We start from the raw sequence: 144179 nt of genomic DNA, 5'->3' as shown, positions 1-144179 counted from the left end.
CTGAGCTGCTCACCACATACAACGCTTTCATCCACAGCTCAATGGAATACTGCTCTCCCCTCTGGGCTGGTGCTCCTGCCTCACACCTAGCTCGGCTTCACACTGTTGAGGCCAAAGCTTTCAGAATCATTGGAATCTCCTGCGATGAAGCTAACTCCGAGGGCTTTTCACTCACTCACCGCAGGCAGGTTGGTGGTCTTTCTGTCTTCTACCGACTCCTCTCCGGCCTAGCTCCCCCAGCTCTATCTGTGCTCTGTCCAAAAAATAGTCCGACAGGTCGCACAAGATCTGCCAGCAACCCTCTTCTGGTGAAATTGCCAAAATCAAGACTCTCTGCTCACCTTCAATCTTTCATTCCTCTTTTCTCCCGCCTCTGGAAGAAACTCCCCCACTCCCTTCAATCCCACTTCTCTCTCCAGGTCTTTAAAACAGCTGTTCACCACCATCTCTTATCTTCCCCCATCCATAACCTTGATCTTTTCTACCCCCGTTTATTTACCCCAGATCCACTTTTTTGAAATACAGACATCTTCCCTGGAAGTCCTAGCAGTGTCCATGTGCTTTACACCTCTGCCAACCCCCCCCCCCCTCCTCCCCTCAAGCCCTCTTCCTCCCACAGATCTCCCGATGTCCCTGTTCTCTGCTGTTGTACTTGTGTGCTTCCCTCTCTCTCCCCATATTGTCTCCCACTCCCTTTATTATACGTTTTATGTCTGTTTATGTTGTTTTGTGACTAATGTTAGCTCGTACACGAGCCTCGATCTTGTATTCAACCCACCCCCCCCCCCCAAAAAAAAACCTGTTTTATTTTTTAATTTCTTTAAAAAAAAGTTTTTTAAAGTGAAATTTTGATAGATGAAAATGTACCAGAAAAGAGGACCGTGGGCCAAATTTCAGCTCTGTTGGATGTATGGAACATAGAAATCGAACGGCTCAAATATTTGAAATGGGACAAACAAACAAAGTTCAGATGAAGTTAAATAAAAGTGTGTAAAAAGGACAAGAAGCAGAAACTTAGCTTAATTTACGCTTTATGACGATTACTACGAATAAACACAACAAGGGCGAACCTCACACATTCCCTGGGGAGGGGAAACAAACATTGGGATCCTGTTAGTAAAATGGTTATGATGTTACCAGGACCTTGTTGTGTCCACTGCAACGACCTCGTCTTGTCACCAACAAGCACCACGCTGGCAAGATGGCCACCCCAAGCACGAGCACGAAGAGGCAAAGGCGATCCCCAGCACGAACACAGGCAGGCAAAGGTGATCCCCAGTACGAGCACGAGAAGGTAAAGGTGATTCCCAGCACAAACACAAGCAGGCAAAGGTGACCCCAGCACGAACACGAGCAGGCAAAGGTGATCCCCAGCACGAACACGAGCAGGCAAAGGTGATCCCCAGCACAAAGACGAGCAGGCAAAGGTGATCCCCAGTACGAACCCGAGCAGGTAAAGGTGATCCCCAGCACAAACACGAGCAGGCAAAGGTGATCCCCAGCACAAACACGAGCAGGCAAGTCCAAGTCATGCACACGTGCAGCGAGGAGAGTGCGATGAACATGTGTGCAGAGAGCAATCAAAACATGCCAAACTAAAATTCCAAGGCCTTTTTGTTGTGTACACTTGCACCGAGAGGGACTCCGGCAGCCAAGAGGGAGCAGACACGTGCAGAGGCCTGAGAGAGGATCTGGCCAAAAGAGTCATGCACACGTGCAGAGGGGACAGAGAGAGACCGGCCAAGAGCCAGAATCAAGTCTGCAAGGCCTTTTTGTCAAGCCCTGGCAAGGGTGGGTGTTTTTTAGGGTGTTTCCGGGTTGCCGATTGGTGGAGTTTTTCACCCTTCCCCCTCAAGTCCTCTCGAAGTTCCTCAGGCCCTGATTGGTGGGACATAAGGCTGCCTCATCTCGTGGACTCCAGCGCGACAGGTAAATTTGAGCACGCACTTGGCTGGTGTGCTTTTGAGCCTGCATGCACTGCCTGGCAAAATATCCCTTATGAGTTGAGGGCTTGTCTTTCCCTCCCCAACGCATAACGACATAATATCCCATATAAAGGAAAGGGACCAATATAATGGTCTGCTATGAAATAACTATTCTAAGGGACCTGTATGGTGGTTGTCATTACTTCTTAGTTACTTTTTTTATTACTTCTTACATTACATTACGTCTTACTGTATTTTATACAGAATCACACAACATATAATATGCATATACAATGCTCCAAGCACACAAAATGCTCATAAAGCACTCTGTTGATGTAAAGGAAAAGGCTATAATATAACACAGTACCAGCTAGTGGTACTCGACCACTATACAGATATATAGGGGGGTCGAGGGGTCGACCGAACTGATAATGTATTTCAGCATACCAGTACAGTACTTGATAATAACGTTTCAATTACTACATGTGCAATGTTATTATTGATATAACAAGATGAACTGTCAAATTATATTTTTATACTCACAGACAATGCTTTTGATAGCATAACAACAAGAATTGCACAGACATAAAACACACACACACACACTCTTCCCCTGCACCCCCCCCCCTTCGATCCAGGAGGAGGGTGCAGGGGGTGCGCACCCCCCCCCCCCTTTGCAACGCAGCGGCATGGATGTGCTAGAGGAATACTCTATGATTGACGACAAGAAGGACGCGCTCACTCAACTCCGGTCAAATGCTGAAATTCTCTCTTTGGTTCGATCACGCTAAGGCCATGATAGAATCTGGAGGAGGTGACGTCACAATGCCGAGACTTGTAAAACGACAAATCCATCGTCCAAACACCGCCGCCAATACTCCCTTGCTCTTCGACCTCAGAAACATGTCCATTCCATTTCTCGACCACCTCAGCCAGGAAATGGACACCCGATTCTGTGCTGAAAACCGGAAAGGGGTCATTTTCAAGATGGCGTCCAAGATGGCCACCGGGAGCTTAAAATGGCCATATCTCAATTATTATTCAACCTAGAAAGGTGGTTTTGATGTTTAACCCTAGGTTTTAGGGCTCAACGAATCCAATTGAATCAATAAAATTACCATCAGTTAATTATTTATTGACAAGTCCAAGATGGCATCCCAAGGTGACATCCTGATCCACTAAAATGGCTCTGTCGAATAGTAGTCAACCTAGAGAGATTTTTTCAGTGTGTATACCTAGGTTTAAGGCACCCAGGAAATCATCAAAATTACTTAAATAAGCACAAAGTAATCAGGTAATCCAGTAAGCCAGGTTTACCAGCCCATTAGGCATTTGTTGTCTTACACAGTTAGTCGCTATTCATCGTCATCCTCTCGACTAGTGCGAACCAAGATGGCGACACTTCACTGAGATTGAGATGCGTTCAAAAACAACAAGATCTGCTTTTGCAGTGATTTGACGAGTACTAACCAAGATGACGACACTTCACTCACATTGAGAAGCATTCAAAAACAACAAGATCTGCTTTTCCGCTGACTCGACTAGTGCTAACCAAGATGGCACCACTGTGACGACACTTTGTTCAGATTGAGATGCGTTCATAAAACAACGAGATCCGCTTTCTAGTGACTCGACTAGTGCGAACCAAGATGGCGACACTTCACTGAGATTGAGATGCGTTCAAAAACAACAAGATCTGCTTTTGCAGTGATTTGACGAGTACTAACCAAGATGACGACACTTCACTCACATTGAGAAGCGTTCAAAAACAACAAGATCTGCTTTTCTGCTGACTCGACTAGTGCTAATCAAGGTGGCACCACTGTGACGACACTTTGCTCAGATTGAGATGCGTTCATAAAACAACGACATCCGCTTTCCAGTGACTCGACCAGTGCGAACCAAGATGGCGACACTTCACTGAGATGGAGATGCATTCAAAAACAACAAGATCTGCTTTTCCACTGACTCGACTAGTGCTAACCAAGATGGCACCACTGTGACGACACTTTGCTCACATTGAGATGCGTTCAAAAACAACAAGATTTGCTTTTCCGCTGACTCGACTAGTGCTAATCAAGATGGCACCACTGTGATGACACTTTGCTCAGATTGAGATGCGTTCATAAAACAACGACATCCGCTTTCCAGTGACTCGACTAGTGCGAACCAAGATGGCGAAACTCAGGGGCGTATCTACGGAAAATAGTGCCTTTGGCAAGCACTGAAATTGCGCCCCTGTCCAAACATCTGACACCCATCTTTTACATAACTTTACCATAAAATCAGCTCAAAAATACTAGTCAAGCTCGTTAATCTTTTAATTAACAAATTATGGCACTACATGAAAATTACAACTGCACCTTCCTTGCTTTCACTGATTCAAATTGGTCTATGATGTGCTCAATGTCAGTTTTTTCAGTTTCTTCTCTTTCTACACTCAGCAGAGCAAGATCACAGAATCTGCCTTGACCCATGGAGGCTCTCAAATACGAAAGTATTAGTTTTAACTTGCTGAATGATCTCTCACAGCTGGCGATGGAAACTGTGATGGTTAGCATTATCTGAATAGCAATGCGAAGACTGGGGAAGACGCTCTCATCTCCATACTGAACAATTAATTCGAGAAGCTCTTCAGGTCTTGATATTTTCATGTTGGCCCGACTTGATAGCAACATTCTGCAATCCTAAATTTCTTTATATAGCTGCTGTCCATCAACATCAGAGCTGTACAATTCGCCCAAATTTTCGCACTTCTTCTTTAGGTCATTACTGTCGGCGCCGTAACACAATCCCTCGACATCGAGAAGGAACCCAAACTTGGCATCAGTGTCGTGCAAACGAGCGATCCTTTCATCCATTTCTCTGTGAAGACGGTCGAGTGTTCCCTTCATGACTCTTTCCATTTCCTCCTTGGCTGTTAACCCAGCGTCTCTCGAGTTCTCATCAGCCATTCATTTCTTTCGTCTCTGACGTCTCTCAACTTCAACATTCCATTATTGACAGAAACCGTGTCCTTCTTCGAGTGACTCACTGACCAACACTTCTCTTTCATCATCAAAATGATCTCGGAGGGCTTTCAAATCCAGGGCAGCATCGTGGAAGTTCATGCTAGGATCCTGCAGCCTCTTTTGAATACGGTCAATGCGAATGAGTACTTTGTTCCAAAATCCTAGCAAAGTCTGAAAATAGTAACTGAACATGCGGTTATACAGTTGCCTTGCGTCACTTCTTGTTTCACTGGTCTCGTTTTCATTGTCTATCATGTCCTGGAGAACTTGAAGTATCTCCTCAAGGTACTTGTTTGACGGGCTTCACTGCTTCTGTCCTTGCACTCCACCTGGTTTCGGACTCCGACTTAACAACCACAGGCACGGCGTTTTTGAGTTTTTCCCAGCGCTGTGTTGAATGAGAGAAGAACACGTAGAGAGCTTCGATGGTTCCAAAAAAACGTGACCTTCATTGTATCCTGCTTGGCTGCATGTACACCCACCAAGTTGAGTGAGTGATTGTCGCAATTCACAAACACTGCCAGGTTGTTTTTCTCACTTATTCTTTGATGAACACCACTTCTGTGTCCAGCCATCACTGCAGCGTTGTCATAGCACTGTGACCGACAATCTTGTAGCTCCATTTCGTCCTTCTCTAGCTGTTTCAAGATGTCTTCAACCAAGCTCTCAGCATCCTACTGGCTTATCTGGATAAAACCAAGGAAGGACTCTCTAACACGGACTGTTTTCCTCTCAAAATCAACTTCCACGTACCTCACTACTTCTGACATCTGCTCACGGTGTGCATGATCAGGAGTCGAATCGAACATGAGACCATAGTACTTGGCTTTACGAATGCTTCTCAGTAAACTCTGGCGAACAGTGGATGCCATCATGTGGATGAATTCGTTCTGGACACCCGGTGAAAGATAAGACGTGGATCCAGGATGACTTTCCACACGAGTGAGGTGTTCTTTCATGACAGGGTCAAAGATGGCCAGTAGTTTCAGCAAGCCAAGGAAATTTCCCACATTGGAGTCATCGTCCAGCTGAAGTGACTCCCTGTGTCCTCGCAAAGCCAGGTTCTGAGTCGCAAGGAATTTTATGCAGTGAAGGATTCTCGTCAAGATATCACGCCACTTCTGCTTTTCCTTCTCAATCTGTGACTGAAGTTCCACGTCAATAACTCCTCTGTTTTCAGCTAAATTTCTTTCCATTTCTTTCCACTGTGTGAAGCACTCCCGATGATTCTTAGCATTTTCATGAACACTAATCCTTTCAGGTGCTTTCCACTGGTTGAATCCACTTTCCTGCTCCAATGAGGATTGATGGTCTGACCAGGAACGGGAATAGAGAATACAACAGATACAAAATGCAGACTTTTTAGAAGGGGAATAGACCAGCTATGAGCGAGTCACTTCCTCACCACGACCATTTCCCAATTTCCTCTGGAACCAAGTTTTGTTCATTGAGCGGTTATTTGTTGGTAGGAAAGGCCCCTCACTGTTCTGGAAATACTTCGAACCCAGCTTTATTATTTCTGTTCTCAACACGGCAGGCAGAATTGCTTTTCCAGTGTCCTTGTCGAACTTCAGAAGTCCAATGTCACGCTGTTCAATCACTTCTGGTATGACAGTTCGAGGCTCTTCGACACCATCCAGTTCACTAGGTTCAGTGTCGTCAGGTTCAATCTCGCCAGGTAAAATCTCGTCAATAAACTCAACATCACCACCACCACCATCATCTTCCCCTCCTGTCATGTCCACGTTCTCTCTGGCAGCCTCACTTTTAATCTCGTCATACTCGGATTTATCTGACTTGACGTCCTCCTCGGCTTGTGACGCATTTGAACTTGATCCACCTTCGGATTCTAACAAACTTGTAGCAGGTGCAGGCGACTCCATGGAACGTGTCGAACAACTTGTTCCGGACTTTTCAAAGAAGGGCATGAAGAACTTGCTCGACTTCTTGGCTTCCTCCATCTCCAACTTTCGTCTCTTCCGTCCTTCAGCTCCACTTTCCTTCTTCTACGTGAAGAAACGTTTCATGGTCTTCTTACACAATGCTTTGAAATAAGGAAATGGCACTTTTAATAAGAACATTAAATTTCACAGATTTTGCACAAAATTCTAGACTACCTCCCTAGTTTGCGCAGGAGAATGGTCTTACTGCCAGATGGCACTGAGCAGTGGTACTGTGAGGTATGTGGTCATGAAGCTCCCAGCACTGTATTTTTACCTAATAATTTATATAAGTGGTTTAACAATCTAGCCATCCTCGTGCTTCTCACCCAAGATAATCAAAGACAGATCATACATCTGAAGAAAATTCTTTTTTCACTATCCGAGGATGGCTTGCCTGACTTTAATAGAAACTGCTCAGTGGCGCCCCCCTTCAAGTGGCGCCCAGGGCACGTGCCATACCTGCCATACCTTAGGTACGCCACTGACGTGTCGCCGACACTTCACTGAGATTGAGATGCGTTCAAAAACAACAAGATCTGCTTTTCCGCTGACTCGACTAGTGCTAACCAAGATGGCACCACTGGGACGACACTTTGCTCACATTGAGATGCATTCATAAAACAACGAGATCCGCTTTCCAGTGACTCGACTAGTGTGAACCAAGATGGCGACACTTCACTGAGATTGAGATGCGTTCAAAAACAACGAGATCTGCTTTTCCGCTGACTCAACTAGTGCTAATCAAGGTGGCACCACTGTGACGACACTTTGCTCACATTGAGATGCATTCATAAAACAACGTGAGCCGCTTTCCAGTGACTCAACCAGTGCGAACCAAGATGGCGACATGGCGACGATACTTCGCTCAGATTGAGATGCGTTCATAAACAACTGAGATCCGCTTTTCCGGTGACTTACCACAATGGTGACACATGGCGGTGACACTTCGCACGGGTTATGCTCCTTCTATGTATTTTCCAATTCAGTGAAACTGCATCAGAGGAAGAATATCGAGTCGGCTTCCGGTCCGGTCCGGAGAGGACGCTGGCGTCGCTTGCTCGCCGCTTCTCCGACTGGGCCATTGTCTTTAGCTTGCTTCTCTGGTGGTCGTGGCGGATTTTTGGCCATTGAGTCTGCCCTCTGCATGGTCCCGGCTTTGCTCCTAGCTTCGCCTGCCCGGCTCCTTCGCTGTTTCCTCTGGCCCGCTCCCGTGGGTGTGGCCATTGTTTGCAGCGGTGGTGGTGGCGGTTTGCCGACGTGATCTTGATTAGCGGCGGCGGTCGTTTGCCGCTGCATTTGCCGCTTTGCCTCCTCAACCGTGGCCTTGTGCTTGTCTCTTCGGTCCTGTCTGCCCTCTGCTCGGTCCAGGCTCTGCTCCTGGCTTCACCTGCCCAGCTCCTTCGCTGTTTCCTCGGGCCCGCTCCTGTGGGTTGTGGCCATTGTTTCGCCTCCTCAACCTTGGCCTCGTGCTCGTCTCTTTGCTCCTGCCTGGCATGGCTCTGCGGTACTCCGCCGCAAGGCTTCTTCTGCTTAATACCCGCTCCACCCCATCATGCATCTCTGCAATCAAATCCAATGGACTCCTGCGACGACCCAGGTACATTCACCGTGGCTCCGGTCGTAAGTTTGTTCATTTACAATCAGGTCACTCCATCCCCGTCCTCTGGTCGGCTCAGCGCACTCCCACTCATCGTCCCAGCGCACCTGGTCACAGCAACGCACACAATCGCACCTCCTGTCTGCAAACCCTGGCCAAATCACCTGAGCTCATCCCCGCCGTACAAAACAACATCAAGCTCACCCTGTTCAATACCCGGTGCCTCAACAACAAATCCCTCATCCTCAACGACTACATCCTGGAAAATAAACTGGACTTTCTCTGTCTCACTGAAACCTGGCAACAACCTCTGGACTACTTCGCACTCAACCTCACCACACCCAATGGATATTCCTACATCAATAAACCACGCTCGGAGGGCCGAGGTGGTGGAATTGCCGTTATTCACCGACAAGACATCAGGACCAGCCTCATCTCCATCGCATCTGCTCCATCATTTGAACACCTGGCTTTTAAACTCTCTGGTCACACACAGTCAGTCATGGCTGTTGTCTACCGCCCTCCCAAACCACACCCATCATTCCTGTCTGACTTCTCCTACTTTCTGACCCAGCTATGTTCCCTCTCCCCCTCAATCCTCCTCCTTGGTGATTTCAATTTCCACATGGACTCCACTGACTCCACGATAACCACTGACTTCACTGATCTACTCACCTGCTTTAACTTCACTCAACATGTCAACTTTCCTACCCATAACCGTGGTCACATTTTGGACCTTGTCTGCTCTACTGGATTAATCTTGCACCATCTCTCTGGCTCCGACCTCACCCTCTCTGACCACTTAGCCATCACTATGACCATCAACATCCCCGCCCCAACACCAAGGCATTATCGCACTATCAACTTCCGTAAGCTAAACGCTCTTTCACCTACCTCATTCTCATCCACCCTCTCTGAAAAAATGTCCACTTCTCCCTTCGTTGACCTCCACAACCCTTCTGATCTCACCGACTACTACAACCACACTCTCTCCTCTTGCCTTGACCAACTTGCGCCTATAAAAACCAAAACAGTCTCTTTCACCCATTCTGCTCCCTGGTTTACCCCTGAACTCCGCCTGATGAAAACTCGTGCTCGCCAACTTGAAAGACTCCGCAATTAAACAGGTCTCACAATTCACTCCCAAGCCTACAAGGACCACCTAAAACACTACAAAGATGCCCTCGCCCGCGCCCGCTCCGCCTACTACTCTCAAATTATCCACTCTGGCTCCGGAAATCCAAAAGCAGTCTTCTCTACAATAAACAAACTCCTCAGCCCCCTGAACACCACCACCCAGTCATTCACAGTAGACAACTGCATCTCCTTCCTTTCATTCTTCCAACGCAAAGTTGAAAACATCTACAACAACTTGACCACCGCCGCACCCGCTCCCCCTCAAACCACCTGCCCCCCTTTATCCTGCCATCCCCTGTCTCAATTCTCCCCAATCTCCCCTACTGACCTCTCTGAACTCCTCATAGGAATGAAAACTGTCACCTGCACTCTTGACCCCATCCCCTCCAGCTTTGTCAAGGCCTCCCTTCCTGCTCTCTCTCCACTTATCATTGCAACAATAAACTCCTCCCTGTCTACAGGCATCGTCCCACCATCCCTCAAAATTGCTGCTCTTACCCCCATTCTGAAAAAACCTGGACTAAACCCTGACACCCTAAATAACTTCAGACCCATCTCCAACCTACCCTTTCTGTCGAAAGTTTTGGAACGCGCTGTAGCCGCTCAACTCAAACATCACCTCTCTGCCAATAACCTGTATGAAACATTCCAATCCAGATTCCGCTCCAACCACAGTACTGGAACTGCTCTCCTCAAAATCACCAACGACCTTCTCCTCTCCTCTGACGCTGGCAACCTCAACATTCTCATCCTCCTCGACCTCAGCACCGCCTTTGACACCATCGATCACACCATCCTCCTCACCCGACTTGAAACCACCTTTAACGTTACTGGCACTGCCCTCTCTTGGATTAAATCATACCTCTCTGACAGACGCCAGTTCATCTCCATCAATAACTGCAAATCCCCCACTGCTCCCCTCCCCCAAGGTGTCCCCCAAGGTTCAGTTCTTGGCCCCCTCCTCTTCATCCTTTACCTGTCCCCCCTCGGTCACTTAATCCGCCATCATGGTCTCCAGTTCCACTGCTTCGCCGATGACATCCAGCTTTTCATCTCCACCAAGTCCATCTCCACCACCACCCACTCTATCCTGACAAACTGCATCACTGAAATAAAATCCTGGCTTCAAATTAACTTCCTCAAAGTTAACTGTGATAAATCTGAAATAATCATCATTGGCCCAAAAACGCTCATAAAATCCACCAATAACTTTGCCCTCAACATCGACGGTATCCCAGTATCCGCCTCCCCTCACATCCGGAATCTTGGCATCATCTTTGACAATAACCCTCTCCTTAGACAAATACACTAAACAGATCACAAAGACAGCCTTCTTTCACCTGAAAAACATCGCCCATCTCCGTCCATCCCTCTCCTCCATGGCTGCAGAAACCCTCATCCACGCCTTCATCACCTCCCGTCTGGACTACTGCAATAGCCTCCTCTATGGTTCACCCTCAACAATCACCAATAAACTCCAATACATTCAGAACTCTGCTGCCCGTCTACTCACCCATTCCCGGACCCGTGACCACATCACCCCCGTCCTTTACAAGCTTCACTGGCTCCCCATGTCCCAGAGAATCCAGTACAAAATCCTCCTCTTGACCTACACAGCCCTCCATAACCTGGCCCCATCCTACGTGGCTGACCTCCTCTCCAGACACACTCCCAACCGCAACCTCCGCTCTGCTGGTACCAACCTCCTGACCCCCCCCCCCCATCCGGACCAAATTCAGATCCTGGGGGGACAGGGCCTTCTCCATCGCTGCTCCCACCCTCTGGAACTCACTACCTCACACCATCAGAGACCCCTCCTCACTCACCACATTCAAAACATCACTCAAGACCCACCTGTTCAACACTGCATTCAACATTTAACCCACAGCATTTAACCCCTGACTATCCCTTCTCCTTCTCCCTCCTTTTTGCTTTGAATATTTCCCTATTGATTCTTGTTTTTTGCAATTGTTTTTATGTTTTGCTATGCATTATGTTTTGCACTCTGTCAAAGCGTCTTTGGGCTCCCTGAAAAGCGCTATATAAAATAAATGCATTATTATTATTATTATTATTATTATTAATACTAGGGCATGCCCGTACTATATATATATCTAAAATTATATCCCCCCCTCTATTTACATGAAATGGTTTGGTTCATGAAATGTTTTGGTCCATTCGCAACGCCAAAGCGAACGGCGAACGCTTTACATGAAATGGTTTGGTTCATGAAATGTTTTGGTTCATTCGCAACGCCAAAGCGAACGGCGAACGGCTTGCGAGTACAGTGACAATCTCTATTTACATGAAATGGTTTTTATTAGTTTTAAAACATAGTTTAACGCCAACATAGCGCCAACATAGTTTGCAAACGTGAAATAAATGAATACGCTCTCAAATGTGCCATCCGAGGCAGAGTGTGTCCGCCACGTTCGGCACACGCGATAGCTCGCTGCTCTCTGATTGGTTGAATCGTTTTTTGGACATAGCTCGGTAAGTAATTGTCCGATTAATATGAAACCTTGAAAAGGCACATCCTCGGGTCCCCAGCAATATACCTGGCAAGTTTAAAGTATATCGGACTCGTGGTTGTCGAGAAACAGCGGTCACAGACAAACAAACAAACGTACAAACGTACAAACAAACACACAGAGATTACTGGAATTATAGATAGACTAGGGCATTGCCCGTACGTGGGTGCCCGTTCCTTGCCAAAAAAAAAAAAAAACGCTACCCGTACGCTCTACCCCGCCCGTACGCCCGTAAACAAAAAAAACAACGCTCTTCGCTTCCGCCCTTCGCTCTGACTGAATTGGGAGAAATAATGCGCATAAGAAATCGAATTACGTACCGTAATGGCGGTCAGCTCGTAACGCGCTCAGCTCCGCTCGTCTCACATCGGCCACGCCTTCGCAACAAAGCGTTCTGTGATTGGCTGCCGGAAGTGAAGTCTTCACTGTCCGGAAGTTCGCAAATCGCAGTTACGATGAATCGTTTTAATTTAATCGCAGTTTGAATTCGTTTTAAAACATAGTTTAACGGCAACATAGTTTTCCAACGTGAAATAAATGAATACGCTGTCAAATGTGCCGTCCGAGGCAGAGTCTGATCGCCACGTTCGGCACACGTGATAGCTCGCTGCTCTCTGATTGGTTGAAGCGTTTTTTGGACATAGCTCGGTAAGTACTTGTCCGATTAATTTCAAACCTTGAAAAGGCACATCCTCGGGTCCCCAGCAATATACCTGGCAAGTTTCAAGTATATCGGACCCGTGGTTGTCGAGAAACAGCGGTCACAGACACACAGACACACAGACACACAGACACACAGACACACAGAGATTGCTGGAATTATAGATAGATGTGCTGGTGCACACGATGCGCATGTTTCATTAACTCAGATGCAGCACTTTGTTGGTTTTTCCTTTTAAAAGCAAAAGCGCAAACTTATTTATTACCTTGCCACCGAACGTGGATGGAGATTGTTTTCACCCCTGTCGGTCTGGCTGCTGTTGGTTAATTGAGCAAAAAAATTTTTTTGCAAGTATGCTGATCACTCCGGTTTGTGTGTGTGTGTGTGTGTGTGTGTGTGTGTGTGTGTGTGTGTGTGTGTTTGTTTGTCTGTCCGATCACTTATACTTGCCTACAGGTCACAATTTTAAACCGATCTTCACGAAACTTTACCAAATGGTAGAGTTCGTGGTCCGACAAAATCCTATATATTTTTGGGGTCAAAAGGTCAACCACTTTTTTCAAATTTCTAAAATCCTCAATTTTCACCCGATTGACTTGAAATTTGAATAGGATATACGTATCTGCAAACTGAATTCAACCACCAACTGTTTTTGAGATCAGCATAGGCCAAAAGGTCAACATAGGCCAAAGGTCAACAACCATTTCAAATTTCTAAAATCCTCGATTTTCATCCGATTGACTTGAAATTCGAAGAAGATTTACATATCTGCTAACTGAATTCAACCACCAACTAAGTTTGAGATCAGCATAGGCCAAAAGGTCAACATAGGCCCAAGGTCAACCACTTTTTTTCAAATTTCTGAAAGCCTCAATTTTCATCCGGTTGACTTGAAATTTGAATCGGATTTTCATGTCAGCCAACTGAATTCAACCACCAACTATTTTTGAGGTTAAAAGGATGCTCCGCTGAGTGCCATTCCACTTTGTTCTGTTTTGCCAAGTGTCGCTCTATGAGTGATTTTTCATTTGTCTGTCCGCTCACTTATACTTGCCTACAGGTCACAATTTTAAACCGATCTTCACGAAACTTCACCAAATGGTAGAGTTCGTGGTCCGAGAAAATCCTCTATATTTTTGAGGTCAAAAGGTCAACAAAGGCCAAAGGTCAACCACTTTTTCAAGTTTCTAAAATCCTCAATTTTTATCTGATTGACTTGAAATTTGAATAGGATTTACATATCAGCTAACGGAATTCAACCACCAACTATTTTGGAGATCAGCGTAGGCCAAAAGGTCAACAACTTTTTCAAATTTCTAAAATCCTCAATTTTCATCCGATTTACTTGAAATTTGAATCGGATTAACATATCAGTGGACTTAATTCAACCACCAACTATTTTTGAGATCAACATCAACCAATAGGTCAACATAGGCGAAAATGTCAACAACCTTTTCAGATTCTTAAAATCCTCAATTTTCATCCGATTGACTTGAAATTTGAATACGATTTTCACATCAGCGAACTTAATTCAACCACCAACTATTTTTGAGGTCACCATAGGGTCAACATCATGTCACTTTCAAATTTCTAAAATCCTCAATTTTCATTCGATTGACTTGAAATCTATATAGGATTTTCATATCAGCTTACTGAAACCAATCACCAACTATTTTTTGAAGTCAACATAGGCCAAAAGGTCAACATAGGCCGAATTTGTAAAATTGTCAATTTTCATCCGATTAACTTAAACTTTGAGTTGTGTTGAGTGAGTTGAGTGGGAGTTGTTGTATGCAGATGATCTGGTGTTGATTGCGGAAAGTATGGATGGACTGAAGGAAAAGATGAACATGTGGAAGGAATGTATGGAGACAAAAGGTCTGAAGGTGAATATCGGAAAGACGAAGGTGATGGCAAGTGGTAAAGCATGTGGTGAGGTGGAAAGAACTGGGAAGTGGCCCTGTGCTGTGTGTAGGAAGGGTGTCGGAGTGAACTCCATTCAGTGTACAATGTGCGCTGAGTGGGTTCATCAAAAATGTAGTGGTCTGAGAGGGTCATTAACCAGTGTGGCAGCTACATTCAAATGTAAGGTGTGCACAGAGGGAGCTGCAGATGGAGGAAATGTTGAGTTGGATCTTGGAGACGGCGTGAAGCTGGAAGGTGTGAAAACATTTTGCTACCTCGGAGACATGCTGAATGGAGAAGGTGGATCAGACTCGGCAACGGTTGCTCGAGTGAGATGTGCATGGAAGAAGTTTCGGGAATTGAGTGGCATGCTGATGATGAGGGGAGTGTCGTTGAAGCTGAAGGGAAAGGTGTATGCTGCATGTGTGAGAAGTGTTGTGATTTATGGGAGCGAGACATGGGTAATGAACGTAGAGCAGCAACGAAGGTTGGAAAGGGTGGAAATGCGAATGGTTCGACGGATGTGCGGAGTATCGTTGAGAGAGAGGAAGACAAATGATGAATTGCAAAAGATGATGGGAATAGAGCCTGTGATTGATGCTGTGAAGAGGAACAGGTTGAGATGGTTTGGTCATGTGTTGAGGAAGGATGAAAGTGACTGGTTGAGAAGAGTGATGGAAATGAATGTAGAAGGAAGTAGAAGACGGGGAAGACCGAGAAAGACTTGGCTAAAGATGATGGAAGAAGAAATGCGGGCAAGGGGGTTAACAAGGAGAGATGCAGAAAATAGGGCAAAATGGAGAAGATTGTCATGGGGACCGCAAGGCTAACCCCCGCTCTAGCAGGGAAAATGGCCTTTAAAATGCATGTTGTTGTTGTAACTTAAACTTTGAAGAGGATTTGCATATCTGGTCCCTGAATTCAACCACCAATTATTTGTGAGGTCAAAAGCATGCTTCATTGAGTGCCATTCTACTTTGTTCTGTTTTGCCAAGTGTCGCTCTATGAGTGATTTTTCATATGTTTGTCTGTTTGGCTGTGAGCAGGATATCTCCAAGTTTTTTTTTTTGTTTTGTATACAAGATCGAGGCTCGTTTAAGAGCTACCACATCAAACACATATTAGCACATAAAACACAAAAAACATAAACGGACACGTGAAACAATAAAGGGAGGGGGAGACAAGATGGGGAGAGCGAGGGAAGCACACAAGCACAACATTAGAGAACAGGGACATCAGGAGATCTGTTCGAAGGGAAAGGGCTGGGGGGGGGGGGGGGGGAAGGGAAGGGGTAAAAGTTATGGATCCGGACGAAATTTGGTGGACAGGTTGGGTGTGTGACAAGTCAAAGGTTGAGTGCGAGACACAGCTCGGTCTAGGTATCATGTGAGCCACAAACACACACAAAAAAATTTGGATAATAACATTTCCTCCTGGTTTTACATTATCATATCACATTACTATACATACTGATATAACTTGCTATATAATATATACATGAACAACTGTATTGCCTCTTGTATTGTGGTATGCACTAATATAATTTATAGTTTATTTACTCAACTTTTAGGTTCACTCAACATTTTTGACGTAATTTTTGACCGAGGTGTTTTGAAGTCATCACATATGCAGCAGCACCTAACAAGAACACGATCAACCTAATAAGTAATAACAATAACAATGGTCAACAACGGGAACAAAACAACAATAATAATATACAACTGCAACAAGGCTAGCACCACCAACAAGAAAATAAATAACATGAAAAAACAACCACAATAAGAAGGACAACACAAACAACAAACAAGAAAGAGCAATCAGAGATTGCAAACCCAAGCCAGGATGTATTCTCAGTGGTTTTTAAGGCTCTTCTATTAAAACAAATATGGCAGCCAAACAAACAACCAATTTATGCCTACATGACGCTCAATAAATTTCATGTTGATAGGATGAAGTTTTGTACTTGTCGAATCATGACGTCATAATGGAGGCACCCATGACATCATCATTAACATATTTTATTCCACATGGAGAGTTCTTTACAATGAGCCATGTCTCAATTTTTTATATTCAGCCCTTTCGGAAATATAGAGGTGCAAAGTTTTTTGGTTTTTCCAAGATGGCGGCCGAACCACGTGACCGATGACACCATTCTTTTTTTCTCCACCAATTTATGCCTACATGACGCTCAATAAATTTCATCTTGATAGGATGAAGTTTTGCACTTGTCGAATTATGACGTCATAATTGAGGCACCTATGAGATCATTAACATATTTTATTCACCATGGAGAGTTCTTTACAATGAGCCATGTCTCAATTTTGTCTAATCAGCGCTTTCAGAGATATGGAGGTGCAAAGATTTTCGGTTTTTCCAAGATGGCGACAGAACCACGTGATCTCTGACGTCATAAGTATCATTAAAAGATTCTACATTTGGAGTTGCACCTATGGTGAAAATTTCCTGTCAATTGGACCAACGGTTGCAGAGAAAATAATATTTGTTCTGTGCGGACAAATAGACAGACAAACAGACAAATGAAAAACTAGATGGTATTCATGGAATTCTTACCCTGCGCAGTCAACTTGGTGTGAGCCAACTCTTCTGATTTTTAACCTTTTTTTTTCTTTTATCCAATATGGCTGCCAGACCACGTGAGCGATGACATCATAAATTTATATTCTCTAATATAATTGTTGCATAGATCATGCTCAATAAATTTCAAACTGATCAGACTAAGCGTTGTCCCTGTCGAATTATGACGTCATAATTATGGCACCAATGACGTCATCGTTAACAACACCTATTCCCCATATGGAGTTATTTACAATGAGCCACGTTTCAATTTTTTCCATTGAGAGGTTTTGGAGATATAGAGGTGCAACATTTTTCAGTTTTTCCAAGATGGCGCCTGTAACACTTGACCTACACTACCGGTCAAAAGTTTTAGAAAACCTCAATTTTTCCAATTTTTATTGAAATTTACGCAGTTTAATGTCTCAATGTACTCTAACATTAAGCATAGAACAAATATGCAATTGGAGATAATAAAAAAAATCATAGAATCATTTTGTTTAACAAAATTTAATTTAAATTTTTGATTCAGCAAAGTAGCCATCTTTTGCAGATATAACCGCCAAACACACTTGTGGCATTCTTTCTGCAATGGAAATCAAATATTGTTCGGGAAGTTCTTCCCAACACTGTTGCAGAAGTTCCCACAAATGTGTTGCACTTGTCGGTTGATTTGCTTTCACCCTTCTGTCCAGTTCAGCCGAAACCAGCTCGATGGGGTTTAAGTCTGGAGACTGTGCTGGCCATTCCATGATTTGAAGCCTACCATCTTGTTATTTTCCTCGAAGGTAGTTTTGACATAGCCTGGAGGTGTGTTTAGGGTCATTATCTTCCTGTAGGATGAACCCCTGACCAACGAGGCATATACCAGAGGGTATTGCATGGCCCTTTTGGTTCAGGGTACCAGTCACTCTGTGCAAGTCGCCGACTCTGGATCCAGCAAAAGAGCCCCAGACCATCACGCTTCCTCCTCCATGTTTGACAGTTGGTGTCACACACTGAGGAACCATCCTTTCGCCTACTCGATGGCGTACAAAAACCCTGCGTGATGAACCAAAGATTTCAAATTTTGATTCATCCGTCCATAAGACCTTCTTGCAGTCTTCAGTAGTCCACTGGCAGTGCTTCATGGCCCAGGCAAGCCTCTTTTTCTTATTTTCTCCATCTTAGCAAAGGCTTTCTTACTGCCACTCGACCTGTCAAACCTGCAGCTCGAAGTCTTCTCTTCACAGTTGAAACTGAGACTTGCTTACTTCGACCAGTGTTAAGCTGTGCTTGAAGCTGTTGTCCTGTGAGCCGCCTATCACGCAAGCTGTTGACTCTCAGAAACTTGTCTTCTGATTCTGTTGTGGCTTTGGGTCTGCCAGACCTCTTCCTGTCAGAGTTTCCTCCAGTTTCCAATATACTACTTCCTGCAGTGCAATATTGTCCAAATAATGCTTCTGAGGGTGTAATAACAGTCTGTTCCAATACTGCTTTTATGCAGACAGGGGGTTTGTAATCAAGTAATCAGCAGAGGTTGGCACACCTGTAGGAATTGTTTGCATCAACTTTCAAGGCTGAATTTACTTACATTACTGCAGAACAGCTGTAAGTTGTTAGCCCATTACTTGTTCCCTGAAGAAGGCCTTTTTTTTGTTTTTACAATATAACTGTACAATTTACATTATTTTCCCGTTTTTGCAAACCTAAACTTTTTTTAACCTCGTGCAGTTTATTGCTTACCTTTGTACCATTTCAGGTTATTCACTAGACATTAAACTGTGTAAATTTCAATAAAAACTGAAAAAGTTGAGGTGTTCTAAAACTTTTGACCGGTAGTGTATGATGTCATGATTATCATTAAAATATTCTAAAGGAGGAGGCGATCCTATGGTGAACATTTTGTGTCCATCAGACCAACAGTTGCTGAAAAAAATTAATAATGATCGGATGGATGTGTTGTATTTGTCGAATTATGACGTCATAATGAAGGCACCGATGACATCATCATTAACATATCTTATTCCCCATGGGGAGTCGGTGACAATGCGCCAGGTCTCAATTTTTTCCATGGACTGGTTTCAGAGATATAGAGGTGCGAAGTTTTTCCAAGGTGGTGCCTGTACCACGTGATATATGACGTCATCATAATCATTACAATATTCTACAGGAGGCCCTCCTATGGTGAAAATTTCGTGTCAATTGGACCAAGGATTGCAGAGAAAAAAATTCATACTGATTGAATCAAGCGTTGTACTTGTCGAATTATGATGTCATAATTAAAGTACCGATGACATCATCATTAACATATCTTATTCCCCTAGCGGAGTACTTGACAATGAGCCATGTTTCAGTTTTTTTCCAAAGAGCGGTTTCGGAGATATAGAGATGCAACCTTTTTTCGATTTTTCCAAGATGGCGCCTGTACCACGTGACATCTGACGTCATAATTATCCTTTTAAAAGTTCCACAGGAGGAGCCACTCATATTCTGAATATTTTTTGTCAATCGGACTAACAGTTACAGGGGAATTTTTATTTTCATACTGATCAGATCAAGTGTTGTACTTGTCGAATTATGACGTCATAATTAAGGCACCGATGACATCATCATCAACATATCTTATTCCCCATGGTGAGTACTTGACAATGAGCCACGTTTCCATTTTTTCCATTGAGCGGTTTGGGAGATATCGAGGTGTAACTTTTTTCCAAGATGGCGCCTGTACCACGTGAGCTATGACGTCATAATATTCATTGAAATATTCTACAGGAGGAGGTGCTCCTATGGTGAAAATTTCATGTCAATCGGACCAACGATTGCCGAGAAAATGTATTTTTAAAATGCTAACACGGCACACACTACTTTACTGAAATGCAGACACGTTCATATTGTCGTGCGACTCCGGTTAACGCCAGAGACCGCGGATAGGCCTAAACGGTTTTAATGGAGGCGACGACCAAACACGGATTGTGCTATAATAAGTGTGGGAGGAAAAAGGAAAAATGGAAGGCTGCGGCAAAATCTTACCTTCAGCGCATCGACGTAGCTCCGGTCCTGTAAGGGGAATTAACTCGACATGGGCACAGGTTTAACAGGGGATGGAAAATAATACAAGGGTTTATTGAAAAGAAACGTAGGGACAGGAAAACGCGATATTATGTAAAGTTCCCAGATTGGGATCCCACACACCGACGTCAAATACAGACACAGGAATGGATTCAAGGAAAATAATTGTCTCGTCATGTTAAATGTAATGGGGATTGGCCATATCTGTCCCACGTCTTCAATCTCCGGCGTGGAGGAATCCTCCGTCCGCCTCGCACGCGTTGCCAGGCCCGCTCACAGCACCGAGCCTCGCTCCCGCACAAGCACCACGAGGTCGATCTTCACACACAATCGATAAGCCAACTCTCAAGCCAACTCAACCAGGGCCAAGACTGCGAGCCAACGCAACCAGGGACAGGACTCTCTCCACTCGAGATCGCACTGGGACTGCCAGGGCCAGGAATCTCAAGAGCACGAACCGCAAAAGAGGCAAGAGATGCAAGAGAGAAAATGTCCTTCGGCGCGCCCTTAAATAACCTTCCCGCGGTGGTGACGTCAGCCCTGGCGTGGCACCCAATCAGTGCCCTCCACCGATTTGCCGGCTGGAGGTCCGTGCCCACCATGCTGCCCCTTTACTCATTCCCTGTTCCGTGGTCATAGCGCGTGGCACTCGATGTGGCAAGGCCTGTCGGAGGTGTAATTGGCGGCGGCCATCATTGGCGGTGCCCCGGCCTGGTTTCCTTGCCTGTTCGTCTTTCAAAGTCATGTCAGGGAAGGGAATTATTTAGTGTTGCACTAGGCACCTAACTACATGTACATGTTGGTGTGCATTGCCATAAGGGACAAAGATGTAGCTACCAGGTGTGACACACAGGGGCGCTACTCTTTAATCCCTACGCTACTTATCACTCGAACATCCTGGTATGCTCACAAGTATACTCTGAACCGACAAATCGCCTAAACACACAGAACTTATTACAGGGTAGATTCCTTACCGCGACTGACGAATACCTACCTACACAGATCTACCTGGCTCTACATATTGCTACCCCACCGACATAACAATACGTACGTACCCGAATGCTTAACCCTGCCTTTCGCTTCGCGAGTGCAGGGTAATCATTTATAGAGCGACACTTGACAAAACAGAACAAAGTAGAATGGCACTCAGTGGAGCATCCTTTTGACATCAAAAATAATTAGTGGTTGAATTCAGTGACCTGGTATGCAAATCGTCTTCAAAGTTTAGGTTAATCGAATGAAAATTGACAATTTAAAAAATTTGGCTAATGTTGACATTTTGGGCAATGTTGATCTCCAAAATAGTTGGTGGTTGAATTCAGTTCGCAGATATGTAAATCCTTTTCAAATTTCAAGTCAATCGGATGAAAATTGAGGATTTTAGAAATTTGAAAAAGGTGGTTGACCTTTGGCCTATGTTGACCTTTTGGTCTACACTGCTCTCAAAAATAGTTGGTGGTTGAATTCACGTTGCCGATATGGAAATCATATTCAAATTTCAATTCAATCGGATGAAAATTGAGGATTTTAGAAATGTGAAAAAAGTGGTTGACCTTTGGCCTATGTTGACCTTATGACCTATGTTGACCTCAAAAATAGTTGGTGGTTGGTTTCATTAAGCTGATATGTAAATCCCATTCATATTTCAAGTGAATCGGATGAAAATTGAGGATTTTAGAAATATGAAATTGTTGTTGACCTTTGGCCTATGTTGACCTTTTGGCCTACGCTGATCTCAGAAATTGTTGGTGGTTGAATTCAGTTAGCCGATATGTAAATCCTATTCAAATTTCAAGTCAATCGGATGAAAATTAAGGATTTCAGAAATAAAAACAAGGTGGTTGACCTCTGGCCTATGTTGACCCTTTGGCCTAAGCTGATCTCAAAAATAGTTGGTGGTTGAATTCAGTTAGCTAGGTAAATCCTATTCAAATTTCAAGTCAATCGGAATAAAATTGAGGATTTTAGAAATTTGAAAAAAAGTGGTTGACCTTTGGCCTATGTTGACCTTGTGACCTATGTTGATCAAAAAAATAGTTGGTGGTTGAATTCAGTTTGCTGATATGATAATTCTATTCAAATGTCAAGTAAATCGGATGAAAATTGAGGATTTTAGAAATCTGAAATTGTTGTTGACCTTTGGCCTATGTTGCTCTTTTGGCCTATGCTGATCTCAAAAATAGTTGGTGGTTGAATGGAGTTAGCCGATATGTAAATCCCATTCATATTTCAAGTGAATCGGATGAAAATTAAGGATTTTAGAAATGTGAAATAGTTGTTGACCTTTAGCCTATGTTGATCTTTTGGCCTATGCTGATCTCAAAAATTGTTGGTGGTTGAATTCAGTTAGCCGATATGAAAATCACATTCAAATTCCAAGTCAATCGGATTAAAATTGAGGATTTTAGAAATTTGAAAAAAAGTGTTTGACCTTTGGCCTATGTTGACCTTTTGACCTCAAATATATATATAGGATTTAAATATATATATAGGATATATAGGATATATATCAAATATATATATAGGATATATAGGATTTTGTCGAACCACGAACTCTACCATTTGGTGAAGTTTCGTGAAGCTTGGTTTAAAATTGTGACCTGTAGGCAAGTATAAGTGAGCGGACAGACAAACACACAAACCAACACACAAACCAACACACACACACACACACACACACACACACACACACACACACACACACACACACACACACACACACACACACACACACACACACACACACACACCGGAGTGATCAACATACCGGAGTGATCAACATACTTGCAAAAAAAACAAACATTTTGCCAAGAACAAATGGACTCAAATGCAATATCCTCAGGCGAGGGTCACTACGCCTACAAATAACAACAACAACAACAACACCCTTCAACCAAGAACCGAAAGCACAACTTGCTGAGAAAGCGGGAACCTGAGGAACACGCGCGTCGTGTTACGGATCTGGAGGAAGAGGAAGAGGAAGGGAAAGAGGGAGACGACGAGTCCGCTTTTCAAGGGACTGTGGGAGCTGAGAGAGCGGGAATTTGAGGAACACGCGCGGCGTGTGACGATCGAAGCGGAAGAGGAAGAGTTCGCTACTCAAGGTCAAGGGACTGCGGGGGCTGAAACTTGAAAGAGCAGGAATCTGAGGAACATGCGCGTCGTGTGACGATACTGGTGGAAGAGGAAGAGTCCGCTTTTAAAGCGACTGTGAGAGCTGAGAGAACAGGAATCTGAGGAACACGCGCGTCGTGTAACGATTCTGGAGGCAGAGGAAGAGTCCGCTTTTCAAGCGACTGTGATTGTGAGACTGAGAACTGAGAGAGCAGGAATCTGAGGAACACGCGCGTCGTGTAACAATTCTGGAGGGAGAAGAAGAGTCCGCTTTCAAGCGACTGTGAGAGCTGAGAGAACAGGAATCTGAGGAACACGCGCGTCGTGTAACGATTGTGGAGGAAGAGGAAGAGTCCGATACTGAAGAAACTGCAGGAACTGAGCAGGAATCTGAGGAACACACGCGTCGTGTAACGTGGAGGAAGAGGAAGAGTCCGCCACTGAAGGAACTGAGCAGGAATCTGAGGAACACACGCGTCGTGTAACGATTCTGGAGAAGAGGAAGAGTCCGCTACTGAAGAAACTGCAGGAACTGAGCAGGAATCTGAGGAAAACGCGCGTCGTGTAACGATTCTGGAGGAAGAGGAGGAGTCCGCCATTAACGTGGTAACGAAACTTGCAAGTTCGAATGTAAATGTTGTGCGTTCTGCCGACGTCGCGTCATTTCTTTTGACGTATCCGTGTCGGAGGCTCGAAGTGACTTGATTTGAATCGACATTTTGTCTTTGAACAAGTAGAAGTAAGCGCGATATTTGCGTCTTGCTCACATCATATTCGACGTTGAGCTTCACGACTGCAGCGATGCGTGAAACTCGACCTTCCCCGACCCCAGGGATAGATCCACTGGATGGAAAGGTAAAGCAGTCAAAGCCAAAGTTTGGGTCAAATGTTTATGTTGAGGTGTGCACCTGGACCTGCATGAAAATGGGGTTTTTGTTTTATCGCAGGTAACGATCCTCGCTGTGACGTACGCCATTGGAAGCAGCGTCAGGTGGGTTTCTCCGCTCGCTTGAGTCTCAGTACTAATCGTGTTTTGTGTGATCACCTCTTCTATATCTCACCTTATGTACAACCTTGATTTGATGCATGTTTTGTCTGATCACCTCTTCTATATCTCACCTTATGTACAACCTTGATTTGATGCATGTTTTGTCTGATCACCTCTTCTATATCTCACCTTATGTACAACCTTATTTTGATGCATGTTTTGTCTGATCACCTCTTCTATATCTCACCTTATGTACAACCTTGATTTGATGCATGTTTTGTCTGATCACCTCTTCTATATCTCACCTTATGTACAACCTTGATTTGATGCATGTTTTGTCTGATCACCTCTTCTATATCTCACCTTATGTACAACCTTGATTTGATGCATGTTTTGTCTGATCACCTCTTCTATATCTCACCTTATGTACAACCTTGATTTGATGCATGTTTTGTCTGATCACCTCTTCTATATCTCACCTTATGTACAACCTTGATTTGATGCATGTTTTGTCTGATCACCTCTTCTATATCTCACCTTATGTACAACCTTGATTTGATGCATGTTTTGTCTGATCACCTCTTCTATATCTCACCTTATGTACAACCTTGATTTGATGCATGTTTTGTCTGATCACCTCTTCTATATCTCACCTTATGTACAACCTTGATTTGATGCATGTTTTGTCTGATCACCTCTTCTATATCTCACCTTATGTACAACCTTGATTTGATGCATGTTTTGTCTGATCACCTCTTCTATATCTCACCTCATGTACAACCTTGATTTGATGCATGTTTTGTCTGATCACCTCTTCTATATCTCACCTCATGTACAACCTTGATTTGATGCATGTTTTGTCTGATCACCTCTTCTATATCTCACCTTATGTACAACCTTGATTTGATGCATGTTTTGTCTGATCACCTCTTCTATATCTCACCTTGTGTACAACCTTGATTTGATGCATGTTTTGTCTGATCACCTCTTCTATATCTCACCTTGTGTACAACCTTGATTTGATGCATGTTTTGTCTGATCACCTCTTCTATATCTCACCTTATGCACAACCTTGATTTGATGCATGTTTTGTCTGATCACCTCTTCTATATCTCACCTTGTGTACAACCTTGATTTGATGCATGTTTTGTCTGATCACCTCTTCTATATCTCACCTTGTGTACAACCTTGATTTGATGCATGTTTTGTCTGATCACCTCTTCTATATCTCACCTTATGCACAACCTTGATTTGATGCATGTTTTGTCTGATCACCTCTTCTATATCTCACCTTGTGTACAACCTTGATTTGATGCATGTTTTGTCTGATCACCTCTTCTATATCTCACCTTGTGTACAACCTTGATTTGATGCATGTTTTGTCTGATCACCTCTTCTATATCTCACCTTGTGTACAACCTTGATTTGATGCATGTTTTGTCTGATCACCTCTTCTATATCTCACCTTATGCACAACATTGATTTGATGCATGTTTTGTCTGATCACCTCTTCTATATCTCACCTTATGTGCAACCTTGATTTGAAGCATGTTTTGTCTGATCAACTCTTCTATATCTCACCTTCCTTGTGTACAACCTTGATTTGATGCATGTTTTGTCTGATCACCTCTTGTATATCTCACCTTATGTACAACCTTGATTTGATGCGTGTTTTGTCTGATCACCTCTTGTATATCTCACCTTATGTACAACCTTGATTTGAAGCACGTTTTGTCAGATCACCTCTTCTATATCTCACCTGATGTACAACCTTGATTTGATGCATGTTTGCCTGATCACGTCTTCTATATCTCACCTTTTGTACAACCTTGATTTGATACATGTTTTTACCTCTTGTATATCTCACCTTGTGTACAACCTTGATTTGATGCATGTTTTGTCTGATCACCTCTTCTATATCTCACCTGATGTACAACCTTCTGTTGTTGTCATACCTCCTCCCGTCCATGGTACACGGAATCTTGTGGTGAGGCTATTTTTTTTCTTTTTTTTCCTTCTTTTTCCTCCCTATTCTCTATACTGAATCGAGGCTCGTGAAAGAGCTGACAACCGCGAGCGAAAGACAGTACAGTGGGACCGCGAGGGAAAGACAGCACAGGGGGACCACGAGGGAAAGGGAAAGACAGCACAGGGGGACCACGAGGGAAAGACAAAGACAGCACATGGGGACCGCGAGGGAAAGACAGTACAGGGGGACCACGAGGGAAAGACAAAGACAGCACATGGGGACCACGAGGGAAAGACAAAGACAACACAGGGGGACCACGAGGGAAAGACAAAGGCAGCACAGGGGGACCACGAGGGAAAGACAAAGACAGTACAAGGGGACCACGAGGGAAAGACAAAGACAGCACATGGGGACCACGAGGGAAAGACAAAGACAGCACATGGGGACCACGAGGGAAAGACAAAGACAGCACAGGGAGACCACGAGGGAAAGACAAAGACAGCACATGGGGACCACGAGGGAAAGACAAAGACAGCACATGGGGACCACGAGGGAAAGACAAAGACAGCACAGAGGGACCACGAGGGAAAGACAAAGACAGCACATGGGGACCACGAGGGAAAGACAAAGACAGCACAGGGGGACCACGAGGGAAAGACAAAGACAGCACATGGGGACCGCGAGGGAAAGACAGTACAGGGGGACCACGAGGGAAAGACAAAGACAGCACATGGGGACCGCGAGGGAAAGACAGTACAAGGGGACCACGAGGGAAAGACAAAGACAGCACATGGGGACCGCGAGGGAAAGACAGCACATGGGGACCACGAGGGAAAGACAGCACAGGGGGACCACGAGGGAAAGACAAAGACAGCACATGGGGACCGCGAGGGAAAGACAGTACAGGGGGACCACGAGGGAAAGACAAAGACAGCACATGGGGACCGCGAGGGAAAGACAGTACAAGGGGACCACGAGGGAAAGACAAAGACAGCACATGGGGACCGCGAGGGAAAGACAGCACATGGGGACCACGAGGGAAAGACAGCACAGGGGGACCACGAGGGAAAGACAAAGACAGCACATGGGGACCGCGAGGGAAAGACAAAGACAGCACATGGGGACCGCGAGGGAAAGACAAAGGCAGCACAGGGGGACCGCGAGGGAAAGACAGCACATGGGGACCGTGAGGGAAAGACAGTACAGGGGGACCATGAGGGAAAGACAAAGACAGCACATGGGGACCACGAGGGAAAGACAAAGACAGCACAGGGGGACCACGAGGGAAAGACAAAGGCAGCACAGGGGGACCACGAGGGAAAGACAAAGACAGCACAGGGGGACCACGAGGGAAAGACAAAGACAGTACATGGTGACCACGAGGGAAAGACAAAGACAGCACAGGGGGACCACGAGGGAAAGACAAAGACAGCACATGGGGACCACGAGGGAAAGACAAAGACAGCACAGCGGGACCACGAGGGAAAGACAAAGACAGCACATGGGGGCCGCGAGGGAAAGACAGTACATGGGGACCACGAGGGAAAGACAAAGACAGCACATGGGGACCGCGAGGGAAAGACAGCACATGGGGACCACGAGGGAAAGACAGCACAGGGCGACCACGAGGGAAAGACAGCACAGGGGGACCACGAGGGAAAGACAGCACATGGGGTCCACAAGGGAAAGACAAAGACAGCACATGGGGACCACGAGGGAAAGACAAAGACAGTACAGGGGGACCACGAGGGAAAGACAAAGACAGCACATGGGGACCACGAGGGAAAGACAAAGACAGTACAGGGGGACCACGAGGGAAAGACAAAGACAGCACATGGGGACCATGAGGGAAAGACAAAGACAGCACATGGGGACCACGAGGGAAAGACAAAGACAGCACATGGGGACCACGAGGGAAAGACAAAGACAGCACATGGGGACCGTGAGGGAAAGACAGCACATGGGGACCACGAGGGAAAGACAGCACAGGGGGACCACGAGGGAAAGACAGCACATGGGGACCACGAGGGAAAGACAAAAACAGTACAGGGGGACCACGAGGGAAAGACAAAGACAGCACATGGGGACCACAAGGGAAAGACAAAGACAGCACATGGGGACCACGAGGGAAAGACAAAGACAGTACAGGGGGACCACGAGGGAAAGACAAAGACAGCACATGGGGACAACGAGGGAAAGACAAAGACAGCACATGGGGACCACGAGGGAAAGACAAAGACAGTACAGGGGGACCACGAGGGAAAGACAAAGACAGTACAGGGGGACCACGACGGAAAGACAAAGACAGCACATGGGGACCACGAGGGAAAGACAAAGACAGTACAGGGGGACCACGAGGGAAAGACAAAGACAGCACATGGGGACCACGAGGGAAAGACAAAGACAGTACAGGGGGACCATGAGGGAAAGACAAAGACAGTACAGGGGGACCATGAGGGAAAGACATTTTTGTCAGACAGAAAGACAGAAAGACATTATTGCCCAGAAACAACTTGCTTTCGTCTCCTGGAAAGCAAATCCAACGGAAGGAAATCTCATTTCCTTTCACAAAGCTCGAAACAAGTGTGTGTCCACCCTCAGGAGAGCCAGGAAACAATATCTCTCCGTTCTCAGGACCGAACTCTCTTATCTGTCTCCCTCTTCCAAATCCTGGTGGCGTCTGGTCAAATCTGTTTCTGGTGTTTGTTCCCCCTCCATCCCCTCCCTCACCTCAAATGGCCACACGGCTGACTCCGCACGTGAAAAAGCTGAATGCCTCAACTCTGTGTTTGCCTCTAAATCTTGTGTCCCAAACCCATCCCTCTCTGTACCCACCATACCCAGTCGTACCCAGCTGCTCCTGGACTCTGTGTCCTTTCCTCCTGACAAGGTGGAAAAGTTTCTGTCAACACTCGACTCGGATTCTGCAACTGGACCTGACGGCATCAGCCCACGGGTCCTAAAATCATGTTCTTCCGCTCTTTCACTCCCTCTCTCTGTTCTCTTCACCCTCTCTTTTGCTCAAGGTCATCTTCCATCTGCTTGGAAATCTGCCAACATCACCGCTTTGCACAAAAAAGGTGCAAAAACAGATCCCAGCAACTACAGACCAATCAGCCTTCTCCCAATTATCAGCAAAGTCATGGAATCCATCATTGCTTCAGATATGAAATCTTTCCTCTTCTCCAATGGCTTGATCTCTGATCATCAATTTGGTTTCAGACCTGGACACTCTACTCTGGACATGCTGCTTCTGCTTTCTCAACAATGGATGGAGGTCCTCAATGCCAAACAGGAAATTAGAGCAGTCTCCCTTGACATATCACGTGCCTTCGATACGGTCTGGCACCCCGCTCTGCTCACCAAACTCTCCTCTTTTGGTATCCATGGAAATCTCCACGCATGGCTGGCGGACTTCCTCTCTAGTCGTAGCCAACGTGTGGCCCTGAATGGGTTTCTCTCATCTCCTCTTCCTGTTCAGGCTGGAGTTCCACAAGGCAGTGTTCTGTGCCCTGTGCTTTTTCTGGTCTTCATCAATGATCTCTCTGACTCTCTTGAAAATCCTCTATCTCTTTGCTGATGACTCTACTCTCTGTCGCTCCATTCTTCATCCCTCAGATCGGCAGTCTGCTGCCTCCTCACTCTCTGCAGACCTGGACAAAATCACAGACTGGGCAAACAAGTGGAACATGTCTTTCAATCCTGGCAAATCTCACACTCTTACGATGTCTCTCCGAAAAGACCGACTGGACAACCCTCCCATCCACTTTCTGAATAATCCTCTCCAAGAAGTTCTGTCACTCAAGCTTTTGGGTCTCACTATCTGCCATGATCTTTCCTGGGAAAACCACATTTCAAATCTGGCCTCCAAAGCCAGTCGCCGACTGGGCATCCTCCGTCGTGCGAAGTCCTTCCTTGGCACACCTGAGCTCCTCACCACATACAAGGCTTTCATCCGCAGCTCAATGGAATACTGCTCTCCCCTCTGGGCTGGTGCTCCTGCCTCACACCTAGCTCGTCTTCACGCTGTTGAAACCAAAGCATTCAGAATCATTGGAATCTCCCGCGATGAAGCTAACTCCAAGGGCCTCTCACTCACTCACCGCAGGCAGGTTGGTGGTCTTTCCATCTTCTACCGACTCCTCTCTGGCCTTGCCCCCCCAGCTCTCTCTGGGCTCTGTCCCGCAAATATTCCTACAGGTCGCACAAGATCTGCCTGCAACCCTCTTATGGTCAAACTGCCAAAATCAAAACTCTCTGCTCACCTTCACTCCTTCATTCCTCTTTTCTCCCACCTCTGGAACAAACTCCCTCACTCTCTTCAATCCCACTCCACCCTCCAGGTCTTTAAAACAGCTGTTCACCACCATCTCTTATCTTCCCCCATCCAAAACATTGATCTTTTCTACCCCCGCTAATTTCACCCCAATTCCACTTTTTTGAAATACCAACTTCTGTCCTGGAAGTCCTTGGTGTCCTTGTGTTTTATACTTCTCCCTCCACCCCTCCCCCCCCCCCCCTTCCCACGCCTCCTCCCCTCAAGCCCTCTCCCTTCCACACATCTCCCTGCTCTCAAATGTTGTGTTTGTGTGCTTCCCCTTCTCTCCCCATCTTGTTTTCCGCTCCCTCTTTTTATATATTTTGTTTGTCTGGTGGATTTGTTTGTGAAGTAAATGTTAGCTCTTTCACGAGCCTCGATTCAGTATACAAAAAAAAACAAAAAAAACACAAAAAAAACCTTGATTTGATGCATGTTTTGTCTGATCACCTCTTGTATATCTCACCTTGTGTTCAACCTTGATTTGATGCGTGTTTTGTCTGATCACCTCTTCTATATCTCACCTTGTGTACAACCTTGATTTGATGCGTGTGTTGTCTGATCACCTCTTCTATATCTCACCTTCCTTGTGTACAACCTTGATTTTGATGTGTGTTTTGTCTGATCACCTCTTCTATATCTCACCTTCCTTGTGTACAACCTTGATTTGATGCATGTTTTGTCTGATCACCTCTTATATATCTCACCTTATGTACAACCTTGATTTGATGCATGTCTTGTCTGATCACCTCTTCTTTATCTCATCTTATGTACAACCTTGATTTGATGCATGTCTTGTCTGATCACCTCTTGTATATCTCACCTTATGTACAACCTTGATTTGATGCATGTCTTTTCTGATCACCTCTTTATCTCATCTTATGTACAACCTTGATTTGATGCATGTCTTGTCTGATCACGTCTTCTATATCCCACCTTTTGTACAACCTTGATTTGATGCATGTTTTGTCTGATCACCTCTTCTATATCTCACCTTCCTTGTGTACAACCTTGATTTGATGCGTGTTTTGTCTGATCACCTCTTCTATATCTCACCTTATGTACAACCTTGATTTGATGCATGTTTTGTCTGATCACCTCTTATATATCTCACCTTATGTACAACCTTGATTTGATGCATGTCTTGTCTGATCACCTCTTCTTTATCTCATCTGATGTACAACCTTGATTTGATGCACGTCTTGTCTGATCACCTCTTGTATATCTCACCTTGTGTACAACCTTGATTTGATGTATGTTTTGTCTGATCACCTCTTCTATATCTCACCTTCCTTGTGTTCAACCTTGATTTGAGGCGTGTTTTGTCTGATCACCTCTTCTATATCTCACCTTCCTTGTGTACAACCTTGATTTGATACGTGTTTTGTCTGATCACCTCTTCTATATCTCACCTTCCTTGTGTGCAACCTTGATTTGATGCATGTCTTGTCTGATCACCTCTTCTTTATCTCATCTTATGTACAACCTTGATTTGATGCATGTCTTGTCTGATCACCTCTTCTTTATCTCATCTTATGTACAACCTTGATTTGATGCATGTTTTGTCTGATCACCTCTTCTATATCTCACCTTATGTACAACCTTGATTTCATGCATGTTTTGTCTGATCACCTCTTCTATATCTCACCTGATGTACAACCTTGATTTGATGCGTGTTTTGTCTGATCACCTCTTCTATATCTCACCTTGTGTACAACCTTGATTTGATGCGTGTTTTGTCTGATCACCTCTTCTATATCTCACCTTATGTCCAACCTTGATTTGATGCATGTTTTGTCTGATCACCTCTTCTATATCTCACCTTCCTTGTGTTCAACCTTGATTTGATGCGTGTTTTGTCTGATCACCTCTTCTATATCTCACCTTCTGTACAACCTTGATTTGATGCATGTTTTGTCTGATCACCTCTTATATATCTCACCTTATGTACAACCTTGATTTGATGCATGTCTTGTCTGATCACCTCTTCTTTATCTCATCTTATGTACAACCTTGATTTGATGCACGTCCTGTCTGATCACCTCTTGTATATCTCACCTTGTGTACAACCTTGATTTGATGCATGTTTTGTCTGATCACCTCTTCTATATCTCACCTTCCTTGTGTTCAACCTTGATTTGAGGCGTGTTTTGTCTGATCACCTCTTCTATATCTCACCTTCCTTGTGTACAACCTTGATTTGATGCGTGTTTTGTCTGATCACCTCTTCTATATCTCACCTTCCTTGTGTACAACCTTGATTTGATGCATGTCTTGGCTGATCACCTCTTCTTTATCTCATCTTCTGTACAACCTTGATTTGATGCATGTCTTGTCTGATCACCTCTTCTATATCTCACCTTATGTACAACCTTGATTTGATGCATGTTTTGTCTGATCACCTCTTCTATATCTCACCTGATGCACAACCTTGATTTGATGCATGTTTTGTCTGATCACCTCTTGTATATCTCACCTTGTGTTCAACCTTGATTTGATGCGTGTTTTGTTTGATCACCTCTTCTTTATCTCACCTTGTGTACAACCTTGATTTGATGCGTGTTTTGTCTGATCACCTCTTCTATATCTCACCTTATGTCCAACCTTGATTTGATGCATGTTTTGTCTGATCACCTCTTCTATATCTCACCTTCCTTGTGTACAACCTTGATTTGATGCGTGTTTTGTCTGATCACCTCTTCTATATCTCACCTTCCTTGTGTGCAACCTTGATTTGATGCGTGTTTTGTCTGATCACCTCTTCTATATCTCACCTTCCTTGTGTACAACCTTGATTTGATGCGTGTTTTGTCTGATCACCTCTTCTATATCTCACCTTCCTTGTGTACTACCTTGATTTGATGCGTGTTTTGTCTGATCACCTCTTCTATATCTCACCTTGTGGACAACCTTGATTTGAAGCGTGTTTTGTCTGATCACCTCTTCTATATCTCACCTTATGTCCAACCTTGATTTGATGCATGTTTTGTCTGATCACCTCTTCTATATCTCACTTTCCTTGTGTACAACCTTGATTTGATGCGTGTTTTGTCTGATCACCTCTTCTATATCTCACCTTATGTCCAACCTTGATTTGATGCGTGTTTTGTCTGATCACCTCTTCTATATCTCACCTTCCTTGTGTACAACCTTGATTTGATGCGTGTTTTGTTTGATCACCTCTTCTATATCTCTCCTCCCTTGTGTACTACCTTGATTTGATGCGTGTTTTGTCTGATCACCTCTTCTATGTCTCACCTTCCTTTTGTACAACCTTGATTTGATGCATGTTTTGTCTGATCACCTCTTGCATAGCTCACCTTGTGTTCAACCTTGATTTGATGCGTGTTTTGTCTGATCACCTCTTGCATAGCTCACCTTGTGTTCAACCTTGATTTGATGCGTGTTTTTTTTTTTTTGTTTTTTTTTTTTTTTTTTGTATACAAGATCGAGGCTCGTGAAAGAGCGAACATTAATCACACAGAAAGACAAACCGACACATAAAACATATAACATAGGGAGCGGTAGACAAGATGGGGAGAGAGGGGGAAGGACACAAACACAACATTTGAGAGCAGGGACCGAGAGACATGGAGACATGGAGAGATCTGAGAAAGGGCGAGGGCTTTGGGGGGGGGGGGGGCGTGGGAAGGGGGCAGTGGGAGAGGTATAAAACATATGGACACTGCCAGGACTTCCAGGAAAGAAGTTGGAATTTCAAACAAGGTGGATCTGGGGTGAATTAGCGGGGGTAGAAAAGATCAAGGTTTTGGATGGGGGAAGATAAGAGATGGTGGTGAACAGCTGTTTTAAAGACCTGGAGGGAGGAGTGGGATTGAAGGGAGTGAGGGAGTTTGTTCCAGAGGCGGGAGAAAAGAGGAATGAAAGAGTGAAGGTGAGCGGAGAGCCGAGATTTCGGCAGTTTAACCATCAGAGGGTTGCTGGCAGATCTTGTGCGACCTGTAGGAATATTTGGGGGACAGAGCACAGAGAGAGCTGGGGGTGCAAGGCCGGAGAGGAGTCGGTAGAAGACAGAAAGACCACCTACCTGCCTGCGGTGAGTGAGTGAAAGGCCCTCAGAGATAGCTTCATCGCGGGAGATTCCAATAATTCTGAAAGCTTTGGTTTCAACAGCGTGAAGCCGAGCTAGGTGTGAGGCAGGAGCACCGGCCCATAGGGGAGAACAGTATTCCATTGAGCTGCGGATGAAAGCCTTGTATGTGGTGAGGAGCTCAGGTGTGCCAAGGAAGGACTTCGCACGACGGAGGATGCCCAGTCGGCGACTGGCTTTGGAGGCCAGCTTGGAAATGTGGTTTTCCCAAGAAAGATCATGGCAGATAGTGAGACCCAAAATCTTGAGCGACAGAACTTCTTGGAGAGGATTGTTGAGAAAGTAGATGGGAGGGTTGTCCAGTCGATCTTTTCGGAGAGACATAGTAAGAGTGTGAGATTTGTCAGGATTGAAAGACATGTTCCACTTGTTTGACCAGTCTGTGATTTTGTCCAAAGCTTCAGAGAGTGAGGAGGCAGCAGACTGCCGATCTGAGGGAAGAGGAATGGAGCGGCAGAGAGTGGAGTCATCAGCAAAGAGATAGAGAGGATTTTCGAGAGAGTCAGAGAGATCATTGATGAAGACCAGAAAAAGCACGGGTCCCAGAACACTGCCTTGGGGAACTCCAGCCTGAACAGGAAGAGGAGATGAGAGAAACCCATTCAGGGCCACACGTTGACGACGACTAGAGAGGAAGTCCGCCAGCCATGCGTGGAGATTTCCATGGATACCAAAGGAGGAGAGTTTGGTGAGCAGAGCAGGGTGCCAGACCGTGTCGAAGGCACGTGATATGTCGAGGGAGACAGCTCTAATTTCCTGTTTGGCATTGAGGACCTCCATCCATTGTTGAGACAGCAGAAGCAGCATGTCCAGAGTAGAGTGACCTGGTCTGAAACCAAATTGATGATCAGAGATCAAGCCATTGGAGAAGAGGAAAGATTTCATATCAGAAGCAATGATGGATTCCATGACTTTGCTGATAATTGGGAGAAGGCTGATTGGTCTGTAGTTGCTAGGATCTGTTTTTGCACCTTTTTTGTGCAAAGCGGTGATGTTGGCTGATTTCCAAGGAGATGGCAGTTGACCTTGAGCAAAAGAGAGGGTGAAGAGAACAGAGAGAGGGTGAGATAGAGCAGCAGAGCAGGATTTTAGGACCCGTGGGCTGATGCCGTCGGGTCCAGTTGCAGAATCAGAGTCGAGGGTTGACAGAAACTTTTCCACCTTGTCAGGAGGAAAGGACACGGAGTCCAGGAGCAGCAGGGTACGACTGGGTATGGTGGGTACAGAGAGGGATGGGTTTGGGACACAAGATTTAGAGGCAAACACAGAGTTGAGGCATTCAGCTTTTTCACGTGCGGAGTCAGCTGTGTAGCCGTTTGAGGTAAGGGAGGGGATGGAGGGGGAACAAACACCAGAAACGGATTTGACCAGACGCCACCAGGATTTGGAAGAGGGAGACAGATAAGAGAGAGAGAGTTTTGTCTGATCACCTCTTCTATATCTCACCTTATGTACAACCTTGATTTGATGCATGTTTTGTCTGATCACCTCTTATATATCTCACCTTATGTACAACCTTGATTTGATGCATGTCTTGTCTGATCACCTCTTCTCGATCTTAACTTGTGCACATCCTTGGTTTGATGCGTGTTTTGTGTGATCACCTCTTCTTTCTCACCTTCCTCGCTTGATTTGATGCATGTTTTGTCTGATCACCTCTTCTATATCTCACCTTGTGTACAACCTTGATTTGATGCATGTTTTCTCTGATCACCTCTTCTATATCTCACCTTCCTTGTGTACAACCTTGATTTGATGCGTGTTTTGTCTGATCACCTCTTCTATATCTCACCTTATGTACAACCTTGATTTGATGCATGTTTTGTCTGATCACCTCTTCTATATCTCACCTTCCTTGTGTACAACCTTGATTTGATGCGTGTTTTGTCTGATCACCTCTTCTATATCTCACCTTATGTACAACCTTGATTTGATGCATGTTTTGTCTGATCAGCTCTTCTATATCTCACCTTATGTACAACCTTGATTTCATGCGTGTTTTGTCTGATCACCTCTTCTATATCTCACCTTATGTACAACCTTGATTTGATGCATGTTTTGTCTGATGACCTCTTCTATATCTCACCTTATGTACAACCTTGATTTGATGCATGTTTTGTCTGATCACCTCTTATATATCTCACCTTATGCACAACCTTGATTTGATGCATGTCTTGTCTGATCACCTCTTCTATATCTCACCTTCCTTGTGTACAACCTTGATTTGATGCATGTTTTGTCTGATCACCTCTTCTATATCTCACCTTCCTTGTGTACAACCTTGATTTGATGCATGTTTTGTCTGATCACCTCTTCTATTTCTCACCTTCCTTGTGTACAACCTTGATTTGATGCATGTTTTGTCTGATCACCTCTTCTAGATCTCACCTTCCTTGTGTCCAACCTTGATTTGATGTGCATTCTATGACAACTGTACGTCGAAATGGGTACATTAATTAATTTGTGTTTCATGGGGAGAAAGAGATTGCGTCTTGAACATACAATATGCGAAATGCTGCCCGACCCCGCACAGCACTGCACCACATCTGAAATCCTTTTCATTGTGACTACGACCATAAACGAGGACAAGACACGCAGATTATTTGCTTTGTTTATTTTTTACTTTTCCAGTTGGCATGGCCCCATTGGGGTAATCATCTGCTTCGTTATGTACGGACTTTGTTGTGTTGTAGGGTGGCCCTTTGATTGGTGGGGGTGGTTGGGATGGGGGAGAATATGCCACAGTCATGTGATAACATCAAGTCGTTTTTTTATGTGGAAGAAGAGGGAATAATAGAGACAACTGAGACGTTCGGATTCCGATTAGTCCAGTCCTTATTGCTCCAACAGTAAACTCTCAGGTAACTGTCACACCTCTGCCAGGAAATAACCACCACATGAACCTTGACCATCTTGACCTACACTATCGGTCAAAAGTTTTAGAAAACCTCAATTTTTCCAGTTTTTATTGAAATTTACACAGTTTAATGTCCAGTGAATAACCTGAAATGGTACAAAGGTAAGCAGTAAACTGCTCGAGGTTAAAAAAAGGTTTCGGTTTGTAAATACGGGAAAATAATGTAAATTGCACAGTTATATTGTAAAAAAGGCCTTCTTCAGGGAACAAGTAATGGGTTAACAACTTACAGCTCTTCTGCAGCAAACTAAGTAAATTAAGCCTTGAAAGTTGATGCAAACAATTCCTACAGGTGTCCCAACCTCTGCTGATTACTTGATTACAAACCCCCTGTCTGTATAAAGCAGTATTGGAACAGACTGTTATTATACCCTCTGAAGCATTATTTGAACAATATTGCACTGCAGGAAGTAGGATATTGGAAACTGAAGGAAACTCTGACAGGAAGAGGTCTGGCAGACCCAAAGCCGCAACAGAATCAGAAGACAAGTTTCTGAGAGTCAACAGCTTCATGCACAGCTTAACACTGGTCGAAGTAAGCAAGTCTCAGTTTCAACTGTGAAGAGAAGACTTCGAGCTGCAGGTTTGACAGGTCGAGTGGCAGTAAGAAAGCCATTGCTAAGATGGCAAAATAAGAAAAAGAGGCTTGCCTGGGCCATGAAGCACCACCAGTGGACTACTGAAGACTGGAAGAAGGTATTATGGACCGATTAATCAAAATTTGAAATATTTGGTTCATCACGCAGGGTTTTTGTTCGCCATCAAGTAGGCGAAAGGATGGTTCCTCAGTGTGTGACGCCAACTGTCAAACATGGAGGAGGAAGCGTAATGGTCTGGGGCTCTTTTGCTGGATCCAGAGTCGGCGACTTGCACCCTGAACCAAAAGGGCTACCACAGCATTTTGCAGCGCCATGCAATACCCTCTGGTATATGCCTAGTTGGTCAGGAGTTCATCCTACAGCAAGATAATGACCCTAAACACACCTCCAGGCTATGTCAAAAATACCTTCGAGGAAAAGAACAAGGCTGTGGGCTTCAAATCATGGAATGGCCAGCACAGTGTCCAGACTTAAACCCCATCGAGCTGGTTTGGGATGAACTGGACAGAAGGGTGAAAGCAAAGCAACCTGCAAGTGCAACACATTTGTGGGAACTTCTGCAACAGTGTTGGGAAGAACTTCCCGAACAGTATTTGATTTCCATTGTAGAAAGAATGCCACGAGTGTGTTCGGCGGTTATATCTGCAAAAGGTGGCTACTTTGCCGAGTCAAAAATTTAGATTACATTTTGTTAAACAAAATGATTCTATGATTTCTTTTTTTAAATCTCTAATTGTTTATTTGTTCCATGCTTAATTTCAGAGAACATTGAGACATTAAACTGCATAAATTTCAATAAAAATTGGAAAAATTGAGGTGTTCTAAAACTTTTGACTGGTAGTGTATTTTTAAACTCAAGGCAAAATTGTGCCTGACTCTGTCCAATATGGAATTCCCATTTACACGTTGAAAGACTGAAGAGCATTCTCAGAGAATATCTGAGTATGAACTGAACCATATCTCTATTTTGTTCATCATATGTGAAGTCGAAAATTCCTTTCCGGTATAAATGTGCATTGTAAACATTTCATAATTGTCTTGTAACTTATCGGATATGATTTTTCATGGAATAAATCATTTCGGGACGTTAAGTGTCATTGTGAGACGAAAGACTATTTTGAAGGAGTGTTTTTTAGGGGAGGATCATGTGAAGCATTGGGGAGGAGAGTAGGGGTCATAAAGCATCACATATTTTGTGTACGACCCCTATGTCCTTGCAGGCTTTGTCAACCTGTGAAGGAAAAAATAATCTTGACCTATTTGTGTCATGCTGAAGGCCCTGTAGCGAGCGTGTAGACGCAAGCCGTGCCTCAAGAGGTTGGGGTCAGGACCTATTTAGGAGCTCTCTGTTGCATTCTCAGGTGTTTTGAGGGACAATTGTACAACAATGATCCATCCAATCAGTCTTTTTCCAAGAAAATGTCATTTTTATTTTCGCAGAAGATGGTACATTAAATATTGCATAAATTATTATCCTGTTGCAGCCACCAGACCTTTCCTGTTTTCCAGTTTGAATCAAGTGAGTCATGTCAAAATGGCCACAACTGCCACCTGCCTCAAGGACTCCCTGATGACCGCTTTACCATACAGTTTGGAGTCCCCAAAGTGGGTGAGGATCGTGCTGATAATAATTCACATGACAGATCTTAATCTTCAGCCGAACAACCGAGTCAAGTGATGTGAGTGTCTCCAGCAGCGTTAACCTCAATCAATTGGTCTTTAACAGGATTATTTAACCATCAGACGAAACTGCCAGAGAACAGATTGGAGAAGGCACATGTATCACAGTGCTCTATCCAATAAATCCCATGAGCCCATGCACTGTGACGGCTTACACGTTATATTATCTCTTTCGCACCACAAATGTTTGAACAGGGATAGATCATAAGACCAGAAAGGTAAACAAATCTGATCATCATGCGATGCCTCCGTGGAGTGGTTTGATGTGGGTCTTGTGCTATGATGGCGCAGCTCGAGATGGGAAGAGGAGTGTGTGGCGGCGTCGCTTCCCAGACCCGTAGTCTCTTGGGGGGTCCCGTAGCCCAATGGGCCCGTAGTCCGGCACTGCTGAGTCATGTGTTTTTCCCTGTTGTGGCCACCCACTGGACTCCATGAGACGTCTCTTGCCCACACAACTCCCTGCTCATTGCTGCTTCTATGAACCCACTCAAGCTCCTCTCCCCTCAAGTGCTCGTCCCGAACTCCTTGAACCAACTACATGAACCAAATCCTCCAGCCAACTCTTCATTCCAAGCTGCCACAAACTGTTCCCGTCCCTTGGCTTTTCTGACCGTATGCTAATTGGTTCTTCGCTTTGCCTCTTGATGCTCTCCCCACGGTTGCGAGCGGTTTCAGGTGGTTTCTAGCACGAGCTGCAGTTCTTACATAAGTGCACGATTGCGCGGCGTTACTATTGCTGTCCTCGGGGGAGGGAGGTTTGGGATTCGTTGGGTTTGCAGTTATAATGCAGTTTGTTTTGAAGAAACACATAGACAAATTACGTGGGGAATAATTTAAAGACTTGATGAGAGGGGAACGGTGGGGAAGCATATAGATGCATTACAGTGAGGAGGGTTCACAATTATCATATCCTAAACAAACTTATACATGTACTTATTGTTTTATGCAGACACCACACCCTTATGCTAAACATGCACTAATGGTATAACTCATCTATTTTACACCTGTTACCCACTATTGACATCCCACAACAATATCTTTTTTTTTTTTAAACAGCATCCTGGGAACATTATCTATCCTGCTGTATTTGTGTCGTCATGCCTCTTGCCAGGTAAGCAATAGATGATGTTACTGCCTTGCAATTAGTGTTTTTACTGGGCCGTGACCTAAGTCATGAGTTTTTAATTTTATTTTGTGAAACTAATACTTTTTTCCAATAGATGTAAATTGCATTTGCACTTTTACACTTTTTTTTTGACAACAAATAAAAATATTTAATATATGATGCAATATTGCTGAGTGTACTTTTCTGTGCTGGTTTTTCACATATACTCGATGCTATTGAAAACTGAACTTGTGTTTCAATTGTTATTTCAAAGATGCGTTGATAATCTATATATAAAAGGAGCCGAGTTTCTCCATCTGGAACACTTTATTCTAAAGACTTTCTGCTGCCGTATATAGCCAACAAATTTGAAAATTGCTCCTTTAATCACACTGTTTTGTGATTGGCCGTGTTTCCGCGATTGAGGAAGAAGAAGCGGAACCTTGAGCTTTGATGCAGCGTATTATTCCACAACAGCAGGGACCATTAACAAGGACACGAAGAGCACACAAAAGGAGATATAGTAATACTTCTCGAAGCAATAGAAAAAATGAACGGGGTGGGACATTTATCTATTCCGGTTTTGAAGTAGCAAACATCGCAACAGGCGTTACTGGCTGGCAAGTCACAGATATATGCTGGTATGGGCCGGCAGGTAGGTGGTGATGGTACAGGCCGGCATTTAGCAGCACAGCTGCAGTCCTTACCTCAGCACATATTACTCAAGCATTACTGCATCTGTCTTCCCGGGGGAAGGAGAGGAGGTTGGAGGAGAGGAATTAGCTGGGCTTGCCGAGTTGGTTAAATGATGGTGTTTAAGGCACAATGGGACATATGAATGTAAATTAAGAGCTGGACAAATATGAAAGAGCTAGACAGGTATTAAGAGCTAGACAGATATGGTCTGGGCAACGCTATGTGAAGAACTCCACCTTCAACCCTTTAAATGTGTTTGCAGAGGTTAAATTTGGCTCCAGCTTTAATTAGGGCACGGTAAGTGACTATGCAATATTAAATGGACACACAGCATGGTTTGTTACAGTCAGTTAAATCATCCCTTGAGTGATAAAAAAATTGAACTACAACTGTTGTGTGTAAAAGTGTGTAAATAAATTGAAATGTTGAGAGCACAATGGGGTGAACGGGATGGTGTGTGTGTGAGATAACCCTTTGTGTGTTGATGTGACTTGTGGATTGCAGGCTCCATTGCTCTTCCAGTTGTGCCTTGCAGATTTCATCGCTTCGGTCTTACTCCTTTACTCCAGCATCATGCAACTTGTTGGTGGATCCACATTTTATATTGTCTACAGCTCCTGCCAGTACACCATCTATTTTGTATTTGTAAGTAGTTATATATCTGCCACTTTTGCATGTCCACCAGGCATATCCTGTATTTCCTTCCACCTTCCACTTTGCTTGACTACAGGTCGATTTTTTTTTTGTATTTGCTGTATATTGTGGTTAAAATACTTCTGGTTATGGTAATCCATATCTACAATAATCATCACACCACCAGTAATCATACTAAAATACGCAACCTGGTGTCTGTCTGTCTGTCTGATGATTTTTGACCGCAATACATTCGGTCGTTTCTTGTCCAATCTCAAACAAACTTGACAGGATGACTAAGGCTCACACAATGAAGATTGTAGCGAATTCATTTGTCCACCCCCTCCCCAAAGGGGGTTTTCCCGCCAATGGGGTTGAGTGTTGAGGTGTATGTCCATGTTAATATAGCCTTATCATGGCATTTTTCCAAGGCTGCTTCTAATAACAAAAGCATAATATTAATGTTATTACAAACAAAGTAATACTAATATCCTTCCCCACCCCACCCCTCTGCCAAGGGGTATTTCTTCCTTGGACAAACGCCGTGTCAATGTTTATAAATGGCTTACCATGGTGTTTCATGAGAGCACCGGCCCTGACCAGAAGTAAAAATATTATAATCCACAAACACGTATGATTACCTTTTTAAACAGTTGCTAATGCTGTTTAACACTAAACTGAAAGAAATTTGGAGGAATCCTAACATCCGTGAGGCACATTTTACTTACGGAACTGAGCAAAGATCTCCTGTAATCTATATATCCCAGAGAGGAATAACCCTTCCTACCACTCCCATAGGGAAAGGGTGTAATAGTACAGTAAATTGACAAAGCTGGTCATTGTCAAACATTAATTTTAGAATTTTTGTGATTGTAAATGACGGTTATCATTTTCTGAGTAAAGAGGTTAATATAATGTGAGGTGATTATTGTCTGTCAATTTAAGCTGAAGAAGCCAATTATTATTTTTATTTTAATCCTAGTTACTTTTGTACCTTTTGTACCCCACCAATGGAAAAATGTTTTGCACAGCTTGCAACACTGTCCAGAGGTTTCTATAGTAATTTTATGACCCTTCGATAACTGTGTGGTAGTAAGGGCTGCATGAGAAGGTTTTCTGAGCTGCTTTTCCACAAGGGGGTGTAGGAAGGGGTGTAGGAGAGCTAGGACATAGAACAGATCAGGATATAACAAAGGGAAGAGCAGGAGAATGGGGAAATGCCAATAGCAGGGGCAGAGGGAAAAGGATACAGACAAACATTGGATGCAGTTGTGATTAAAAAAAAAACCGAGTAAGGAGATCAAAATCCGTTGGATCCATAAATGTGGGTATTTATTTTTTTTAGAGCGAGAGGGAATATGATCGAATGAAAATGTTGAGATTTTTTAGAGCGCACGTTGATGTGGTAGATAACATAGTGCGTGCTAGCAGACAGAGTAAAGGCTTTGAGAGTCATTCTTAAGGCCAATAGAGCATGTACTCAAAGCAAAATTGCATATTATAGGTGCCCTCAGGTCATATTATGTTACAACAAGCAGTGTTAGAGCCTTGGAGGCGAGTTGTCTGTGTATGCCTCGTGTCAGTAAAGCCCCAAAACCAGGTTTGCCTCTTCAATACTGAGTTGTCAATGCTGAAGCAATAGTTTTAGCTTTCATCGCAGAATATTCCATGCAATTTACGATGGCCCCACAGATAATATAGCTATGGCACAACACTTTGCAAAGGACTCGGACACGACTCGCTGAAGATGGACAGAACGAGTGCTTCATACGACCTTGGCAAAACACTGACAGAGGAATTGGTTAGTTGACTGAAACGTGCCTTTCTCTCTAAATATTGATGAGGCCACAATCACAAAATTGCAGAAGAAACAGGCCTCTGAAGACACCATATTAACAATAGATCCATTAGCAAGAAGTCATTCCCTGACTTTGAAATACTTCAAGACTCTGCCAGCAATCATAGAAAATGCAATCACCGATGAGGAAGAGGATGTTTATCTGTTGGAAGTGCACAGGTACCAGACTGACCAAAGCATTGGACCCATGCAAGAAGGCATGCGATTAGATATGTGGTGGGAAAAGGTATTTGCCAGTGACAAGTACCCAGTGCTTTCAGAAGTTGTCATGGCTGCTTTCAGTTACTTCCATGGGTCCCAAGTTAAGTGTTCTTTCAGCTCGATTTGAGATGTTATCCATACAAAGACTTGTAATATGGACATTTCAACATACAGTTAAGTACGCACATACAGTAACACAAACAGTTAAGTATGCACTCGTGGCCCCAAAAATGACTGCCATTGCAGCATATAAGAGGGAAGACATTCAACATGACCCAGGAGGCGATGTCTTGTGTAACAATCTCCAAACTCCCAAATAGTCCATGGGCTGAGTAGGGTTTACATGCACCCCCCCCCCCCCCACAACTTAACTTCCCGGGTATGTCCATGTACCCCCCACCCTAGGGGTTAGGAAAAACCATGTTAACAGAAAAAAAACTCATTCCCTCATAGTTTGACCTCTGGTGACCTCATTAGTGACCTCATTTGCATATAACACATATCATTGTAAAGAGTGTCCCAGGACAAACATTTTGAGGGGTCATATGCAACCATAGGATGACGAGGTAAAAAGTTATGGCCATTTGAATTTCGCCTACCCCTAATTTTTGGAAATCACTGACACAGGGGGGGTAACATCAAAATATGCGTGTGAGGTACCTTGGGAATGAGTTTTTTTTCTGTTAACATGGTTTTTCCTAACCCCTAGGGTGGGGGGTACATGGACATACCCGGGAAGTTAAGTTGTGGGGGTGGGGGGGGGGGGTGCATGTAAACCCTACTCAGCCCACGGACTAAAACCATCGTAAGGGGTAAATATGTTAAAAAATTCAATCAGTGCTGAAAAAGAATTTTGTACTCACATTAGAAATAAATAATTGCACAGTAATCTGTTCAGCTTGACAAATCGTTGCAATTAAATATGTTTTGACTTTATAGAACATCTTCTCCAATAAATGTATGCTAATGATATACATGGTATTGAAGGAGCTGTGCTCCTACGCGAGTCGAAAGGATTGACGCGACAAAAGACGGGAATTTGTCCGAGTTTCTTTATTGAGCAAAACCAAAACTCGGGTACTCTGAAAAGCCCGTTTATCGGGCAGCAATATATATATTATGCAATCGAACACGTCATGCCGGAGCGTTTGCCCGGGAAAGGCGAGACTGGGCATGCCCGGGAAAGGCGAGACTGGGCGTCCCTGGGTGGTCTGGGCGAGCCCGGGAAAGGCGAGTCTGGGCGTGCCCGGGAAAGGCGAGACCGGGCGTGCCTGGGAAAGGCGAGACCGGGCGTGCCCAGGAAAGGCGAGACCGGGCGTGCCCGGGAAAAGCGAGTCTGGGCGTGCCCGGGAAAGGCGAGACCGGGCGTCCCCGGGTGGTCTGGGCGAGCCCGGGAAAGGCGAGTCTGGGCATGCCCGGGAAAGGCGAGACCGGGCGGCCTGGGCGAGCCCGGTACAGTGATCGCTCCCTGGTTGCGTCTTCGGCAGGTGTAAGGTGATTGTGTATGCTCAGTGGCAACCGCTACACGCGCCCCCCCAGAATCGACTTGCACCGGCAGGGTCAATTTAAGGGGGGTCCTGATGACCCGGCCGAAGCGACCCCTGGAGGGTCGTGGGGGGGGGGGGGGGGTCCGGTGTGGTGGTGGGTGGTCGAGCGGGGGGAACCGTGGACGGGGGGCGGCCTCGCCGCGGAGGAAGGGCCAACCGTAGTGGTTGGTCGACGTCCACGTGCGCCGGCTTGAGGCGGTCCACCGAAATCCGGTCCGACCTGCCGCCGACGTCGATGACGAAAGACTTGTTGTCCCGTCGCAGGACCTGGAAGGCCCCGTCGTACGGCGGCCGGAGTGGCCCCCGGTGTGCGTCATGACGCATAAAAACGTTCTCCGCTGTGCAAAGCGCTGGGGGGACGTAGGACTGGGGGCCACCGTGGCGGGACGTTGGCACGGGGGCAAACCGTCGGGCGGCCTCCTTGAGGTCCGAGCGCTGGCGAGCTGCGGACCAGGGACTGGTAGCGTCGGGCACGAACTCGCCCGGGACGCGTAGCGGCTGGCCGTAGACGAGCTCGGCGGTGGACGCCCGGAGGTTCTCCTTGGGGGCCGTGCGGAAGCCCAAAAGGACCCACGGCAGCCGGTCGGCCCAACCGCCGTCCTAAAGGCCGGCCATGAGCACGGCCTTCATGGAGCGGTGAAAACGCTCGCACAACCCATTGGCTTGGGGGTGGTAGGCCATGGTACGGTGGAGCTTTACCCCCAGGTTGCGGGCGACCGCGCCCCACAGCTTGGAGGTGAACTGCGGACCGCGGTCCGAAGAGATGTCCGCCGGTGCGCCGAAACGGGCGACCCAGGTGGTGATGAAAGCCTGCGCCACATCGGCGGTGGTGGTGGAAACGAGCGGAATGGCCTCCGGCCACCTGGTGGTCCTGTCCACCATGGTGAGCAGGTGTGTGAAACCTCGTGATGGGGAAAGAGGGCCCACCAGGTCCACGTTGACATGGTCGAAACGCCGTTCGGGCACGGTGAAAGGTGCCAGCGGGGCCTGGGTGTGGCGGTGGACCTTGGCCCGCTGGCAGGCCGTGCAGGCGTTGGCCCAATCGCGGATGTCCCATCGAAGTCCGTGCCAGACGAAACACGCCGACACCAGCTTCTGGGAAGCTTTCCGGCCCGGGTGGGAAAGGCCTTGGAGGGAGGCGAAAACGCGGCGCTGCCAGGTAACGGGCACGACGGGGCGAGGCTGGCCTTGGGAGACGTCGCAGAGCAGGACAGTGTCCGCGAAGGGGACGTCGGCCAGGCAGAGGCCCGTGTCCACCGCCCAGAGGGCTTGCACCGTGGTGTCGGTGATCTGGTCGGCCGCCATAAGCGCGAAGTCCACGCCGAGGTGGACCGCGTTCGCGCTGGCCCGAGAAAGACAGTCGGCCACGGCGCTGTCTTTTCCGGCGACGTGCCGGATGTCCGTGGTAAACTCCGACACGGCGGAGAGGTGGCGCTGCTGGCGGGCCGACCACGGCTCCATGACTTTGGCCATCGCGTAAACCAACGGTTTGTGGTCGACGAAAGCCGTGAACGGGCGGCCCTCCAGGAGGTGGCGGAAATGGCGAACGGCCAGGTATAGACCGAGGAGCTCGCGGTCAAATGTGCTATATTTTAGCTCGTTCGGCCGGAGTTGCCGGCTAAAAAAAGCGAGTGGCTGCCAAACCCCGTTCACCCATTGTTCGTGTACGACGCCCACCGCGTAGTCGGAGGCGTCCGTAGTGAGGGCGATGGGAGCGTCGAGCACTGGGTGAGCAAGCAGCGTTGCGTCGGCGAGGGCCAGCTTTGCGCCTGTGAATGCTGCGTCCATGGCTGCGGACCAGACGACGTCATGCTTTGCCGGCTTGCCCCGGAGGGCTTCGTAAAGGGGCCGCATGAGCTGAGCAGCGCGGGGCACGAAACGGTGGTAGAAATTCACCATGCTGAGGAACTCCTGCAGGGCCTTGATGGAGCGGGGACGCGGGAACTCGGTGATGGCCTCGACCTTGGTTGGCAGCGGCACGGCCCCGTTCCTGGTGATGTGGTGGCCCAAAAAGTCAACGCCCGTCGTGCCGAAGTGGCATTTGGCCGGGTTGACGATTAAGCCGTGCTCGCTGAGGCGCCCGAACAGTGTTCGGAGGTGGAGGAGGTGCTTGGCCCGTGACGTGCTGGCGACTAGGATGTCGTCCAGGTAGACGAAGAGGAATGGCAGGTTGCGCAGCACGCCGTCCATCAAGCGCTGGAACGCCTGGGCCGCGTTCTTGAGGCCAAACGGCATTCTCAGGAATTCGAACAGGCCGAACGGCGTGATGACGGCCGTTTTTGGGACGTCGGCCGGCCTGACAGGTACCTGGTGGTATCCCCGTATTAGGTCAATTTTCGAGAAAATGACCTGCCCCGCCAAACGGACGGAAAAGTCCTGGATGTGCGGGACCGGATACCTGTCGGGGGTGGTAACGTCGTTGAGGCGGCGGTAGTCGCCACATGGGCGCCAGCCGCCCCCCGGCTTCGGCACGATGTGCAGTGGCGAGGCCCACGCGCTATCGGAGCGCCGCACGATGCCGAGGTGCTCCAACGCGTTGAACTCGGCCTTTGCCACGGCGAGCTTGGCTGGGTCGAGGCGGCGGGCTCTGGCGTAGACCGGCGGGCCCGTAGTTGGTATGTGGTGCTCGATACCATGTCTCACTGCGACGGCCGAAAACATCGGCCGCGTGAGGGCCGGGAACTCTGCGAGCAGGCGAGCGAACTCGTTCGAACTAGTATGCGCCCTCCCGGCGGCGGTCGGCGTGGAGCTGCTCATCGTGCATGCCAGGGAGCTGAAAGTCTCGGCGTTGACAAGGCGACGCCGTTTGACGTCGACCAGCAGCCCGTGCGCGCAGAGGAAGTCGGCGCCTAGCAAAGCCATGGGCACGCTCGCCGTCACAAAGGTCCAATTAAAGCGCTGGTTGCCGAAGCAGAGGGTGACGTTGCGCAGGCCGAAGGTGCGGATGGCCGATCCGTTGGCAGCGACCAAGGAGGGGCCGCAAACGGCGGTCTGCCTGTCCTGCTCGGAGGCGGGTATGACGCTCAGTTGGGCGCCAGTGTCACAAAGGAAACGCCACCCGGACGCTTTGTCCTTGATGAAAAGCAAGTTGCCCGAGTGGCCGGCGCTCATGGCTGGTAATGAACGCCGGCCCGGCCGTTGCCCGACTTGCCGAAAGTGCACGGTGGTCGGCATGTCCGAGCCTTGTGTCCAAACCTGGCGTGGTAATAACACCACGCCTGGTCAGGTGGAGGCCCCGGCCGTCGTGTTGGAAGCGGCGTGGCGGCCGCCAGTTGCACCGGCAGTTCGGCCTCCAACCGCACCGGGCGCTCGGGCCCGCGCCCGGGCGTCGCCTCGGACGGCGGCGGGCTCCAGGTAGCCGCCCCGATGTGCTGGCCTGCCAAGGAGATCTTGTCGGCTTCCCTGGCGAGGGCGCGGGGATCCGTGATCTGCGTGCCTGCCAGGGCGAAGCGTACCTGGCTAGGCAGCTGGCGGAGGAACAGCTCTCGGAAAAGAAAATCCGGGGAGTGCTCACCGAGCAGCGAGAGCATGTAGTCCATTCGCTCAGACGGGCGCGTGTCGCCAAGCTCGGGCAGGTCGAGCAGGCGTCGTGCGCGTTCTGCCGGTGAGAGGGCGAATGCGTCGAGGAGGAGCGTCTTGATTGCGCCATACTTGTCAGCGGCTGGCGGGTGCTAGAGTAGGCCCAGGGCGCGGGCCGCGGTGGCGGAGCCGAGTGCCGCTACCACATGGTGGAAGCGGGTGTCGTCGGCGGTAATGCCTCGCAGGGCAAACTGGGAGTCCGCCTGGGCGAACCAAACCGCCGCGTGAGCCTCCCGGAAGGTAGGCAGTTTAAGGGCAACTGCCGTGTCCATGTCGGGGGTCACCAATGAAGGAGCTGTGCTCCTACGCGAGTCGAAAGGATTGACGCGACAAAAGACGGGAATTCGTCCGAGTTTCTTTATTGAGCAAAACCAAAACTCGGGTACTCTGAAAAGCCCGTTTATCGGGCAGCAATACATATATGCAATCAAACACGTCATGCCGGAGCGTTTGCCCGGGAAAGGCGAGACTGGGCGTGCCCGGGCGGCCTGGGCGAGCCCGGGAAAGGCGAGTCTGGGCATGCCCGGGAAAGGCGAGACTGGGCGTCCCCGGGCGGTCTGGGCGAGCCTGGGAAAGGTGAGTCTGGGCATGCCCGGGAAAGGCGAGCCCGGGAAAGGCGAGTCCGGGCATGCCCGGGAAAGGCGCGTCTGGGCATGTCCGGGCGAGCCCGGTACAGTGATCGCTCCCTGGTTGCGTCTTCGGCAGGTGTAAGGCGATTGTGTATGCTCAGCGGCAACCGCTACAGTATACTGTATTGTGTGATCAATCTCACTGTTATTTTGTCTCCAGAAGTGTGTCATAATGAACCAGAAAACCCAATTTCAAATCAAATATTTTAAAAAGTCTCCATACACTGGGAGTGGGGGTGGGTTGGGTGCCACCCATTCAAACCCTCGTCTCCCCTGCTTGGTCGCTTGTGCACACAGAGTAGCCAAGTGGTCCGGAAACAGAACACTGTAGCAATATTGTACGAACTTGAGTAACATCTGAGGTTTCACTGCTAACGTTGATATTCATTGAGGAAATGGCAAGATCAGACTTGAACCAGCCAAGTGTGACATCATGGCCACCTACTCTGAATGATAGACGAGATATCACATTACCATGATCAATTATATAGAACGCTGCTGAGGAAATCACAACTTTTAGCTGAGTTCTAATGCAAGAGGGCCAATCAGAAATATGAACGACTTTCTCTGTGAACATAATTCGAATTGATTGCAGGATTGGAAAAAAGAAGGAAAAAATGGTTTGGACAAGCATTACTCAGGACATAACCGATGTTGATGGTCTTACAATTGCACTGTCACACACATATATATATATATATATATATATATATATATATATATATATACAGTGGAACCTTGACTTACGAGTTTAATTCGTTCCGTGACCGAGCTCGTAACTCAAATTGCTCGTATCTCAAATCAAATTTCCCCATTGAAATGCTATTAATCCGTTCCAGCCCGCCAAAAACCACACCAATTTTTTTTTAAATATACAGTATATATAAAAATATCTCGCGCTTTATATTTCACCTGTATGCAGCATACAAGTTGGCAGGATGGCCTGGACTGGAGGTACGCACACTTGACTCTAAAGTCTAAAGTAAACTGTCCAGCCTGGGTTTGAATCCGACCCAGCTATAACCTGTCATGGGTGAATCACAGGCAGGGTGATTCATCAATGTGTGTACCGCTAAACTGGGCGCCCCGTTTGCGTCCCATTAGTTGTTGGATGTTAAGGATCTCACCGTGTTTTCCACAAAGAGAAGGCGAGCTATCGCCGGCACTCTGAACAAGTTGTGGCCTGGCATGGCATGAACATGAAAACATGAACATGAAATGTTCGACATGAACATGAAATTTTCCGAAATAACCAAAATGCGAAAACTAAAATGCAGCGCTATACGACAGAGATACGTACTGTACGTGCACGGCAAGATAACCACGTGACCAGAACCTACCTGGCGGCGTAAACTCGAAATAACCAAAATGCGAAAAAAAAAATGCAGCGCTGTACGACAGAGATACGTACTGTACGTGCACGGCAAGATAACCACGTGACCAGAACCCACCTGGCGGCGTGAACTCGAAATAACCAAAATGCGAAAAAAAAAATGCAGCGCTATACGACAGAGATACATACTGTACTTGAACGGCAAGATAACCACGTGACCAGAACAACCCACCTGGCGGCGTGAACTCGAAATAACCAAAATGCGAAAAAAAAAATGCAGCGCTATACGACAGAGATACGTACTGTACTTGAACGGCAAGATAACCACGTGACCAGAACCCACCTGGCGGCGTGAACTCGAAATAACCAAAATGCGAAAAAAAAAAAAGCGCTATACGACAGAGATACGTACTGTACGTGCACGGCAAGATAACCACGTGACCAGAACAACCCACCTGGCGGCGTGAACTCGAAATAACCAAAATGCGAAAAAAAAATGCAGCGCTATACGACAGAGATACGTACTTGAACGGCAAGATAACCACGTGACCGGGTGGCGAAAGCTCGTAACTCGGATCTCGGCTCGCATCTCAAAGCAATAAACTGCCGGAGCGACGGCTCGTATCTCGAAAAACTCGTAAGTTGGGGCACTCGTAAGTCAAGGTTCCACTGTATATATATATATATATATATATATATATATATATATATATATATATATATATATATATATATATATATATATATAGTGATCCCTCGTTTATCGCGGGGGTTACGTTCCAGAACCCCCCGCGATAGACGAAAATCCGCGAAGTAGCGACCATATTTTTATTTTATTATTTATATATATTTTAAAGCTTTATGACCCTCCCCACACTCTTATTAACCTTTCCCACACTCTTATTAACCTTTCTCACACTCTTATTAACCTATCCCATACTCTTATAAACACTTCCTATACTCTTAAACACTTTTTACACTCTTAAACATACGTAATTTTAACAACATATGAAATTCTAATGGGTACTCAGCATTGAAGATACTACAACTTGCGTGATGAAGATGATGATGAATTAGCTGTGCAGTACTGATGACGATGAAGGTGATGACGATGATGAATGTACTGCACAGCCAGAAAGAGCATTACAGCTCTTCTGAAGGTGCCACTGCATCAGGCGCTTCATCAGGTGGTGTAGTATCTTCGCCCTCGTTTGCAACTTCAGTTTCCGCTGAAGGCGTAGGCGTAACTTGTCTCTTCTTGCGAGTGAGGAACATGGTTATGGGGAGTTGCTGGTGCTGCTTCTTATTCTGTGCAAGAAGGTTTTTATAAACCGTCATGCCCCCCTCGATGGTATTTGCAAACTGCAACGAACGAAGCATGTGGGGGTCCCATTCTTGAGCCACTCGCTGAAGGTCTTTGGCCATTCTGACCATGGTTGCGAGCCGTTCGAGTGTTAGGCCAACCTCCTCTTCTTCTTGAGACCCTGGTTCCTCTTGTTCCTCTTCCTCTTCCTCGCTTGCTGCCTCGCTTGCTGCCGCATCTGCGTTTTCCATACGCACGACTCTTTGTCTCTTTGTCTACTCTTCTACTGTACACTATGTACAGTATTTTATTTCTTGTAATATGTTTTAATTACCGTATTTTTCTTATTTTTTTACGTTTTTTAATTTTTTAGGCTATAAAATGCTTATTTTACCACAAAAATATTTAAAATAATAGTATATAAAAATACATTCATACCGCAAAATCCCGCGATATAGCGAAAAATCCGCGATATAAAATTAGATATGTAAGAGTTAAAAATCCGCAATACAGTGAGGATCCGCAATACAATACACAGTATATATATATATTGTTGCGGAGATGAGGACTGTATTTTTTTGATTGTGTTGTATTGTGGTAAATTGGTGATGATTATTGTTTATTCTGCGCCCCCCTACCTCCGGAGCTGTGTAAAGGTGAAAGGGCATCCCATAATTAGTCCACAAGCATACACGTCAGCCAAATAATAGAATACCTCTGTTTGATAGTTATCTCTTATTATGTGTTTTTAGAGTAAGGCTGTGTCTCCCATTAATTGAAATACTCCATTGCACCAGTGAAAGAGATAGATTCCCTTCATTCCCACTCCCAACACTTCCATTCCCCCCTTTCTGTCAATTGCAATTCGCATTGCCAACTGCATGTTGGGCGGTTTTCCCTTCATCCGCCATTGACCACGAGGCAGGGTTGGGGAAGCAAGGCGGGTCCCCACCTCGTCAGAGAGGGGAGGAGTGATCCAGCCCCACTCGACCAACCATGAACAAGGGGTTTGGCTTGAGAGGGCGGGGAGAGAACGTTTGGGGGAGGTTCGAAAAGGTTAAGGGGCGGGGCCTATATAACCCACGGCGGGGGTGTTCCCACCAGAGATGCACTTTGAGTTGGTTGAGAGTCGGTCGTCAAGTGGAGAGTGGTGAAGAGTCAGTCAGTAGAGTCGGTTGCCAGTAGAGGGTCCGTGAAGAGTTGGTCACAAAGAGTTGGTCACAAAGAGTGGGTCGTCAAGAAAGAGTCCTGAAGCTTGTGAGGGAAGGAGAGAGAACCCGTCACACCAAGGCTCCACCAAGCTCCGCGTTGGCTCCACCAAGCATTCACCTCCACCAAGGCTCCACCAAGCGTTCACCTCCAGCCATCCACCTCCTGCCATTCCTGCAATTCCCCGCGTGAGTCAGTGTCTTTTGTTTGTTCTGTCCTGGGTTAATTAAGACTGTAGGTAAGCTAGTATTTTCCCTGTGTCACCTGCGTCTTATGTGCTTGTAAATAAACCTTGATTGCTCCTTTTTGCTTGTGTAAATAATAAATCCAATTACTCTTCTGTCCGTCTTCTCGTTTTATTCCTTTTCCTCTTTGCATTCGTCGTTTTTGTCTTTTCCCCTCATTGAGCAGCTGCGGTGCGATCCGGCCAAAGTTCTGGGTGAATCGGGTGAGTCAGGGATCCTGTAACGGTCGCGGCAATACCACCGCTCGGTAAATAACATCTTAATCCGCGATCTGTAACAATATATTGCGGTTTTGTGAATAAAAGCAACCCCCCCCCCCCCCTCATAGTTAGTTACACCACAACATGTAGCCTCGTATAGTTAGTTATTTCTTATTAAATGTAAAGCATAGTCCCCTTTATGGTGTTAGGATGTGTTGATATGCGTTGAGGCAGGCAGGGTAATAGTAGGCCTCATCGAAGCCTAAAATGCCTCGTCATGGGACTAGGCCAGGCCCTGCAGGCCCGAAGGAGGAGCTACAGGGAGTGGCCAAGGAGAAGCAGCGAGCAGCCAATGGGAGCTAAAGGGAGTGGCCGAGGGTGACCAATGAGGGGCTGTCATGACACGTGACCCCAGGCGGCCAATGGAGGCCCGTGGAACATTCGAGTGGGGTTTCGGGGGGTGATAAAACCCGGCCCAGACTCCCCGCTCGCTCTCTGGCTCTCTCTGACTCTCTGACTCTCTTGCTGGGCTCCTGAGATACTCTCTTGCTGGGCTCCTGCTATACTCTCCCTCGCTCGCTTGGCTCCCGCAGACTGAGCGCTCCTCGGGTTCCTGCTACGTGCATGTTATCGATCGTCGTCCCTGCCGCGATCATCTCCGGCTGTGGTGTCCCAGGTTGGAGCGATTCTCAGGGCTTCCGTCCAACGAGCCCATCCAGGCGAGCTGCATGACCGAGCCCATCCGGGCGAGCTGCACGAAGCGCCCGCGCTTCGTGCGCATTACCCTCTTCCTTCCCTTCCCCGAACGAATGAGGGCCCTTGTCTGGGAACCTAGGTAAGGCTGTTAAGATTCTTCGCTTTGTCCATGTTTTGTAAATACTGTGAATAAATACTGTGTTTTGGTTTCCAACCTGGACGTCATCGTCCTTTCCATATTGACCTAGCATCACCCCGAATTAAAACCGCTCGATCGGGTTCGATAGTGTTAACGGCACGAGTTACGCGACGCACAACCGCTCGGGCGTCCAGGATCAGCGTGACTCGTGCGGGGTTCAGTCCCCGTTCTCACAGCTGCGTGTGTCTGAAGGTATTCGGGTGGTGACCGTTAACCCTTCCACGCGTAGCTGTGGGCTCGGCGGCTGGAATTGCTTCGCATTTATAGCTTAGGCTTTTATAGCTTAGGAATCCGTCCACCACTAGTGCAGTTGTGGTTGGCGGCCTCGTGGACCCGGAGTTCGAGGGGGAGCAGGCCTTAAACCCCCCCTTAGTACGTCGACGAGCCCGGGATCCGCAACAATATATATATATATATACATATACATATACATATACATATATACAGGGTGAGTCAGAAGTAGCGCCAGATTTCTGTTTTTATATATATTGTTACGGACTGCGGATTGGATGTTATTTACCGAGCGGAGGTAACCGCGGCCGAACAGTTGTTCCCCGTTTCTTCCCGACTCACCCGATTCACCCAGACGTTGGCCAAATCGCGCTATGCCAAATCAATGATAGAAAGGACACGACGACTGGGAAAGAGGAAACGACGCAAGGGGGGTACAGTTCTCAAGACCTCCGGAGGAGGGTATAATTACAGTGGTGGAGAAAAGGGGTAGATTACAAGGCAGAGTGAGGTAAAGACACAGAAGAGATGGGCACTTAAATACAGTCTTATCTATGCCCAGACAGACCACGGACAAACGGACAAGGTAGACTTACACAGGGATTGATGGCAGGAATGGACAGGTAGGTCGATGGCACAAGGTGCACCTTGGCTCGGGGACAGGATAAAGCACAGTTCAAAGATGCAGGGAGGTCTCACAGCGCTCGGAGGTGGTCTTGCTTGCTCCAAGCTCGGCGCGCATCTCTGACGTCACCTCTCTCTCTCTGCACATGCTTAGCGGGGAGTGACACGCCCTCGGCTGGTTGGTTCCGCCCCAACTGGGGCCGGTCCGCCGCTTCCATTGGGTGCGGGGGTTACCGGGCTCCGCCCTTGACGAGGAGCCGACAGGGAGCCCCTGTTTGGTAACCCCGTCGAGCACATGTCCGATGGCGGCTCGTTGGGAAGGCCTGGTGTCCTCCCACCACTCCTACCAAGCCGGAGTGAGGACGCGCACTCCCTGCGCTCGTTGTTGTTGTTGTTGTTGTTGTTGTTGTTGAAGAGAACTGTGAGGAAGAGCTGCAGGGAGGTATTGGGAGGTCCTAAACTTCCTAACGGTGCCATACAATCACATTCTGGTGCAACGAAGGGTCAGAATTAATGGAAACGAATCCTTAACTGACATAGACTAAGAATAACTAGCAAGATGTCCTATCGTTATCTACCTGAGATGCGGTGGACCTGGATGCGACATTTAATGGGGGAAATAGGTGGAGGTCGGGTCTACAGAGTGTTGTTTACAGAAAATGGGACTAGGGAATGGGGGATTGGGGAGAGTTGGGAAGTATTGAGGAAATAGGGGAATATTTACAAGCGGATATGGATGGATGCAAATCCCATATCTGCAACAATATATATATATATATATATACACAGTGTACAAGAAGGTAGAAATAAATGAATGACATGTTTATCTAACCATTTATTCGTGGGAAAATTATTACGGAAGTGTACCAAGCTGTTTTACTTGCAATTTTCAAAGTGCCCTCCCTCGTGATCGATGCACAATTGCAGCCAAGCAGGCACAGAGTGGCACACACGCTTGCAGAGTTGGATATCGATTTCCTCAAACTTTGCAGTGATTTGAGCCTTCAATTCCTGAATGGTACGAGGCTTTTCACGATAAACAAGGTCTTTCATGAGCCCTCAAAGAAAGAAATCTGGAGGTGTAAGGTCTGGGGAGCGTGCCGGCCACTCGATCGGACCGCGGCGGCCGATCCACTTTCCGGGATCCACTTACACTTCCGTAATAATTTTCCCCCGAATAAATGGTTAGATAAACATGTCATTCATTTATTATTCGTACTCTCTTATTTGTCTTATTTACTGGCGTTATTCGTACTCTCTTCGCTCGTGCTTGAAGCTCGTTCTTTTTGCCTGGGTTTATTCGCGCTCCTACCCTGCATTCGTGACTGGTGGCCGTTGGTTCATCATCTTCGGAGCTTGGAGCGGTGCTCGGCTCTTCGCGGTGCTTTTGGTGCTGGGAGCGAGGCTCGGTGCTGTGAGGGAAAGGGACCTCGTGTGCGGCCAACGAAGAGCTTGGAGTGGGGCGTGCCGCTCAGCGGGTCGCTCGGGGCCTGGCGGAGTGCGCGAACGAGGCGGGCCGGACGGGGCCGCGTTGGACGACGGACACACTACAGACAGATAAGGCCACAACCCCACATTTCACAAGTACACGACGATTTCTTTTATTAATTCATTTTCCTTTGTCTCGTATCCGAAGTGAGGTATGCGGGATCCCGATTTAGGACATTTATTTATCATCGCGTTTCCCTGTCCCGACCTTTATTTAAAATAAATCCTTGTATTATTTTCTCTTCCCTTCAAAATCTTGTGTTCGTTTTGAGTTCATTTCCTCCAGGTACGCGCTTGCGCTTCTTCCCCATCATTCTTCCTCCCCTGCTTTTATAGCCGAATTCGTGTTTGATCGTCGCCTCCATTAAAGCCGTTCGGTCTTCCGCTGTCCCTGGTGTCAACCGAAGGGATCGCGCGACTATATCTATATACTACTGTGTTCAAAAAGTATCCGACCTTTATTTTTCGTGCGTAAAAAAAAAGAAGCTAGGGAGGCGTTGATTGGTGCACGTATGTAGGCGATCCTAATGCGCACGCGTGAATTTTTTCCCACCTGCACAAGCTGTCATTCGACGGCAGACCGCCGATGAGTGAGGACATGTAAGTGAGCGCCGTCGGATTTTCGTTTTTGACAAAATGACGGAAAAACTTGAACAACGCTACTGCATCAAATTTTGTGTAAAGCTTGGCGATTCCCAAGTGGAAACGATCCGCAAGATTCAACACCGTTCATTCCATTATGAAGGAGGATTTGGGCTTCAGGAGAATCTCAGCGAAGTTCGTACCAAAGATGCTAACGATTGAGCAGAAGCAACTCCGTTTGGAGATCGCACAGGACATGCTGGAGACTGTGAACAGCGATCCCAGCTTCCTCAACACAGTGATCACTGGCGATGAGTCCTGGGTTTATGGGTACGACCCAGAAACCAAGTTGCAGTCATCACAATGGAAGCATCCAACATCGCCAAGCTTTACACAAAATTTGATGCAGTAGCGTTGTTCAAGTTTTTCCGTCATTTTGTCAAAAACGAAAATCCGACGGCGCTCACTTACATTTCCTCACTCATCGGCGGTCTGCCGTCGAATGACAGCTTCTGCAGGTGGGAAAAAATTCACGCGTGCGCATTAGGTTCGCCTACATACGTGCACCAATCAACGCCTCCCTAGCTTCTTTTTTTTTTACGCACGAAAAATAAAGGTCGGATACTTTTTGAACACACTACGTATATATACTAGCTTGGCTCGGCTCGCTGCGCTCGCCTCACCAAGCGTCGTTACTGAGGAACAGGCTTGTTTTAGCTGAGGATAATGACTGTACCTGAGTTGCTGTGTTGTCATGATTTACACCAATCATAATACAAACAATTATTTTGCACAAATGTATTTGTTGTGTTTGTGATATTACATTTTTATTCACAATTTAGGTTGAAGATTTAGGTTGAATGTTTTTTTTTCAAGAAAGAACCCCTCAGCACATACCTAGGGGAGGGGTAGGTGCAGACTGGAAGTTTGGGACGATTACACCTCACCACCACGTAATTCAAAACACCTCACCACCAAGTAATTTAAAACACCTCACAGCCATAAAACACCTAATAAAAACACCTCACCACCACGAAATTAAAAACACCTCACCATCACGAAATTGAAAACACCTCACAGCCATAAAACACGTAATAAAAACACCTCACCACCACAAAATTAAATATACAGTATATGTATATATATTGGTTCACGAGTTATCAAGTGACAACACTATTCGTCGTGTGTGTGTCTGTCTGTCCGCAGCATAACTACCCGATTATATCATCCGATCTTGATGAAACTTGGGTGGGAGGTTGATATCACGATCTCGTTGTGTCCTGCCTAGAGTGGGCGTATTGCGCCCATTGTGGGCGGAGCCACGCCCGAAAAAGATGTCTTTTTAGGGGGTAATCGAGTTCAAGCTACATCTTCTCCGAGGGATTTGGTGGAATCTGACAGGGGTTTCGATATTTGGTTAGGCCAATGTCATGTGTCTAGCCCCACGGAGCTCGATTTTCGAAAAAAAAAGAAAAGAATTCATACATATATATTTTTTCCCATTTCATTTTTCACCGAATTTTCGCTATCGTGTAGCTAACTAACCTCAAAACTGATTGTACATTATTTTCTATCTCATTTCAAGGTCAGTAACTTTCGTTTTGACATTTCTGGGCCTGGCCTGTCCGGGCCTGTTTCGGTTAAAGTCCGTCCTTTGTCATTGAATACCGCTCGCTCGTGAACCATCGTCGTCTCTTGACTTGTGTGTGTGTGTGTGTGTGTGTGTGTGTGTGTGTGTGTGTGTGTGTGTGTGTGTGTGTGTGTGTGTGTGTGTGTGTGTGTGTGTGTGTGTGTGTGTGTGTGTGTATATGTATATGTGTATATATATTGTTACGGTCCGCGGTTAAGATGTTGTTTGCCGAGCAGAGGCACCGCGGCCGAACAGTTTTTCCCCGACTAAACCCGATTCCCCGAACGTTGGCCATATCGCGCCACAGCTATTCAATGAGGGAAAAGACAAAGACGACACGGATGTGAAGAAGAGGAAGACGAAGGCAAAAGGTGGAAAATACTGCTAAATTTATTTACTATGTACAGGCTCAAAATAACCAAGGAGAAGGAAAGATAAGAAAATAATATACAGAAGCTTTTAGAGACACAGTGAAAATTACTAATACTAGCTTATACAAACTTAATTAAATACCCAGGACAGAACAAACAGAACAAACTCACGTACACGAATGGGGAAATTGCAGGCAGGATTGGCTGGAAGGAGGTGTGTGGCTGGAGCTTGATCCCGCACGGGACGTCGGGCTGGACCTCGACGGCCGCTGATGCCACCGATCCTGTCGTGTGCGCGGGATCACGGGTCGGAGCTGCTTGGTGGAGCCGACGCGCTGGTGGGGGGTCTGGCGTGACGGGTTCTCTCTCCTCGTGTCTTTCCTGGTCCAACCACTCTTCACCACCGGCAACTCAACGCAACCAAAGCAACCACTCAACGCAACCACTGACGACCAACTCTGACCAAAACCACACAACTCAGCTCTGCTCTTGTCATGGACCTCTCTTGTCATGGACCTCTCTACGCAGCTTTGCTCTGACGACTCCCTCCTTATCACTCTTGCGCCCGCGCTTTTATAACGCCTCCGGCGATTAAGCCGCCGGCCTTCAGGACACGCCCATCGGTGTGCTCACCTCGGCCATGGTTGGTCGCGCGACCCTCTGGCTCCGCCCTTGATGACGACGGGCGGGCACGCCTTTCTTCCCCGACCCATGCACATGTTCAATGGCGGCTTTGGAGGGGATGTAATTGGCAAATTGAGGCTTGGCCATGACGAAAGGGGAAATGGAGGTTTTTGGGAATGGGAATGAAGGGAATCTATCTATTTCACTTGGTGCAATGGAGTGTCATTTTAATGGAAGACAAGGCCTTACCCTAAAACACATAATAAAGATATAAGCTACTGAACAAGGGTTTTATAGTGTCCTTCAATGGATGCTTTATGGAATTAACTACCGGAACGCCCTTTGACCTTTACACAACACTGGAGGCAGGAGGGGCCAGACTCAAGCAATAATAATAATACACACAATCAAAAAAATACAGTCCTCATATCCGCAACACTGCACCCTCCTCCTCTTAGGCACGTCCCGGGCCTACAACTTTAATATAGTGTGACACGTAGGTGTAGTTCCCTCTACTTTTAACCTGACCCTGAGTGCGACAGTTTTAAAACATAGATAAATATGTCCCGCTGCTCCATTGCACCCTGCCTAACAGACTCACGCCCACAGCTAACCGAATTGTGGAATGGTCTTCAAACTACACCACTGACGGTGGGGAGCATTATTTACAGTGACGCTATTTTATTTACAAAACGCAACCCAGGACCTGTGATTGTTCTTTCTGGGGGGGAGACAGTCTGCTCTGCATCGACGCACCATGAAAGCACCCAAAACGCACCAACACACCCTCAAGCACCAATTGGTGCACAGTCATCACTGTCCATCAAAATAAAACCAACAACCCCTAACCCTGCAGGTGGTCTCTTGCTCTTCGGCTCCCTCTGCTGGCTATTTGCTTTCTTCCAGATGTCATTTTCTCTCATTTTCTTACTGGCGGCCTATTTGAGCATAAAATGAAATGCACCCAACGTGTCCATTTTTATTTATTTTATTTATGGCCCACAGGGCCGACTAGTGTGGTTCACCTCTGGGGCATTGGTGCCCTGTGGCCAAGGTCCGCCAGCAAGATTTCGGGCCTTCATGGCCGGTTCCAGCAGAGGGGCCATGCCCCAACCCATGGGGTCCATAAGTGGTGCTCGGCCACAGTGGTGTGGTCCATAATGTGGTGCATCGATGCAGACAGCTGGTTCTGGGAGTTCCGGGCGCACAATGGCGGACTCACGCACGCTCCTCTCGGCGCCCAATGGCGCTCAGGTCCTCATGTGGGAGACAAAAGGGGGGACAAGACAGATGAGCGAGGGGTAAGGTCTCAATGGTACACATCAATAAGGCAATGCAAGGCGAAGTGCGTACGGAGAGCGAAGTGAGAAAGCTCGTCCCCACCGTACGTCACCCCCCCCCCCCCCCCCCCCCCGCCCGTCACCTCCACTACCCTTGCCCTTACTCCATATTTACAAAAATTTACACATTACAAATCCGTCGCTACCGTCACATCTTCCCCCTATACCAAATTCGTTCCCACAATCCCTCTATCCAAAATTTGCCATCACCCAATTCATCATCAATCCTCATAAGGAGGAAGAGATGGAACATCAAGCACAATGTCACACCCACGTCATGATGCGTCTCACAATCCAAAACATTTGCATCAAAAATAATTAAAAACAACCATGGCATGGTGTGGAGTACCATCGCTACCTCAGGTGAGTGGATGTAGATGGTGCGAGGAGATTTTCATCCTAACTATCCTCTAAATGACATTAACACACTTTACACTACCCGGGGTCTTTCCCTGCCAATCCATTGGCCATCTTACACTATGGGTTCTAAAAACCAATTCCCATTGACCAAACTGTGGTGCTTCTCAATTTGGGGTCTCACTCCCCCGATTCAACTCCCGGTGCCCTTGCACAATTTCTGGGCTGAGACGTGTAGCTCTCCCAGCAGGTCTACCCACCTGCACACCTCCACCACTGTAGTTGCCACCCGAGCTTACCTAGCTCCTCACCCTAACCTAACTAACTGGGGAAGGCCCCTCCTGGCTCTGTCACCCCTGGGTGCCCTCTGGCACTGGGCTACCCGGGTCCATCCTCCGGATCCTCGGGCCCCATCCACAACAACTCTACCGGCTCCCAGAGCCCACCTGCGGCCTCACCTGGCCGACATCCTCACAGTGGTGGAGTGCCCAAACCAACTACACACATTAACAGGCTACACGCCCAGCCATTTCCACAACACTAATGCACCCATCCAATCACCATTCTTCCATCCGCACCACAGATGCCAATATCCAACCACAATTTACCTGTACCCTCTACCTAACACTTACACTACCCGCCCCGGGTATTCGTGATGGGGGTCCATCCTTCCCCCATTCACACCTTCGCTCCATCCACTCCACTCCATAGTTTCCATCCTACTCACTCCACGACCATCCATTCCAATACTCCATCTATTCCACACTCCATGTATTCCACACAACCATTCTCCATTCACCTGTAGTTGCACACCTGTGCAATCATACCTGGTGCCACCTGCACCCTTCTTCCATCCTGGACCATTTGGTCAACACAACACACATCATCATCACTCCCTCATACACTGCTCCATCCACCTGTTCAGTTGCACACCTGTGCAATCACACCTGTTCCTCACACACTTTTCACAATACTCTTCTATACACCTCCAACACTCACACGGCATCATCTAAACTACCTGTTGCCCTGCTAACTTAGTGCTCCCCGGCTTCCCTTTAAACTAAGCACATACCACGTCATTATCATCCACTCTAATCTACCTGCGTCCCCACTCCAGGTATCAGTGTCACTAACTAATCTTAACGTTACCTAAGGTCGTTCTTTTCTAGATCCCTACACACGATATATCCTAACCCTCCCGGGCTAGTTTTCACTGCCATCAACCCCATAAATCTAGTGCTCCTTTGTCCCCGCTGGGAGGGATGACAGAGCTGCCATCCCACCACATCGGGCATCTCCCACTACCAATTTTGCTCGTCCAAATCCAACAAATCAAAAATTTGCCAATCATCTGCCAATCGTCTGCCAATCCTCACTCCAATCATCAAAATTTGTTTTCCTAATTTCGGGTCCAAAACACTAACCTCATCACCCGTCTACTTACTAGATCCTCTCGGTGCGCCAATTCACTTCTAAAGCTCGGCTTCGCACAGCCGAGCAATGAATGCGGGTTGTTTGGTGCCGGCGGCTGGATGCGTCCGACACTCGGTGCAGGGAAGGACTCTTACCCGGGCCGAGATCCCACGCACCACCTCGGCCCGGAGCCATGCAATGGCCCGATCTCGACCTGCCGGAACACCATGACGACCCTTTCTATCGGGCTGCCCGCTCCGCCTAGTGGAGCACGGACGTGGCCGTTCAAAGCGAGGCCCAGCGTGGATCGCGTACGGCGGTTCTTTCGAAACCGCCGTGGTTCGGATCCCCGCTGGTCCTCGCGGCACGCGAAGCTGCTCGGCGCGCACCGAGGGCCCGATTCGGCTATACGTCGTTATAACTGCTAACCCGGTTACTGTCGATGCTTCACCTGCATGCTCACACGCATACGCTACCCCTTTCACCCTCACCGAGCTCGGTGCTCCAACGCCGCCCGTACACCCCGCATACTTCGCTATTGCACTCGTTCTTTCGCTCACCGACTTGGTCACACACCTGACCACCTCACACCTTTGCACACACTCGTTGTTCGCACACCTCACCAACACACCTTTGTGCGCCCCCTTCTCGGTCACCTCCTCTGTGACAATCACAGGTGTGCTCTCACTCGCACACCCAACCACGTGCCTCACCACCAACTCAAGTGTGCATTCCCACACACGCTCTACCATTCCAGGTGTGCATCCTTCCATTCCAGGTGTACATCCTCTCTCACATGTCACAACCAACTCACGCTCCGTGTCACTCTCACTACTTTCACCACCACTCTTGACAACGCACTTACCCTTACTCTCGACAGCGCACTCTTTCCTCATGCACCTGTCCGTTACACACCTTTCTCGCACACACTCTTGCGCACACTCTCCCGTTACACCCTCTGTAACACTCACCACAGGTGTGCATTCTCCCTCACTCTTGACAGCGCACTCTTTCCCCATGCACCCGTCCGTTACACACCTTTCTCGCGCATCCTCTTGCGCACACTCTCTCGTTACATCCTCTGTAACACTCACCACACCGCGCTTCCATGTGCCCCCTCGCACACGCGCTACGACCGACTCACTCTCGACAGCACACTCACTCCTCGGCACGCACTTTTTCCTCACACACCCCAGAGTCGGACATTCTCGCACACCTCCTCCTTCGCACACCAGACCTGTCGCACACTTCACCAACGGCCTCTCACGATCACCCGGGTCCAAAGCAACCCCCAAGCCGACTGAAGCTCCCCTCACATCATATACATTTCCTCGTATATCGCCACTCACCTTGGCACCTCGTCTCCGCACCTCCTTCGCCACCTGAAAACTCTTTATTTGGTTAGCGAGCACATCATCACGATTTGAGCACCGACCTTGTACATATTCCATCACCTCCTCCTGTATTTCTCTCTTAGTTTCTGTCCGTCTCTTCTTAATTTCACTCACCTCTTCTTCCACTTCCTCTAATTTTTGCTTCACCTCTTTTATTTCCCGGTGCGTCTCCTCTATCTCGTCCTCTAAGACTACCTTGACCGTTTCTATGTGCGTCCTCACCTGCCGGTCCTTCGTCTCCATTACCTCTGTCACCTCGTCCAACCTCATTGTCAGTCCCTCACGTACCATCTGACATTGCCTCTGTGTCGCTATCAAGTCGTCCTTGATGTCTCTTTGTGTCACTTTCAACCCTCCTAGTACCGCAGTGTTCTTTTGTACCTGCTCCACTAACTCCGTCTGTCCCACCGTCAGCTGTTCCACCTCCTCCGTCAGATCTTCTATTCCCCCCTGTAACCTAGCCGTTCCATTTCTCACCTCTTTCTCCATACGCTTTTCACCTCGCTTTACCTCCTCGCGTACCCCCGAGACCTCCTCACTTACACCTCGTCGTATCTCCTCTTTCATCTCCTCCCTCTCTTTTGTAGATGCCACCCTCATCTGTCCCAATTCATCCCTCTGAGCATCCAGTTTGGTTTCTACCCCGATTTTCACCTCCTCTATCTGCTCTCCCATTTGTTTAATTTCTCGGGCGGATTGCTCCCCTATTTCCCGCAATTTGCCTCCATTCTATCTTCTAGCCCCCTTAACCCGTTTTTCACCCCTTCTATCTGATTGTCTAACCCCTCAAATTTCTTGTCTAATCCCTCAAATTTCTTGTCTAATCCCTCACCGGTACCCCTCGCTTCGTCCCTCATTGCCCCCATACTGTTTTTCAAACCTCCAATTTGGTCTCCCATTTGGCCCTCCAATCGCTCACCCTGAGCATCCATCCGGTTCCCCATTCTGTTTTCCAATCCTCCGATTTGGTTTCCCAATTGCTCACTATTCTTGTCCATAAGGGCCTTCATTTGCATCATAAAAAGGTTCAAATCCACCGGTGGCGCTGCTACGGGCGCGGGCGCGGTCGCCGTAGCCATGTGCGAGGCGTCATTTTGCGCGCCCGAAACCTCGTGCGCGAGAGCGCCATTTTGCGCGCCTGAAACCTCCTCAACCACATTGCCAATGTTCTCCTCTACTTCGTCCCTCTGATCCTGGGTTACTCCTAACCCCTCCTCTAGCTCACCCACCTGCATCCGATCGCCTTGACCAGCCATGGCGCGATTTCAAAATTCGGGTTTTTTCTTTAAAACAAACCAAATTTCGGCCGCTCCAAATTTTGACCAAATTTTTCTAGATATTTTAAAAATTTGGTCCGGGCCCCGAATCTCACTCCCAGACACCAATTGTTACGGTCCGCGGTTAAGATGTTGTTTGCCGAGCGGAGGCGCCGCGGCCGAACAGTTTTTCCCCGACTAAACCCGATTCCCCGAACGATGGCCGTATCGCGCCACAGCTATTCAATGAGGGAAAAGACAAAGATGACACGGATGTGAAGAAGAGGAAGACGAAGGCAAAAGGTGGAAAATACTACTAAATTTATTTACTATGTCCAGGCTCAAAATAACCAAGGAGAAGGAAAGATAAGAAAATAATATACAGAAGCTTTTAGAGACACAGTGAAAATTACTAATACTGGCTTATACAAACTTAATTAAATACCCAGGACAGAACAAACAGAACAAACTCACGTACACGAATGGGGAAATTGCAAGCAGGATTGGCTGGAAGGAGGTGTGTGGCTGGAGCTTGATCCTGCACGGGACGTCGGGCTGGACCTCGACGGCCGCTGATGCCACCGATCCTGTCGTGTCGGAGCTGCTTGGTGGAGCCGACGCGCTGGTGGGGGGTCTGGCGTGACGGGTTCTCTCTCCTCGTGTCTTTCCTGGTCCAACCACTCTTCACCACCGGCAACTCAACGCAACCAACGCAACCACTCAACGCAACCACTGACGACCAACTCTGACCAAAACCACACAACTCAGCTCTGCTCTTGTCATGGACCTCTCTTGTCATGGACCTCTCTACGCAGCTTTGCTCTGACGACTCCCTCCTTATCACTCTTGCGCCCGCGCTTTTATAACGCCTCCGGCGATTAAGCCGCCGGCCTTCAGGACACGCCCATCGGTGTGCTCACCTCGGCCATGGTTGGTCGCGCGACCCTCTGGCTCCGCCCTTGATGACGACGGGCGGGCACGCCTTTCTTCCCCGACCCAAGCACATGTTCAATGGCGGCTTTGGAGGGGATGTAATTGGCAAATTGAGGCTTGGCCATGACGAAAGGGGAAATGGAGGTTTTTGGGAATGGGAATGAAGGGAATCTATCTATTTCACTTGGTGCAATGGAGTGTCATTTTAATGGAAGACAAGGCCTTACCCTAAAACACATAATAAAGATATAAGCTACTGAACAAGGGTTTTATAGTGTCCTTCAATGGTTGCTTTATGGAATTAACTACCGGAACGCCCTTTGACCTTTACACAACACTGGAGGCAGGAGGGGCCAGACTCAAGCAATAATAATAATACACACAATCAAAAAAATACAGTCATCATATCCGCAACAATATATATAAATATATTGTCACGCAACCGCGATTAACACCACAGTTGCGGAGGCCAATTGCGAGGCTTTTAACTCCCGAGGCGCAAACCCAATAGCGGATTCCAATCGGGCACAAACGCGCGGAATGGCGGACACAGCAAAGCTCCACAGCCTTACCTATTAAAATGAAACAGGAAACTGCGTTCAGGTATATACAGAAAATAATATAAGGATTTATTAACGGTTCCGAGAACAAAGAAATATGATGCTCTAAACCCCCTATATGGAGTACTCCCACTCAACAGAGTTATTAAACAAACCACAGGGCAGACGACGAAATGAACAAAGAGGGTGTGTGTGTGTGGTGCGTTCTTACCTTTGCTCGCTCGGGAGCGTGGTGTGGAGATCGTGCAGGCCTCGGATGGCTAGGCCCTGACACGTGGGCGGGAGTGGTCTCCCTGACGCGACTCGCTCGCCGGCCCCAGTCCTCTCGCCCCGCAATTCTCAAACGCTCGCCCCGTCCGAAGGACCACGGTTCCTGGGGCTGTCGTCCCTGCCCGGCGCTTTGGAGATCGTGAGTGGTTGGCGATGGTATGCAAGAGGCCACGAATACGGTCACCAACGGGGCGAACCTCGGCACGACAGCCGCCCACGCGATCCAATCGCAGGGAAGATGGAGGGAACTAAGGCAGGAAAGAACGAGAGGGGAAAAATGTCCAGTGCACTCTTATCACGACTGAATCCTCTCAGCTCCCCCAAATGGCGTCTGCTCTGCCTCGTGTCCAACTCCGAAGTCCTCTTCTTCTCCTTCGTGTCGTCATTTCCCTCACGCACCGTCACGCCCTCTCGTGACGTCAAAAGATCCACCCCCTTCTCATCGTGTCTCAGCAGGGTGTGTCTTGGTGGGTGTTGTTTCATTGATGTGAAAGGGAAGGGAATTAATTAATGTAGGTGCGCTCGGGGCATGAATTCCTACTGTCTAGATGCGGTGCCAAAAGGGACATTGGATTGACCACAGGGGTGGGAAAACACACAAAGTTACCCTTATCGCCCTAACTACTTAGCACTTCCTGTCCCCGTACAGGAAATATACACGCAATTATCCCGGCATACGCCTACACATGCTAACTTAAAGGTACATCGTGGGTTCTAGCTATCGCGACATCCCGGAGCATTTTACCTACTCAGATCTACTCTGCTCTACATATTGCTCTACCAAATTCATAACACAGCCCCCCCCCCCCCCCCCCACTGGAACCGTAGCTCCTGCAAGGTTCACTGCAGGCGCTACCATTCCAGCCTTAACACTTACTGTCACACACTTAATTAACCTATGAAATAAATCAGGAAGGGCTGTGGGAAGTGAGTCGGACTACCTACCTACACTTCCTTACCATGCTAAACCCCTTAACCATCATGCAAGTATGTACATTTTCTTCATTGTTCCTGCGGAGGGAGGAAACAAACAACACGCAACACTAACTTAACCACAAAACTTAACCATCTTACAAAAACTCAAAACTCTAACCTTTGTACATACCCCGGTCTACAGACCGCCTCCCCCGGTGGATGCCACAAGACACAACCTTACCTGCGGGGCCATCCCAATGCACCCCCCTAAATTTCCACGGGCCCTGTCCAGATGTTGCAGGTGAGTGACATGGCTCGGTGGATTTCACCCACATTCATGCAACACAGACCCCTTAACCACTCATCCTCATTCCAAAACTCATCATTACATTCCAAAAATCATCAAGGCATTTCGAAAGTCAACAAAGCACTTATTCCAATACACCCCCCTGCAGGACCATGGCATTGATGTCATTCGTGTGTGTGTGCATTCCTCAACTAGGCAGCGGGGAGGTACCGCACAAAAAGATGGTGGGGGCGCATCAGGCTGTGGTGCCCGCAATCCCAAAAACAAGTCAACCGACTTACAAGTTCATTGCCCCCCCCCCCCCCCTTTACCCCTTGGCCCCGTGACAGCCCAACAGCCCCTTTCCGCCATTACCTCGCCGGTGAGGGTCTCCACACACACCAGGCTCCATTGCCTCCTGCTTCCGCGCAGCAACACGGGTCACCGGGGGACTTCCTCAACCCGCGGCGCCCAACCAGACCCTCCACCGACGAGCTCCAATTTCCAGTTACCACCGGCTGCCAGGGGTAATTGCCGCAGAGGGGGGCCCGCAGGCATCGCTCCTCAGAGCTTGCTCTGTACCTGCGGACACACACACCTTCCCCACCCACAAGACCCCAAAACACACTTCCTCCCCCGCTGCCATTCAATTCTCCACACAACTCAGCACAATTCAGTACAATTCCATAGATGGTGTAAAAGGTGTTACAAGGCTTGCCATGGCCTGCTACATGTGAAATCCCCCAGTTCACATTTAAACCATCACACATTTCCAAAAGCACAATTATCACCCCTCATTATCTCCAATAATCATCACTCACTCTCCAGGTTCCACTCTCACGACCACATCAAAACACATAACCACAACACAAAAACATACGCCACCCACAAGACACTGTGTGGCCCCCATTCCATCCCCTCACCGGCCATGTCATCACTCTCACCCGCCTCCCAACTCCAAATTACATGTCCCCAATTTCCAAAGCAAGTCCTGAAGCCTGAGACAGTACTCCTCAAAACACTCACCTCAAGTGCAGGTAGTTGCAGGTTGGTCGGGTCCAAGAGCGTCATCCACCACAAATTCCCAAAATTTCACATTGGGCCTACCAAATACTTCCAAATTTCTCTTTTGTCCCCACTACACTGGCAGGTATGTGGATCCGCATCAAACGGTGATCATCGCTACACAACCACCTGTGGCCACGACAGCTCTGCACCTCTACCGTGCAAGGGTCATCGGGACAAGGTGAGCAGTCAAAACGCCAACATGGCCCATAAGTGTCCATAAGGGTGCGACCCACCATCCATCCTTCGGCCCCCCTGCGAGGAACACAGCTGCACCAGCCCCAGCTGGCCAATGTGGTGAGCACTTGCTGCCAAAACACACACTACCGCACAAACAACCTCGGCCCTGGGGGGCACGGTCGCAGTGCGTGGCATCCCTACAGCAACGTCCCCTGCACCTCCCCATCATCCCCCAGTCAGACTACAGAACTGCAGCCCCCCCAGTGCTCACCCACACTTGACCACACCAAGGTCCAGTCAACAGCCATGCTCCACCAGGAGACCCACCCAGAAGACATGGTCCACACACCTCGGACACGCACAGCACCACGTTGACCCTCAGGCTACACAACTACATCCCCATAACCCCGTGTCCCAAATATCAGCACAGTTGCCCCCGCAACCAGTTGAAGCTGTGTCCTGCTACCCTATTAATTTTATCACAGCCTCCAACACTTTGGTCTACACACCGGGATCAATAATGGCGTCACTGTACAGTGTCCACCATGACATTTCAAAATCCACCCTTAAATTTGCATCTAACCCACATTACCCATGCCAAATATTTTTCACATTTCACTAACCTCACCAAAGAAAGATGCTTTGCCATACACATGCCAGCCGAGCATGGCCCATATGCTCGGCTCGTTACACATCTCCCCATTCATCAACCCCATGGCTCTCTTCCCAACCCGAGAGTCCATAAATCATAACGGAGCATCTGTGGAAGGTCACTCACACCATCACGTTCCACAGATGCCCCAATGGTTGTCCGGCAGGCTATCTCCATCCCTGTCCATTCGGTTTGACCCGCGTCCATCGACCAACACGGCATGGCAGGTCATCACATGCCGGTTGTCCCAAAGTCTCAGGGAGAGGGTGTCAGGTCGCATGCCCGGGTGGTCACTACATCAGGCCCAAGTTGGCCGTCCGCAGTGCCACCACCAAAGCGCGACCCACAACACCTCCCCCTAGTGGTCCTCAATATTTGCCATCCCAGGCTTGAGAAACCACCTCGGACCCCCCTGGATGTCTTAACCCCCACCAGGGTCCGCTGACCCTGCCGGCCCGAGCCACCAGCTCGGACGGCGCCCCGACGGACAAGGGACGCCACACTCCACCAGACCCCCTGTGGGACCCAGGTCGTACCTCGACACCCAAGGCTGGACCCCACGTCCAAATCTCGCCATCACAGCCCCCCAGCTGGCTGGCATACCCAAATTTTGAAAGGGGCAACTTTTGCCCGAGGCCATCACCCATGACCTCTCCATGTCCAAATCCCGCAGCCCGGGGACCAATCCCAACCATGGCTGCCTCCAAATCAAGTTCCCATTTTAATTTTATTTTAAATTTTATTTTACAAATTTTCATTCCCACTGCCAAACCGCAGCTGCAGGGAACAACCTCTACCACCGGTTGTTCTGCCCCTCCCTGCAGTTGATCCAAATTCCCTACAGGGACCAAATCTCCAGAAGCTCTATCTCCCGATCCTCCAAGATCCAAATCCAGCCCGGAGCCAACACACTCCCCCAACTGGTTGTCCAATTTTGGAGCCTCTGTTTCCAAATAGCAGTGTACGGTGAGCGTCCCCTCGGTCATTCCAACCACCTCCTCGGACCAACTCACCTCATCACCCAGGCTCCTTTGGGCCTGAACAAGCTCTACCTCCATGGGACTGTCACAGGTCTCCAGCCGCTGGATCAAATCATCCTCATCATTTCCACAAATCATTCCTGGCCCTGCCAGGCTTTGATCAATATCCCCAATAAATACCCGGTCCGGCTCCATTGCACGGACCCCCAAAAACTCTACCCCCTCTTGCTCCGCACCACCGCCCTGGTGCTGCACAATTCCAAATTCATCCCCCGGTTGGGGTGTTGTGACATCCACACGGTCCCGATAAACAACCAGGCCAGAATGTGGGAAACATTCCCCATTACAACTCTCACATTCCAAATTTCCTTCCCCATTCACCTGTGGGTACTCCCCGCTCACCTGTGGATACTCCACGTTTACCTGCAGGCATTCCCCATCTACCTGTACACATTCCCCATCCAACTGTGGACATTCCCCGCTCACCTGTACACTTGCCACAATTGCCATTTCCCCAATTTTTCCTTCCAATTTTTCATGCCTTTCCTTCATTTGTTCATTCATTCGTTCATTCCCTTTTCCCTCCAATCCCTCAATTTTGCTGTCCATCCCTTCGATCTGTTCTTTCAAACCCTCCTTTAATCTATCCATTTGCCCCTCCATGTTTTTGGTTTGGGCATTAATTTTGTTCTCCAATTGCTCGTTCTGAGCATTCATTTCCCCTTTTAATCCATTCATTTGGTCACTCATATCCTTCATTCCTTCCCTCCATTCATTCCCCTGGGACTCCATGTTGTTTTTCATTTCTCCCATATCATTACTCATTCCCTCCATTTTATTTCCCATCCCTTCAATTTTATTTTCCATCCCTTCAATTTTATTTTCCAACCCACTTTTCATTTCTCCCATATCTTTTTTTATGTTATTTTCCATCCCTTCCATTTTCCTAAGCAATTGACCCAACATCTGGTCGGTTGTCGGGGCCGTTCCTAATGCTCCCGACTTCCCGGTGGGGGAGGGGGGTAAGTTGGTGCTCGGGACGGGGGAGGTTCCAAGGCTCACCTCTACATCTAGTTCCCCTATTTCCGGCTCACTCCCGACGCTGACGGAGGCCTCGCTGCGTACCTCCATCTCATCAATCTCCGACATCCGCCTTCCGGAAGCTTGTTTCCCGCACGCGTATTTATTTTAATTCCAGCAACACAATTTAAATTTGACGAAGACGCGATATCGCGCTCCGTATGCCCAATTGATTACTAAATTTCTCCGCCTCGCCTATAAAAATTTTGCGTTCTAACGTCGGGCGCAATGTACGCCCGACCATGTCGATGTCTCGCCGCAGACAAAAAAATTTGTCTGACGGGTTCGAATCCTACACTTCTGACACCACTTGTCACGCAACCGCGATTAACACCACAGTTGCGGAGGCCAATTGCGAGGCTTTTAACTCCCGAGGCGCAAACCCAATAGCGGATTCCAATCGGGCACAAACGAGCGGAATGGTGGACACAGCAAAGCTCCGCAGCCTTACCTATTAAAATGAAACAGGAAACTGCGTTCAGGTATATACAGAAAATAATATAAGGATTTATTAACGGTTCCGAGAACAAAGAAATATGATGCTCTAAACCCCCTATATGGAGTACTCCCACTCAACAGAGTTATTAAACAAACCACAGGGCAGACGACGAAATGAACAAAGAGGGTGTGTGTGTGTGGTGCGTTCTTAGCTTTGCTCGCTCGGGAGCATGGCGTGGAGATCGTGCAGGCCTCGGATGGCTAGGCCCTGACACGTGGGCGGGAGTGGTCTCCCTGACGCGACTCGCTCGCCGGCCCCAGTCCTCTCACCCCGCAATTCTCAAACGCTCGCCCCGTCCGAAGGACCACGGTTCCTGGGGCTGTCGTCCCTGCCCGGCGCTTTGGAGATCGTGAGTGGTTGGCGATGGTATGCAAGAGGCCACGAATACGGCCACCAACGGGGCGAACCTCGGCACGACAGCCGCCCATGCGATCCAATCGCAGGGAAGATGGAGGGAACGAAGGCAGGAAAGAACGAGAGGGGAAAAATGTCCAGTGCACTCTTATCACGACTGAATCCTCTCAGCTCCCCCAAATGGCATCTGCTCTGCCTCGTGTCCAACTCCGAAGTCCTCTTCTTCTCCTTCGTGTCGTCACTTCCGTCACGCACCGTCACGCCCTCTCGTGACGTCAAAAGATCCACCCCCTTCTCATCGTGTCTCAGCAGGGTGTGTCTTGGTGGGTGTTGTTTCATTGATGTGAAAGGGAAGGGAATTAATTAATGTAGGTGCGCTAGGGGCATGAATTCCTACTGTCTAGATGCGTTGCCAAAAGGGACATGGGATTGACCACAGGGGTGGGAAAACACACAAAGTTACCCTTATCGCCCTAACTACTTAGCACTTCCTGTCCCCGTACAGGAAATATACACGCAATTATCCCGGCATACGCCTACACATACTAACTTAAAGGTACATAGTGGGTTCTCGCTATCGCGACATCCCGGAGCATTTTACCTACTCAGATCTACTCTGCTCTACATATTGCTCTACCAAATTCATAACAATATATATATATATATATATATATATATTCATTTATATATATCTATATATATATATATATATATATATATATATATATATATATATATATATATATATATATATATATATATATATATATACGTAGTGTGTTCAAAAAGTATCCGACCTTTATTTTTCGTGCGTAAAAAAAAAGAAGCTAGGGAGGCGTTGATTGGTGCACGTATGTAGGCGATCCTAATGCACACGCGTGAATTTTTTCCCACCTGCAGAAGCTGTCATTCGACGGCAGACCGCCGATGAGTGAGGACATGTAAGTGAGTGCCGTCGGATTTTCGTTTTTGACAAAATGACGGAAAACTTGAACAACGCTACTGCATCAAATGTTGTGTTTTTTGGCCTCGGGGATGTTGGATGCTTCCATTGTGATGACTGCAACTTGGTTTCTGGGTCGTACCCATAAACCCAGGACTCATCGCCAGTGATCACTGTGTTGAGGAAGCTGGGATCGCTGTTCACAGTCTCCAGCATGTCCTGTGCGATCTCCAAACGGAGTTGCTTCTGCTCAATCGTTAGCATCTTTGGTACGAACTTCGCTGAGATTCTCCTGAAGCCCAAATCCTCCTTCATAATGGAATGAACGGTGTTGAATCTTGCGGATCGTTACCACTTGGGAATCGCCAAGCTTTACACAAACTTTGATGCAGTAGCGTTGTTCAAGTTTTTCCGTCATTTTGTCAAAAACGAAAATCCGACGGCGCTCATTTACATGTCCTCACTCATCGGCGGTCTGCCGTCGAATGACAGCTTCTGCAGGTGGGAAAAAATTCACGCGTGTGCATTAGGATCGCCTACATACGTGCACCAATCAACGCCTCCCTAGTTTCTTTTTTTTTATGCACGAAAAATAAAGGTCGGATACTTTTTGAACACAGTAGTATATATATATATATATACATACACACACACACAAAGGGTGGTCCAAAACCCTGGGCACATTTTGAAGAATGATACCTGCAACAAACAACTACGTTTATTATTGTTCTTTGGTGCAAAACAAAACATGATTACTCGTAAATGGATGTGACCGCTTCAACACGCACAGACATCACGTGATACGCAACACGGTGAGGTGCATCACGTGATATGGATCGGGGTGAGCTTTGCTCACTGTGCTGCACGCGTTTGTCTTTGCATTAGTACAGTTCATTGTGAATTAGATGCCCTAATATGACGGAGGATATAATGAGACAGAAAATTTGCGCTATATGCTTGTATTGTGTATCTGGAAATTCGGCTGAAGTTCACAAACAAATTGTCAAAGAATGTGGCGCCAACACAATTGACAGAAGAACCATCGGCAGAATAAACAAGCAGTTTGATGAAACCAGCATCATTCTTCCAAAACAGTCACCAGGTAGGCTTCGTATTGTTCAAACTGAGGAAAGCAGAGCGATCATTCAACAACGACTCGACAGTAACACACCATTATCAACTGGTTTTGTCATGGCTACAGCTGTGCATGGACAATGAAGGAAATAGGTTTGAACATTTGAACTGACCTGTTTCATGTATATTAGACCGAATAGACTGTTTAACAAATAATCATGTTTTGTTTTGCACCAAAGAACAATAATAAACTTATTTGTTACATGTATCATTCTTCAAAATGTTCCCAGGGTTTCTGGACCACCCTATATATACAATACATACGTATATGTCTATATCTATATCTATATTAAGTAATGACTTGTGGTTTGGATTAAAATCAAATGAATCCATCTTGAGTTCTCCAACCTTAAATGAGCAAAACCAATAACTGCTCGACGTTTTGATGAGCAACACGGACAACCTTGCATCCACTGACCTTTCTCAAGAGTAAAGAAAAACAACTCTACTCCCCCCTTATGTCAATAATTTAACATCAATTATTTAACCTCCCAATATGTGGTTTTATTTGGTTTAACGGTTTTAGTTTGATGTACAATTTAAATTTGAAGGGCACGAGTTTGGTTCCAGAATGGTGATGATTGGTGGGTTTGGTGTCCCCACCCATGTTTTCCTTGATATGAGGGGGGGGGGGGGGGGGTGAGGAGGGTGTAAAGTTTTTTTCTTTACTCTTGAGAAAGGTCAGTGGATGCACAGTTGTCCGTGTTGCTGATTGAAACGTCGAGCGTTATTTGTTTTGCTCATTAAAGGTTGGAGAACTCAAGATGGATTAATATACCCTACATGACCAAAAGTGCTGAAGTGCTGAAGTCGAGTGCTGAAGCGCGTAGAAAGTAAAAATCGTCTGTCCTCGGTTGCATCATTCACTACCGAGTTCCAAACGGCCTCTGGAAGCAACGTCAGCACAACAACTGTTCATCGGGAGCTTCATGAAATGGGTATCCTTGGCCAAGCAGCCGCACACAAGCCTATGATCACCATGCGCAATGCCAAGCGTTGGCTGGAGTGATGAAAGCTCGCTGCCATTGGTCTCTGGAACAGTGGAAACGCATTCTCTGGAGTGATGAATCACGCTTCAACATCTGGCAGTCCGACGGACGAATCTGTGTTTGGCAGATGCCAGGAGAATGCTACCTGCCCGAATGCATAGTGCCAACTGTAAAGTTGGGTGGAGGAGGAATAATGGTCTGGGGCTGTTTTTCATTGTTCGGGCTAGGCCCCTTAGTTCCAGTGAAGGGAAATCTTAACGCTACAGCATACAATGACATTCTAGACGATTGTGTGCTTCCAACTTTGTTGGTAACAGTTTGGAGAAGGCCCTTTCTTGTTTCAGCATGACAATGCCTCCATGCACAAAGTGAGGTCCATACAGAAATGGTTTGTCGAGATTGGTGTGGAAGAACTTGACTGGCCTGCACAGAGCCCTGAACTCAACCCCATCGAACACTTTTGGGATGAATTGGAACACAGACTGCGAGCCAGGCCCAATCGCCCAACATCAGTGCCCGACCTCACAAATGCTCTTGTGGCTGAATGGAAGGAAATCCCTGCAGCAATGTTCTGACATCTAGTGTAAAGCCTTCCAAGAAGAGTGGAGGCTGTTATAGCAGCAAAGGGGGGACCAACTCCATATTAATGTCCATGATTTTGGAATGCAATGTTTGATGTTTGGGTGTCCACATATTTTTGGTCATGTAGTGGAAATGTATATATATATATTGGTAGTGCAATTGCAATATATATATATATGTATATATATATATATATTTTTTTTTTAACCAAAGAAGCACACTAACCCTATGACATGACATTGACGTCTTGTGCATAAATTATACCAACACATCACCTCCAAACTAGGAGGCATCCGTGTGGTATTAAAGTCTTTGCAGACTGAGATTAAAGCGCTATGGTCACAAATAGACAAAGGCAGAGATGTCGATCTAGATTTCACCCTCATTATGGGCCTTATGAGGCCTGCCTTTTTAATAATAAAAAAGGTTTAAAAAATCATCATTTAAACAGCCTTGGACGTGCACCTTGACCCCACGGCCAAGGCACACCGTCTATCAAGGCTGTCCCATTGGCATACACATGCACCTCAACCCAAAGGTGAAGCACATGGTCAATCAAAACACATGCATCCTAACCCCAAAGGGCCAGAATGCATGGTCATACAATTGGACCCCTCCTCCATAGGAATGAGTCCCCACAACTTCGACAACATACTGCAAATAGTTTATTTGTGACCAATCTAAGCTGCTAATTTACACAGATTAAACCCCCTAACTTGACTAGGAAGCAAGGCTGTTTCCAGTAATTGCTGCACAATTGAGTCTCAATTGAGACTGTGTTTGAGCAAATCCAGCAATTGAGTCTCACCCCAGCAATTGCTGCACAACCTGTTTGCAACAAGTGTCGCCTGCCACGCTGACACATTGTCTCTGCCCTGCTCATCAACAATTAGGAGGTTTGCAGTCAGGAATATTAAATTTAACCAAAGAAGCAAACCCTTTTTAACCAAATATATATATTGTTATGAATTTTGGGGTAGAGTGATATATCGATCAGGTAGATATGTGTAGGTATCATGCTCCGACTGTCGTGAAGAAGAAGAATCACTCCATGTAATAAGTGGAGGACCTGTTTAGCCTGAATGTCGGATTAAGTGTATATTCGTCCCCGTCACAAGGGGGCGGAGCTTGTTAACTAGATTAGGGCATAAGGGTAAATTTAATTATCCCTTGTAAGTCTTACCCTATGTGATCTATCCTTTGGCTCTTTTGGCACTGCACCATAGACACCAGTGAAGAAGGCCCATTAACTACAACATAGATAATAATAAAACCCAACTGGAAGGCAGGCATCAAGCACCAAGGCTAACAATCCTGCCTGGCAGGCACACATCGCTCAAGCAGGCTGAAGAACGCCCGGAGACTTGTGATTGGCCAGGGCGGACCAAGAAGCAACTCGCTATTGGGCCAGGTGTCGACCAACGGGAAGGCCAGGGTAAGGTAAGGAGGGACTCGTGATTGGTCAAGGCAGGGGCAAGAAGCAGGCCACTGATTGGTGGAAGGAAGGCCGAGGGGGAGGCAGAGCGCCGATTGGCCATGTACCACCGATGACGTCAGGGGCAAGTAAGAAGTGGCACGCTGATTGGTGGAGAGGACAGCTGACGTCACGAGACGGCCAATAAAAGAACTGGCTGGCCTGCATTTTACCCTTCTCATTCTGGATCCCTCTTGCTCTGGACCTTCTGTTTTCCCTGGACGTCCCTTGCGTTCTCGACCCTGGACCCTTGCTCGTTGGACAACGATGGACAGTGGAGAGACAGTGGAGCGCTGACGATTCTCCTTCCCTGCGTTCATGTACGGGACCTCGGGAGCGATCGCGCGGGGACGCGAGGCTTGCCGCAGCAGTGTATGCTGGCCTAGCAGTGCGGAGCGAGAGGTTCCCGCCAACGGAGGCCTGTTTCGCGCCAACGACCGGAGGTTCCCGTCAATGCCATGGACGACTTTTGGCGATCCTGACGAGACCCCACAAGCCGTTCGCAGCTAAGTGCACTAAATAAATCGCACAACGCTTCTTTTCATTTAATTATATCCCTTCATCCGTGTGTAACTCTGGTGTGGGGACGTCCCAATATAGAACATTTATTTAACTGGCGTGTTTCATTGTTCTCAGGTTCCGTAAAATAAACTTGTTTATTTTTGTACATTTGAATTCCGTTTTTCGTGTGAGTTCATTTCCTACAGAATCTGAGCTGCCGCGCGGGACCGACAGGTAAAAGCTTCCCGCTTCCTGCTTATTTTTCTTCTCTCTTCTACCCGCACGTAGATATAAAATCCGTATTTGAACAACGCCTCGAATAACGCTCGATTTGCTATCCGTGACGCTCCCGGTATTAACTGAGAGCAGTCACACGACAATATTTATTTATTTATTTGAATAGACAAGATGAACTGCCTTTTGATTCAAAACAAGGCCGAAACCCTTATTTGGTGAATTGCGTTGCATAAATGGCTTAAAAACGCGATTTTGTTTTGAGAAACTAACACACCCTCCCTCCTGGTGTGCCAGTGTTTTTATGCATGTACCTTCTGCCTGGCCATGATCTACTCGTACGAGGTTTATCACAGAAGCTGCAGCGGGAGAAGTGGAAGTACATGGGACCGTGAGGTGAGCTTGAGCAGTAGGCCTGTTATTGTAGGCAAAAGCAAGCAACAAAAAGATGGAGAAATGGCAAACCTTCCTTTTTGAAAGTGATGCATGCAAGTATACTTTTAATGGTAGCTTAACTTTAATCATGAAAGTCTTTGTTCTCCATTAATTTATCACCTCTATGTTTGTGATCAATTTGAGTGAAGTAAGTTTATATCAAAGTAGAATGCAAAAGTAGTCATCGTGAAAGCTAGTATTGTTTTTTTAGCTCACCTGGAACGCAGTTCAGGGGAGCTTATGCGATGGTTTTTTTGTATACTATGTCGAGGCTCGTATATGAGTTAACACATAGAACATATCATAAAGAGAGCGGGAGACAAGAGGGGGAGAGAGAGGGAAGCACAAAGAGAACAGGGACATCGGTAGATCTGGAAGAGATGGGGCGGGGTACACAGGATAAACAAGATGGACACTGCAGGGGCCTCCAGGAAAAAAAACGGAATGTGAAGGATGTGCATTTGGGGTGGATTAACGGGGGTAGAGAATATCAAGGTTTTTGGATGGGGGAAGATAAGAGATGGTGGTGAACAGCTGTTTTAAAGACCTGAATGGAGGAGTGGGATTGAAGAGAGTGTGGGAGTTTGTTCTAGAGGTGGGGAAAAAGAGGAATGAAAGAGTGACGGTGAGCAGAGAGTCTCGATTTTGGACGTTTCACCAGAAGAGGGTTGCTGATAGATATTGTGCATCCTGTAGGAATATTTGGGGGACAGAGCACAGATAGAGCAGTGGGTGCAAGGTCGGAGAGGAGTCAGTAGAAGACAGAAAGACTGCAAACCTGCCTGCAGTGGGAGCCTCAGAATTAGCTAAGAATCATATCGGAATCAGATAACGGAATCAGAATGGCCCTCAGAATCAGTTTCATCACGGAAGATACCAATGATTCTAAAAGCTTTGGTTTCTACAGCGTGAAGCCGAGCTAGGTGTGAGGCAGGAGCACCAGCCCAGAGGGAAGAGCCGAATTCCATTGAGCTGCGGATGAAATCTTTGTATGTGGTGAGGAGCTCAGAAGTGTCAGAGAGGACTTCACACGACGGAGGATGCCCAGTCTGCGACTGGCTTTGGAGTCCAGCTTGGTAATGTGGTTTTCCCAGGAAAGATCATGGCAGATAGACTTGTTGGTAATCTTCGATCAGCTGTAGCATTAATAAGTCATTTGTAGGAGCAGCTGTCGCCAAAGGTGCTGCAAACCAGAAGCTTGCATAGATTGTACGAGCAAACAAACAAATTCGTCACAATAAGTCCATCTCGCGCTTGCTCATGTGGAATTGACGGCGAAATCCAAAGATTTTAAGACAATAAATCCCTTTTGCCATCCATCTCACATGGTGATAAGCACCAGGAGCACAAAATCCTGTACCAATGTCCATATCCTCTCCCAGGAGCCAAAGTGTGAGTCTCGCGAACTCTAGGTAGTCTTCACGAGGTTGGACAGTCTTCAGGTGTTGTTGAAGGTTATGGACAACGAGTACGGCGAGATTCCAGCCATGCTTTCTCTGATGCACTCAAACTACCTGCACCAGCCTCGTCGCTATCAAGAGCATCAAACTTCGACTTGTTGATAACATCCCACTGTGACTTGAGTCGACGAAAAAGCTCAATCTCTGGTCCCTTTGAGGTAAACAAAGTATCTATGTGGAAAGTAAGATCTTGGTCCACATGGAGGCTGGTGTAAATTTGACAAGAATTGTCTGAGAAGAAACAAAGTTATGGACACCAGAAATTTCACCGAATGCTGTCACACAGAGTACTTTTAGAGGGTTCTGGGAAACGGCTTAATCTTGTTGGATTGCCCTAATTTTTACTGTTATTTTTTCATCTATCCCCCTAAAATGAGATGTCATGCATCAGGAAGGGCATCCGGCCATAAAAACATTGCCTCAAACAGGGAACCATGATTGTCATGGGGCCCGCAAGGCTAACCCTTGCTCTAGCGGGGAAAATGGCCTTAAAACGATCATTCATTCATATTCATATATTCCCCTAAAATGAGAGGGTGTGCGATATAGAATAATTTTTTTTTAAAATACTATATAAAAATTGGCCACCTTAATGGGGATAGAAAGGAGAAATTGGCTGGAAAAGATGGGGATGGAGGAAAGAGAATGGGAGGGGCAAGACTACACGTGCTCTCGGGGTGAGGGAAGGGCGTCGGGGGTGGGGGGGTTGGGAGTGAGGTGAGGAGGAATTTATCTATATAATAATAGCGTAAGGACTCGACTTTGTTATCCCTTTTACGCCGCACCCAGTGACCCGATGCCCACGGCACTAATGGATTTACGATCTACGAACCGCACTCTTTGTTTATCACGTACAGCCATACTCGAAAAATCTGAATTAGCCCACGTTGGGGCCCAAAAGCATCCGATTAACTGCCGATACGACGCCATCTTACGACGCCATCGTATTGGCATCTGCTGGGTGAAGGCGAAGCAAGCCGTCCGCTGATTGGACAGGCGAAGGCGAAAGCAAGCCGTCCACTAAGTGGACAATCCAGAGCATGCATTTGTGCCGGTGTCGGCGATCGTTGTTCATATACGCACTCTTCATTCTCATCTTTCTTCCTAACTCTTACTCGGACAAGCAAATCCCCTATGCCATCCATAATGGTACACTCTATCCATACACCACATCCTCCCTTCCATGGATGTTCCATGGGTTTCGGCTAGTTATTATTATTATTGTTATTTTGTTTCTATTTAAGACGTTAAACAAAGGGTATAAAGTTTGGAGGAAGTAAGGGGTGAAAATAAAAGGTAGTACAGAGAGGACGTTCATGGACACACAACTAATGATGAAACTGGGTAGGCCTCAAAAAACACGGTACAAAAAAATCCGACTAATACTCACAAATTTGCACGAATTAAAAAGGAAATCGAACTAGAAGCACACAGTAAACACATATACAGCAAAATAAACAGTAGAAATTCGACAAAAACGATCAGGAGAAACTTATCTTTGAGGATACCGGAGTAGCAAAAAGTCACACGATCGAGCCCCAAGTCCACGTTTTATTTGCTTTCTGCGTGGATAGCTTCAGCAGCGTGCACTTAAATCTATTTTAAAGACGGAGGATAAAAAGGTCACAAGTGAAGGACAGTGGAATCCCCGACAGGTTTTTTCCTTGTTAGAGCTCGTCAGAACGACATACCACACAATCATTTACTTGTGATGACGCAAACCTCGTCAGTTTAATATAGTGTTAACCCTCCTAGCTTGATCGATCAGTAAGGTACAGTTTGTGTCCCATAGCAACTGAAGCTGCACGAGCTGTGAGCTGTAATTTCCACCTGCCAGACGAGCACATTACTTCTGCCTTACTGCCCTGCCCCATCAACAAAGAGGTGGGGTTATCGTCCGGCATAATGATAAACCATGGATAAGGTGGATCAGACTCGGCAACGGTTGCCAGAGTGAGATGATGTTCATAGAAGAAGTTTCGGGAACTGAGTGGCGTGCTGACGAGGAGGGGAGTGTCGTTGAAGCTGAAGGGAAAGGTGTATGCTGCATGTGTGAGAAGTGTTATGATTTATGGGAGCGAGACATGGGTAATGAACGTAGAGCAGCAACGAAGGTTGGAAAGGGTGGAAATGCGAATGGTTCAGTGGATGTGTGGAGTATCGTTGAGAGAGAGAGGAAGACAAATGATGAATTGCGAAAGATGTTGGGAATAGAGCCTGTGATTGATGCTGTGAAGAGGAACAGGTTGAGATGGTTTGGTCATGTGTTGAGGAAGAATGAAAGTGACTGGTTGAGAAGAGTGATGCAAATGAATGTAGAAGGAAGTAGAGGGCGGGGAAGACCAAGAAAGACTTGGCTGAAGGTGGTGGAAGAAGAAATGCGGGCAAGGGGAGATGTAGAAAATAGGGCAAAATGAGAAGATTGTCATGAGGCCCGCAAGGCTAACCCTCGCTCTAGCAGGGAAAATGGCCTTAAAATGCCTGTTGTTGTTGTTGTTGTTGTTTAATGATAAACCAAAACAAGGACTTTCAGACCCAATAAATGCATCAAGGCCTTAAATGCCATGAGTGCACCTGGAAAATGTTTGAGCTCACTGAAACTAAGTAAAGGAGAGTAGTGGGGGAAGGGTAAGAATTTGTGTACAGTGCTCCTCATAGGTAGTGAATGAAACCATTATTGTTTATTTTCCCCTTCACCCAGGATATTTAATTTGACTTTGTCAGGGCAAATATCGCATTTTGTCACTTTGCAATATTCATAATCATGAATGCCAGCTACTCCAAGTATGGTCATGCAGCACTTGATAACAAATATAGAAACAATGATTGATTCATGATTAACAAGCTTCAAGTGATTGTCCTTTTTCCTTATTGTTATTTTTTTAGAGTTCCAGGAGGCATCTCATCATCCTCTACGTCCTCTCTTGGTAATAACATGCATGTGCTTGGTTTAATCAAAATGGTCTTTCTCGGTATTGTTGTTTAAAAAAAAAAAAACTTTTTACGGTGTAGCTCATAGGGCAATTGCCATCTGGAACAGCATTTGGCTGTCCGTCTGGTGTATGTATGTATGTATGTATGTCCTTTTCGCCAGCATTTTGCAGATTTATTTCCTTTAAAATTCATTTTCTCTGCAACCGTTGGCCCGATTGACACAATTTTCACCATAGGAGCGCCTCCTGTTGATTTTTAATGGTAATTAATAATTATAATGTCATAGGTCACGTGGTACTGGCGCCATCTTGGAAAAAACGAAAAACTTTGCACCTTCATATCTCGGAAACCGCTCCATGGAAAAAAACTGAAAGGTGGCTCATTGTAAAGTACTCCCCATGGGGAATAACATATGTTAATGATGGTCATTGGTGCCTTCGTTATGACGTCATACATCGACAAGTAGAATGCTTGATCTGATCAGTATAAAATTTATTGTGTGATCTAGGGATAAATTGGTCGAGAAAAAATATTGATGACGTCATCAGCCACGTGGTTCGGCAGCCATATTTTTACGGCATAGCCGGTTTATGTATGTATGTCCCTCACAAACGTCCACCAATCAAATCAGGTTCTGGTCACATGACAGGAGGACAGCTCATCCTCCACTTAGCAGATCCAAGCCTGGCTACACCGTTGTTAGACTATCGGTCGGTCTTATTCGTCTTCTTGTACTCCAGTATGGCGGCGGCACACAAATTGCTGACGTTACTAACCAATCTCCATCAGTAAATTTGGCTTTTTATTTAATTTTCTATTTTTAACTTTTTTGTACAAAGTCAAGGTTCGTGTAAGTCTGTAAGAGTGAGAGCAGTGATTAAAAACTGCTTGCAGATACACTATGTATGTATTAGCGAACTATTGTTTGAACGGGAAATAAAGGGTTTCTTTCAGACCCCCTAATGCCCACATACTATATGTACAGTAAATAAGTGTAATGTCTGTTATAAAGATGCGGACACGCACAGAGGATCAATCACCATCTTTTATTCCAGGCAACACAGGCCACATATTTAAGGGGTTAGATTAGTACAGCTCACTAAAATATAAACGTGCAAATATGATACCTGTAATGTTTATAGATAAGATATACTATGGTAAAGAAAAAGGTTTAAGTACCAAACCACTCGACAAAGTCTGTGTCAACTTTATTGATTATAAATGATGTACGAATGCCTCTGTAGATGTAGCCGGAAACACTTCTGGTTACGCTTATCACGGAAAACAATTTTGAAACGAAGAGTAGGAAAGGTGGTGTTTGTAAAGGGTGTTTCCCTAAAGAATGCCTTTTTTCCCGAAACGAATCATCCGGTCGGGAAAAAAAAGCCATTCTTTAGGGAAACACCCTTTACTTGGTGAATGTGTGTGCCTTGATACACACACATGGCTGTAGAATTCACACATGCACACACGCACATGGCTGTAGATTTCAGCTCCCATTGCCTGGGAAGGAGGAAAGGAAGATGAAGGTAGGAGGTTTGCAAGAAATGAGTGAGGGAATGAGTATTTGATATGAGATAGGAAGTGTGGGGTGACTTATCACAGCTGACAAATTAAAGTGGAAAGTTCACGAGCTGACAAATGAAAGTAAATCATTCACGTGCGAACCATCCACACACAGCATGAGCGAATATTGCATGTTAAAAAGTAAATTGTTCACGAGTGAAATCGGGCTTGGAGGCCGGCATTTGCGGGGGACTACCAATTAAAAAATAAATCTAAATGGAGAAGAATGTGTAATTTAGTATCCGAGAAGTGGGTAAATAAATAATGTTGACAAATTTTCGGTTGAAAATGAATAGTTTATTTTCATGTGGGGTTTGAATTATTTTTAATTTTTAGGTCATCTCATCTCGATTCTCGAAGAATCTCGGCGTGATATCCGGATGTCTGTCCGTCCGTCCGTTTATCCGTTAACTTTTTGCTATTTTTACTGCTCCTCGCTTATCACCCAGCAGATTGTTCTGAAACTTGACACATGAATACAAACCTAGCCCCCACAATCGCTTCGTCTTTGGTTTTTTTTAGTTTCGGATCATGGGGGCTCCCGAAGGGAAGGGGAGGGGTTACCCCCCAAACTTTGAATCCATACTCGTCCCTTATTTACAAACCGATTGCTCTGAAACACGATACAACCCTTCTACTTGATGACCCGCACAATTGCTTCGGCTTCGATATTTCGATTTTGGATCATGGGAGCTCCTGGAGGTTAGAAGGGGAGGGGGAGGGGGGGATTAGAACCTCTAAAACTCTGGATCCTTACTCATCCCTTATTTACCAATCAATTTCTCTGAAACCCGATGCAGCCCTTCTACTCAACGGACCGCAGGATCGCCTCGTCTTAGATGTTTAGATTTCTTATCAGGGGCCTTCCAGGGAATCATGGGGGCTCCCAGGGGTTGTCCCTCAAATCGTCAGTGGTGTGAACTGCAACCTCAAGAGATGACCATGAGCACACTCAGGGCAATTTTTTATTTTTTTATTATCTTTTGACTATTGCAGAAAGCCTGGTGTTGGCGTAACGGTTAAGGTGGCTGGCTTGAGATCTTACGTCTTGAGTTTGATCCGCTGTCGTGCCGTTAAATAACACCAGATGGGTTGCGTCAGCCTCTCATCTTTCCAAAGACGCCAAAATGAGTACCAGCTTACTGAGAACGGGGAACTGCATTAGAGGCATAGCTGTGCTCCTAGCAATAATGCAACCAGCAGCCACAAGCTGCATACAAATATTTTTCAACTGTTGCGGAGCTAAGCTCCACCTCGGATGGATTGAGGTGCCATAGCGGCACTCAAGTCCACTGCGGCACCACTACACCTCAGATTATAACCGTATTTCATAAGATGGAAAATGAAGTGAGACAAGCAGAACAATATCTAAGCATGCCTGAGATTTATTTTCTGTAATTTTTCCAAAGGGGGGTTCCCATTGGCGTGTACGTTGGCGTTCTTCTTCATAACCTAAACCATGAATACAACATCATTCCAAGGGCCACCGACTCCTGCACTCAGTGAGTGTTGATGCATCTTTTTTGAATTGTTTATTTTGCCATTGTAATAATCTTTTTTGTTATTCTTCATTCATTATTGTAAATAACAGCACTATCTTCTGCATCATGTGTTTGACAGGACTGTCTTGTCTGAGCTTCGTTCCCGACCCAACTATAAACTGTCGGATTTGTGATTTGCAGTCAGTATATTGCATCACAAAGTGTGTCCTGTCTGCCAGTATTCGCTGATGGATGTAAAATATCACATGGTGTGTTTTGCCAAGGGTAGGTGAGCTATCGCTGGCACCCTGAACAAATTCCAAGTTCCTTCCCAAATTACCTTCAGTCAAACATCAGACTGGTTCACGAAACGAAAACTGTCCAAAAACTCCTTGGCTTATCCCACAAAGTGGTTGAGTAATTGAGGCCTTAAAAAATAAGTTGTAGTCAAGCTTTTGCATCATGGGTCGATTGCAGAGGATTGATTACGATTACCTTTACACCATAATTACTCCAAATGATTGATTTATTGGCAAAAGTGAATGATTATACTTGCAATTGCAGGTGCCTGATTAGCCCATCCGCTGCGCAGCAAGAGATGGGGGTTGTGTGCCAGCGTGCATGTGTTGTCATCTTCATATGCAGGTATCAGATGGTGGAACGTGGTCCTCCCAGGTCTCAATATATATACCTCAGTTTTACAAGGGATCACGATTCATGGACCAAGCTGTGAAATTTTCTTGTTCTCAAAGTTTTGTTCTGAGGGCTCTTATTTGGATCGTCACTGAGCCCCGGCCATCTTCCAACTGCACTTCGTTTGTAGTAATATTCCCTGGGATGTTTTTTAAAGATCTCTGAGGTTCTTATTCATCATTCCCATTGCTCCAATTATCACTGGCACAATTTCGGTACTTTTCAGCTTTTTTTTTTTTGTATACAAAGTTGAGGCTCGTGTAAGTGCTAACACATAGAACACATAAAACCAAAAACAGAAACACACATAAAACATATAATATAGAGAGCAGGAGACACGAGAAGGACAGAGAGGAAAACATACAAGCACAACAACAGTAGAGAACAGGGACATCAGTAGATCTGTGGAAGGGAGAGGGCTGGGGTGGAGGGGGTAACAAGGTATAAAACAAATGGACACTACTTGGACTTCCAGGCAAGAAAAAAGGAATTTGAAAAAGCTAGATTTAGGGTGTATTAACAGGGGTAGAAAAGATCAAGGTTTTGGATGGGGGAAGGTAAGAGATGGTGGTGAACATCTGTTTTAAAGACCTGGAGGGAAGAGTGGGATTGAAGAGAATGTGGGAGTTTGTTCGAGAGGTGGGGAAAAAGAGGAATGAAAGAGTGAAGGTGAGCAGAGAATCTTGATTTTGGCAGTTTAACCATAAGAGGGTTGCTGCCAGATATTGTGCGTCCTGCAGGAATATTTGGGGGACAGCGCACAGACAGAGCAGGGGGGGGGGGGGGGGTAGGCCGGAGAGGAGTCTGTAGAAGACAAAGACCACTGACCTGCCTGCGGTGAGAGAGTGAATGGCCCTCAGAATCGGCTTCATCGCAGAAGATACCAGTGATTCCAAAAGACTTGGTTTCTACAGCGTGAAGCTGAGCTAGATGTAAGGCAGGAGCACCAGCCCAGAGGGGAGAGCAGTACTCCATCAAGCTGCGGATGAAAGCTTTGCATGTAGTGAGAAGCTCAGAAGTGCCAAGAAAGGACTTCGCATGATGGAAGATGCCCAGTCGGCGACTGTCTTTGGAGGCTGGCTTTGAAATGTGGTTTTCCCAGGAAAGATCATGTCAGATAGTGAGATCCAAAAGCTTCAGTGACAGAAGAACTTCTTCGAGAGGATTGTAGAGAAAGTAGACGGGAGGGAGAGTTTTCCAGACGGTCTTTTCAGAGACATAGTGAGGGTGTGAGATTTGTCAGGATTGAAAGACTTGTATGTTCCACTTGTTTGACCAGTTTGTGATTTCATCCAGTTCTGCAGAGAGTGAAGAGTGCTTCCCTGTGTTTGGTTGTTTTCTTGAGTTCTGCGTTGTTTAGGCCAAAATTGCTGTGGACTGACACCTCAATTAGCAATGCTGTTTCTTTTTCTTTTTTTTTATACCTAACAATGCCTCAACTCTGTGTTTGCCTCAAAATCTTTAGTCCCAAACCCATCGCTCTTTGTTCCCACCTTTCCCAGTCGAACCAAACTGCTCCTGGACTCTGTGTCCTTCTCTACTGACAAGGTGGAGAAGTTTTTATCAAGCCTCGACTCTGATTCTGCAACTGGACCAGACGGCATCAGCCCACGGGTCCTAAAATCCTGCTCTACCGCTCTATCTCACCCTCTCTCTGTTCTTTTCACCCTATCTTTTGCTCAAGGTCATCTGCCAGCATCCTGGAAATCAGCAAACATTACCGCTTTACACAAAAAAGGTGCAAAAACAGATCCTTGCAGCTACAGACCAATCAGCCTGCTCCAAATTATCAGCAAAGTCATGGAATCCATCATTGCTTCGGATATGAAATCTTTCCTCTTCTCCAATGGCTTGATCTCTGATCATCAATTTGGTTTCAGACCAGGTCACTCTACTCTGGACATGCTGCTTCTGCTGTCTCAACAATGGATGGAGGTCCTCAATGCCAAACAGGAAATCAGAGCTGTCTCCCTTGACATATCACGTGCCTTCGATACAGTCTGGCACTCAGCTCTGCTCACCAAACTCTCCTCCTATGGTATCCATGGAAATCTCCATGCATGGCTTGCAGACTTCCTCTCTGGTCGTAGTCAACGTGTGGCCCTGAATGGATTTCTCTCATCTCCCCTTCCTGTTCAGGCTGGAGTTCCCCAAGGCAGTGTTATGGGCCCTGTGCTTTTTCTGGTCTTTATCAATGATCTCTCCGACTCTCTGGAAAATCCTCTCTATCTCTTTGCTGATGACTCCACTCTCTGCCGCTCCATTCCTCTTCCCTCAGATCGGCAGTCTGCAGCCTCCTCATTCTCTGAAGACCTGGACAAAATCACAGACTGGTCAAACAAGTGGAACATGTCTTTCAATCCTGACAAATCTCACACTCTTACTTTGTCTCTCCGAAAAGATCGACTGGACAACCCTCCCATCTACTTTCTCAACAATCCTCTCCAAGAAGTTCTGTCGTTCAAGCTTTTGGGTCTCACTATCTGCCATGATCTTTCTTGGGAAAACCACATTTCCAAGCTGGCCTCCAAAGCCAGTCACCGACTGGGCATCCTCCGTCGTGCGAAGTCCTTCCTAGGCACACCTGAGCTCCTCACCACATACAAGGCTTTCATCCGCAGCTCAATGGAATACTGTTCTCCCTTATGGGCCGGTGCTCCTGCCTCACACCTAGCTCATCTTCACGCTGTTGAAACCAAAGCTTTCAGAATCATTGGAATCTTCCACGATGAAGCTATCTCTGAGGGCCTTTCACTCACACCGCAGGCAGGTAGGTGGTCTTTCTGTCTTCTATCGACTCCTCTCCGGCCTTGCTCCCCCAGCTCTCTCTGTGCTCTGTCCCCCAAATATTCCTACAGGTCACACAAGATCTGCCATCAACCCTCTGATGGTTAAACTGCCGAAATCTCGGCTCTCTGCTCACCTTCACTCTTTCATTCCTCTTTTCTCCCGCCTCTGGAACAAACTCCCACACTCCCTTCAATCCCACTCCTCCCTCAAGGTCTTTAAAACAGCTGTTCACCACCATCTCTTATCTTCCCCCATCCAAAACCTTGATCTTTTCTACCCCCACTAATTCACCCCAGATCCACCTTGTTTGAAATTCCAACTTCTTTCCTGGAAGTCCTGGCAGTGTCCATATGTTTTATACCTCTCCCACCTCCCCTTCCCATGCCCCCCCCCCCCAAAGCCCTCTCCCTCCCACAGATCTCTCGATGTCTCCATGTCTCTCGGTCCCTGCTCTCAAATGTTGTGTTTGTGTCCTTCCCCCTCTCTCCCCATCTTGTCTACCGCTCCCGATGTTATATGTTTTATGTGTCGGTTTGTCTTTCTGTGTGATTAATGTTCGCTCTTTCACGAGCCTCGATCTTGTATACAAAAAAAGAAGAAAAAAAAGAAAGTGCTATATCTGGTGGCAATGCTTTGTTTTCTATGTTCATGCTCGATGGGATCGTCAGTTCGTATGTGAGTGTTACTTCCTTGTTTTCTGTGATTGCTTTCGGTTCATGTTTCCATGAGTTTTCAGGAGCTGGAATATTGTGATTTTTGTCCAAGTGCCAGTGGATTTACTATCCATGAACTGTTGTGCCTTTGTGTGTACAATTGTTCTGACATGAGTGTTTTTTACATCCGATAGTAGGTGGCTCATGTTTTTTGTTTCTACCTTGCCAAATTTACACTTGTCCAATTAACTCAATCCCACCATTTTGTTAAAGTCTTTGGTGTAGTGTCCTTGGTCTTGGGCATTTATAATGATTCGTTCTCCATCCCAGTTGAGCTGACCTCTACTAAGCCATTCCAATAAGCCTTGTTTGTCTATGCCCAATCTGCCCAACTTTTTTTCTTTTTCTTTTTTAAATACCTTCTTGCTCTTTTTGCTTTGTTCTTCCAGTTGTCGGTGTATATCTGTTGATATTTTATTTTCTATTTTTATTTTGTCTTTTTTGCAATTGTTGGGTCTGTCTGTAGTAATTGCTGTTTCAGTTTAATGTGTGGCATCTTCCATTCCCAGCTGTCTTTGGAAATTTTTTGCGAGGTGTATTTGGGATACCTTCTTTGGTCTGCTGTCTTTGTGTTTGCATGCAAATTAGATTCGGTAGTCTGTTGAATTTTCATGTACTCAGCCTATCATTCTGTGCACTTGGTCGAGTTTGATCAGGCCGCTACCTCCTTCATTCCTCAGCAGGTACATTCTTGAGATGCACCGGTTTTTGTAGAACATTTTGTCGATAGTGAGGAGTTTCGTTGTTTTGATATCTATTTTATTTCATTTCCGCTCGTGGCTTTTGTATTATTATATCTTGGTCGATTTTTATGTTATCCCTTTTTTTGGCCTGCCTCGTATGAATGTGCACTTGGCATACTTATCCAGGGAAAATTCCATTTGGATGTCGTCGGAGTACTGTTGCATTAATTTCAGTTGTTCTGCCAATTTTTCATCGTTCATTGCAAAGTTTTAAATCATCCATGTTCAGTAGAAGTGTCACATTCATGATCTGTTTCTACATTCTTCTATTGGATGTTAGGGTATCTGTGTCCTTGCCTCATTGATGAGGTTAGAGGGGAAAGTCTAGCTCCTTTGGAGATTCCGCCTCATATCTTTACTCCTGGTATTTCAATCTTTCCTTCTGAGTTCTGCAGGATTAGTGTGACGTTCCATAGATCCCATTGCTTTCTCAACCGGCTTGATTATTTGGGGATTTATCCTGTACATTTCCATGCACTTTATCATCCATGAATGTGGGAAGCTGTCAAATGCTTTTTTATAGTCTATCCATGCTCTTGACGGTTTGGTTATTCTCGTATTGCAGTTTTCGAGTATGGCCTTGTTTAGTAATAGGAGGTCTATTGTTCCATGACATCCGCTCTTGCATCTCTTTTGTTCTGCTACTAGGCCTCCTTGTTGTGTTAGGTGGTGGTACATCCTTTCTGTGATGATTCCTGTTAAAAGTTTGTATGTTGTTGGTAGACAGGTTATTGGCCGGTATTTGTGGGATAGTTGAGCTTCTTCTGATTTTGGGATGAAGAAGGTGTTACCTTCTGTGAGCCATTCGTCCATTTCAAGATCCCCATATATAAGTTAATTTAATGCTCAAGCGTAGTGAATGTGGAGAGCATCAAATTGCTTTAGCCAGAAGTTTGAGATCCTATCTGGGCCAGTGTTCTTGAAGTTTGCCATCTTTGCAAGTTGTTGTCTTATATTTTCTGCATCATTTATTACTGGGGGCATTTACTCAAGATGTTGCTTCTTCTATTCCATGTTTCGGATCCATTCCGCATGTTATTGTGTTTTTTGAACTTTATAAATTCCTTTCCAGAATTGTTCCAGTTCATCTTTTTCAGGAAGCCTGGTGTTGGCTTAATGGTTAAGGTGGCTGGCTTAATATCATAGGGTCTTCAGTTTGAGCCCTTGTCGTGCAGTTAAATAACACCAGGTGTTTGAATCGGCCTACCATCCTTTTGAGGTCGGCAAAATGAGTACCAGCTTACTGGAAACGGGGCACTGTATCAGCGGCACAGCTGCACTCCCAGCAATTATGCAACCAGCAGCCTGCACACGAAATAATGATTTTCTTTTTCTGAAGGGGATGACACTTTCTGCTTCCGTTTCCCGAGTTCACGGTATAATATTTTTATGTTGTTTTCAAAGATCTGGCCTTCTTTTCTCCCTGTTAGCCTCATCGTATTTTTAGTCTTATTTTCCTTGCTATCATTTATATTTTGAATTTGTTTTCAGAAACCATAAGTCAAGGTCTTTATCTTCAAATGTATATTTGTTCTTTATTTTTTGGATTCTCCTATTTAGTTTTGGACTTTGATTTCCTCTTTGGAATTGCTGAATCTGTCCTGTCTCCTTTCTGAGCATCTCCCTCCATCTCTCAAGTCTTTGCTTCCTTGGTGGTGCTTTATTTTTTTTAATTTGTGAGGTCTGTTCTGTTCTTGTGCTGTTTTGTTATTTTTTTTTCCTGAATGGCCAGTGCTGCTGAAAAACTCAAGATGTGTTTATTTATTTCAGGGGGGCTGATTTTGGTATTATTTTTAAAGATTTGTTTGTTCTGCTGATTTATAGTTTTTTTGTGCATTTATTATTGTGTAGTCATGGTTTTTCTTAAGTTGGTGTCATTCTCACTTGTATCTTATTATCCAGCTCCTCTTCCAGATGACATTTCTCATCATCATTCTCCTCCTCTCGTCTACCATGCTGTTCCCTTTCGTTATAATACCCATTATCATGTCCTTTGTTCATCTGTTTTCTGTGTGTGCTGCAGCCATGAATCGGTCTCCTCCACCGCCCATCCTCCATGCTTCAAATGCATATATATATATATATAGATAGTATTTATCTTCAGTCTGATTTGCATTCAGTTCAGCAGATTTGCAATGATGAAAGTTGTGTTTAAAAGACAATTTGACTCACAGTTTTCACACTAGTGGTGGCAGGATAAAGGTGAGCGGCGAGCAGAACCAAATCGGTGTAAACACAAATACAGTGCATTCACAAAAGGCCTTGTTGAGCATTCGTACGTCCTTTCGAAAGTCACGTATTGTATCTACAATGGATTTGGTCAAGGTTTTTTATACTTTTGTTTTAACTCTGCACAATCCCCACTCTCTTTTTGTTGGACCTTTCCATGAAAGTGGACTGGAAAAGGTGTGATAGAAGTCGTTAATTGGTCGAATTAAGGAATGAAGCTCACTTTTTATCTAAATGAGTGAAAACCTGATGAAGTAACAATTGCTTTTTCCTCCTGTAAACGTAGTATTATATAAAAAGTAGACATTTCTTTGGAAATGAGAATTCTTCAATGAACTTTAGTTTACAATCACCGAACATAATCTTATCTGAACACATATTTGTGTCCAACTCTTCAATATGCATGAAAATGTAAATTATCATTTGGTATTCTTATTAACAAACCTGTTTGTCCCTAAAACTGCAGGTGTTTACCCATTATACAACAAACAAGTGGGTTTTGCTTCAAGGTGAGTGAGTTGGTTTTGTTTCTGTTTTTGAAAATTTCAATTTCTTCATCAAGTTTGATAAAAGCACTGTAAATGTAAATGACGACGTTTGAACAACTGGCCATCAGTGTGTGATGATAACTCAATCCAGCCGTTGTAAACCGTTTGAATATTTATTGAAATTGAACATGACAGACTGTGATGATGCATGACAGAAGTGTGCGTACCAGGTTCCTTCTGATGACTCCATCTTTGCTCTTTACTTATTCGTGTTCCTTCTGATGACTCCAATGCAGTATTTTGGTCTTCTGTTTGATTATGATGTTCACAGAATTTAATGTGTTACTAATGAGGGGGGTTGATAAAATAGAGAAAAAAGGTAATATCGTCTCAAAAGTCTTCTTCTTTTGTATGCAGCACAAGACTACGGGGTAGCATCTTTGGCTGAGGGCGCTGCTGTGCCGCTGATGCAGTGCCCTCTGCTGTTTATAGCAGGAATTTGTAATTTGTTTATGGTGATGGTGATAGTTTGTCTCCTCTTCGAGAAGGACACTGCAGGATCTTTAACGTTTTCCCCGTACAGCATCACTCTGGAACAGTTTACCTGCATCCTGCTTTCCCCTCTACCCCAACCTACCTCAATTCAAGAGGAATGTCAAAAGATTCCTCCTTTCTGTCTAATATCTATACTCTTCTTTCCTTTGCATAGCCCCCACCTCGTGTGGCCTTGTAGGCTTTGTGGAGGGCAAAATCCCATTAAAAAAAAAATACAAAAAAGTGGCAGATGGGTCGCCCGTTAACGTCCGACGGCACACAAATTGATGAATCGCCCTGCCTATGAAACACTGGGATGACAGGTTATAGCTGGGCTGGGATTCAAACCCAGGCTAGACAGCTTCAATGCAAGTGTGCGTACCTCTAGCTAGGCCATCCTGTCAGCCCAGTCCCACTAGTGAAGGCCTATAAATCAAGGTCATGCTTTAGATAAATTATTGCATTGCTTTTTTGTTTCACTTTTCATAGTAGAGCTTTCCGAGTTATTGAGCTAGCTCTCTGCTGTCTAATGTATTCTAGTAATCACATCTCTGTGTTTATAATATACACGTGTGTATATATATATATATATATATATATATATATATATATATATATATATATATATATATATATATATATATATATATATATATGTATATAGTAATAATAATAATAATTCATTTATTTTGTATAGCGCTTTTCCAGAAGCCCAAAGGCGCTTTGACAGAGTGGAAAACATAATGCATAACAATACATGAAAACAACAATTGCAAAAAGACAAGAATCAATAGGGAAATATTTAAAGCAAAAGGAGGGAGAAGGAGAAGAGATAGTCAGGGGTTAAATGCTGTGGGTTGAATGTTGAATGCAGTGTTGAATAGGTGGGTCTTTAGTGATGTTTTGAATGTGGTGAGTGAGGAGGAGTCTCTGATGGTGTGAGGTAGTGAGTTCCAGAGGGTGGGAGCAGCGATGGAGAAGGCCCTGTCCCCCCAGGATCTGAATTTGGTCCGGATGGAGGGGGTCAGGAGGTTGGTACCAGCAGAGCGGAGGTTGCGGGTGGGAGTGTGTCTGGAGAGGAGGTCAGCCAGGTAGGATGGGGCCAGGTTATGGAGGGCTTTGTATGTCAAGAGGAGGATTTTGTACTGGATTCTCTGGGGGATGGGGAGCCAGTGAAGCTTGTAAAGGACGGGGGTGATGTGGTCACGGGTCCGGGAATGGGTGAGTAGACGGGCAGCGGAGTTCTGAATGTATTGGAGTTTATTGGTGATTTTTGAGGGTGAACCATAGAGGAGGCTATTGCAGTAGTCCAGACGGGAGGTGATGAAGGCGTGGATGAGGGTTTCTGCAGCCGTGGAGGAGAGGGATGAGCGGAGACGGGCAATGTTTTTCAGGTGAAAGAAGGCTGACTTTGTGATCTGTTTAGTGTATTTGTCGAAGGAAAGGGTTTGGTCAAAGATGACGCCAAGATTCCGGATGTGAGGGGAGGTGGATACTGGGATACCGTCGATGTTGAGGGCAAAGTTATGGGTTGATTTTGTGAGCGTTTTTGGGCCAATGATGATTATTTCAGATTTATCACAGTTAAGCTTGAGGAAGTTGATTTGAAGCCAGGGTTTTATTTCAGTGATGCAGTTTGTCAGGATAGAGTGGGTGTCAGTGGAGACGGACTTGGTGGAGATGAAAAGCTGGATGTCATCGGCGAAGCAGTGGAATTGGAGACCATGACGGCGGATTAAGTGACCGAGGGGGGACAGGTAAAGGATGAAGAGGAGGGGGCCAAGAACTGAACCTTGGGGGACACCTTGGGGGAGGGGAGCAGTGGGGGATTTGCAGTTGTTGATGGAGATGAACTGGCGTCTGTCAGAGAGGTATGATTTAATCCAAGAGAGGGCAGTGCCGGTAACGTTAAAGGTGGATACAAGTCGGGTGAGGAGGATGGTGTGATTGATGGTGTCAAAGGCAGCGCTGAGGTCGAGGAGGACGAGAATGTTGAGGTTGCCAGCATCAGAGGAGAGGAGAAGGTCGTTGGTGATTTTGAGGAGAGCAGTTTCAGTACTGTGGTTGGAGCGGAATCCAGATTGGAATGTTTCATACAGGTTATTGGCAGAGAGATGATGTTTGAGTTGAGTGGCTACAGCGCGTTCCAAAACTTTTGACAGAAAGGGTAGGTTGGAGATGGGTCTGAAGTTGTTTAGGGTGTCAGGGTTTAGACCAGGTTTTTTTAGAATGGGGGTAACAGCAGCAATTTTGAGGGAAGGTGGGACGATGCCTGTAGACAGGGAGGAGTTTATTGTTGCAATGATAAGTGGAGAGAGAGCAGGAAGGGAGGCCTTGACAAAGCTAGAGGGGATGGGGTCAAGAGTGTAGGTGGCAGTTTTCATTCCTATGAGGAGTTCAGAGAGGTCAGTAGGGGAGATTGGGGAGAATTGAGACAGGGGATGGCAGGATAAGGGGGGGCAGGTGGTTTGAGGGGGAGCGGGTGCGGCGGTGGTCAAGCTGTTGTAGATGTTGTCAATTTTGCGTTGGAAGAAAGAGGAAGGAGATGCAGTTGTCTACTGTGAATGACTGGGTGGTGGTGTTCAGGGGGCGGAGGAGTTTGTTTATTGTCGAGAAGAGTGCTTTTGGGTTTCCGGAGCCAGAGTGGATAATTTGAGAGTAGTAGGCGGAGCGGGCGTGGGAGAGGGCATCTTTGTAGTGTTGTAGGTGGTCCTTGTAGGCTTGGGAGTGAACTGTGAGACCCGTTTTATTGCGGAGTCTTTCAAGTTGGCGAGCACGAGTTTTCATCAGGCGGAGTTCAGGGGTAAACCAGGGAGCAGAATGGGTGAAAGAAATTGTTTTGGTTTTTACAGGCGCAAGCTGGTCAAGGCAGGAGGAGAGAGTGTGGTTGTAGTAGTCAGTGAGGTCGGAAGGGGTGTGGAGGTCAATGAAGGGAGAAGTGGACATTTTTTCAGAGAGGGTGGATGAGAATGAGGTAGGTGAAAGAGCGTTTAGCTTACGGAAGTTGATAGTGCGATAATGCCTTGGTGTTGGGGCGGGGATGTTGATGATAAAATTTATTTATATATATATATATATATATATATATTGTTGTTGTGGATATGAGAATGTTTTTTTTTTTATTGTTGTGGTAAAATGTTGTAAAAGGTTGTTGTAAAATATCACCCCTCCTCCCTCCGTTTGTGGTTGTATAAAGGTCAAAGGGCGTTCCCGTAGTTAGTCCATAAAACATACATGCAGGACACGATATATCTTTGTTGACAGTTATATCCTTATTATGTGTATTAGTGTAAGGCTGTGTCTTCCATTAATTGAAATACTCCATTGCACCAAGTGAAATAAGATAGATTCCCTTTCATTCCCATTCCCAAAACCTCCATTTCCAACTGCGTCATTGCCATTCGCATTGCCAACTACATTTGCCGCCATCACCCGAGGTAATCTCGGAGAAGAAAGGCGTGTCTCCACCTCGTCATAGAGGGGAGGAGTGAGCCAGCCCCGAACAACCAACCAAGTACAAGGGGTTTGGCTTGAGAGGGCGGAGAGAGAACGCTCGGGGAGGTTCGCGAAGGTTCGAGGGTGTGGCCTATATAACCCGCGGCCCCGACGCCCCCAAAGAGAGTTGAGTAAGGGATCCCTGAAAGAGCAGCTTCAGCCACAGCAGTTTCAGCCACCGCAGCTTCAACCACAGCAGTTTCAGCCACCGCAGTTTCAGCCACAGCAGTTTCAGCCACCGCAGCTTCAGCCCCAGCAGCTTCGGGGCCTTGACGGCAGTTTCGAGCGGGGCCGCGAAGGAACGGCGGCTGCTAAACGCGCCGATCGAGAGAACGGCGGCTGCTAAACGCGCCGATCGAGAGAGGGCGGCGGCTGCTCATCCCCGACCCGACCGTGCTGCGGTTCCAGCTGGACCATCCTCCCCCCTCCAGCCATCCACCTCCTGCCATTCCTGTCATCATTCCCCGCGTGAGTCTGTCTTTTGTTTGTTCTGTCCCAGGGTATTAATTAAGACTGTAGGTAAGCTAGCATTGCACTGTGTCTCTGATTTCTTCTGTATATTATTTTATTATCTTTCCTTCTCCTTGGTTTTTTTGGTCCTGTAAATAGTAAATAAATTATATTTGTATTCCTTACCCATTTGTCTTTCTTCTTCTTCACATCCTTCGCTTCAGTCTTTTCCCCATTGAATATCTGTGGCGCGATTCGGCCAACGTTCAGGAATCGGGTTAGTCGGGGTAACTGTTAGGGCCGTTGTGCCATCCGCTCGGCAAAACAACATCTTATCTGCGGTCCGTAACAATTGGTGTCGGGAGCGGGATCGGACCCGAAGCGCGCTTAACGCGCTCAAAATTACGAGCTGCCGAAATTTGTTTTGTTTTAAGAAAAACCTGAATTTTGAAATTGCGCCCTGGCTAGTCAAGGCGATCGGATGCCGGTGGGGGAACTAGAAAAGGGGTTAGGAGTAACCCAGGATCAGAGGGAGGAAATAGAGGAGAGCAATGAGGTGGTTGAGGAGGTTTCAGGCGCGCAAGATGGCGCCCTCGCGCACGAGGTTGCGGGCGCGCAAAATGCCGCACCTGCTGCACACGGCGGCCGCACCTGCTGCACAAGTGGGAGGGATTGACATGCAGGCCGTCATTGTGCAGCTGCAAGCAGCTGTGCAGATGAGTATGGGAAACCAAATTGGAGGTTTGGAAAACAGAATGGGGGAGCGACTAGGAAATCAAATCGGGGGGCTAGAAGCTAAATTTGAGAGTAAATTTGAGGGGTTAGACAATAATTTTAAGGGGTTAGACAATAATTTTAAGGGGTTAGACAATAAATTTGAGGGGTTAGACAACGGGATAAAAGAGGTAAAGAAGGGGTTAATGGGGTTAGAAGATAGGATGGAAGACAAATTGCGGGAGATAGGGGAGCAATCCGCCCGGGAAATCAAACGGATGGGGAACCAGATAGAGGAGGTGAAAATCGGTTTAGAAGGTAAATTGGATGCTCAGAGGGATGAATTGGGACAGATGAGGGTGGCATCGACAAAAGAGATGGCGGAGATGAAGGAGATACGACGAGGTGTAAGCGAGGAGGTCTCGGGGGTACGCGAGGAGGTAAAGCGAGGTGAGAAGCGTATGGAGAAAGAGGTGAGGAATAATACGGCTAGGTTACAGGGGGGCATAGAGGGTCTGATGAAGGGAGTAGAACAGCTGACAGTGGGACAAAAGGAATTAGTGGACCAAGTGGAAAAGAACACTGCAATAATCGGGGGGTTAAAAGCGACACAAAAAGACATTAAAAATGAATTAATAGCGACACAGAAGGAATGTCAGATGGTACATGAGGGGTTGACGAAGAGGTTGAACGAGGTGACAGAAGTAATGGAGACGAAGGACCGGGAGGTGAGGACGCACATAGAAACGGTTAAGGTGGCGTTAGAGGAAGAGATAGAGGGGGTGCACCGGGAAATGAAGGAGGTAAAGGAAAAATTAGAGGAGGTGGAAGAAGGGGTGAGTGAAATTAAGAAGAGACGGAGGGAAACTGAGAAAGAGATAAAGGAGGAAGTAATGGAATTGGTACAAGGTCTGTGCTCGAATCATGATGGTGTGCTTGCTAACCAAATAAAGAGTTTGCAGGTGGCAGAGGAGGTGCGGAGACGAGGTGCCAAGGTGAGTGGCGATGTATTCGGAAATGCATATGATGTGAGGGGAGCTTCAGTCGGCTTGGGGGTTGATTTGGATCCGTGTGTTCGTGAGAGGCCGTTGGTGAAGTGTGCGACAGGTACGGAGTGCGAAAGAGGAGGTGTGCGAGAATGTCTGACTCTGGGGTGTGTGAGGAAAAAGTGTGCGCCAAGGAGTGAGTGTGCTGTCGAGAGTGAGTTGGTCGTAGCGCGTGTGCGAGGGGGCACATGGAAGCGCGGGATGGGGAGTGTTACAGAGGATGTAACGAGAGAGTGCACACCTGTGGTGAGTGTTACGGAGGGTGTAACGGGAGAGTGTGCGCAAGAGGATGCACGAGAAAGGTGTGCTACGGACGGGTGCATGGGGAAAGAGTGCGCTGTCAAGAGTAAGGGAGAATGCACACCTGTGGCGAGTGTTACGGAGGGTGTAACGGGAGAGTGTGCGCGAGAAAGGTGTGTAACGGAGGAGTGTATGGGTACAGAGTGCGCTGTCAAAAGTAAGGGTGAGTGCGCGACCGAGTGTGGAGGTGAGAGTAGTGAGAGTGACACGGAGCGTGAGTTGGTTGTGGCAGGTGAGAGAGGATGTACACCTGGAATGGAAGGATGCACACCTGGAATGGTAGAGCATGTATGGGAATGCACACTGGAGTTAGTAGTGAGGCACGTGGTTGGGTGTGCAAGTGAGAGCACACCTGTGGTTGTCACAGAGGAGGTGACCGAGGAGGGGGCGCGAAGAGTTGTGTTGGTGAGGTGTGCGAACGACGAGTGTGTGCAAAAGTGTGCGGTGGTCAGGTGTGTGACCAAGTCTGTGAGCAGAATGAGTGTACCTGGGTGTGCCAGAAAAGGTGCAATGACAAAGAGCATGGAGACGGCTGGATGTATGAGCAAGGAACGGGCTGCGGGGTGTGAGCATGCAAGTGGAGCATCGACGGTAACCGGGTTAGCGGTTAGAGCAACGTATAGCCGAATCGGGCCTTCGGTGCGAACCGGGCAGCTTTGCGTGCCGCGGGGATCCGCGGCAGTTTCGAAAGAACCGCCGTGCGAGATCCACACCGGGCCGCGCTTTGAACGGCCGCGTCCGTGCTCCACTAGGCGGAGCGGGGTAGCCCGATAGGAAGGGTCGTCATGGCGACCCCTTTTTGTTGAGGCGTTCCGGCAGGTCGAAATCGGGCCATTGGACGGCTCCGTGCCGAGGTGGTGCGTGGGCTCTCGGCCCGGGTAAGCGTCCTTCCCTGCACCGAGTGCCGGACGCATCCAGCCGCTGGCACCAAGCAACCCGCATTCATTGCTCGGCTTTACGAAGCCGAGCTTTGGAAATGAATTGGCGCACCGAGAGGCTCTAGTGAGTAGACTGTAATGATGAGGATAGTGTTTTGGCCCCGAAATTAGAAAAACAAAATTTGATGATTGGCAAAGGATTGGCAGGGTGATGATTGGTAATGGTAGAGTGATTGGCAGATGATTGGCAAATTTTTGATTGGTTGAAATTTGGTGTGCAAAATTGGTAGTGGAAGATGCCCGATGTGGTGGGATGGCAACTCTGCCATCTCTCACAGCGGGGGCAAAGGAGCACTAGTTATGGGGTTTATGGCAGTGAAAACTAGCCCGGGAGGGTTAGGATAATGATAGGGATCCAGAGAAGATGACCTTAGGTAACGGTAAGATTAGGTAGTGACAATGATACCTGTAGTGGGGACGCAGGTAGATTAGTTTGGATGATAATGACGTGGTATGTGCTTAGTTTAAAGGGAAGACGGGGAGCACTAAGTTAGCAGGGCACCAGGTAGATTAGATGATGCCGTGTGAGTGTTGGAGGTGTATTCAAGTGTATTGAGCAGGGTATGAGTAAATGATTGTGAGTTGTAGTGTGATTGCACAGGTGTGCAACTGGACAGGTGTATGGAGCAGTGTATGAGAGAGTGATAGTGATGAGTTGTGCTGACCAAATGGTCCAGGAAGGAAGGAGGGTGCAGGTGGCACCAGGTGTGATTGCACAGGTGTGCAACGACAGGTGTATGAAGAACAGGTGTATGGAATAAATGGTATGGAATATATGGAGTATGGGAATGGATGGTCGTGCAGTGAGTATGATGGAAACGGTGGAGTGGAGTGGATGGTGCGGAGGTGTGAATGGGGGAAGAGTGGACCCCCATCACGAATACCCGGGGAGGGTAGTTTAAGTGTTAGGTAGAGGGTACACGTAAATTGTGGTTGGATATTGGCATCTGTGGTGCGTGGTGGAAGAATGGTACTTGGATGGGTGCATTAGTGACGTGGAAATGACTGGGCGTGTAGCCTGTTAGTGTGTGTAGTTGGTTTGGGCACTCCACCACTGTGAGGATGTCGGCCAGGTGAGGCCGCAGGTGGGCTCTGGGAGCCGGTAGAGTTGTTGTGGATGGGGCCCGAGGATCCGGAGGACGGACCCGGGTAGCCCAGTGCCAGAGGGCACCAAGGGGTGACAGAGCCAGGAGGGGCCTTCCCCAATTAGATAGGTTAGGGTGAGGAGCTAGGTAAGCTCGGGTGGCAACTGCAGTGGTGGAGGTGTGCAGGTGGGTAGGCCTGCTGGGAGAGCTACACGCCCCAGTCCTGAAATTGTGCAAGGGCACAGGGAGTTGCATCGGGGGAGTGAGACCCCAAATTAAGGAAGCACCACAGTTTGTCAATGGGAATTGGTTTTTAGAACCCATAGTGTAAGTTGGCCAATGGATTGGCAGGGAAAGACCCCGGGTAGTGTAAAGTGTGTTAATGTCATTTAGAGGATAGTTAGGATGAAAATCTCCTTGCACCATCTACATCCACTCACCTGAGGTGACGTAACTCCGCACCATGCCATGTTTTATTATTTTTATGATGCAAATGTTTGGAATGTGAGACGCATCATGACGTGGGTGTGACATTGTGCTTTGTTGTTCCATCTCTCCCTCCTTATGAGGATTGATGATGAATTGGGTGATGGCAAATTTTGGTTAGAGGGATTGTGGAGACGAATTTGGTATAGGGGAAATATGGGGAAGACGTGACAGTAGCGACGAATTTGTAAATGTGTAGATTTTGTACATATGGGGTAAGGGCAAGGGTAGTGTAGGTGACAGGGGGGGTGACGTACGGTAGGGACGAGCTTTCTCACTTCGCTCTCCGTACGCACTTCGCCTTGCATTGCCTTATTGATGTGTACCCTTGTGACCTTACCCCTCGCTCATCTGTCTTTTCCCCCTTTTGTCTCCCACATGAGGACTGTGCGCCACTGGGCGCCGAGGGGAGCGTGCGGGAGTCCGCCATTGTGCGCCCGGAACTCCCAGAACCAGCTGTCTGCATCGATGCACCATATTATGGACCACATGTCTGTGGCTGAGCACCACTTATGGACCCCATGGGTTGGGGCATGGCCCTCTGCTGGAACCGGCCATGAAGGCCCGAAATCTTGCTGGCGGACCTTGGCCACAGGGCACCGATGCCCCACAGGTGAACCATACATAGTCGGCCCCCTGTGGGCCATAAATTTAAAAAAATGGACACGTTGGATGCATTTTAATTCCACCAATAGGCCGCCAGTAAGAAAATGAAAGAAAGACAACAACTGGAAGAAAGCAAATAGCTAGCAGAGGGAGCTGAAGAGCAAGAGACCACCAGCAGGGTTTGGGGTTTGTTTGTTGTTTTTATTTTCATGAACAGTGATGACTGTGCACCGATTGGTGCTTGAGGGTGAATTGGTGCGTTTTGGGTGCTTTTATGGTGCGTCGATGCAGAGCAGACTGTCTCCCCCCCCCCCAGAAAGAACAATCACAGGTCCTGGGTTACGTTTTGTGAATAAAGTAACGTCATTGTAAATAATGCTCCCCACCGTCAATGTATAGTTTGAAGACAATTCCGCAATTCGGTTAGCTGTGGGCGTGAGTCTGTTAGGTAGTGTGCAATGGAGCAGCGGGACATATTTATTGGTGTTTTAAAACTGTCACACTCAGGGTCAGGTTAAAAGTAGAGGGAACTACACCTACGTGCCACACTAAGGTAAAAGTTATAGGCCCGGGACGTGCCTAAGGGGAGGAGGGTGCAGTGTTGTGGATATGAGAATGTTTTTTTAATTTATTGTTGTGGTAAAATGTTGTTGTAAAAGGTTGTTGTAAAATATCACCCCTCCTCCCTCCGTTTGTGGTTGTATAAAGGTCAAAGGGCGTTCCTGTAGTTAGTCCATAAAACATACATGCAGGACACGATATATCTTTGTTGACAGTTATATCCTTATTATGTTTATTAGTGTAAGGCTGTGTCTTCCATTAATTGAAATACTCCATTGCACCAAGTGAAATAAGATAGATTCCCTTTCATTCCCATTCCCAAAACCTCCATTTCCAACTGCGTCATTGCCATTCGCATTGCCAACTACATTTGCCGCCATCACCTGAGGTACCAGTTCACTGGTAATTCCCTGTTTGTCGTTAAAGGTGGCAAAAAGGGTTGGTGTCAGGAAGGGCATCCGGCCATAAAACATTGCTTCAAAAAGGGGACCAAACAAACAACAACAACCACGGTTCCCGAAAAAGGCCAACCCCCGCCTTGCGGGGAAAAATGGCCTCTAAAGGTGTGTTACAGACGCGGTTGTGGATGTTAGTTTACCGAGCGGTTTGGTATGACCGCGTCTGCACAGTTTACCCGATTATGCTCGAACGTTGACTAAGTCGCGCTATGCTAAATCAATGATGGAAAAGACACAACGGCTGGGATTAAAATGACACGACACCAAGGGTTCAGTTCTCAAGACCTCCGGAGGAGGTTATATTAGGGCGGAAGGTCAGATTACAACGACAAGAGGGACAGCATAGGAAGATAGGCACTTAGACACAGTCTTATCTAGCCCCGACAGACGACAGATAAACGGGACAAAACTGACTCACACGGGGATTGATGGCAAGGAGGGGCAGGTCTTCGATGGCTCAAGGTGCACCTTGGCTCAGGGGCAAAATCGACCCGGTCCAGTCCAAAGATGCGGGAGGTCTCACTCAGCGCTCGGAGGTGGTGACTGGCTCTTCTTCAAGCTGGGGGCGCATCTCACGTCACGTCCGGTAAGTGGCCGCGTATATCCGGCGGGGAGTGACACGCCCTCGGCTCGTTAGCTCCGCCCCAGATGGAATCGGCCCGTTGCTTCTCATTGGGTGCGTGCGGGGGGGTTACCGGCTCCGCCCTTGACGAGGGGCTGACAGGGAGCCCCTTCGTGGTAACCCCGTCGGAGCGCATGGTCAATGGCGGCTAACCGAGCCGGTGTGAGGACGCACACTCCCCCGCGCCGCGCCGCCCCCATTCTCCTCTGTTGTTGTAGTTGTAGTTGTAGTTGTTGTTGTTGTTGTTGTTGTTTCATGGGGAAGATGGGAGGAGGTAAGGGGAGGTCCTAAACTCACTACTGGTGCCATACGATCACATTCTGGTGCAACGAAGAGTCAGAATTAATGGAAACGAGTCCTTAACTGACATAGACTAAGAATAACTAGCAAGATGTCCTATAGTTGCCTACGTGAGATGCGGTGGACCTGGGCACGACATTTAATGGGGGAAAAAGGGGAAGGTCGGTTCTACAGAGTGTTATTTACAGGCAATGGGACTAGGGAATGGGGGATTGGGGATAGTTGGGGAGTATTGGGGAAATAGGGGAGTATTTACAAGCGGATATTGAGGCCAAGTCCCATATCCGCAACAGGTGGTTATTATATTTTTTTATACCCGAGGTAATCTCGGAGAAGAAAGGCGTGTCTCCACCTCGTCATAGAGGGGAGGAGTGAGCCAGCCCCGAACAACCAACCAAGTACATGGGGTTTGACTTGAGAGGGCGGAGAGAGAATGCTCGGGGAGGTTCGCGAAGGTTCGAGGGTGTGGCCTATATAACCCGCGGCCCCGACGCCCCCAAAGAGAGTTGAGTAAGGGATCCCTGAAAGAGCAGCTTCAGCCACAGCAGTTTCAGCTACCGCAGCTTCAGCCACAGCAGTTTCAGCCACCGCAGTTTCAGCCACCGCAGCTTCAGCCACAGCAGTTTCAGCCACCGCAGCTTCAGCCCCAGCAGCTTCGGGGCCTTGACGGCAGTTTCGAGCGGGGCCGCGAAGGAACGGCGGCTGCTAAACGCGCCGATCGAGAGAGAACGGCGGCTGCTAAACGCGCCGATCGAGAGAGGGCGGCGGCTGCTCATCCCCGACCCGACCGTGCTGCGGTTCCAGCTGGACCTTCCTCCCCCTCCAGCCATCCACCTCCTGCCATTCCTGTCATCATTCCCCGCGTGAGTCTGTCTTTTGTTTGTTCTTTCCCAGGGTATTAATTAAGACTGTAGGTAAGCTAGCATTGCACTGTGTCTCTGATTTCTTCTGTATATTATTTTATTATCTTTCCTTCTCCTTGGTTTTTTTGGTCCTGTAAATAGTAAATAAATTATATTTGTATTCCTTACCCATTTGTCTTTCTTCTTCTTCACATCCTTCGCTTTAGTCTTTTCCCCATTGAATATCTGTGGCGCGATTCGGCCAACGTTCAGGAATCGGGTTAGTCGGTGTAACTGTTAGGGCCGCGGTGCCATCCGCTCGGCAAAACAACATCTTATCCACGGTCCGTAACAATATATATATATATATATATATATATATATATATATATATATATATATATATATATGTATATCTATGTATATATATATATATGTATATCTATGTATATATATATGTCAAGTCATAGATTCTTTATTGACAATTCTCTGTTATGACAGCCGACGGCATGTCCCAAGTGAGGTAAACCCCGCCGGGAACGCGAATAGAGCGGCGTGCAGGGAGTGTTGAGATTCGTGCGGAGGCACGGGGGTGCGCGCCAAGACGGGGGGGGGGGGCGGCGTGGCGTCATGGCGTTAAGATGGTAGTGCCAGGTCAATCGGCGATCTCTGAATTTAAATCGGATTTTTGTCATGTGTGTTGTGAAATTAAACGTCTATCCGAGAATCCTGGCCATGTTCGTTTTGTCAAAAGGTGGTACAAACCTGCGTTTCCGCCATGCGGCTCCGTGGAAGTTAGAGTAGAGTTATTGTGTTTTTAGGCAAAAGCCGAGCGAGCCGCGAGTCACGGGTGTGCGGTATGAGGTTGCTCGGAGGATGTGTGCCCAAATGCATTGTGGGTCATTGCGACTTTGCTGAATCTCGGACGCTGGATGTCGGACGTTCATGCGCGCGTGGAATGTGTAGTTTCAAGCGGAGTGCTCGAATTGCAGATATAAACTTGAAAAACATTAATTATATAATCATAGCGGCGCCTGAATTCTAATAAACATGCTTCAGTTTGTGTTTAAAATGAGGTCATGCCGGACAATGGTATACGTGTGCTTTTTTCAAGGCTGGTCATAAAACCACGCCCACATGCGCTTGTTTTTGCGTAATGCAAGTAGAATGACATGAACCTATCGTTAACTATATATATTTTGTTTTAATCTCAGCAACGCTTGACTCTGTATAAACATGCTTTGGATTACTCATGTACACAAACCCATAAAATATATGGGTTTGTTTGGCTAAGCATACACTCTTCTCTTTGTGAGTTACAGTTCTGTTTTCTCGGAGCCCAGAAAAACAATTGGTCCAAATGATAAAGGAAAGGCTGACTCCCCCGAATGATAACGGTGGGAGGGACTCTCCCAGTCACTTCGTTCTCTCGGAGATTTTTCTGATAAATCGTATTTGGTATATAAGTGAATGAGAATCAATGCGTTGGCAGGAAGGCTTGACGTGGCATGTTCTTGCTGTAGATTGCTGTAGACGTCGGTCTCCTCCGGATCCGTATAAGTTGGCTTTAATAAAAAACTGCGTCATTTTTCAGGCTATTTGTGGACTTCTTTGCAAACGAAGAGCTGATTCTTCACAGATGGTACCAGGAGTGGGGTGTCAACAGACGCGGAGGACGGGAAGCGGAACCCGGGCGACGGAAGGAAGGCTGCTCGAGGCCGGGACGCTGGCACTCTAATTTGATTAAGGTGAGCAATTGTCTTATACCAGAGGGCTATCTTTCCAAATTTGTACCTTGCTTCTTCGAACGGGTTCAGTCCGCTTCCCTGTCATCCGCGCTGTCTGCACTCGAACAGAATTGTAAGTAGAGGCTCATTTAGGCCTCAGAATGACGTGGTTTTGTTAAAGCCAGGATAAACAAGTAAGGATAAACAAGTAAGGACTTAACAGTAAGCTTAAAGTTACAGTTAGCACCAGGAGGGGAAAGTGAGGTCGGACAGCCGTAAAGGTTGAGCCAAGCCAAGAACTTTCCAGGAAGGATCAGCCCAGAGCAATAAGATGGGAAGCAAGCTAACGAAAGAAAGGGAACCCCTTAAAGGAACCCCGGCATCTTTCATGTTTAAGAGGCATCATTTTGCCGCGGTAAGACCATTAAAGGACTGGGCTGTGTTAACTAAAGATTTAAGTAGTCCCTGGCCAGAGGAGGGATCGTTTGCACTTGACAAGTTGGAAGTGTTGAACGGAGCTTTGGATAAGCTACAAAGGGAAAAGAAACACTTCCCACCCGATTACTGGAAAGTGTATGGCTGGTGGGAAAAGGAAGGAATGAAGCGACTGGCAGCCTCAAGACAGGCTAGCTTGGCAGGGGAAGTACTGAAGCTTCAGGGCCAAAAGAAACAAGCTGACAGGGTTCAGCAGGACAAAACAATTAAGGAGGTAGTTAAGCTAGCAAATCAGCGGCTAATGCCGCTCGTCCATAATCCGGACCAAGACCCCGCGACAGGGGAGGTAGCCACCATGCCCCCACCCCCCCAAGCCCTGAGCCCTGTCCCCGGGCTACAGGCGCCACCTCTCCCACCCCCGCCCCTGTTCCCCCAGGGGTTAGACCCCCATAAAACTAGACCAGCCGCCCCTCAGGTTCACCTTAGCCCGGGCAATCCTTTTAGAGGACAAGAAATTAATGGGGCGGACAGCGGGTTCACGGCCCCAGAGGGGCCAGGAGAACTGTACCCCTCATTGGAAGGGTGCACGGAATCAGAGAACCCACAACCTGCAATTGGGATGTGTCCTTTAAAAAACAATAGGACTGAACAGGGGGGCACCCATTAACATCAGGATACCCTGGAGGGAATCAGATTTGGCGTCTATGCAGGAGCGGGTGAGAACCCTGCTGGCTGAACATCCCGGTCAGATACCAGAATTTATGCGGTTGTGGATACAAAATACAGGCGCAGATTGGCGAGACGTCTGCCACATGGGGAAGGCTGTATTGCCAGCGCGGGTGTGGGACCAGGCCAAAGTACACGCACGCTGGCCAAATGTAGCACCGCCCCCGGCCCAAACCGCGGCCCAGACCCTCGCCGATTGGGAGGCCCTGGTCGACTTATTGTTGGCCGGGGTACACACCGCACTGATGCCAGCCGCGGGGCCAGATTGGAATAAAATATACGGCCTAAAACAGAAGCATGGCGAGGCAGCCCTCGATTGGAAAGAGAGGGTAGAACGAGCAGTGTTAAGGTGGGGAGGACTGGGCCAGGTGCGGGCACAAGATCTCCCTCACGCTGTAGTGAACAACTTTTTTGTAGAAGGAATGAGACCGACAGTTAAGAAGCGCATTCAAACGGCTATGATAGGATGGAGAAACACCCCAACCGACCAACTAGTCGAAGCGGCCGAACAATGTGGCGAGGGCGACGAGAAGAAGGCCGATGTTAAGGACGACATGTTGCAAATGCTCGTCCAGGAGAAACGGGACCGACTCAACCAAAATAAGAAGGGAAATCAAGGCCAAGGACGGGCCCAGAATCGGGACACCAGGTTAGAGCCCAACGAAGAGTGGGGGCGCGACGACGAAAACGAAAATGACGCTGATGACAACGACAATGGACGAGTCGACATGCGGACAAAAGGGCCCCCTCCCCAAAATTGGAACCCACAAGGGCCCCCTCCCCAAAATTGGAACCCACAAGGGCCCCCTCCCCAAAATTGGAACCCACAAGGGCCCCCTCCCCAAAATTGGAACCCACAAGGGCCCCCTCCACCGCAAAACTGGAACATGCAGGGGCCCCCTCCACCGCCGCAGAGCTGGGCCATGCAACCACCCCCTCCACAGACCTGGGCAGTACAAACGCCCCCTCCCCAGAACGGGTATCCACCGGGACCCCCTCCCCAAATCGATGGGCCTCCCCCAAGTTATTGGACCCCAAGCGGAGCAAACGGGAATGGGCCGCCACAATGGGGACAGCGGAACCAACAGCCTGCGAGGCGTCCGACGCAACAGGGTCAGCGCAACAGTAACAGGCATCCCGCATCCACCGCTCCACAAGGGGCGTGCTTCCGTTGCGGACAGATGGGACATTGGAAACGTGATTGCCGGGGGCCCCGCCAGGGATACCCGCCACAGAGAAATCAAGTAGCCTATTGACGGGACGCCGGCGGGCCGCCCGTAGAATGCCCCCTCTTGACTATGACACCAACCGAGGAGCCGACCTGGACACTAGACGTGGATGGGCAACCGGTAGATTTTCTCGTAGATACGGGCGCGACTCACAGTACTATTAACGAAGGGCAGCTACCATCTTTGCGCCCCACTGATAGAGATGTTCAGATAGTGGGAGTTTCAGGCTTGCCCCAAGCGCTTCCCATTTCAGAAGAGGTAAGAGTGGTGTGCGGCCCATTAGAGGCTAGACACGCTTTCTTGATGACTACCACCGCCCCGACTAACTTGTTGGGACGGGATTTACTTTGCCGTTTAGGCTGCCAAATTTCATGTACGGAGCAGGGAGTTTTTGTAGACGTCGCGGAATCCAAACGCGATCTGTTAATGACGGCATTGTCTCGGCCCGGCCCCACCGCATACTGGTGGAGCCTGGAAAAGGGGGCTTTGGCCTCTTGGGCACACGTCCTAGACACAGTATGCTCCCAGAGTGACGGGTTGCGAGATTGGCTGCACGTACACCAAATTACAACAGACATAAAGGACAACCCTCCCCATTGCACGGCCTACTACGATGCTAGGGGCGATGACGACGAGTACCGAGGAAAGATAAAGGGGTCAATAGGTAAGAATTCGGACCTAACATTGTCAAATATATGGGTTGGACGGGAGGGAATAGGCGTCGAGGTAACCCTAACCGCGGAACAGCGGGCGTTGTCTCAGTACCCCGCAGGGGTGGACGCCCATGTTACCCTCACCACCGCCAAAGGATGGCCGGCGGAAAGTATAGGATGGATGATGGGGCGTTTGCGAGAAATTCCGTGCAGCGCCATTTATGAAGTGGACCACTGGACAGTGACGATGCTCGACAATGACGAAGGGTATTTGATCACCCTTGAGGAGCAGAGTATAGAAGGAAAATTTGAAGAGACAGACCTGCCCCCAAAGGGCAACCACGTTGTACGAACGGTGTCTCAGGGCCCGGGCGAGTCCGATGACCTCTTGGAGGAGGTTCCGGCCGATTTGTGGTCCCAACACGACAACGATGTCGGGCGAATTCGCGATGCCAAGCCTCTGGTAATACCGGTCCAACCAGGAATGTCCCTCCCAAACGTGAGACAATATAAATTGCGGCACGAGGCCGATGCGGGCATAGAGCCAGTGATTCAATCTTTGGTGAAACAGAAAATAATTGTAGAAACTAACAGCCAATGCAACACACCAATTTTGCCCGTAAAGAAACCAATGCAGGATAAATGGAGGTTCGTGCAGGATTTGAGGGAAGTGAACAAAGTCATACAAGGCATACACCCAGTGGTACCGAACGCGGAAGGCCTTATGACATCTATTCCACCGGACGCAACACATTTTACCGTCATTGACTTATGCTCGGCCTTTTTCTCCGTACCCATCGCACCCGAGTCACAATACTTGTTCGCCTTCACCTTTAGGGGGCGCCAGTTCACCTGGACGGTGTTACCCCAAGGGTTCTCCGACAGCCCCACCCTGTTCTCCCGAGCGTTGCACCGCGATTTGGCAGACGTGGAACTAAAAGGGGGTTCGGTGTTGTTGCAATACATTGACGACTTGTTGATTTGTTCCCCTTCCAAGGAAGCCTGTGAAGTGGACTCCATGGCCCTGCTAAGAGCCTTGGCGGCCAAGGGCCACAAGGTAGGACGGAGAAAGCTCCAATTTGTACGGAAGGTAGTAACCTATTTGGGTCATGCCATTTCACACGGGAAGCGGGAACTGCATGTTGGACGGGTGACCGCCATCATGGAATCGCCACGGCCAAGTACGCAACGACAGATGTTGCGCTTCCTAGGTATGACGGGTTACTGCCGCTCTTGGATAATTGACTACGCGCTACTTGCTAAACCGCTGTACGAAGCCACTAGAGTAGGAGAACCAAACTACTTGGTTTGGACGGACGAATTGATGCGCTGTTTCGAGGGGCTGAAAAAGGCATTGGTAACGGCACCGACTTTAGGACTCCCCGATTATGCGAAACCATTCACCCTTTACACTCATGCAATAAGGGGTTTTGCTCAGTCCGTTTTGACACAGACTCATGGAGATAAGGAACGACCGGTAGCCTACTTTAGTAAAAAGCTGGAACCGGTCGAGCAAGGGTTTCCGGTGTGCCTGCAAGCCGTGGCAGCGGCTAGGTACGCTGTGGAAAGGACAGCGGACATTGTGATGGGGCACCCGGTAACGCTACAGGTACCGCACTGCGTCACTTCACTGTTACTACAGCGGACAACACAACATTTGTCGACTACTAGATTAATGCAATACGAAACAGCACTGATTACGGCCGCCAACGTTACCATTAAACGTTGCACTACACTCAACCCGGCCTCACTGATGCCCACCCCAGAGGAGGGCGAACCCCACGTATGTGTCGATGTAGTACAGCAAGTCTCCACGGTACGCCCGGACCTGAAGGACGTTCCCCTCAACGACCCCGATCGTGTGTACTACGTCGATGGGTCGGCTAAACGCGGATGGGACGGCTCTTTGCTATCTGGATACGCGGTGTGTTCAGATAGCGAGACGGTAGAAAGTGGGCGCCTTCCGCCCACATTTTCCGCCCAGCAGGCGGAGCTGTGCGCCTTGACTAGAGCATGCAGCTTGGCGGCGGACCTGGCCGTCAACATTTATACAGATTCAGCATACGCGCACGGGGTAGTTCACGACAAAGGGGCAATCTGGAAGATGCGAGGCTTTCTCACATCCGCGGGTTCGGTCATAAAGAACGGCGAACTGGTTGAAGGGCTACTCCAAAGCATCTTGCTTCCCCGCGCTATCGCGGTAATTAAATGTCGCGGCCACCAAAGGACAGACTCTGACGTCGCCCGAGGCAACGCCAGAGCAGACGCAGCGGCAGGAAAAGCGGCCAACCAACAAATAGGACAGAACATGCCGATGGTAACGCGAGCAAAGGGGGCACACACGCAAACTGCCAACGTACCGACCTCAGGACCTACCCCCTCCCCGCAAATTGGGTGCACCATCATCACCGCCTCACCAACTAATGAGGACGTTATAAAACTTCAAAACGCAGCAACAGCAGCCGAACACAATGACTGGGTAAAAAGAGGGGCCACACGCCCCGGACCAAATGCGATGTGGACCCTTCACGGAAAACCGATAGCACCCAAGGAACTACTGCCTTGGCTGGCACGTATGGGACATCAAAATGGCCATGTGTGCCAGAGGGGGGTGATGGAACAGATAAACTATACCTGGGCGGCACCGGGACTGTCGCGAATCGCATCAGAGGTGTGCCGGTCATGCGCGGTTTGCCAACAACACAACAGGGGGGCACCCCCTAGGCACCCACATAATGCGGGCCATCCTCGGCCAATCGGGCCCTTCTGTCATGTCCAGTTCGATTTTATTAACATGGAACCAAGTATGTCGTTCCGATATGTCCTGGTAATCGTGGACATGTTCACAAAATGGGTCGAGGCCTATCCATGCGTCAAGTCAGACGCCCCGACAGTAGCCAAGCGCCTCGTGCGGGATTTCATGTGCAGATTCGGCATCCCTCAGAAAATTTCGTCAGACAAAGGGGGCCACTTCACGGGAGAGGTGATTAAGGGTATCCTAAAGGCACTGGGCGTGAAACAATCTTTCCATTGCGCTTATCACCCACAATCAGCGGGACTTGTGGAACGCACCAATGGGACGCTGAAACTCAAGGTAGCCAAGATCTGTGCAGACACAGGTTTGAAGTGGCCGGAAGCACTCCCGCTGGCGTTAATGAGTATCCGGTCCACCCCGGGCTGCACCACGGGCCTTTCCCCCCACGAGATATTAATGGGACGACCTATGAGTTTGCCTGTTTCGGCACCGATGGACATGTCCAAACTTGACTTGCCTGTGATGGATGACATGCTTTTAAAGTTTTGCAGAGGATTGTCCAACGTGGCACGCAGAATTCACGCCCGGGTACGAGAGGCGTTGCCTGAACCAACAAGCCACGCCATCCACGACTTCCAGACCGGCGATTACGTGCTCGTAAAACACTTCACCCGCAAGAACGCCTTGGAACCAAGGTGGAAGGGACCAGTCCAGGTGTTGCTGACTACACCAACGGCAGTCTTTTGCGAGGGCAAGACTTCGTGGATCCACGCCACGCACTGTAAGTTGGCCATACAAGCACCAGACACTACACCACAGCAACCACAGTAAGGATGGGCCTAATCATAGGTACAATACTATTGATAGCGACAGCAGCTAGGGGAAACTCCGATTCCAATAGATGCAAAAACGAAACCCGACACCTCACCGTAACATGGGGACAAAGAGTATCACTACCATGTTTCGAACAGAAAGCCCTGCACACAAATTGGGTGAACATAAATTGGCTAGCACTGTCGGCAGGGCCTGGACGCGTTGGCATGGTACTACAAAAGCAACGAGAGTTCCGGGAAGACGGGCAAGCTAGCATTAAGACCTTGGCCCAACCAGGATACCAATGGGGAACCCCTGATTTTAAGCTACAAACACGCACACGCCTAGGGAAAGACATGACCATGCAGGTCCGGTGCAGCGTCTGGACCCCTGGCGCGGCCGGTGGCGAAAGGAACTACATACCATGCATCGAATACATACTCACGCCACAACCCCAGAATAAGGCCCCAAAGAAGGGTGAAAACACATATTGGAAAGTGGCCAGGGAGGTGGCAACAATTCAAAATAGGACACACTGCTGGTCGTGCATGCGCTTTCCCCAAGCAGGCACCACAGGAATACACATGATAGTGCTACCTCTGTCCCTCAATGACCTCTGCTCACAACCTATCGATTCCCCATGTTTAGTCACCACGCTGGAAAGAGAAGGGGTTGACAACGGCAAGAGTTGCAATCGACAATTTAATTATCGCCCGTCAATGATTGCCCATGTGGCCGAGAGGCCTGCCCCCGTCTGGGTCAAACCACAGAAAGGGAGGGTCTGCCTCCAGGGTTCCGGCCACTTGCGTATGGGAGAATCAGAATGCGCCTACACTCTCCCCGGGAAGCTGGGACAAGGGAGCTCGGGGATTACATTACGAATAGTACTGCAAGATAAACGCAACCACAACATAACGGCTATAACATTCTCTAGGGGGGTTAGTAGGATTAATGGGGTGGTAAAGGGACTCCAGTGCTTATCCACCCACCTGGTCCCACCCCATGGGACAATGTTTATATGCGGCGACAAGGCTTACCCCTATTTACCAAATAATTGGGGGGGCACATGTTATCTGGGTTCAGTCCTTCCTGACGTTGAGATACTGGATGAGCTAGACCCAAAGTCCTTGGACAGGCGTAATAAGAGGTCAGTCATGAATGAAGATGGAACCACTAAACTACACGGGAGTCTATGGGAAAAGGTGTTTGGTTTCTTCTTCCCAGGAGCGGGCACAGTCATGGATAGTTTCCGAATAGACAAATTGGCTTTGACCCTAGAAAAGGTGGCAAACGACACCGCTACGGCTCATGACATACTATTGGACACGGTAATTCACATGCGTACAATGGTGATGCAGAATCGGGTGGCTTTGGACATGCTCCTGGCAGAGAAAGGAGGGGTATGCGGAATTATAGAGGGAAAATGTTGCACTTACATACCCGATCCATCTGAAGGAGTGTCAGCCGCAATAGTGAGACTAAGGGAAACTAGCCACGCCCTGACGATCGATCGGATCGCGCGCGAAAATTCTTATACATTTAGCTGGCTCACTGACTGGTTCCAGGGATGGACGGGCACCATAGTGAAGTGGTTATTGACCGCACTGGCTGTGATAATCGGGGTAGTAATTTGGGGGGCACTAATGAAATCTCTAGTCCTCCTCTGTATGAGAAAGTATTTTACAGGATGGAAAGTGAAAAAGCCGCCGACAACGACTATGGTTCTGACCACAGAGGCCGTCGACCTGAACGGGTCCTTCAACAAGGCAGACGTGACCGGCGCTCCAGAAAATTGCATTGAATTTTGTGACGACTGTGATACTTGTGTGGATCCCATGTGGGAACTGGCTGCTGCCTGTAACGGTGTATGTGATGACTGTGATACTTGTGCTATAAACCCCTTGCGTGTACTGGCTAACGCTGCTTATGTATTACAAGCGGACAGCTGCACGCCCCCTTCCGACCCAACTATGGATCTGATTGCGACACTGGGTCTGGCGGTCGAGGGACCCGACGTGGATATCCTAGACCCGCAAGCCGACCAGGCGCCCATGGGAGACTTTGACATAAAGGAAGTCCCTCTCTTTTCTTCAAATGTTTCGGATCTCTTTGATCCAAATGTTTCGGATCTCTTTGATCCACATGTTGCGGATCTCTTTGCTTCAAGTGATTCGGATTCGGATTTTTACGCTCTGTACCCTGACCAGGAAATTGAGACACAAGATACTGACGACATTTTGTATTCCCCAGAACAGCAACACGTGAGGGACCTCATGGGCATGACCGTTGATTAACTTCGAAGATCTGCAAGGACTGCGTCTGCAAAGGGTGGGGGGAGCCAGTTCCGCAGGGGAAGTGATGCACCCTCTGGCGGAGCAGAACCTCATCTGGACCAGACGTCTTCGTTGTGGATCCGAAACGTTAATGGACTTTCATGTTCTGAGCCCTCAGGCTCCGAGCACGCACCACACGACACATTCGCCAAATGCACGGGCGAGGCGCTTTGGGCGCACGATATGCCCTTGGGAGATACCCGCATTACACAATTATTTTTTAATACCCGCATTACGCAATTATTTTTCACTAAAGCCCGATGTGGCACGTTGTCTCTTAAGATACTTTGTCTCGACGAGACAAGAGGAAGGAATGTCAAGTCATAGATTCTTTATTGACAATTCTCTGTTATGACAGCCGACGGCATGTCCCAAGTGAGGTAAACCCCGCCGGGAACGCGAATAGAGCGGCGTGCAGGGAGTGTTGAGATTCGTGCGGAGGCACGGGGGTGCGCGCCAAGACGGGGGGGGGGCGGCGTGGCGTCATGGCGTTAAGATGGTAGTGCCAGGTCAATCGGCGATCTCTGAATTTAAATCGGATTTTTGTCATGTGTGTTGTGAAATTAAACGTCTATCCGAGAATCCTGGCCATGTTCGTTTTGTCAAAAGGTGGTACAAACCTGCGTTTCCGCCATGCGGCTCCGTGGAAGTTAGAGTAGAGTTATTGTGTTTTTAGGCAAAAGCCGAGCGAGCCGCGAGTCACGGGTGTGCGGTATGAGGTTGCTCGGAGGATGTGTGCCCAAATGCATTGTGGGTCATTGCGACTTTGCTGAATCTCGGACGCTGGATGTCGGACGTTCATGCGCGCGTGGAATGTGTAGTTTCAAGCGGAGTGCTCGAATTGCAGATATAAACTTGAAAAACATTAATTATATAATCATAGCGGCGCCTGAATTCTAATAAACATGCTTCAGTTTGTGTTTAAAATGAGGTCATGCCGGACAATGGTATACGTGTGCTTTTTTCAAGGCTGGTCATAAAACCACGCCCACATGCGCTTGTTTTTGCGTAATGCAAGTAGAATGACATGAACCTATCGTTAACTATATATATTTTGTTTTAATCTCAGCAACGCTTGACTCTGTATAAACATGCTTTGGATTACTCATGTACACAAACCCATAAAATATATGGGTTTGTTTGGCTAAGCATACACTCTTCTCTTTGTGAGTTACAGTTCTGTTTTCTCGGAGCCCAGAAAAACAATTGGTCCAAATGATAAAGGAAAGGCTGACTCCCCCGAATGATAACGGTGGGAGGGACTCTCCCAGTCACTTCGTTCTCTCGGAGATTTTTCTGATAAATCGTATTTGGTATATAAGTGAATGAGAATCAATGCGTTGGCAGGAAGGCTTGACGTGGCATGTTCTTGCTGTAGATTGCTGTAGACGTCGGTCTCCTCCGGATCCGTATAAGTTGGCTTTAATAAAAAACTGCGTCATTTTTCAGGCTATTTGTGGACTTCTTTGCAAACGAAGAGCTGATTCTTCACATATATATATATATATATATATATATATATATATATATATATATATATATATATATATATATATATATATATATATATATATATATATATATATATATATATATATATATATGTATATATATATATATATATATATATATATATATATATATATATATATATATATATATATATATATATATATATATATTAGGGTGGTCCACGGATATATATAATATTTAATACTATTAAAAATCCATGCTCCACAAGGCTGCCCTTGTTCCTATATGTTTATAAAGATCATATGAACCAAATATGAGGTCAATTGGAACTTATTTAGAGGTTGCTCAAAAAATAAACATTTTTAATTTATCCTGTTTTTTTCAGATGGCAGAAACTCGCAGCTCTTCCACAGTTTGGTTGCTGCGCAAGTCTGAAAAGGAAATAATATGTGGGGGACTACCAACCAAAGGACACACATTGCAGAAAATGGTGTACCATCACATACAAGAACACCATACAGTTCGTGAAAGTGCCAAACTTAGTGTACAAGCTGTGTGGGCATACTGGGAGAAATCACGAATTCCAGTGCAGAGAGTAGATTCCTGTGAGCGCCAACTTTTGAAGTTGTATGAACCCTACAAACTGGGAAAGAAAAATAGAACCAAGACATTCGAAAACTATAGAGTGAAGGAGCAGATGTTCAAAGATGATCTTCAATCCCTCTTCGATATCTCACCAAATGATGCGCTTGAGAAAATGACGAATGAAGAAGACAAAGCATTCCTTATCATGCAGCGTGAGGATCCCTCATGTTCACGTATGGGATCTGTGGACAACACTCTGACCGTGAAGGAGAACAGAAAGCGTATCAGGGTTGAGAATGAAGATAAAAGAAAGAAGAAACATGCTGCTGAGACTCTAACAGCAATGCAATCTGTTCCATCAACATCGGCTGTGGTTGATGATGATGATGATGATGATGATGATGATGAGTCTGAGATTGAAAGCTCCGATTCAGGGGACAATGAATTCAAACTCCAAAGTCCATCTTCTGCCAAACAGGCGAAAAAGGCTCCCATCAAGGTGATCACTCCAGCAATAGCGATGTTCACTGTTTATAAACAAACCCACCATATCCGCGCATGCGCAGCAGCCTGGTTGGCAAAAGCGCAGTGTTTTCGTTTTGCACAATGGCGTCGCTCGGCACACATGTGATCATTTCGGAGTATTTTAATAGTCTTGACACTGTTGCAAAATCTCGGTACAAATCGAAGTTGAGTTATAGGAATGGTGAGGATATTCTTCCGGATCCATTTGCATTGAAAGGATGGCAAAACAATACATCTTGCTGGCCAGATTTGAACTACGGCGACGTGTACACGTACTTGATCGACACACCGGGTATCTACACAAGGGAGTCACTGAAGGCATTCAGGTCACTAGAGGCATACAATTTTTTTTTAAGTGGTCATGTGAAGCCACTGTGGTATCATGCGATCGGGAATGATGTACCATTCTGCTTTATCAAAGGCAAAGTCATACCATCACAGCGTCTCACCAACAAACCTAGAACTGCCACTTTAAAACTGCTGGCAGTGATGACCGGTTTACTCGCACCCACTTTTGATACAACCCCACTTTTGATACAACCCCACTTTTGATACAACCCCACTTTCATTGGACATGCTTTGACACAACCCCCTTGGATAAAACCCTGACACACACACACACACACACACACACACACACACCCTACCCCCACCCACACACACACCCCCACATGCACACCCCTCCAAGCACACACACACCAACCCCCCCCCCCACACACACACACACACATCCCTCCCCCCCCCCCACACACACACACACATCCCTCCCCACCCACACACACACATCCCCTCCTACACACACACACACACACACACACCTCGTTTTTTCATTTCTGTTCCTCACAATTCTATCCCTCTCTTTCATTCACACACACACACACACACACACACACACACACACACACACACACACACACACACACACATCCACACACACACACACACATATCCACACACACACACACACACACACACACAAACACCCCCACACCCCCCCCCCCACCCACACACACACACACACCACCCCCCTCACCCCCCCCCCCCACACACCCACACACACATCCACACACACGCACATCCCCACATCCACACATGCACATCCGTTTACCTGAAAGCCAACGAAGCTCTTAGAAAACTAAACAAACAAAACAAACCAAAATGACATGCAACTTCTTTTCTTCCTAAAATCAACACAAAGTTAATAACAAAAAAAACTGTAAATTTCACAAACCTGACAAGAAATGTGTACTACAAACACGAGTGTGCGCTATTGGGTTCCATTGTTTTCTCCGAATGGCATTTATCCAAGCCGATCGTTTGGGTTCTTTCTCTGGAATTCTATAGAAACTTATTCCCGAGGTACTTTTCAAATCTATTTGTGCAATTAATACATATACAATACAATATACAGTACATATATAATTATATTGCTATACAAATGCCTTGGGGGTTAATTATTCATCAGTTATCTCTTAATGATTGTCAGTGTGTTTTTAACCAAAGTCAGCAACGTCCAGGCAAATCACCCTTCACACTTGTCTATCTCTTCTCCCTCTTTTCTCTTTGTGTTGAACTCTCAAATCACCCCATTGGCTTTTCACACCATACAACTACACTTCGACATGGCGTGTGCATGTGAGCTACTGAGAGCCTTTGCGTACACACTTGCAAGATGGCGTGTCTATGTTTGCTACTTCAGCACTAGGAGAAGAGCACATGCGTGACACCCGCTGGGTGGGCGGGAGAGACCTCCCCGTGATTGGTCATGGGGCCAGGCTTTAAAAGTCAGCGACACACACACAGACGTCGAGAGCCGCCACAGTGAGTGCACACATGAGAGACCCAGGGAGATGCCACGCTGGAACAGTGGAACATACTACCATCAACTCTTATGTTCATCTTGTGTCCCTGCCTGAGTCTGCCACATATGATTCGGCTAAGGATTGCCACTGAAATCATTGGTGTCTAGGTTTAGCTCGCTGATCGGGGTTTTCTGTCACATTTTTAATTGAACCACCTTTAAGCGCCATTGGCCGCCAGTGAGGCGCCATTGGTCAGTTTGTCAGCGACAGTCTAGACAGAAATGCACACCGAGGCTCCCAAGCATGTACAACGTGCAATGCCAACAGCAATATTTAAGTGAAAGAAAGGTGTTGACATTGTACAGGAATTTGTTGAGTCTACTCGCACATACAAAGATATGGTGCCACTGAATTGTAATAATGAGCAGGAAAGGCCTGTGTACTGGGCTCTCAAAGGATAGCTTAGGCCTTCGAGGTGTGCACACTCACCTTTGAACTAATCAGCCTGGGTTTGAATCTCGGTCTAGCTGTAAATTGTAACCTTGTTGTTTCACAGGTAGGGCAATGCATCATTGTGTGCACCGTTCCTCACTGTACCGATGTAATAAAGTCAAATAAAAAAAACCAATAACTTCCTTATCTTGTGCTTAAAAGGAGTTAGTACATGCACTACGTCAGCTGAATAACTGAACAAAAACATTAGGACACGATGGACAAATGGTAATCAGAACATCGGGTTTGAATGATTGACTTTTGGCCTTGAAAGAAGTACCCAGCGCATGAAGATGAGCTCGATTTATTTTTGATTGCTTGAGTCGCCCTGTTCATGTACATTTCCGTTTTCATTCTTTGTTACTTTGTTTTGCAGACCCACCATGAAAAAACATTTAACAGAGTCACAAAAGCAATATTCATGATCTACTTTGTCTGCGTCACTATCCTCTGCTCGGTAGGTTTACTTCCTGTCACTTTATTTATTATTGTGACTGTTGTGAAAATGCCACAAAACAAGTTTCAAAATTGTGGGTGCATGGAATGCCAACTTCATAGTTGGCAAGAATGAATTTTTGATCATTAAGGCTGCTCAGTTTATTGGTTTTACCTGTGTGTACAGTACTTTTACTCCATTGTACGTCGAAGCTACAACGCTGCACTGACCCAAAGGACGGTATTGTTGGGGTCGAGTCGAGAAAGGGAAACAACATATACTACGCTGTACTTTCAGCTTTACTTCCTCTTTTGTTGGTCCCCGGGTAAGTACCACAAACAGTAATACATCAATACTGTTGAGAAGTTCAACCACCTTGGGTCAGACAAGGTTTCGACTGAAGTACGAGTAGTTATAGATGTCATTCAAATCTTATCAGCATATGGTTATAACTGACTAATGCTTGCTATTTTATTTTTCCTTAGTAATGCTTTTGTGCATTCTTTCCTATGTGCCTCAAATCACGGATTCCTCGATCTTCGTTCTCCATTTACTGCAGGTTGGTATTTTTATGTGTGTGAGGCATTATTTGTAGTGCAATCTACCTCTATTAACAGGTCCATTAAAAAAAGTTTTTTTTACCTACAACCCACCTACCTCTACTAACAAAAAATAAAATAAAAAGTGATTTTTTTTTTTTTAAGAGAATGCTAAATTTATTAGCCCCCATTGGACTTGTTCCGAAACGGGGGCTTATGGATTGGGTCTCGTCTGTCTGTCCATCCGCAACCATATCTCAGAGATGTATGGACCGATTTTGTTCATACCTTGCACAAAGACAATACATGATGGTACACATATGCACATCCGGTTCCTCGGGCGAGTGAGGCGTGCTTCGAGCTCTCCACGGCATCGAAGTTTGAGTGTTTTCCCATTCTTGTCTTTGTCAAATTTCCACTGGTTATTTTGCTGTGTACATGTTATTGTGTGTTTCTAGTTGGTGTTGGTTTGTGGTTCGTGCAAACTTGTGTGTAGTTAATCGTTTTCTGAGTCGTACCTCGTGCGCGGCCTGGTGACTTGGGGCTTCCCTCCCCCCTTCGGTGTTTTGTCGGTTTGGGTTATTTCCTTCGCTGTATTGCTTGTTTCTTTTATTTTGTTTTCTCCCCCTCACCTCACCTCCTGAGACAAAGAATTCTATATTGATTCTTTCTCTCCTCCCGGACACGTTGCTTGTTCGCTCTCCTCCTCGTCTCGGCTTGTGCCCCGCCCCCTGTATCTCGTTTTCTTCCGCCTCTGCTCCTTCTTTCTCAAATCCACGTTCTCGCTTGGAGACTTTTCCCGGATTGTTTTTTCAACGTTCTGTTTGGATATTGTTGGAATATGTTTAAACCGCAGCCGTGATGCTGACGCCCCCCCCCCCCCCCCCCCCCAGAATTTACATGTTTTAAACGTTTCCCAGTGTGTACCCTGGTCAGAATAGGTACACCGTATCCCTGCGTGTCGTAAGAGACGACTAAGAGGGTTGGCGTCAGGAAGGGCATCCAGCCATAAAAACATTGCCTCAAAAAGAGAACCATGACAATCACAAGTACATATGGGCAGGGTGCAGCCCGAAGTGGAGATCGGTTTCTGAGGTTTGGGACATGGAATGTGGGGACAATGACAGGGAGATCAGGAGAAGTGGTGGAAGTATTGGTCAGAAGAAGAGTGGACATATGTTGTGTGCAAGAGACGAGATGGAAGGGAAGTGGTGTGAGAATGATGAAGGGTAGGCAGGGACAGAAATACAAGTTTGTGTGGCAAGGGTGCCCGGAGGGCGTGAATGGTGTTGGTGTCCTGTTTTCTGAGGAGTTTGTAGACAGTGTGGTGAGTGTGACTAGAGTGAGTGATAGGTTGATGATGGTGAAAATGATGATTGGAAAGCTCTTGGTGAACGTCATCTCGGGATATGCTCCGCAGGTTGGTCGAAGCGATGAAGAGAAGGACAAGTTCTGGTGTGCGATAGAGAAGCTGATGGAAAACGTGAAAGATGAGGAAGTTGTTGTGGTGGGAGGAGACCTGAATGGACATGTGGGAAGGAGTATGGATGGTTTTGAGGGAGTTCATGGGGGTTACGGATATGGTGTGAGAAATGGAGAAGGTGAAAGGATTTTGGAGTTTGCTGATGGAGCTGATTTGTTGATTTGTAATACTCAGTTCCAGAAAGAGGACAATAAGCTTGTTACATACACGTCAGGTGGGTCGACGACAACCGTTGACTACCTGATGGTGCGTCGGCGAGATAGGGGGCACCTCCGGGACACAAAGGTGATCCCGGGGGAGGAGGCTGTTTCACAGCACCACTTGGTTGTCTGCGACATAAGGGTGAAAGGTGCGAGGAGAGCTCGGCGGGTGAAGTACCAACCGAGAATGAAGGTGTGGAGGTTGAAAGAGGTGACAGTAAGGGAGGCATTAAAAGAGAGGCTGAGTAGGGTAGAGGATGATGTGGTTGAGCTTGAAAGTGGTTGGATGTCAATGAAAGCTAGTCTGTTGGGAGCCGTTGGTGAGGTATGTGGATGGACAAAAGGACCACCGAGGCACTCGGAAACATGGTGGTGGGATGTTGAGGTTGGAAAGAGGATTGACGAGAAGAGGAAGAAGTTCAAAGAGTGGCAGAAGGCGAAGGGTACGGGAGCAGAAACAGCAGAGCATGAAAGTTATAAGGCAGCCAGGAAGGCTGCAAAGAAAGAGGTAGCAAAGGCGCAGGAGGCATGTAGGAAAATGTTCGGAGAACGCTTGGATTCGGAAGAGGGTCAGAAAGCAGTATTCAGGATTGCAAAGCACATAGCGAAAGAGAGGTGTGATGTGATGGGGGTGAGTTGCTTGAAGGATGAAGTGGGACAAATCGTTGTCGACCCAGATGGAATTAAAGGAAGATGGAAAAGATATATGGAAATGCTGTTGAATACAGAGAATGAATGGGATGGCAACATAGAGAGTAACCCAGTTTTAGGACCGGCAGAGAAGATAACTGAGAAGGAAGTTGAGGAAGCGATAAAAGCAATGAAGAGTGGAAAAGCGGGAGGGCCGACGGGAGTTGTGGGAGATATGTTGAAGGCAGCAGGAAGTTGGGGTGTGAAGAGAATGACAGAGATCTGTAATCTGGTGGTGAAAGAAGGCCGCATTCCAGTGGATTGGGAACTGAGTACCCTCGTCCCTCTATACAAGGGGAAAGGTGACCCTCTGGAGTGTGGCTCGTACCGAGCGATAAAGTTATTGGAGCATGGAATGAAGGTATTGGAAAGGGTGTTGGAGAGGAGGATAAGGAAGAAAGTGAAGATCGACGAAATGCAGTTTGGATTTATGCCAGGAAGAGGAACGACAGATGCGCTTTTCATTGTGAGGCAGTTGCAGGAGAAGTACATGGATAAGAGGAAGAAGTTGTTTTTTGGGTTTGTTGATCTGGAGAAAGCATTCGATAGGGTTCCACGCAAAGTATTGACATGGGCATTGAGGAAGTTAGGAGTGGAGGAATGGTTGATCAGAGTAGTGATGGCAATGTACAAAAGAGCACGCACAGCTGTAAGGACGAAGGACGGGAACAGTGGTGAGTTTGAGGTGAAGGTGGGAGTGCATCAGGGGTCGGTACTAAGTCCACTACTATTTGTAGCTGTGATGGAGGTGCTGGCTCAGACCGTAAAGGAGGGTTTACCGTGGGAGTTGTTGTATGCAGATGATCTGGTGTTGATTGCGGAAAGTATGGATGGACTGAAGGAAAAGATGAACAAGTGGAAGGAATGTATGGAGACAAAAGGTCTGAAGGTGAATATCGGAAAGACAAAGGTGATGGCAAGTGGTAAAGCATGTGGTGAGGTGGAAAGAACTGGGAAGTGGCCGTGTGCTGTGTGCAGGAAGGGTGTCGGAGTGAACTCCATTCAATGTACAATGTGTGCTGAGTGGGTTCATCAAAAATGTAGTGGTCTGAGAGGGTCATTAACCAGTGTGGCAGCTACATTCAAATGTAAGGTGTGCACAGAGGGAGCTGCAGATGGAGGAAATGTTGAGTTGGATCTTGGAGACGGCGTGAAGCTGGAAGGTGTGAAAACATTTTGCTACCTCGGAGACATGTTGAATGGAGAAGGTGGATCAGACTCAGCAACGGTTGCTCGAGTGAGATGTGAGAGATGCATGGAAGAAGTTTCGGGAACTGAGTGGCGTGCTGATGAGGAGGAGAGTGTCGCTGAAGCTGAAGGGAAAGGTGTATGCTGCATGTGTGAGAAGTGTTATGATTTATGGGAGCGAGACATGGGTAATGAACGTAGAGCAGCAACGAAGGCTGGAAAGGGTGTAAATGCGAATGGTTCGATGGATGTGTGGAGTATCGTTGAGAGAGAGGAAGACAAATGATGAATTGCGAAAGATGATGGGAATATTGCCTGTGATTGATGCTGTGAAGAGGACCAGGTTGAGATGGTTTGGTCATGTATTGAGGAAGGATGAAAGTGACTGGTTGAGAAGAGTGATGGAAGTTAATGTAGAAGGAAGTAGAGGACGGGGAAGACCGAGAAAGACTTGGCTAAAGATGGTGGAAGAAGAAATGCGGGCAAGGGGGTTAACAAGGAGAGATGCAGAAAATAGGGCAAAATGGAGAAGATTGTCATGGGGACCGCAAGGCTAACCCCCGCTCTAGCAGGGAACATGGCCTTAAAATGCATGTTGTTGTTGTTGTACACATATGCACATAATAATGTTTCGCGATGCGAACAAAGGTGGCCGGCTGGCAGCCAGTTTAGTTGTAAAAAAAACTTTATGTTGAACACGTCATCAACCATTTCTCGGCCATGTATTTACCAATACAGATAAACAATGATGGCTTACATATGTATGTCATTTTTGCCGAGATCAGATCCAAGGTGGCCGACTCGTGGCCATTTTGTTACTTAAACGTGTCCCCAACCATTCATTGAACATGCATGGTCCGATTTTGTTCCCGCATGATACCCCGCGCATGTCAAGTGAAAAGAGGGGTGAAGCAATCGGTTCAATTACGTCTGTCTGTCCGTCTACAAATGCCAGTTTATGATCAAGGAACAACCTATTTCAATTGAATGTTATATTTTGAACACAAATCGGAAAACAAACCTACTGTTTAACAGTAGTTTGGCTCCGAATTCGACCCAATCACACATGTGCAGAGAAGAAGACCACTCCTTTTGCATCTTCAGATGTGTAGGGCTGCCGAAGCAGTTTCCTAGTCTCGTGGGCACAATTCAGGGCGGATCGCCACTCCAGGCATGTGCCTAGATAAAAAATTTTTTAAATAAGTGAGATTATTATTTTTTCTCTATCTGCCTGTCTGGTAGTCAAACAAAATTAATAATCATTACAAACAGAAAACTTACTGCTTTTAACGACTTTATAAAGGACAAAAACAACAGGCGCGAAGAACTAACGTGTTAGATAATGTGGTTTAATAGACTGCGTCAACGGCGGTAAACTTCAGGAATTAATTTATTTATACGACCTTTAAAATCTTTATTTTATTTTAATTTAATTATATATTTGAACACTGTAGAACACAAATTTACTTTTTGGCACTTTCAAAAGCCTTATGTTTAGCATTACAGTAATTGGACATGGTAAATAAGATGGTGCATAAGACTGCTTCATAGTGCTATTTCGGAATTTTTTAATATTTAAATTGAATTATCTACCGGAACACTGTGTGTGGTATGTTCTATGAACTCTCTAGTTCTCTTCAGTTTGGAGTGTATAATGAATATGCAAGTCCACATTATTTACGACTGGTTAACAGGATTAGATAGCCGAAAGTATGGTTGTGATAGACGCGCTACAAACTTGAATGACTTCCTTGGGTATAATTAGAATCCCCATCATCTGGTTTTCTTGTTCGGTGCCCATTTTCAAAATGATCAACACTCGCATCCAGTCGTCTCCTGAGAGTCTCCTTCACCCAACCATTTTAATTTGTTGTGTCAGACTTGTGTTCGCTTGATTTGTTGTGTTAACAATCCCTGTGCACATATAAAATACAAAACTGACTGCTCAGTGATCTACATGTATGCAGTTACCGTGCACAGGAAAATATTAATTCTGCTTTCTGTGCATAAATTTTACTGGGGTCGGGGTCACGTGGACTGGGCATGGTTGGCAAGGCAATGTCCTCTTACTAAGGTCTTCAGGTATTTAATGTTTAAATTTGTGAATCTTTAGAATTTATGAAAATGAAATATGCAGTGTTTTTGCAAGCAGTGTAACGTTATCCTTTGATGACATGAAACATGACAATTGATGTTATCCTTTGTTAGAAAAGTGTGCATGATTTTTTAAAATGATATCGTGATAAATGTGATTGTGGATTATTTTGTTCAGCGGTACCAGAAATAGAAGTCTCATTGATAACAAACGGTTGTGTTTTTCACTTTGCTACTCTCCTGCCTGTAGGCCATTACAATGCCACTGCAAGGTGCCATGATCAGCTTGGTGCACGGTTGGTTCCGAAGGTCCTTCCGCCATCTCCGTGAGATGGACGTCATGTTCGACTCGAGTCATGTAGAAATTTACGGCTCGAGTCTCCTCGCCAGCCAGAACAGATAATTGAAACCACACAAGCTATATTTTTCATGAAGACGTTGCTCCTTCTGGTTTTCTTGTTTCTTTGTGAGCGGGACAATTTCCCAGGAAAGCGTTGGGCCAATTCAGCCTTAAAATACTCTTGAACCATTTGGCGGAATTGGCACAGCCGACTGTTGGGTATTCGTGAGTGTCAGTGATTGATATGGCATCAACTCTTTCATGCCATCTGTACAGTTTTACGGTGGGTTACTTCCGTTGCACTTTCCTGTAATAGCATTTATTAGGGCCTAGCATTATTGTGTAATGCTTGTGTTTAGGAAAGGTAAGCCTTTGTCTTTCTGCAGTGATAGGAAATCGTATTTTAATATCACAGATAAGTATTTACTTTCATCGTCATTTGTACCTTTAAATCAGCTCTGCACTTGTCGGATTAATTTGCTGCTATTTGGCACCTGTGATTGTGTAATGCAAAGTGGTGAAAGGGAGTATCAAGTTAGCATTTATTAAAATGATACACTTTTCATTTTATTGTGTTTGGTAACCACAATATTTAAATATACATACCCTACACTCTACAGTATAATTGTACAGGTTGGCAGTTTAATGTAGAGGTACGCACACTCGCCTCGAAGCTATCGAACCTGGGATTCAATCCTGGCCTAGCTATTCTATCGCAACATTTGTCCATGTTCTTTAAATGCCTGGAGGATTGATAAAATTGAGCAAATGTAAATTAATCTGCTGCTTCCGCTGTCGGAATTGTGAATTCTGCTGCCCACTAACTTTAATTCCCCCCACGGTTTTACCAAAGCTGAGCCAAAATAGTTTTTCGCATGTCATGCAGAAATTATGCAAGTGTTTACTGGAAATTGCTTGTTGAGCAGGAAGTAACTAATTGGCATGCACACTGCTGATTATGAAGACAATTTGAAGAATTTCAAAGCTTTTTTGCATACAAATGTAAGGCTCATGGAAGAGCTAGAACACAGAATGTATCAGGAAGCAACAGAACAAGAGGAACAGCAGAAAGAGAGGGGGAACACACCGATAGCATAGGTTGAGGGCCAAAATAGAGGGAGACTTGGACAAATAAGGGTAGTGGACACGATGGAAACAGAAGTCAACTCTCAGGAAGGAAAGGCGTGGCTGGGGATGGGGTGGAATTAATTGGGGGTAGAAAAGATGGTTATTTTGGCCGAATGCGTCTGTCCAGATGAATAATCTGAGACTTATACTTCAGTTGTAATTTGTTTATATTTATTGTCAGTCTTCCCAAATCGAATCCAAATTAAATTCTCTTCCCAGTATTGACTGCAATGCAATCCTACGGAGATGTAAGGGGCTGTAGTTCTCCTAAGCTCAGGCCTCGGTCATCAAGGTGACATTGGCGGATGGACCAGCCTTGGAAGAGCCACTCGGCCTGGTAGAGCCACTGGCAGAATCACCAGTAGATGACGTAGTTGTGGGTCACACCCTCGTTAAAATTGATACCGATAAAGTAGTAGTTGAGCTCACTAATGTGTGCATGTACTTTGAAAAGAGGTGTGAATGTAGAGGACTGCCTCCCGATAACAGAGTTTGTGGAAATGAGTAGGCCTATCGTTAGGTCGAGTCATTCACGCAAGGCACACTATACTCCACGTTCAAATCTGGCCAGTTGAAATGAACGACCTGGTAAATTGGTGAAGGGAAGGTTTAGATGACGAGCAGCAGCAGCAGACATTGTGTGATTTGGTTAGCAAGAATGTCGACATCTTCTCCTGGTCTGCTGAGGAATTTGGTTGCAGGTGCCTCATCGAACTGACACTTGTGAGGCCTAGCATGTTTGACAATCAGCCCGGAGACTGACACTCTCGAAGAGGGAGGAGGCTGAGGAATAGTTGAACAATATGCAGCATGCAGGTGTATATATATATATATATATATATATATATATATATATATATATATATATATATATATATATATATATATATATATATATATATATATTGTTACGGACCGCGGATAAGATGTTGTTTTGCCGAGCGGATGGCACCGCGGCCGAACAGTTACCCCGACTAACCCGATTCCTGGATGTTGGCCGAAATCGCGCCACAGGTATTCAATTTGGAAACCTCTAAAGCGACCGAATGTAAAGAGGAAGAAGAAGAAGACGTACAGAAGAGTAACAGGATTTATTATTTACACACACTAAGCAAAAGGAGCAGTCAAGGTTATATACAGGGAAAATGGAAAAAGCAGGTGACACAGTGCAAATATTAACTTATACAAGCTTAATTAATACCCAGGGACAAGACACACAGAACAAACTCACGTACACAAAAGGATGGAAAGGCAGGGATGGTTTGGGACGGCAGAGGAGGGTCCAGGCAGATGGTAGGCGTCGAGGTCCGGCTCCAAGCGCGCGCTCCGATGCACGCTTTGGGGTCGAGGCGAAAACCCGGCAAACACAGCCTCGCGTCTCACCGACCGGCGATAGGGCCTAGAGGGTGTCGGCCTATTGCCGCAATACAGGCACCCCCTCACGTCTCTCTCTCTCAGTCTTGCTAGATCACGCCTCTCGTTCGTGCCTTCTCACCGACCTGTACCTACTTTGTTCAACTCTCATGAACCTTCAAGCAACTCCCTTCACAGAACTGCTCATGGGGCTCCCTCACTCATCTCTCTTAGTCTTGTCAAAGCTCATCTGCTTCTGTAAAAGCTCATCTGGTCCAACCACTCAACTCAACAACAACTCAACAACACGCACGTCTCCCTGTCCAACTTCTCCTCGGCTCTTGCGCGCGCGCTTTTTATAGCGCCTCAGGCGATCAAGCCGCCGGCCTTCAGGACACGCCCCTGGGTGAGCTCGCTTCGGCCTTCATTGGTGGGCACAGGCCCTCTGGCTCCGCCCTTGATGACGATGGGCGGGCACACCCTTCTTCCCCGAGCTGAGCACATGTTCAATGGCGGCTTTGAGGCGAAATCAGCAACCCACCGCTATAACAAACCTGGCAAACTGCCCAGTGCGGTTGGCAATGGAGACTTGGAGGGGATATAGCTGGAAATGGAGATTTTGGGAATGGGAATGAAAGGGGATCTATCTTGTTTCACTTGGTGCAATGGAGTGTCATCTTAATGGAAGACAAGGCCTTACCCTAATACACATAATAAAGATATAACTATCAACAAGGTGGAAATCTATGATTGGCTGATGTGATTGTTTATGACCTAATTATGGGACGCCCTTTGACCTTTATACATAACTGGAGTAAGGAGGGTCCAGAATAAAGCACTAAAAAAAAAAAAAACACAAAAAAAAAAACACAATCCTCATATCCATAGCACTGCACCCTCCTCCTCTTAGGCACGTCCCGGGCCTATAACTTTAACTTAGTGTGACACGTAGGTGTAGTTCCCTCTACTTTTAACCTGACCCTGAGTGCGACAGTTTTAAAACATAAATAAATATGTCCCGCTGCTCCATTGCACCCTGCCTAACAGACTCACGCCCACAGCTAACCGAATTGCGGAATGGTATTCAAGCTATACATTTACGGTGGGGGCGCTTTATTTACAATGGCTCTGCTTTTATTTACAAAACTAACCCAGGACCTGTGATTGTTCTTTTGGGGGGGGAGAGACAGTCTGCTCTGCATCGACGCACCATGAAAGCACCCAAAACGCACCAACACACCCTCAAGCACCAATCGGTGCACAGTCATCACTGTTCAATAATAAAATAAACCAACAACCCCTAACCCTGCAGGTGGTCTCTTGCTCTTCGGCTCCCTCTGCTGGCTATTTGCTTTCTTCCAGATGTCATTTTCTTTCATTTTCTTACTGGCGGCCTATTTGAACATAAAATGAAATGTACCCAACGTGTCCATTATTATTTATTTATGGCCCACAGGGGCCGACTAGTGTGGTTCACCTGTGGGGCATCGGTGCCCTGTGACCAAGGTCCGCCAGCAAGATCTCGGGCCTTCATGGCCGGTTCCAGCAGAGGGGCCATGCCCCAACCCATGGGGTCCATAAGTGGTGCTCAGCCACAGACATGTGGTCCATCGATGCAGACAGCTGTGGTTGCGAGAGGTTCGGGCGCACAATGGCCGACTCACGCACGCTCCCCTCGGCGCCCAGTGGCGCACCGGTCCTCATGTGGGAGACAAAAGGGGGAAAAGACAGATGAGTGAGGGGCAAGGTCACAAGGGTACACATCAATAAGGCAATGCAAGGCGAAGTGCGTACGGAGAGTGAAGTGAGAAAGCTCGTCCCTACCGTACGTCACCCCCCCCCTGTCACCTACTCTACCCTTGCCCTTACCCCATATTTACAAAATCTACACATTTACAAATCTGTCGCTAATGTCACGTCTTTCCCATATTTCCCCTATACCAAATTCGTCTCCACAATCCCTCTATCCAAAATTTGCCATCACCCAATTCATCATCAACCCTCATAAGGAGGAAGAGATGGAACATCAAGCACAATGTCACACCCACGTCATGATGCGTCTCACATTCCAAACATTTGCATCAAAATAATAAAAACATGGCATGGTGCGGAGTTACGTCACCCCAGGTGAGTGGATGAAGATGGTGCAAGGAGATTTTCATCCTAACTACTTTCTAAATGACATTAACACACTTTACACTACCCGGGGTCTTTCCCTGCCAATCCATTGGCCAACTTACACTATGGGTTCTAAAAACCAATTCCCATTGCCCAACCTGTGGTGCTTCTCAATTTGGGGTCTCACTCCCCCGATTTATTTCCCTGTGCCCTTGCACAATTTCCGGGCTGGGTCGTGTAGCTCTCCCAGCAGGTCTACCCACCTGCACACCTCCACCACTGTAGTTGCCACCCGAGCTTACCTAGCTCCTCACCCTAACCTATCTAACTGGGGAAGGCCCCTCCTGGCTCTGTCACCCCTTGGTGCCCTCTGGCACTGGGCTACCCGGGTCCGTCCTCCGGATCCTCGGGCCCCATCCACAACAACTCTACCGGCTCCCAGAGCCCACCTGCGGCCTCACCTGGCCGACATCCTCACAGTGGTGGAGTGCCCAAACCAACTACACACACTAACAGGCTACACGCCCAGCCATTTCCACAACACTAATGCACCCATCCTAATACCATTCTCTCACCTGCACCACAGATGCCAATATCCAACCACAATTTACCTATACCCTCTACCTAACACTAAACTACCCTCCCCGGGTATTCGTGATGGGGGTCCACTCTTCCCCCATTCACGCCTCCGCACCATCCACTCCACTCCACAGTTTCCATCATACTCACTCCACGACCATCCATTCCAATACTCCATTCAACATGTCTTTCACACAACCATTCTCCATACACCTGCCATTGCACACCTGTGCAATCACACCTGGTGCCACCTGCACCCTCCTTCCTTCCTGGACCATTTGGTCAGCACAACTCACATCACTATCACTCACTCATACACTGCTCCATACACCTGTTCAGTTGCACACCTGTGCAATCACACCTGTTCACCATACACACGGCATCATCTAATCTACCTGGTGCCCTGCTAACTTAGTGCTCCCCGTCTTCCCTTTAAACTAAGCACATACCACGTCATTATCATCCACTCTAATCTACCTGCGTCCCCACTACAGGTATCATTGTCACTAACTAATCTTAACGTTACCTATTGTCATCTTCTCTAGATCCCTACACATTATCCAAACCCTCCCGGGCTAGTTTTCACTGCCATAAACCCCATAAGTCTAGTGCTCCTTTGCCCCCTCTGTGAGAGATGGCAGAGTTGCCATCCCACCACATCGGGTATCTCTCACTACCAATTTTGCACACCAAATTCCAGCCAATCAAAAATTTGCCAATCACTACCAATCCTCTGCCAATCATCACTCTGCCAATCCTTTTAGACCGCAATGCAATGAGCAGAAAGAGCTCTATTTCTTGACTTTTGCAACCACCATCTGGCAACTACTTGAAATTTTGTAGAAAGATGAGGAAAAATACATTGAATAAACACACAAAGTCGTCAAGGATAAAACTTGCACATTATTTAGTAATAGTAATTTAAAATTTCAGAACTTCTGTTTGTCGCCCTCTTGAGTCCTGTTGGGGGATTGTATAATAAGGATTATTACTGACTGACTTCCAACGGAATCCTCTCCGCGGGTACGTGATATACGAATTTGGTATGAAATCTTGAAGACTCAATTTATTTTCTATGATCCAGGAACACATTTGAGTTTACATCCTACCCAAAGGATGCTTGGATAACTATGATTTACTGTATTTTCTTTTCTATAATCACTGGTGGATTCTTTGAATGAATAATGGCAAATAGAGCTCCCATCCATGGCATATATGTGCTATTACTCGTCAAAGAAATGTTACATGTGGGTGTTTTTTTATGCAAATTAATTTACCATGTTTGGTTTTACATCCTATCTGAAGGATGCATTGACAACTATGATTTAGTGGCTTTTTTTGGTCTAGAACCACCAGCGGATTTAAAAAAAAAGAATAATGGCACTAACAAAATACAACACCAATCCATAGCATCTTTTGTATATTACAGCTTGCTAACTATCCAAGAGATGCTCCATGTATTATTTCATTTAATATTAAATTACTTTCTTTATTTTTTGTCAAAACCAGTTTGAATATTCTGTGACATGGTCATTTTTTTCTCCCTCCCCTCCCCCCTCTCTCTTGTCTATTATCTGCTACATTTTATATGTTCTGCTTGAAATGAATTTTCTCTCTTCTCTGACATCGGGTTCATCAACAATTCCATTCATCTATTCCACTTCATCAAATCCACTCTTCACATCTTGTAAAATCACTGAATTTCTAATTTCCTTTCCTCTCGCAACATACTCCATTACAACAATGAACAAACTTTCCATTTCCCTTTGTCTCATTCAATTTGTTGTGAAATAACAGCTAATTAATTTAAATGCACATTCTTTTTCATTAATAAATGTTTTATTTGTGAACATGACACATGCAAACCAAGCCTCTTCATTTATTTCTGTTGTTGTTTTACTATCTTATTTGAAATTGATGAACTGTCAAAGACGAGACAAAAAGCTTTAAAAGCTTTTTAAGTGCCAATATGTATCAAAACAAAACTGAAACGTTTCGGAGGCAATGTCCATCATACCATAAACCACATCCAATACTAGAATGTATCTCCAGATAAAACAATGTTATTCTTTGTGTCAAAGAAGAATAGAAATTAAGACAACAAAATTTCATAACCAAACACAGTTCAATCATTAAATTACATGTATATGGTAATTGTGCACCATATGACATGTACACATTAATATGTTTAGTTGACAAGATAAACATTGAATATTTCATAATTTCATGGATTATGGATGCTGTTACACATACCTAACCATCTTTGTCCTGTTTCAGAATTATTTATCAATAACAAATATAAATATGCCCTTGGCCAATCACTAGCAAGCATTTTGGTGAGTTGTAACAATTGTCGGAACAAATTAAAACAACTTCTTATGAAATGAGACACTTGATTAAACTTTATGTAGTAGTTGTTGAAAATTAGATTGAGATTTATAGTGAAATCACTACAGGGATGTACATTATATAGTGGAGATATGATACTCATCCCCACATAACATCTTCCACAAATATGACCAAATGAAGATCATATATTCACAAAGTGTTTGTCATTCTACTGTTCATAAATTAATGCTTTCTGATATATCTTGCGCTCTGACAAGTACACTGGCCTTTACATTATCTAGCAAAATGTACGCATCTAGCAATTGATAAAGAGCATCAAAGGATCACCATGCATGTCTGTAGGCAATCTTTCCTCTAGTAATACCCTGATGTATCACATGGCCAGTAAAATATTCAAGTAATTGCACATTATGTATTGTATTCTTTATGACAGGAACATGTTTTTTTTACCCCTGCATGTCTGACATGACCTTTACAAGCAAAATTACATTTGTGTTCATCTATTCAACTCACATTTCATTTAGTATGTCTACAATAAAACATGATTGTACTACATGCAAAGGATGATGGCAAACTTCTAATCTATAATCATCCCAATAATAGTAATGATAAAAGGAATACATGCCCCAAATTATGGCAAAATACATGTCACACAATTATGGCAAATTGGTAAAACTATGTATGTACACAGAGGGTATTCTGGTGACATAGCTTCTGGCACTGTACATTCAGTGGTTAAACTGCAGCTTCATACATTTCAACTAAATAATGCTTAGAGCAGTGAGTAATATCTGTACCCTATTAGCAATGGTCTTTCTGTCTAGAGGTACACAACAGTACTACATACAGCATACCTCAAGGAATCTATCTAATACATTATCATTAATTGGCAACCTGTTTGTTTTTTACAGCATACATACATGTACACATCATTGCCAATAAGCAATCGGATAGGAACTTTGAATGTGGTGGTAACTTGTATATTTGGGCATTCTGTAAAGAAAAAAAAAATCATTACTTTGACTGTAAACGGCTTCAAACTATTCCAAGAAACAGAATGAAAGTGCTTCAATAATCTATCTCAACACAGTGGCAAATTCAGAGAACCCACAGTATGGACAGAAAAACTAGACAGTTTCACAATAATGAGATTTAACGCACATACAGTAGGTGTGCATAATTAGATATGTTATCATTTGCATGATAGAGGAAACAGTCAAAATATTTACAATAAACTTCAATGTCATCATCATGGAAAGGATCTGTTCATTAGACACATGAATGAACAGTGTACTGTACATGCATGGGTATATATACATGTTGATTCAGGGCAAATGACCAACTGGATATTCTTGCTTTGCAGACTAAATTATGGATTACAAATGTGTGTCCCAGCAAACTAGACTCAGCAGACTGGTTCTAATGATTACTTATAAGTTGTCACGTACTATGTTTGACCTTATGGATTGTTTTTCTTTTCTGGCAGATGCAGAAGCTTTGAAGTACTATTTACTGCCCTAAAACAAATGATCAATCTCTATTAACATCGTTACCAGAAAAAGAAATGTGTTCTGTCTCACAAGCATTTCAGTGATTGGTACAGTATGTAAATGCAAGCAGTGTTATTATTAACAATGTTCTTCCAAGGAGCTTAAGAGTGAGCGATGAAATCAATTGCCAATTCATCTTCTGCATTATCAGAGTCTTCTTCAATTTCATCCATGTCATTTTCAGTAGGGACTGAATTATTGCAGTCTATACACTTGCATAGATCTGTACAAGGTATATTGTGGTGTCTACAAGAGCAGCGGCCCTTTCCTCCTCCTTTGGGGTCCTCACAGTTTGTCTTCTTGCAACTACAGTGTGTGAGCTCCAACAGAGTGCTTGGTGCAGGAGGAAGATCACCCCACACAATCTCCAGTTCGGTGTCGTTGGTCACTTTCCATCCATGATTATGTGGGCTCGGGATGGTGGGAAATTGTTCCAAACATTTAGTGTGCACAGCAGCTTGGTAGTTAGCTCTCAAAATATGTTTTTGCAAGGAGTCCCTGGTAGGGGTAAGGGGGCTTGCCATGCGTGTCTACTGTGTGCATGTAGCAAAATGCAGAAGATTTTCCTTCGGAATCTGCCTCAGACGACATGGAAGACACATACGGCATGTAGGTCGCCATGTTGTTTAGTATCGCGCAAATGTAACGAGGCATAATTGGTTAAGAGGAGATGGCGATTGCGGTTTCGCGTAAGACACGCGCTGTGATTGGTCAATATTTTGGATAGGAAAAGCTAATTTTTTGTTCGTTTTTTCTCATTTTCTCTCTTTTGTGCAAGTTATATTCTTGACGAGTTTCACAAACTTACTGAAATATATTTATATACATCATGTTAGGATATTATGTAGTTGCAGCACGGTGGTCACAAAAGTGAAAGATTTTCGGGGTCAGCATGCAGTCTATTTGCCAATCATCAAATTTTGTTTTTCTAATTTCGGGGCCAAAACACTATCAGTATCATCATCATCACAGTCTACTCACTAGTGCCTCTCGGTGCACCAATTCACTTCTACAGCCCGGCTTCGCACGGCCGAGCAATGAATGCGGGTTGCTTGGTGCCGGCGGCTGGATGTGTCCGACATTCGGTGCAAGGACGGGGGCTTACCCGGGCCGAGATCCTACGCACCATCTCGGCACAGAGCCGTCCAATGGCCCGATCTCGACCTGCCGGAACGCCTCAACAAAAGGGGGTCGCCATGACGACCCTTCCTATCGGGCTGCCCGCTCCGCCTAGTGGAGCACGGACGCGGCTGTTCCGAGCGAGGCCCAGCGTGGATCGCGTACGGCGGTTCTTTCGAAACCGCCGTGGTTCGGATCCCCGCTGGTCCTCGCGGCACGCGAAGCTGCCCGGCGCGCACCGAAGGCCCGATTCGGCTATACGTCGCTCTAACCGCTAACCCGGTTACCGTCGATGCTTCACCTGCATGCTCACACGCATACGCTACCCCTTTCACCCTCACCGAGCTCTGTGCTCCAACGCCGCCCGTACACCCCGCGTACTTCGTTATTGCACTCGTTCTTTCGCTCACAGACTTGGTCACACACCTGACCACCGCACACCTTTGCACACACTCGTCGTTCGCACACCTCACCAACACACCTCTTCGCGCCCCCTCCTCGGTCACCTCTTCTGTGACAACCACAGGTGTGCTCTCACTTGCACAGCCAACCACGTGCCTCACTACTAACTCAAGTGTGCATTCCCACACACGCTCTACCATTCCAGGTGTGCATCCTTCCATTCCAGGTGTGCATCCTTCCATTCCAGGTGTGCATCCTTCCATTCCAGGTGTACATCCTCTCTCACCTGCCACAACCAACTCACGCTCCGTGTCACTCTCACTACTTTCACCACCACACTCGGTCGCGCACTCACCCTTACTCTCGACAGCGCACTCTTTCCTCATGCATCCGTCCGTTACACACCTTTCTCGCGCATCCTCTTGCGCACACTCTCTCGTTACTCCCTTCGTAACACTCACCACAGGTGTACACTCTCGTTACATCCTCTGTAACACTCCCCACTCCGCGCTTCCATGTGCCCCCTCGCACACGCGCTACGACCAACTCACTCTCGACAGCACACTCACTCCTCGGCGCACACTTTTTCCTCACACACCCCAGAGTCGGACATTCTCGCACACCTCTTTCGCACACCGTACCTGTCGCACACTTCACCAACGGCCTCTCACGAACACCCGGATCCAAATCAACCCCCAAGCCGACTGAAGCTCCCCTCACATCATATACATTTCCACGTATATCGCCACTCACCTTGGCACCTCGTCTCTGCACCTCCTTCACCACCTGCAAACTCTTTATTTGGTTAGTGAGCACACAATCACGATTTGAGCACCGACCTTGCACATATTCCATCACCTCCTCCTGTATTTCTCTCTTAGTTTCCGTCCGTCTCTTTATCTTGCCAAAACGAAGTTTTTGCAAGATGTATTAGTCAGCTTGTATGTTTGTTTGTGGTTAATCATTTTTTTTCACGTTTAGATCACTCTGTAGACCACAGTTATTATTGGAAACTCCTGTAACTTCGCATATCAGAGTCCTATAGAGATACCCTTCAGCACACAAAATTTTGAAGGTCAAGGTCAAAGGTCAAGGTCACTTTGTGGTCAATCATGGAGGTCGACGAAACACTAATTTTTTGAGTAACTTTGATCGGATCGTCTCCAAACTTCATGGGAATCTAGTATATGGTCCGGCGCTCAGCTGATTAGTTTTTGGTGGCGATCGGCCTTGACCTTCATGGTTAGCGCTGGAGGTCGAAAATTATTGACCCCAAGGTCAAATTTTGAAATCGTAGGTACCATATCGAGTAATACCTCATATGAATGCCCTTGATGAGTGCTTCCCAGATCTGTAAACAGTTTGACGCTATGACGTCATTTGATGACGTCATGACGAAAAAACGGAATTTTCATGAAAAAATTATTTCCTCAGTTCTCATCAAAATCTTTCAATATTTCATGTGCGTTGGTCATGAAGACATACTATTCACCATACGAAATTATTAAGGTCAAGGTCAAAGGTCAAGGTCACTTTGCGAAGTGAAGCTTTAGACATTTATAGGTCAAGGTCAAGCTTTAGACATTATATAAATGACGTCATTTGGTGACGTTATAAGGCAAACACGTATTTTTCAAGGTCACTCTCTAGAACGATTATCATCGGAATATCTCGTGGGCAGACATTCCTCAAAGAGTCGCTTCTAGTGGATAGCAGTTCTGTTCACCTCAGTGTGACCTGAAGCAAGTCACTCATGTTCACATTTTGGCAAGATACGGTTCACCCTGTGGGTGACATGTTTTTATTTTAATTTCACTCACCCCCTCTTCCACCTCCTTTAACTTTTGCTTCACCTCTTTTATTTCCCGGTGCGTGTCCTCAATTTCGTCCTCTAAGGCTACCTTGACCGTTTCTATGTGCGTCCTCACCTGCCGGTCCTTCGTCTCCATTACCTCTGTCACCTCATCCAACCTCATTGTCAGTCCCTCACGTACCATCTGACATTGCCTCTTCGTCGCTATCAAGTCATCCTTGATGTCTCTTTGTGTCGCTTTTAACCCTCCTAGTACCGCAGTGTTCCTTTGTACCTGCTCCACTAACTCCGTCTGTCCCACCGTCAGCTGTTCCACCTCCTGCGTCAGGTCCTCTATGCCCTCCTGTAACCTAGCCGTATTATTCCTCACCTCTTTCTCCATACGCTTTTCACCTCGCTTTACCTCGTCGCGTACCCCCGAGACCTCCTCGCTTACACCTCGTCGTATCTCCTCCTTCATCTCCTCCATCTCTTTTGTAGATGCCACCCTCAACTGTCCCAATTCATCCCTCTGAGCATCCAATTTACCTTCTAACCCGATTTTCACCTCCTCTATCTGGTTCCCCATCCGTTTGATTTCCCGGGCGGATTGCTCCCCTACTTCCCGCAATTTGTCGTCCATTGTGTTTTCTAACCCCCTTAACCCATTTTTCACCCCCTCTATCTGATTCTCCTGGGCAGCCATTCTATTTTCCACCCCCGTTAACCCATTTTTCACCTCTTTTATCCCGTTGTCTAACCCTTCAAATTTATTGTCTAACCCCTCAAATTTACTCTCAAATTTATTGTCTAAACCCTCAAATTTATTTCCCATATTGTTTAACCCGTCTCTTAATTGCTCACTCATTTTGTCCATAAGGGCCCCCATTTGTAGCA

At 46.7% G+C, this 144179-nt stretch overlaps 1 protein-coding gene across 2 annotated transcripts; it reads left to right on the top strand.

The window, feature by feature from the left end:
- The first annotated feature begins 23253 nt into the window (after window positions 1-23253).
- Window positions 23254-131457, top strand: LOC137424426 (uncharacterized). Of its 2 annotated transcripts, XM_078775453.1 has the most exons (13): window positions 23254-24304; window positions 24397-24440; window positions 41088-41142; window positions 42337-42477; window positions 80703-80801; window positions 85187-85227; window positions 88210-88302; window positions 95916-95958; window positions 120904-121602; window positions 124299-124379; window positions 124545-124683; window positions 124844-124917; window positions 130803-131457. In XM_078775453.1, exons 1-13 carry the CDS (start codon window positions 24251-24253, stop codon window positions 130953-130955), a joined length of 1716 nt encoding a protein of 571 aa, XP_078631579.1. In that variant the 5' UTR covers window positions 23254-24250; the 3' UTR covers window positions 130956-131457. The 2 variants fall into 2 exon arrangements, with proteins under 2 accessions (XP_078631579.1, XP_067967966.2); XM_068111865.2 differs by lacking the exons at window positions 23254-24304; window positions 24397-24440; window positions 41088-41142; window positions 42337-42477 and adding an exon at window positions 57792-57903.
- The last annotated feature ends 12722 nt before the right edge of the window (window positions 131458-144179 follow it).

The sequence above is a fragment of the Myxine glutinosa genome, chromosome 4 (genome assembly GCF_964187855.1).
Source record: "Myxine glutinosa chromosome 4, kmMyxGlut1.1, whole genome shotgun sequence".
NCBI lineage: Eukaryota > Metazoa > Chordata > Myxini > Myxiniformes > Myxinidae > Myxine > Myxine glutinosa.
Note: the sequence above shows the minus strand (reverse complement) of the source record. Positions and strands in the feature narration are given on the sequence as shown.

Bases quoted from the DNA above. Each gene is read 5' to 3' on its own strand.
- LOC137424426 (XM_078775453.1), top strand. From the start codon at position 24,251: ATGCGTGAAACTCGACCTTCCCCGACCCCAGGGATAGATCCACTGGAT. The intron at 24,305-24,396 runs GTAAAGCAGTCA...GTTTTATCGCAG, and splicing joins TAGATCCACTGGATGGAAAG to GTAACGATCCTCGCTGTGAC. The intron at 88,303-95,915 runs GTGAGTGTTGAT...CTAAAACTGCAG, and splicing joins GCCACCGACTCCTGCACTCA to GTGTTTACCCATTATACAAC.